Raw genomic sequence first — 121,896 nt, 5'->3', positions numbered from 1 at the left:
AGCTACTGAAGAAAAAAACCTCTTTGCTACTAAATAGGATTTTTCAGAGCTTGGTTTTCAATACTGAAAACTACAAATAGTAAATAAAGATTGTATGTAGTTGTACAAGTGAATCCAGCTTGAGCTGCATAGTTATTTTTAGTCATACATAAGACTATACTAAAAAAAAAAGGAAGAAAAAAGAGGTAAACTGTGAGACAGAAAAAAATTTAAGACAGAAGTTCCAGCATACACATTTTTTTAAAATCCTCACCCAAGGATATATTTACTGATTTTAAAGAGAGAGAGAGACATCAATTGGTTGCCTCCTATAAACACCCTGACAGGAGATGGAACCTGTAACCTACATATGTGTCCTGACAGGGAATTGAACTCACAAATTTTTGGGTGGATGGGATGACATTCCCACTAACTGAGCAACTCAACCAGGGCACATACACATCCTTTTAAAGGATCATTTTTAATATTCTGCTGGCAAAAACTATTTTAAAATGACCACAGTTTTGGAATTTGTCCTTAGGTTAAGTTGAACAAAAATATTTAAAGTGGCTGCTTATAGAAATGGACAGAGCTATTTTTAATGGATTGTTCATATCTGAATACTTTTTTTAAAAAAATTTTTAGAGAGGGGGAGGGAGGGTGAAAGAGAGAGAGCGAGAAACATCAATGTGTGGTTGCCTCTCACATGGCCCCCACTGGGGACCTGGCCCACAACCCAGGCATGTGCCCTAACTGGGAATCGAACCTAAGACCCTTTGGTTCGCAGCCCATGCTCAATCCACTGAGCTATGCCAGCCAGGGCTGAACATTACTTTTATGTTTCAAAAACATTCATGTGATCAAAAATATAGAACAGAGCTATGCTTTAAATATTTGAAGGTAATCTAGACTAGCACACTAATAGCAAACTGAGCAGTCTAAAAGGAATTTGTATGTGCATATATAATTTTTCTATACACTATACATTGCTATATGATTAAAATATTTTTAAAAAATAAAACACTTCAGAGGTTAAAAGTCCATCAATCAGTTTTTAGTTTGCCCCTTTCTGCTTATAAATGACACAAAAATAACACTGGTACTAATTTTTATACAAACTTAACATGGAAATATTTTCAACAGAAGGAGACACCACAATGAAGGCTTCATGAATAATTTATTCCATTTGAAGTTTTGTTTTTTTTTTGTTTTTTTTTTAAAAAGTATAAACCTTTTCATTTCCTCAATCACAATTTGTACAACTCAGTGTTATGGCATTCGGCAGCAATAGTGTTTGTTCCTTATTCTTTTTTTTGTCACGTTAAAAAAAAAAAAGCAATTGGACCATATTAAGTGTCACTGCTAAACAACTTTAAAACGCCCCTTCATAAAGTGACCAAGCTATTCTGAGAGTTGATGCCGACACATGTCCAGTAATGACGTTACAATTTGTAGTTTAAATTCAGTAACTGTAAGGTCCACAAATCCAGTTTATTTTGAAAACTAAAGCTATTTTAAAACTTTATGAATACATCAACCTGAGGAGTATTTTAGGTCCCAAATCCAGTTTTTAAATTAATACTCCACAAAAAAGAAAGCGCGCGCACACACACACACACACACACATATATATATATATAAATTTAAACCACAGTTCTGGGCCCATTAGAACACCAAGAAAAACCAAAAGGTTAAGATTTCCAGCTGATTTGGGGGGTGGGGATGGGGCAATAAATGTATGTCAAAAACATTTTTCCTTAATTTAGACAAACAAAAATCTTAAGAGGAAACCCAGACCAAAACCTCACTCATGCACATTAAATGTATTAATAGACTGATATGCAATGCCATAGTGGGTGAGAGGCAAATTATATGATGCAACAGCATTTAAAAACTTCCTTTTAATGTATTCAATTTGAACATTTTAAATAATGCAACATAGTATTTTGATATTACAGTATTAACATAGTGCTTGATTAAAGATCTGGAAATCTTTGTAGTAACACATTAAGTTAAAAATATTACCTCAGAAGGTAAATATGAAGATGAAAGGAAAATATTTTAATACAGTAATCTGTGCCATACTGACAATTGATTACGAATACAGCTGAGGATAGTTGACTAAGTAGTAAGAGCTTAATTTTAGTGGTTTAAGAAAAGTTTAGAAAGATTAAAAATTACAGCTACTTTAAAATTTAAGTATTACATATAAGTACACTTGGTGGCCTTCTGGCCAAACAATAAGGTGTACAGAAATTTATTCATACAGTGTTAATTCACAGTCCTGATAACTGAATGGCTTGCATAAGAAAGGTATGGCTAGATGTTTCTCACTGGCTGGAAGCAGACATTATATAAGTAATCTTTTTAAATGCCAAAATGCGGAGCTTCCATCCTGCTTTGTAATGGATAACTGCACAAAAAACAGATATTAGCACTGAAACAGAAGTCAAGGTGTTGGTGATCAACTGGTATAAAGCATTACCTACTTAAACAAAAGAAAACAAAACTACCCACACTTGTCTGTGACAGTACATTAGTAAGTCAGATCCATCATCCTGCATAAAAGGCTTTTTTTTTCCTGAACTCAGTCTCCTGACCTTTTTTAATGGCTATTTAATATGTTTCTATTTGAGTGTGAACTTATATATGAAAGGAAGAAAAAAAATTGTATCAGTAAATCCTGTTAGTTAGGAACTACTCCCTGATGCCCAGATAAAAGGAAATTGTATACTGGGTTCCTTCCTTATGGCTCCATATAAAAGAAACTATCAGGGAATAATTTTTAAAAAATTTATTTTTAAACTGAGGTGTGGTTACTAAATGCTAGTAATTTTAAACAACTGAGATCATAGCTTTTATTTTTAAAAGTCACTATTGTGCTAAGTATATAAAAAAAAGGATACACTTTTAATAGAAATTCCAAATAAGCGTCTTTTCCTTCAAATCTCAGACAAGTTTTTTTAAGAGAAAGTATGAAACAAAACATGCCAACATAATCTGTAGTGTGTTAGCATAATTTAAAAATGAACGCAGGGATGTGATCTTTAAATTTTAATTTCAAAATATGCTGACCATTGGGATCACATTATAATTTTGAAGAAATGATTGAAAAATCTTTGTCACCAATTGTTTTCTTTATAGAAAAAGAGACTTGTTAATATTTTAATACACAATTTGAAGCAGTTATATTGTTCATAAGAAAGTGATATTTTAGCTAGGCATATAGTATTTACAAAACATTTCAGTAAAAAATAAAACAAAACATACTGAATTGCTGTTTTGTAAATACAATTGATTTTGTACTTATAGAGAATTAGTGAACTTATGAATTTGGGATTTTGCCAGACTGTTTCCAAGAAAAAAAGGTAGACTCGGCGACTGTGAATTCAAGCCAGCAACACGCGCAGGAGGCTGACTTGGACTCTCTGGTGAGCAGCACTGCAGAAAGGATTTTTCCAGGGGCAACGCCTGCATACAAGCAGTCATCTTGGCATGTGCAAACGAGAAGGGGAAAAGCTGTATGTGAGGAAGGGGTGAATTAAAGTCCCTAAAATTCAAGTCCCTTCTTTAGGGAGGTGAGAGCCTCCTTGGCATATGTCCTGCCTTCATCTGAGCTGTGTTACCGAAAAGTACAGACTCTGGTGTTTGGGACTGTCATCTCCAAACCAAGACAATTAAATAAATAAGAAGGCAAAGGGGGAACAAACGGGTTAAGTTTAGAAATGGTTTCTAACTAGCGAAAGAGTCTGAATACCAGAATTCACTGAGAATCTATTTACACCACAGTCTGATCGCACACACACACCCATACTTATGCAAACTCTCACACACATTCCCAATCTTTAATTTAAAAAAAAGTCAAACAATCAAGAGTGACTGCTCTTAAAATAATTTGTAAAATGCCTAGAGCTGGGCTAAATTTCAACCTTATAGCAGATCCTGAAGATATTTTCATAATTAATAATATTCCCATGCCTAGATGTGCCACTGTTAAAACTGAAGAAAATGTAAGCATGTAACATTAAACACCAAAATTAGTTTACGCATTCAGTAGCAAATGTTTTTCTTGTAAAACTAAGTTTTTTCACTGGAAATGGCCTGAAATATTAGTCATAGCCCTAAACCATAGTACAAAATATAACTGAAGAATTCTCATTTTATTCTAAGTTAAACCACTTAACAATATCACTTGTATATTGCCATCATGTTATTCGGTAAAGGTGTGATATATAAAATGCTGTAAGACCTGGTACCTTTCCCATTTATAAACACAGTGAACTTCATTACTGTACATGTACTCTGCAACTACAGCTTAGCTGTAAATCCTCCACACGCAATGGCATGGACATTATTCCCCGTCTATTCCCATTGAACTGTACATTGAGACAATACAAATTTACTGTCCCACCCCCCTTACAAAAAAATAATACTCTAAAAGCAACCCTACTGCAACTTTTTAATTAAGACGATTACATATATTTTAGACCAATTGCTTTAAAGCAAGAAGGCAGTATAAACCTTCTAGGAAAGTTTTTATAAAAGAGGTTAAGAAATATAAGACAATTTATACATTTAAAAACTTACAATAAATAAGAGATGCAGGCATTTTGAATACTAGATACTATACTCCAATACAAGAACATCTTGATGTTCTGAAGCCGTATGTTGAAATTCATTGTTCCTCGTTTCCTTTCCATGCTTTTAATATTCATTTAACATGACTGGGTACTATGGCTCATTACTTTTCACAAATACTGTGACTGGAAAAAAAAGGTTAATTTTGCTACGAAAATGTTATAATACGTTTTGTATGATCAGTCGTCATTCTAAAGAATTCAGTATAGTCAATGAAAAATAGCAGGGTTATAGCCCCCCCAAGTCTGAACAATATTTGTTGAAGTAATAAGAATTAGACCCCATCACAAATGACTTTCACTGAGAAGATAATTGTAACTTAATCTTGCAGCGAAATGTCTTTTTTCCTTGTTCTTTTCTTGTACAGTTCCACCAAATGAAGATCACAGCATATTCATGATAAAGTTATATAACTGATTCAGCACCACAAAATGAATTGGGAGACACGAGCGTCTGTCCTGGATTGCAGGGTCACAGGTCAGCCAGGAGAGTGCATTGTACTGTTCCAAAACAAACCTGAAAAACAAATAAACTGTTTTTATACTGTAGATTTTGGAAGCAGTTTCCAATTAAGGCATCTGAGATTCAAAGTCACTTTGCAAAAAAAGGTAGAAAGTATGGAATAGTGAATTCTGGGGGAAGATTAAAAATAACTAATTTTCATAACAATTTTTCTCAAAAGTAGATTCCGCATGTTAGAAAAACAAAACACTCATTCTGAATGATATAGTTCATCTAAAGACATAAGGGTGTGCAACTGTTAACAGCCAAAAGTGAGGAAAAATATGTAAAGATCAACATTATATTCATCACTCACAGTTACAATGGAAACCATCAATGGTAAAGACAGCTGTACCTGAGGACATCTGAAGTCTGATTTGAGTCAAGTGGGTGGGAGTGTTTACTGTGAAGCAGCTCGTCAGATTGCACTGAAGGCACGTGGAGGTGCAAAGAGGCCTAAAAAAGTAACAGGATATCAGCCAAATGAAAAACACCAAGGTCTCTTTCTTGATGCTCTCTTCATTTCAAGTTCTCTTACATTTTAGACCTATGTAAGGAATGGGAGCCCCTGCAAAAATGCTTGTTCTTGTTTAATTCAGCACAGAAGTAATTTTTAGGTCTGTAATGTACTGAATCTTCCTTTATTTCCTTCAGCTTTTATTGTTTTTGAGACCACATGATAGTCTTTAAAAAAAGGATTTTTCAATTATTTTCTAAGTGTAACGTAAGCATTTAAGGAAGCACTAAACTGATAAACCTGAGCACAGTCTGTTTCTAGGTTACATAGAGTTTAAGCCTATACAGATATACCTAAATGTTGCACTGAACAAAGTAAACAGGGGTAAGCATACAAAAATATTTTACTTATAAAGTTATAAATCTTTTCCTCCCCTTGGTTAAAATAACTTACTTAAAAACTGTAAGATTGCCCTGGCTGGTGTGGCTCAAAGGATTGAGCACTGGCTTGCAAACCAAAGGGTCACTGGTTCGATTCCCATCTAGGGCACATGCCTGGGTTTTGGGTCAGGTCCCCAGTAGGGGGCACACAAGAGGCACCCACATGTTGATGTTTCCTTCTCTTTCTCCCTTCCTTCCCCTGTCTAAAAATAAATTTTAAAACATCTTTAAAAATTAATAAATAAAATTAAAACTCTAGGAAGAAAGAGTTGGAACAGGCAAGGCAAGGGCAAAGAAATATTTGAAAAATCCAACAAATTTATTTTCATTTTGAAAACCAAACTGATTTTCAGGAAATACTCTTAGAAATCAGGTGGTTCTCTTGGGTTTTACTGATAGTGAACAATCAAAAATACCACACAGCTGCTATGGGTCCCTAGGCCATTTGAAATAAAAGTCCACCTCGCTTTAAAGCGTGCCCTGCAGGAAAATGAATCTCTAATTAATCAGTCAAACTGTGTTCATTTTCTGTACCCCTGACAATTTGTGTATAAAGCTATAAATCTTAAGCAAGGCTATCCATGGTAAAATTGTGAGCACTCTAAGTAATACACTTCACAGATGCCTTCTTCTGCCCCTCTATTTCAGAATAGAGCAACCACTGACACACCCATTTAGGTATAGCAAAGAATAAAATGAATGAATATGGTATTCTTCACATTTCAACTTTAAAAAGTGAATCCTTTTTAAGTCAACATATATAATAGTGTTAAGAAGTTTTAACAAGATGTACTGACTGCAGAAACTCTTGGCAGATCTCGTTTTGTATACTGTAAAAAGTCCTATCATATTCAATATTTACAGGTGCTCTTTCCTCCAAAAATGTAACATATGTATAAATTCTTTGGTTGTATATTCAAAAATATAACCAAAGATATATATGTTCCAAACTGTACATAAAATCCTGATCTGAGTTACAAGCAAAAGTCTCATATGGCAGATCACTACAATTAACATAATTAGCACCAGTGCTCTAAAATCTATGATAAAAAGATGTTCTGATCATCTAGGTAACAGCCTATTATTCTTCCAAGTGAAGGGAAACATACAAGGTGGTTTAACTCCCTGTGGCATAGAAATAAAATGGTATGTATGAAAACAAAAGGTGAGCAAATTGTGGTAAGTTACCGTATTTTTTTACTATAAGACACACCACCCAATTTGGGAGGAAAATGGGGGTGCATCTTATAGTCCAAATGTAGCCTTACCTGGCTAGCTGGGGGGGGGGTGGCAGCAGAGCAGAACCACAGGTTATTAAATATTTTACCACATTTTTTGCTTCAAAATTTTTCCCCTATTTTCCTCCTCTAAAACCTAGGTGCATCTTATGGTCCGGTGCATCTTATAGTCCTAAAAATATGGTATGTCTTACTAGGTTAATTCACAATAGAAGTCCCAATCTTGTTAAGCTGTATCTGAGGATGAATGCCTAGGTTACACTACCCTCTCTGCAAATAGATACAGAATAGAAAAGAATCTAGATAGTCCCTCAGACATTTTGTAAAGTGGTGTTTTCTTACAAACTGTTTTGTGAAACATTAGGGTTGTGAAGTATTAGCAGGTATTACACAATCCTTTTTTGTGTATTAAAGTAAATTTAGGAAATGGTAGGTAAACAATGTTATCTGCTGCTGTTTTCCACAGCATTTAATGTTCATCATGCGCTGTAACAACGAAAGCGGGTGGAAAGCATGTGGAGCTCTCCCAAAGGACCAAAGAAGCATTTGTTTTGTATGAACTCCAAGAACTACTATTCTGCAGAAACCTCCTTGGGTATAGGTTTTTGTAATGACATCTGCATAGACCACTACACATATACTGGAAAGGAAAGAAAAGTCATAAGATAAAACTAATTATTACCCTGACGGACACTCTCTAAATATATTATCTCATTAATAGTCAATTCAGGTCAACACCTATTGTATTCTTTATGAATGTACTACAGAAGTTCACTACTTAATCTCAAATGACACTGACTCAATAGTATGTGTGGCAAGGATATCAGGATTTAATAACAAGCTCAGAAGAGAGCAACAAGCCAATTGGTTCATGTACCCATTAAAACTGAAGCATACTATCCTACAAACTTCCTACAAAATTCTTACTCTACAAACAAAAATCAGTTAGCAAGGAATTAAATTAGCATGATTTATGGAATAAAAATTTCAACTTCTGGTGGTTTTATATAAGAAGATGTGATTCAGTTCTGAATTTGTTATTTTGAAATAATAGCTGCAGCTACTATTTTTTTAAAAGATTTTATTTATTTATTTTTAGAGAGGGAAGGGAGGGAGAAAGAGAGAGAGAAACATCAATGTGCGGTTGCTGGGGGTCATGGCCTGCAACCCAGGCAAGTGCCCTGACCAGGAATCGAACCTGTGACACTTTGGTTCGCAGCCCGAGTTCAATCCACTGAGCTATGCCAGCCAGGTATTATTTTGTTAATACAAACTCTGGATAAAGCTTTCATACCTTATATAGTCATTTTATGACTTATCTCAACCTCGTTATATCACTTACTAATGAGTTTGTTCTGGTAAAATAAGTCACTTTGGGTCTCAGAATCTCATTACTTGAATACCACTCAATAGTTTTAACAGAGTAATTTACATAATGCTAGAAAGCTTTCATAAGAGGTGGTAAATGGATTTAAATATCAAGTATCCTTACAAAGACTATCAATCCCCCAAAAAACATAGGAGTGTAGTATGAAGTAATTCAGAAAGTAATCATTAAAAGATACAGTTTTTAATCTTGAGTCTACTAACAAGTTATGACTTTAGGCAAGTGAGTTTTTCTGAATTCTAATGTACTCACCCAGAAAATGGTTATATTAAAAGTACCATATTTTTCAGACTATAAGACCCCCCCGCCCTGCAATTTGAGAGGAAAATACAATGGTGACCCTGCTCCAGTGCCCATCCCCCACAGTGAGCCAGGCAAGCTACATTCGGATATAAGATGCACCCCTCTTTCCTCCCAAATTGGGGGCGGGGGGGGGGGGGGAGGTGTCTTATAGTCTGAAAACTATAGTAACACAAGGGCCCTGGCTGGTGTGGCTCAGAGGATTCAGCACTGGCCTGCAAACCAAAGGGTTGCTGGTTTGATTCCCAGCCAGGGCACATGTCTGGGTTGTGGGCCAGGTCCCCAGTGAGGGGATGTGCAAGAGGCAACCACCTATTGATGTTCCTCTCCCTTTCTTTCTCCTTCCCTTCCCCTCTCTAAAAATAAATAACTAAAATCTTAAAAAATAATAATAATACAAGGTTTCTTCCAGCTATAAATTTCAGATATACAGTTAAAAATAATATAAGCAAGGGTTCCAGAAGTCCAAGATTTAAAAGTTCCAACTTAATAAAATTTAAAAATTAGAGTCGTTTCTTAATTAGATAATTCTCTTAGTGATACTGTGTAGACAGTCATATGTAGTGATGCATTTAAGACCTTAGACAAAAGCTACAATGTTTCAAAAAGCCACTTCTATATTTTGTAGTATATAAGCCATTAATACCATTATTTAGAAACTGGCATAGAAATGGCAATACCTTAAGAAAAAGGGGACACTGATATTGTGCTTGAGGACATGCTGACCAGAACCAGTCAGGTAATGGACCCGCTTTGGCAGTTGATACAAAGTAACCAAGGGCCAATGGTTGCTGAAGAATATTAGTTACTTCATCATGAGACTCTGTTGAAAGTAGCCGATCAGTACCTTGACCCTTAAAAAGACAAAATTAAAAGTGTGTTAGTTAATATGATATATCTAGACACTCGGTATAAATACAGAATGGTTTATGGAAATCAGTCTCATAATACTGTCACTTCAATCTTTAAAAAGACTGAAGTAGCCCTGGCTGGTATAGTTCAGTGGATGGAGTGCAGGCCTCCAAACCAAAGAGTCACCAGTTTGATTCCCAGTCAGGGCACATGCCTGGGTTGCAGGCCAGGTCCCTAGTTGGGGGCAAATGAGAGGCAACCACATATTGACATTTCTCTCCCTCTCTTTTTCCCTTCCCCCTCTCTAAAAAATAATAAAATCTTTAAAAATAAATAAATAAAATAAAATGACTGAAGGATATTTTTTAAAAATTCTCTGTACTTAGTAAGAATATCGTAATTAGTAATAGCATTAAAAGAATGAGTTTTAACAGGTGCATAAGGAAATGAAATGCCAGCTGTTTAATAAAGTTTATATTATTATGCCAAGCCCATGTTCTGTGTGTAAATCTTTGTAGCTGACTGAAAAATACAAAATGTTCAATGAAATTTCTACATTATTTCCTGAAACTCCCTAAACCACAGGTGGCAAACACAGGCCGGCAGGCCGAATCCGGCCCTCCATCTTGTTTTATCCAGCCTGGCACCTCGTTTCTACCCAGCGGCAGCGCCAGGTTCCTTGCCCTTAGATAAGGAGCAGTTACATTTATACAGTCCTAAAATTACATTCAGCCCTATGAAGGCAACCAAGAGGCTGACGTGGCTTCTGGTGAAAATGAGTTTGACACCCTTGCCCTAAACTAATTCCTGACCACCACACCCCCATCCAAAAGGTGGATTAAAAATAAAATTTAGCTTTGTTCATCTAGCACTACTTATAAAATACAATTAATGTTTTGGAAAGCATCATGACAACATAAAGGGATAATTATTAAGTGATGTTCATATCCTTTGAATTAGTCAATGTATTTTTTAATATTTATTTTAAGGAAACAGATAAAAAGAAAAATGCATGAAAATGTTTATTCCAACATTACCTGTAACAGAAAAAAATAAAATAACTTAAATGTCCAATATTCTGGGAATAATACAACAAATTATGCTAAAAAAATGCAGTGCAAAAAACAATGCAAAGAAACCCCAAAAGCTGACTATACTTACTGAAAGCTACAATACAAATACATGTAGAAGGTAATTTACTAAAAGTAAAAATGGTATTATTAAAGTGGTGAGATTATCGATGCTTTTCTTCATATTTTTTCCCAATAATCTCATTTCTTTTCAGTTAAAAAATGAAGGAAAGCATGTAACGTAAGAATGGACACAGACTCTTCCTTATTTTAAAAAGCCAGGTTCTAAACATATACATACTGAAATGATCAAATAACCACTAAATATAATTTTATTCAAATAAAGATGTTATTCAAATGAAGTCCAATTAGCTTCAAGTTCAAAAAGGAAGAGAAAACAGCCTGCTTCCATAACTGCTAAAAATAAAAAGGGGCTAAGGGACAGGGTGGTCAGTGTTTTTTCTGTTCTTATGAGAAAATTAGCATTTCTATCATGTTCCCTGTCACTGCCCTGACATCAATGGCAGCTCTTAGAGCAATACACTGATTCTCAGATAACCCGAACCTATACCTGAGTAGAAGCTATGGTGAAGTGGCAGGAAAAACACACGATTAATGCAAATGAGTGTAGAAGAAGTCAGAGAAAGCAGAGCCATAGAGACCCTCTTAATGTATAATTCAAAGCACTCATGTCAAAAGGCCGAACTGTATGAATGCACTGTTAATCTAACTATCTGCTGATTTCCAAGGGAAAAACAGCGGTCTATTTCATAGATCAATTCATTACTAGATTAATGAATGACATTTAGATAAACTGAACTTTTATAAGGGGATTACCTTGCCAGCATCACCTCCATGGGGGTAATGAGATCCTGGAGAATGTACAGGAGACCCCGTTGGAGATGCAGGAAGAATATTAATGATATCAGGGTCAAGATCATCTGCTGTGTCTAACAAATCAAAGAGACCCATTCCATCTGCTATAAGAGAAAGAAAAAAATATTAAATATTCCATTTTTCATCTTACAGTTATTTACAGGAGAGAGTTAAAATTAACTTAACCAACATCTACGGAATGCCTACTATGTGCCGAGTTCTATGCCAGGAGCCATATAAATAATTACGCATAAAACATAATTATGCGTGATAAGCACGTGGAATCTGAATAATGCTCCCTACCCCCTACAATGATTATCTACAGCCTAATTCCAGGGATCTGTGAATATGTTACCACAAAAAACTTTGTAGATATGATCAAGCTAAGGATCTTAAAAGGGGGAGATCATTCTGGCTTATCCAGGTGGTCCAATGTAATCACAGGAGCCCTCATAAGAGGGAGGCAGTAGGTTTAGAGTCAGTGAAAAAGATGTGCCAATACTATAATGCTGGTGTTGAAGATGGAAAAACAGGCCACAAGCAAGAGATGGAAGTGATCTCTACAGCTGGCAAAGGCAAGGAAACAGACTGTCCCTTGAAGCCTCCAGAAAGAAGCAACCCTGCACTGTCTGACTTTAGCCCAGTAAGACTTCTGACGTCCAGAACTGCAAGACAATAAGTGTGTGTTATTTTAAGCCACTAAGTATGTTGTAATTCCTTACAGCAGCAATAGGAAACTAGGACAAAGCAAACACAGTATGCACAAAATGAAAATGTATTTAAAATAAGACTATTCCATGATTAATGCACTCAATCCATTAAGACACACCAGCCAGAGCACATTGTCTTTTAAAATAAGTAAATGTTTATGAGGTAATTCACAGTACCAGTTTTGATATCAATAAGATAGAAGAATGATTATATTAGTTTCCTGTTGCTGCTTTAACTAATTGTCATAAACCTATTTACTTTAAACATTACACATTTATTCTTTTACTGTTTTAGGGTCCAGAAGTCCAAAATCAGTTTTGTTGGGCTGAAATCAAAGTGCTAGTCACTAGGCCAAATCAAGAAACCAGCAGGGCTATGTACCTTCTAGAGGATTCCAAGGGTAATCTGTTTCCTTGTCTTTCCAGCACCTAGAATTGTATTCCTTGGCTTATGGCCCCTTCCTCCAGCTTCAAAGGTAGCAGTGTAAGCACTGTTTTCCTACTTTGCTTCTCCTGTTTTCATCATTTGGCTTTCCTTTTATGTGTAGTCAAATTTACCTCTTCCAAAGATTGCATTTAGAGCTGAACTGCATGACGCTGGACAATCTCTCCATCTCAAGATCCTTAATCACATCTACAGGCTTTTCTTGCTTTGTTTTTGCCATTTAAGGAAACATTCACAGGTTTCAGGGATATTCACAAGACATGGACATGTTTTGGGAGGTATTAATGAGCCTATAATCAGCCATAATCATCAAGACTTATTTTATGTATGTAAACCTTTAAATAATTTACTTACCATTGTTGGGATTGAAAGCTAAATCCAAATTTTCAGTGGTATAAGTAGCTGAGGCTACTTGCACAGAAGCAGAAGTAGGGAACACAAGTATATGAGTACATGATGTATCCTGTGGGGTATTTAGCTGAGACGTCTGCATGTTTAGAGTGGTGCTTCTTCCGAATACAGAACCAGTTGACACAGAATCTGAATAGAAAATGAAAGGTATTTTTCTTTTAAAAAATGAAAACTCAATTTTACATTATATTTAGAAACTTAAGTGTTGAAGAATTAAAATAGCTAACCTGGCATAATAACAAAAGAGCCTTGGGGTTCCATTGCTACCAAGCAAGCACTGAGAATGCTGGGAGAGTCTGCAGCAGATATACCACACATTCTACACATGTCTTTGAGTCTTTTGCTTAGAGACTGCAAGTTCCGACGACTCAGCAAACAGCTCCAATCTGTGGGTATCAACAGTAAAAAAAAAAATAATACCCAAAGAAACATCATTATTAACAACCTCCAGAACCAAACTTAAAACAAAATGGTTTTAAAATTAGTGTCATCATTAGGCCAAAAGTGTCTATTGGTGATATTGACATTCTTTACCACCCTAGCTTTAATGTACATCTGTATCAATTAGTATCTGCTGAACAGAAGATGAGTTGAGTAATAAGCAAAAAAGAAGGAAATGAAAAATGAGAAAAAAGAATAGTAATAATGACACTGATATTAAAGTTGTAATATTGTAAAATGTACTTCTGAAATTTGAATTAACTCATTTGGCCTACACATCTATGTTTCCTCTCTAAAAATAAAAATCAATTAACAGAAAAAGTTTTTATAACCTATGTGTTTTTTCAGTGTACCTAGATGGGGTCTGAACAGTGTTATGAATTAACATAAAACAGAAATTTAAGTATTAAATAACAAAAGCACAATTTCACCTTTTAATTCTCCATGACCAATCCTTCCTAGACGGCCAATTACAACTCTCCATGGTAATGAACTCATTTGTACAAGTCCTAAGCACCATTCCCAAAGTTTCTGTAGACCAAATCTTCTAGCAGATCCTTTTTTCCTTCGAGCCCTGTTGTATAAAATAAAGAGACAGTGATCGGTATTTCTAAAATTCAAATGACATTTTCAAAGAGCTCAAATTGGTGAAAAACTGGTCCCTTAATTTTAATGCTTCAAAATTTTTACACAAGTCCTAAGCAAGAATGCATGTAAAATCCTAGGGTCAGGGTAGGGTACAGGGAATGATAGTTTGTGGAGTTTTTTAAAACATGCATTAAAATATACATTTAACTCTGAATGAAAATTGTCCATGAACCAACAAAATTCACCTGAAATACTGCTCTACATCAGAGATTGGCAAAATTTTTCTTTAAAGGGCCAATATTTTAAGTTTTGTAAGCCATCAAGATTGTACTATAACAATTAAACTCTGCTACCTCAGCATGAAAGCGCCCTAGACCATACTTAAATGAGTGTGGCTGGATTTAGCCCTCAGGCTATACAGTTTGCCAACCCTTGCTCTAGATTTTAAGTTGAAGAATATCAAAAATAACACCCCACTTCTCAGACCAAACACACGGTTGTGTTTTCTGCATGCATGTCCTTTATTAGGCAAGTATGTAACGTAAGTAACTGTGGCTGAACAATAGCTACCATTTATTGAATATTTACTTATGTATCAAGAATTAAGTCCAATTAGCCCTGGCTGGCGTAGCTCAGTAGACTGAGCGCGGGCTGTGTACCAAAGTGTCCCAGGTTCGATTCCCAGTCATGGCACATGCCTGGGTTGCAGGCCATGGCCCCCAGCAACCACACATTGATGTTTCTCTCTCTCTCATTCTCCCTCCCTTCCTTCTCTAAAAATAAATAAAATCTTTCAAAACAAAAGATTTAAGCCCAATTTACATGTAATACCTCATTTCATCCTAACAACTCTAAAACAAAAAAAACTATCCTCCCAATTCTGCAGGGAAGTAAGCTATACACCTCAGCTGCTTCAAGATCACATAGTAAGTGGCAGAGCAGGGATTCGAAACCAGGTCTCTATAACTATAGAGTTGGACCTCTTTCTTAACCAATCTACAACTTCTACTTTCCGTAAAATGGCAACACTGTTCTTGTATTGAAAAGGTGGTACTAGTCTTTCTCTACTCTCTTACCCTTCACAGATAAGCATAATTGTTCCAAAGATTACCATATTTTGCAGTGTATAATGAGTACTTCTTTGTCCAAATTTTTCATGGAAAAATAAGGATGTGCATTATACATGGGTAGTATTAATTCCGTGTGTATGTATGTATATGTTTTTAATTCTTTTATTTATGCTTATGCATTAAAAGTGTAACTCTAGACAGCAATAATGATATCTACATGCAAAATAATACCCTGGAATACAGTAATCAGTTTTATATACAAATAAAACATTGCATTAAAATATTAAAAGATTTTTCTCTCTGAAAGGTTGGGCCAAAAATGTGGGTATGCATTATACACAGGAATGTATTATACATGGCAAAATATGGTAATTAGTACAGCTGTCCCATTTTAAAACATCAAAATTGTGTCAAGGAAATGTATAATGTATTGCTTTAAGGTTTATAAAATAATAAATCTTTATAACCAAAAATATAAAATTGATGTTTCTATATTCTGCTTTTCCCTTAAAGATTTCTACACATAACCAATTTTGGAACTTAAAAGAACAGAACCTTTGTATTAAAGTAAAGGGTAGAACCAAATCTTAAAAGTAAAAATTACTGCAAGTACTTGCTTTTCAAGATCTCTTCGGTGGTGTTCACTAGCTTTGAAACATGTTACTAGAAATGTATATTAAGTGATAACAACATGAGGCCCACTGTTGTGACCAATTAAGTTACAGCCTTCATAAATAAAGGACCATGATATCTAATTACTCATGAGAAGACTTCTAAAAAGAAAGTCACCATTTTCAGAAGACACTCTGGCATAAAAATGGTAAAATTTTCAGTCTACAATTTCAGTAAAGGAAGTTAACTCAGTTAATTTAGGGACTATATCTTAGAAGATGAAAAAAGTAAATCTTCTAGGGTGCTTTACTAGATTTTTTTTTAATTACAGAGGGCTTTCTAGTTTCATGTTTCAAAAATTTTTCAGGCTAAAATCTTTCCTTCAAGCCTTACGACAGGAAATTTAGGGACCTTGATCTCTTTGTGCAACAGATTAATCAAAATTAATTAAAAGATATTTTATTGACAATGGTATTACAGTTGCCCCAATTTTTCCTCTTTTGCCCCTCTATGCTCAGCACCCCACTCCCTCAGGCAATCCCTACACCATTGTTCATGTCCCTGTGTCATGCTTGTAAGTTCTTTGGCTGCTCCATTTCCTATATTGTATTTTACATCACCGTGGCTCTTCTGTAACTACCTATTTGTACTTCTTAATCCCCTCACCTCTTCACCCATTCTCCCACACCCTGCTCCCATCTGGCAACCATCAAAACACTCTCCATATCCATGATTCTGTCTCTGTTGTTTGCTTAGTTTGTTTTTTATTTCCAGTTGTTGATAGATATGTGTTGCCATTTTACTGTCTGTAGTCTCGATCCTCTTTTTATTAAGGAAGTCCCTTTAACATTTCATATAATGGCTTGGTGACGATGACCTCCTTTTTTTGCTGTCTGGGAAGCCAACAAATATCTGCCCTTCAATTTTAAATGCCTTTGCTGGGGTAAGGCAATCTTGGCTGTAGGTCCCTGCTTTTCAGGACTTTGAATATTTCTTGACAATCACTTTTAGCCTGCAAAGTTTCTTTTGAGAAATCAGCTGACAGTCTTAATGGGAACCCCCATGCAAGTAACTAACTGCTTCTCTCTTGCTTCTTTTAAGATTCTTTGACCTTTGGCATTTTTATTATTATGTGTCTTGGAGTAGGCCTCTTTGAAACCCTCTTGTTTGGGACTCTCTATGCCTTTTCGACTTGTATACTCTGCATCTGGTAAGATTGCTCACCTCCATTTCATTTAGCTCTTTTTCTGGAGTTTTGATCTGTTCTTTCATTTGGGCCACGTTTTGTCTCCTCATTTTGTAAGCCTTCCTGTGTTTGTTTCTATATATTAGGTAGAGCTGCCATGACTCCCTTTCTTGGTAGCGTGGCCTAATGTAGCAGGTGTCCTGTGGGATCCAGTGGCACAGCCTCCCCTATCACCCAGGCTGGATACTCAAGGTACACCCTTTGTGTGGGCTGAGCACAACCTTCTCTTGTAGCTGAGCCTTGATTGCTGTTGGTAGATCAATGGGAGGGATTTACCAAGCCAGTCAGCTGCAAGGATTGACTATGACCACTGACCACCACCCTCTGCCCTCCAATTAAAGATCAGCTATGCAGGGGCAGGGCAGAGTGGTGTGGTCTATAGCTGCCCACTGGGTGCACAGGCTCTGGTATTTCCTGGGTGGTGCTGGCCAAGGTCAGCCCCCACCTGTGCTCTGCCTAGGGCCACCCTGCATGAGTTATAAAGCATTATGAGATGCCTACTTGTGCTGGGCTTGGGGCCACTTAGCAAGAGATACCCTGGTGGGGGCTTTCTGAGGCAGCTGTTGCTTGTTTGATAGAATTTAGGAAGTTGTGAAGCATGAGCCTAGATCAGCCATTCATATGGAAAAGTCACACAATTATCAATTTGAGTTGGCTCATAAGTTGGGTGGGGAAGTCTCAGGGGATCTCCAGGGCGGGGCAAATAGTGTTAGCCAGGTTGATAGTGTCTCAGATATGGCACCTGCCTGCCAGCTCTATGGCTCTGTGGGGAAAGGCCTCATAAAAGGGACAATAGCCTCTATCTGCCCCTTTTCTAGGAGAAAGCTGTCCTCCAGTTCCCACCTTGATGCCAGACATTTCAGTTCCTCCCTGTATGTCACTGGTGCCTTTCAAACTGCTACCCTGGTGCTGAAGCTCACAGGGAGTGAATCTGAGCCAATCCACATGTGGGCTTTGTAGGAAATTGCTTGGGACACCAGAAGTTTTCTGCATCAACTCTATCTCTGCTAGTTTTTGCAGCCAGAAGTTATGGGGACTTATCTTCCTGGCACTGGAACCCGTGGTTGGGAGGCCTGATGTGGGGTTGGGACTCCTCACTCCCAACATGTCCCTCCTGGATTTTTATCCACCACATGTGGATGTGGGACCAGCCCATTCTCCATCTCCACCCCTCCTGCCAATCTGTATAGACGTGGTTTCTTTACTTTCGTAGTTGTCAGACTTCATTCAACTCAATTTCTGACGGTTCTGAGTGATGGTTCTATACTTTAGTTGTAATTTTGATGTGGTTGTGCGAGGAGCTGTATTTACCTATGCCACCATCTTGACCAAAAATCTCAATCAAAATTAGTTTTAATTCTCGATTATACAATATAAGTATGTACTACAAAAAGTGAGAATACCCACAATCCAAAAACTTAGTATTTTAATGTACAGGACTTTCAAAACAGTTTTCTATTCATTAAAAATAAAATGTGATTGTGGATGAATTTTTAAAAATGGGATGAGATAATGATACATTTAAAGAAATATAAGTACCTATTTGGAACATCGATGTTAATGATACAAGTTTCTAAAAGTTCTCCATATAGATCTGTGCAAGAAGCAAGAATCCATCTTTGATCATGTGATAAGCAGTATCCCACAAAAAGAACATTATATTTCTGTCCAGCTTCTCCAAATGTTTCTCCTAGCTCTGTCTGTTTATCCTTCACTGGAGCCAGAATAAAGGGAGGTGTATAAAGGCGGATACACTCTGGTCTCTGTAAAACAAAAAAGTAAGATATGATGGTATACACAATCATGTTGAAAATGTGATATATTATCTCTATCCAATTAAAAAATAATTGAAAATTGAAAGCTAAATGGAGAACTGCATTCAGTTTTGTATAAAATGTAGAGTTTTTCAATAACTCGGATCATGGAACACATACTTACATCAGGACTTTTAAGAGCAGTTTCCATGGCTAAACCGGGACCAAACCCAGTCAATGTTTTCACATTGGTAGATGTTGGGAGGGGTCTCCGACACTGGGTAAATACTGAAAAAGCCAGGGATTTTAAATGCTGGGTATAGATTTGTCTGTCTTCGTGCTTCACAGGTTGCAACAGGTACTGACAAGGAACAATCTAAGAATTATAGGCAAATATCACAAATGTTAAACTTCTAACAAGATAATTAAAAAGGACTGTGGATTTAAAACTCTAACAACTTTATAGAAAATTTAAACAAAACCAAATTAAAATAATCAGCTAAGAATTCTATAGGATTTTAATAGTAAATTTTGCCAACAGGCTATGTAAAAACCTTTAAAAATTTCTACAGAGCATTGTATTTATATTGCTATTGACTACTCTTGCTATAGTCTATAAAGAAATAATTCAAGATCTCTGCAATAACTTAATATGGTTAAATTCTTTCTACTTTTATTTGCAACCTGTTTTATTTAGAACTCTAGTTTATGTAAGTCCATACTGTACTTTTGTATCTAAGTTTATGAATTTAAAAACTAGTTTATAAAGGTAACACAGGAGAAACATTAATGTACTTATTGCAATCTTTGTTTTCTATTACACTGTGGTTCCTTTGACTTTCCATTATTATGGTGGTATAATTGCAAAGCCTATCTTTTATAAGCTCTCTAAAATTTCTAGTATAATATCACTTAAAATAAAATCAATATAGTGGAACCTAGCTTTCAGAAAATCAATTTAGACACAGACTAGTATCTCTGATATTTCTGTCTAAATCCAACTGTTTTGCATAAATTTTATCTGCAACATTTATCATTCTTACCTGTACAGAAACAATATTCTTCATATGAGGAGGAAGAGTCTGGACCATTTCCAAAAAGCATCGAAGTAGCCCCAGAGTCCATACGTTAGAAGAATTAGTGCTCTCATCTTTATTTTCATATGTAAAAGGATCAATTATATAAACAACAACTGCAGGCGGGTAAGTGATTGCATGTGAGTCACCATCTGTGGGGATACCCACTTTATCCCGATCCATCGTGCTAAAATTCAAGTTAGAAATAAGATAGTTAAGAAAAAAGTTGTATTATACCTTTCTTGGGTAGGATCAAAGAAGGTTCTTAATACCTCACCCCCTCCCTTTCAGAGAGCCTTTCTAAAAATGAAGGGCATCTCTTTCTCTTCAAAGAGGAACATAAACACTTCATGTACAATTTTGTGGTGTACAAAGATTTTTGTGCTGAGGTCTTACATTAAAAAAAAGAAAGAGAATTCTTTAAAACCATAAAGTATGAGAATATAAGAGAGCTTAGTGCTTTGGTGATAAAGATAGGTTAAATGAGCTGCCCAAATCACAAAGCTAGCTAGAAGCAGAGCTAGAGTACAAAGAAATCAAGTTTCCAAGCTTAGTCAATGTTCCACTACATTTTTAGCTATACACATTCATTTCATACTTAGTAACTTCAAAGGTCAATAAGATTCATTCTTTGATGGTGATATGACTTTTTTAAAAGATTTTATCTATTTATTTTAGAGAAAGCGGAAGGGAAGGAGGAAGATAAACATCAATGATGTGCTAGAGATATTTTGATCAATTGCCTCTCACATGCCCCCAACTGGGGACCTCCCTGCAACCCAGTCAAGTGCCCTGCCCTGACTGGGAATTGAACCAGTGACCTTTCAGTTCGCAGGCTGGCACTCAATCCACTGAGGCACACATGCCAGGCATGATGGTAATATGGTTTTTTAAAATTTCAAATATAGTGAGATATTCAAGATGAATAAATTAATATGGGTAATTAATAGTTTATTTTTACTCACACAAGTGTAACTTTGAGCAAAACTGCATCTGGGTAGCTGAAAGATATAACCATGCTCAGGCTAACCTAACCTATAAATCAAAAGGGAAGCTCACTTAATACCTTCTTCATGAAGGAATGAAGAGAGCCGTCATCATCTTTGTTGATATAAATAACTCAAGCATTATGTAAAGCACATAATGTGCTTTATATCTTATTGCTCTCATTTTATAGATAAGGAAACAGGCTCAGAAAGGTGAGATAACTTTCCCAAAGTCACAAAGCCAATAAATATCAGAGCTGAGATTTAAATCTTGGTATGACTCTAAGCCTATGAACAGGCTGGTTGAATAATGACTTTCTAAATCATGGGAGTGATTTGCATAGACAAATCTACTTGACAGTTGTTTGTCACAGAGCAGATTCAAGTATCACAGGATAGTTGGACTGAATGGCTTTGAAGATCTTAATTCCCAGCCTGAGATTCTAGGATTCTGTGATAAAGACTTAATGAAGAGTCTTCATTATAATTTGTATGTAAAATACTGAACATTACAAAAACAAAATTTCAAGCATAGGACCAAAAAGCTCTTTTTGTTCATTCACAATGACTTTCTTATTCAGACAAAAAGCATCATATACTTATATTTCTGCAGAATTAGTACATTTAAAAGTACCTTTCAGATACATCAGGATGTGGCTGGGTGGGAAGAGAAGATGACTCTCCAGAAACCCCAGCTGTTTGTAGAGCTGATGACTGCTGCCCTCCTAGCTGGCCATTCTGAACTGTACTCGTTTGCGTAGACATGGATCCTGCAGCACTACTGTTCATACTGCCAAAGGGTGGAAATGAAGGTAGTTTATTTGATGATACTCCACTACTCAAGTTGGAGGATGATGAAGATGAAGTTGAAGTTGTGGTCAAAGTTGAATTAGCTGTGGCAACTGAAGAAGACATGGTAACACCTGAAGTCACTGTCATAGTACTGCTCACTGAAGACGGCAGGGTGGCAGATGGAGTATTAGCATTTCCAGGATTTGTCATCTGAGGTGGAGTGATCAAAGACTGACTTGTAGGGGCAAGAAAATTTGGCTGGGAAAGTAGAGAGCTGTCCAATGGCTGGGAAGCAAGATAAGGACCTAAAGATAATAAAAACAGGCAGGGTATTTAATTCTTTATTTTACTGAATGATTCTTCATTTACTCAACTATGTGAATAATAATTATCTAGTTGATGCTTTTTGGTAATTACCCTCCCTAAGTTGCTGGTTAAGAGTGTAGCACATACTTTCTATTTTGCTAGAAACTAAAGAAACAAATTTTAAGTGAAACTGAAAGATAAACCAGCATTTTCATGCAATATAAATGGTTTCCAAGAAAGAGTAATAAAATTCTATTTCCTGGGCATAATTAAATGTAAATAACAATATCTAGCAAATTTTTATCAACCCATTCAAAGAGCTGCTAAATCACAAGTTAAATAAATATTGACTACCTTGGGAGCTGATTAAATACAGGGTCCAGCACAAAAAATGTGCCTTTTTAATTACAAAATCATAAGTATGTAATTCTGTAACATAACAATATCACACTCAAGCATTCCATATGACATTTTAAGTGAAATGTTCAAATTAAAACTATAAATTATTACACCCACATTATTACCCTGCCAACCACACTCAAGCAGGCATTACTTCTGCTGGACCTTATATAAAAAATATTATGAGTTTCAAATTAGAGGAATGTCTAACGAGTCAATATTTTGGTTCTGTATCTCTTTGGATTAAGCCTAAAGTCCACTGATATTTAATTCAAGAGAGTTAAAAACAACTCTTAAATAGCTGTAATTGTCTTAGTTCCAACAAAGAACTGTTTCTTCACGTTATAAAGGTAACTACTACAAGTTATTTTATCTCTAAACCCTTAGCAAGTCAAAAATCTTAATAAACTTAAATAATAGCACAAATTCATCAGATCCTACAGAAACAACAGAAAATTATTTATAATCCACAATTTCCTTCTGCCCAATGGGATCCCTATTGCAGAGATCAGCAAACTTTTTTTGTACAGGGTCAGAAAGTCATACTTTAGGCTTTGTGCATCACAGTTTCTGTCACAACTAGTCTGATTTGATCTTGTAGTACAAAAGCAGGCAAAGACAATATAAATGAGCATGGCTGTGTTCCATTAAAATTTTATTTGCAAAAACAGCTGGTGGACTGGACTATACTTTGCTAACTCTAGCCTTATGTAATAAATACAAATCCAATACCTAGGTCATATCTGCAGACTTGTGCATAAAGCTTGAGTTTAGAAAACGCTTCATTGTTACCATCAGCTGCCTGGGAAAACCATTCTGCTACCAACTTTTCTGACAGTTTCTTTGATGCAGTAGATCCAACTCTCATGATCCCATCTGTTAACAGTCGAGAAACAGGTCTATGCTGACCTAATCGACAGGACTACAAATACACACAAAGAAAGCAGAATTAGTGAAATTAGTAATTGAGTGCATATTATAAAATAAAGCACTTAAGATGTTTAAAATAAGCTTATCACACATAATTAACATTTGGAATAAAAATATTAAAGGTGAGATGGTATCACAGGCCTTTTCCCTTTTTACCTTAGAAAGCCATTAAACTTCTTTTAAAATTAAACTATCTCCAATGAAATAAAATACTTAGATAATAATAATGGCACTAGAACCGTGTGACTTGAATAATGAAAATTTGAAGAATACAAAAACAAATGAGCATAAAAATGCAGTCATTTTAAGCTGTTCATCTATCCCAAGTTATGTGTATAAATATGTAAACCCTTAAAATCAAAATAAAAATTGATATATAAATATGCTATGTATTTGCCAATTCTCCCTCCAATTCAGCGGGGTACTGATGTTTGTCGTAAGAAACACACCAGCAAGTAAGTTTGCTATACTAGATTAAGAAAATTTAGACAGGATTTCTTTCCTGTGAGACTTTCAAAGGCTCTAAAAATCTAATATGAAGAGTGAATCTCTGTCAGGTAATGTAATAATATACAATGCTTCCTCAAACCTATATAACTAAGAAACTTTTTTCTGGGAAGATGTTGCAGGACTAGTGTTCCAAACAGCAGTCTTTGGGAAATGCTTATTTCTACAAACACACTACAGATAACCTTGTAATTAACATCTATAAGTAGTTTAACCAGCACAAACTAATAATTCAGATTGTGAAAGAAATTAAATTTTAAAGACTGGATTTCCAAGCACTTATATAGGGAAAGGAAGGTATAATGATTAAGACTTTATGTCCCACAACACTTTAAATTTGTAATCACTGCACTCAGTGATGGATATAACATGAGAATTATAACTTAAAAGATTAGTCAAGAATTTCAGAAAAGAAAAAAAATCTTACACAGAGCTAGCACAGCTTTATTTTATGTATGAGAAAAGTGAGGCCTAGTGTTAGTACCTGAGGTTCTAGAAAAGCACTAGAATTTTTATCAAAGTAATTTCCTTGGTTATTTAACAATGCTACCCTTTATTTTAGGAAAAAAAAATCTCTTACATGAGACATATATGATCTCAACCCCCTCCCCCCCAATATGGCAATTACCACCATGATCCACGGCATACACATCTAACAAAGGGTCTGGGTCACACACTGTAAAGAATGCAACTGGTTAGTATAAAAAGTAAAGATCTGACATCAAAGAACTTGACATCATTACTGTTCTGTCCAATCAACTGAATTGCCCAGTAATTTATATATAAACATAAAAATAAGGCAGTTTTAAAATGTCACCACTTTTTAAACACCTACCTCATATATTGCAGTAAGATCTCTAAAAAAGCTTTTGGCTCCATTTAACAAGGCTTCATTTTCTGGACATAGTACAACATATGCTATATCTCTTTGAGATCCATAGGGTTCCAGCATAAGTCTCTCCCAATAAGGGAGAGCAAATGGAGAAAGCACCAGAAAATCAAAATCATAACTCAACAAAAATGTGGGAATTGGCAGTGGTTCTGGAGATTCATCAGTTCCTAAATAATAAAGATATACTTTAAGAAAACATTTAAATGCAGGACATATCTTTTTATTTAAATGTCAAAAGTAACTGAAGTCATTATTAGTACTAAAAATATTTTATTAAAGACAAACATACTTAAGGCCAGTGACTAAGACTTTTCCAGTTAGGAATTTGCTAAATGTTCTTTAAAAAACATTTGACTTATACCTTAATTTAAATGCAAAAAACTAATTTGAATGAAAAAACTTAGAAGTTTAAAAGAACACATGAGAGGGGAGTTTTATTTTTAATAAATCTGGACTAGGGAAAGCCTTTCTAAGCTTAAATTTTGGTACAAAAAGAACAATAAACAATGCCAAATGATTAACAACAAATTGGAAGAATGATTCACAATTTACATGAAAAGCGATTAATATCTTTACCATATAAAAGAGACCTATAAACTCATAAGAAAATGACCAAAAACCTAATAGAAAAATGGGTAAAGGATATGAACAAAGTTCACAAAAAGAAATATACCTCTTTAAAAGATGCTCAAACTCATGGCAAAGCAATTAAAAATAATAGCAAACAATTATAACATTTATTATATGCTAGGTACTATTCAATGATCTTTGTTTTTATTAACTCATTTAATCCTCGCAAAAACCATATAAGGCAGATACTAATATCAATCTCATTTTAGAGATGAAAAAGCGGAATGGAAAAGTTAAGCAACTTCTCCTGTATCATACATACCAAGAGTGGCAGAAGTGGAACTAGAAACCAGGAAATCTTTCCTAGCAGTCTATACTATTCTGCCTATCAAACTACAATGAAACCACCATTTTCACCCACCTACTCAGCATCCTGCTGGTAAGGGTTTGAGGAAAGACACATTTTACTAATATTAATATATTAATACTATAGAGGGTAATTTGGCAACATTAAAAATATTCATATGTACTTTAAGCCAGGAATGTTTGAATTATATCAAAATAGTTGTAATAATGATGGAGATGATCTATGTGTCTATAAACGGTAGGCTGGTAAAAATAATACCACGTGTAAAGAACAATGGAATACATGCAGCCATTAAAAAAAAAGGCCTCTATATGTACTGGTCGGTAAAAACTGTGTGTGTGTGTGTGTGTGTGTGTGTGTTGTGCGTGCATGTTGTGTGTGCCCCTACTATTATGGTTTAAAAAAAAAATGTAAAAATACTATAATGAACCTACATTTTTCACTCAATGTCGAGTTTTGTATGAGATAAAACTTACTTAGCCATTAACAAAGGAGAAAAAGGAAAATAGGAGCAAATCTATTACTTCTGTACATAATGCATTCTAAAACCATGCACAAGTCAGAAATTTCATTGTTAACTATTATTCCATATATATTTTAAAAACTCCAATTACATCCCATCTTTCAGAGCCAATCTTCAACAGTTAAACATTTTTTAATGTTTTCTTCTATTACAGTTGACCATAAATCTGCTGTGATGGCATATTGAGAGTATTCATTTGCTATTCTTGTCACAACTAACAAATTTGTCTTTTTTTAAAATGAGAACTTAAGAACATTTTTTTAAAGATTTTATTTATTTACTTTTAGAGATAGGAGAAGGGAGGGAGAAAGAGAGGGAGAGAAACATCAATGTGCAAGAGAAACATCAATCGGTTGCTCCTCACATGCTTCCAATGGGGCACCTGGCCCACAACCCAGGCACGTAACCTGACTGGGAATTGAACCAGCAACCTTTTGGTTCACAGGCTGCCATTCAATCCACTGAGCATCGCCAGCCAGGGCTTGAGAACTTGCATTGCTAGTATTATCTGCTCCCTTCTTACTCCATTTTTCATTCAATTTTTCAAAATGATGATTTACAACAAAAGTGATGTTCAGTCTTTTTAAATTTTTGGCAGTACAATTCTTTCTACACAAAAAATCGTACTGGCCAGTCTAATACGTGAAAACAGATCTAATGTTAGCTCTCCTCTGAAGTGGAGTGGAGAACCCAGCAAACCGAATGCTGGCAATGTTGAAAGTAAGAAAGACTAGGATTGACCACACTACCTTCAGTCAAGTTTATGTCACAAACATAATTAAAGAAAACAACTGTGCTTATTCAGGTTGGGCATGGAAACTGAGGACTGATACAAAATTAGTCAATATACATATTACAAATTACTTACCATAAGAGCCTCGTCCTGCCATTTTATGAAACTGTTGCCAAGTGAGAGGGCCTTGAACCCCCCAAGGCCTTACTGTTCTTTTCTTCTGAATAGCATCCTGAAGAGCTGGCTGAAGAGACAGGAGCATTCGAAGTATATCCTGTGAGCACTGCATACTCACATCTACAACCATTAAAGGAACAATAAATAAGAATTGCTCTTGCTAACACAAAGAAATAACATTTTAAGATAATAAGAAATACAGTTAGAGAAGATTAAGCATCTGCTTGACCTATTTTATATATAGAAAACCCTAAAAACGCCACCAAAAATTAGTTGAAATACGTAAAGCTGCAAGGAACAAAAATCAATATATGAAATGTGTTGCATTTCTATATCTAACAACAAAAAATCAGAATGAGAAATTAAGAAAACAATCCTACATACAATTGCAACAAAAAAAAGAAAATACCTAACACAAAAAATGGAAATCTATTTTGTGCTCATGGATTAGAAGAATTAACATTGTTAAAATGTCCATACTACCCAAGACAATATATGATAAAAAGCAATGTCTACCAAAATACCAATGGCATTTTCCACAGAAATAGAAAAAAAAATCATAAAATTTGCATGGAACTACCGAAGACTCCAAATAACCAATGCAGTCCTGGGGGGCAGGGAGGCTGAGCACATCACACTCCTGATTTCAAACTATACTACAAAGTTATAGACACCAAAACATTATGCTACTGACAGGAAAACAGACACACGGATCCATGGAATAGAGTCCAGAGCTCAGAAATAAACTGACACACTTGTACAACTAATTTATGACAAAGGCGGCAAGAACATATAATGGAGAAAAGTGCATTTCTTCAATAAATGGTACTGGGAAAACTGCCACATACAAAAGAATGAAGGTAGTCTACCATCTTAAACCATACACAAAAAATTAACTCAAAATGGATTAAAAACTTCAATGTAAGACCTGTGACCATCAAAATATACGGAAGAAAACATAGGAGGTAAGCTCCTTGACATCAATCTTAGTGATGATTTGTGAATTTGACTCCAACAGCAAGAGAAACAAAAGCAAAAATAAACAAAAGGGACTACAGCAAACTAAAAAGCTTCAGTACACCAAAAACAACCTCATCAACAAAAAATTAACAGGCAGCATACCTAAACGGAAAAGATATTTGCAAATAATACATCTGGTAAGAGGGTAATACCCAAGATATATACAGAACTCATACATCTCAACAACAAAAATACAAACAACCTGATTAAAAAGTGGGCAGAGGCCCTGGCCAGATGGTTCAGTTGGTTTGAGCTTCGTCCTGTTTCCCTCCCCACTCCCAAATCAATAAAAATATACTCAGGTAAGAATTTTTTTTAAAAAAGATTTTATTTATTTTTAGAAAGAGAGGGAGGGAGGAGAGAGAGAGAGATAAACATCAATGTGCAAGAGAAACACTGATCGGCTGCCTTTCAAACACACCCTGGACTGGGGATCTGGCCTGCAACCCAGGCATGTGCCCTGACCGGGAATCGAACCTGTGACCTTTCAGCATGTGGGACAACACCTAAACCACTAAACCACACCAGTCAGGGCTCAAGGTATTCTTGATGCCTCATTTTTTTCTTACATGTATCAGCAAGCCCTATAGGTTTCATTTCCTAAATATACCTAGAATCTACTATTTATATCTCTGTTGCTTCCAATCTAGTCTAAGCTACCACCGTCCTTCTCCTGGACTACTACAATTGCCTCCTAACTGATCTGCTTCTACTTTCACCTTCACCACCCACAACACAATAACAAACAGAAAAAGGATCATGTAACTTCTCTGCTCAAAACTGTCCTATAGCTTCCCATCACTGTTAGAATAAACTATAAGGGCCCAACACATGACTTTGGTGCCTGGCCAACCCTTCAACTTCATCTCCTACCAGTCTCCCCATCACCCAATTCATTCCAGCAACACTGCCTCCTTACTGTTCCTCAAACATACTAAGCACACTACTCCCTCAGGGTCTTTGCACTGCCTGAAACACTCTTCCCTCGGTCTGTCACATAGCTTACATTCCCATTCTTTATGCAGGCCTTTGCTCAAATGCTATACCTCAGTAACATCTTCTCTATCCATACATCTAAAATGTCATGCTTGTTTTTTTGTTGTTGTTTTTGAACAGAAGAAGCAGGGGCGGAGAGAGAGGAGAGAGAAAAGAGAGAAAGAAAAAACACTGATATTTCACCTTCTCATATGCACCCAGTCAGGGGAATCAAACCTGCAACCTGGGTATGTGCCCTGACTGGGAATTAAACCTGCGACTTTTCAGTCTACAGGACAATGTTCCCACCAACTAAGCCACACTGGCCAGTATACTCCTGTCTTTTTCCACTCTTCTACCTGTTTTTCCTTGAAAGCACTTGTCACTATCTGATATTATATAATTACCTATTTTATTTTGTCCTCTCACTAAGGTATACAATCAGAAGAGCAGGAAATACATGGCCTGTCCAGAAAAAGTCCAGCCATTGTTAATATAATGAGAACAGTTTGTGCAATATCAATGTAACCTCGCAGCCAAGGACAGCGGACTAGAATGTGCATGTGTAAACAATGACAACTTCGTTGTACTAGTCAACGGGGGTGATAGACGTCATTGAGTGAACATGTGTATTGTGTGGCTATCGAATTCAAAATGAGCAAGTAAAGCAATGAATCTGCATCAAATTTTGCATTAAGCTTAAACATTCCTCTGCAGAAACTATTTAGGTGATTCAGAAGGCTGCAACCATGGGTAACTGGTGATTGGTAACTTCCTCACAGCAACATGCCCAGTCCTGCATCAACATCACAACAACACGCCCATTCCTGCATCCTGTCTCGTGCAGAGTTTTCTGGTGAAACATCAAATTACCCAAGTGACTCAGCCCCTCTACAGCCTAGATTTGGTGCCCTGCAACTTCTGGCTTTTCCCAAAACTAAAATCACCTTTGAAAGGGAAGAGATTTCAGACCATCAATGAGATTCAGGAAAATACAATAGGGCAGAGTTGATGGCAATTGAGAGAACTGTGTGAAGTCCTAAAGTTCCTACTTTGAAGGAGGCTGAGGTGTCACTGTCCTACGTACAATGTTTCTTCTTCAATAAATGTCTCTATTTTTCATAGTACATGGCTAGATACTTTCTTGACAGACTTCATATGTTTGCTTTGTTCAACACTACTTTATGAAAGAACAATGCCTAGCACATACTAGATGCTCAATAAATATTTAATGAGTAAAGGAATGTTGAATAATGCAGACATCTAGCAACTTTCTGCTAATTAACATGCAAAAAATACTTTTTATATTTCAACATAAGTACATAATAATAGATTTACAATCACTATACTTGTATTGGTGAAATTAAACTGGCAGGAAATTAAAATGTCATTCTTAAAGGAGTTTTAAGCCCAAATTTAAGTGTCTCTATTAGCTATGTGGGAAATTACCTTTAACACTTTTTCCTAAGAAAGAAAAGCAAAGCCATACAGCTAAAGGAAAACAAACAGAAAAATTATTCCATTAGCATACTTACCATTTCTTTTGGACCAGGGGTGTAAGCACGAACTTTTCACAAGCGCTTCATCAACTTTTCCTCCTGACATGTTATCCATGAACTGACGCCCATGCTCTAAAGCAAGGTAGCAGTCATTGCAACAGTCCCGCTCTTCCACACGTACCCAGTTGCTAACTACACCTATTTTGGGAAAAGGATCTTGGTCTGCTGCTCCAAAAGGTGAAAATAAATTAGTGCATTGATCTTGTAGCAATAATATTAACTCATCAGGCAATTTTTCAGATTCCTTTAGTCCTCCATTAACATGTTCAGCAGAAGTAGCCCTGAGAGCTTCAAAACGTTTTTCTGCTTCTTTGCCACATTCTGTGTTGCGTCCTATGATATCTAGTTCATCTTCAAGAAACAATCCTGAATTGTTTCCAAATTTTCTGTTCATGACAGCACTGAAGCCACAGGTACACCTATACTGTGCTTCCTGCGTTGGATCTGGAATGTAAACTCCAACATCGGCACCTTTGATATTCATGTTGCAGACACAGATACAACAACTATCAAAGTTACAGTCTTTAAACAAATTCATCACTGATTCTGAAAGAATGAGGTTTACATAGAGACTGTGTGCTTCAGGGATGGAAGGAACAGTTGCAGGTTCAACAGAATTAAGGGGTCTGCATGTGGATGGGGTGGAAGCTGGTGAATACAAGTCTGAATTTTCATATTTGACTGAACCTTGGGCACTAGCAGGTCCACCAGCTCCACGAGGAGTCCTTGGAGTCCTTGGAGTCCTTGGAGTTGGAAACCTAGGAGTAGACGGAGAAGGAAGAATTCCTGCTCCACCATTGCTGGGAGGTGCGCTGCTAGGAGGCATCCCAAAAGACGTATGAGTCTGAGGTGTATAAGCAGGGCCATATTCTTGATCCATTGTACTTCCATCACTAGTATCACCAGGGTAGAAGAAAATCAAACACATGCATAAAGGAACATATTAGTAACATGAAATACAACTAAAAAAATCTCAAATATTTTTTGGTAACACTAAAAATTATAAAAGCACAGTTAGTGCAAAAATTTCAAGTAAAATTAAAATATATTTCAGGTTAATATATTCACTATAGGAGATTTTTGTGGGCTGAGGACCAACCAACTAGTTCCAAACTTATAAATAATCAAACTTAAGAATCAAACCGGCAACCTTTCGGTTAGTGGGACAACGCCCAACCAACTGAGCCACACGGCCTGGGGTAACCTATACATTTCTTATACTACAAATACATTCCATTCTAAGATGACACAGACTGTAAAAAACTAAAACAAAAACCTGATTTTGGAGATATCTGTGTAAAAAGGGTTAATGACAAGAAGCTACCAATTATAAGATACCTCAATTTCACAGATTTTAAATTAGAAAAGTGTGTGAAATATGACAAACGTACAAATGGGAGTGATTTAAAATTTTAGACCAAAATAAAGAAGCCTTGAAGACAAAGAACCAAAGCATAACAACAGTCTTAAGTATCCAATAGTTTATCCATATCCAGCTAATTTCATAATCTATTAATCAGAAAATAATGTTTAGACTTTTTAAAAACCAGTATCTTTTTACCAGGTAACAGCATACCACATACTTCTATGAAAAAAACTAAAGCGACATAAGCATTCATATGCTATACCAGTAAAATAAATCTAAATCATACCCATCTTTGATGAATGGCATTGCTGGCCCTGAGGGAAGCAATTCCAGTTTTCCAACAGTCCAACTCTGACGATAAATACATTCTTCTGGCAGTTTAATAGGAGGCAGACATTGGCTTGGTAAAGTTTTTAGAGGTGCAAACATGGAACATCCCACTAGAACTTGACAATTTTCAGGCTTATAGACATAAGAAAAATCCTGCAATACAAAGACAGTGACATTCAGAACTTTATCTTCCAAGGGGAAAAAAACCCAAACCAATTCTAGCCATTTTTTCCCTCTCTTTAAACAAATAATAAAATGTAAATGTAATTCTTTTCTTAAATACATTCTTAGTAGTGTCACAATTCAGTCCTCAAATTTGTTAACTACAAAACTAGAATCAAATAATTTATAAAATTAAATTTAGTGAAGTAACATTGGTTAATAACATTATATACATTTCATGTGTATAACATTATAATTCAGCATCTCCATATAATTCAGTAACTCTACTGAATTTGGTTGGTTTGTGTTCACCAACCAAAGTCTCTTTTCCTTCCTTTATCATATATTTGTCCCTCTTTACCCAATTTGCTGTCCCCCAGCACCCCGCCTGCTCCAGTAACCACCACTCTATTGTATCTATGCGTCTGTTTTGTTAGTTCCTTTACCTTGTGTTTTATATTCCACATGAGTAGAAATCATATGGTTTTTGTCCCTTTCCACTTGACTTCACTTAGCACAATACCCTAATGACCCAACCATGTTGTTGCAAAGGCAATACGAAGTGGTTTTTAAATACAGCTAAAAAAAATAATTCTTCATGACATATAGGATGTACACTATTTTTTCAGAGAAATAAAGTACTTACTTTAATTTCAGAAGGTTTCGGGCTACAGAATCCTTCGTCAACCTCGATTTTGAACTGTGCTCCTATACTAGAACTATTTCCTTCTAGAACAGTTCCTCCAGGTGTTGTATCCATACTGCCATATTCTTTATTATTCATATTCATTGGGGAAAATCCCATTATATGTTGTTCCAATGATGGTGGTGTAGGATACATTTTATGAAGATCTGCAGTGCCTATATTTAATAAAACACATTTTAACATAAAACTAAAAAGAAGTTAATCTGTTCAAAACAAAGGTGTGGGAAACTTTGTTCAGATTAAAAGTTTGCAGATTTATCTGGAGCACAAATTTGGGAAGCTTACTTATGCAAGATAACGGGTCCAGATTTCCTGCCTTTGATTCCTTGCAGTTGGATTTATCATCTGATCCATTCGCCAATTTTTTAGATCCAGGCTATTAAAAAAAAAAACCTATATATTTATATTTATCTCAAGTTTTACATCCAAAGTGATCTCAAGATAGTAATCATTCATATGTAACTTGAAAGTAGAGCCCATTCATGAAAAGTAGCATGGTATTTTTTTTAACTATAAGACACACCTTATAAAAAACACATTTTTTTGCTTCAAAAAATTTTTTTCCCTACTTTCCTCTTCTAAAACCTAGGTTCATTTTATGGTGAGGACCCCAGACGCACCTAGGTTTCAGAGAGGAAAATAGGGGGAAAATTTTGAAGCAAAAAATGTGGTAAAAAAGTGTGTCTTATAGTCCAAAAAATTTGGTGTTTTGAATTTGTGCTAGAGCCAAATATATGCTAGATACAATTTAAAGACATAACACATTTTAGGCAATCTATGAACCCAGATTAGTTTGTTTAGAGCAAAAAGTTCCTCTAAAGCAAATAACCCATGCTTTCAAAACACTTAGACACAAGAATAACTTCCACTTAAAAACTATTAAAACAAAAACAAAACCTGAAATAAGAAGGGTTCATAATTAACATCAGAATTATTTTTTAGTAAAAGATACTCATAAAGCATCTGTCCCCTTAAATAACAGACATTAAAGTTTCCTATATAATCAATCATCCTCTTATTTCTTATTTATACCTTTACCTGGTTTAATAATCTCCTTACCCCTGCAAAAGTGCTTCAACAGGTAAAACTAAGCACAAACTTCAGAAAGATTTCATATGACAAAGCAAAGTTTCCCCAACTAAAAATAAATTTTAATACATTGCACAAACCAAGTTTCAGTATCTCCAGTCTGTCACCAATGTTTTTAGAGCTGATAACTTGGTTCCTGTTAGCCTAAAATACATTAACTGATCTCTGGTTACAACCTTTTTACCTCAGAAGAGCCATAGCTGATACATGAATGGTAGCAGAGAGGAAGTATAAAAGTGCCAAAGTATCAGGGATATATTTACCTCATAAATGGTAGCCTAAAATATACTATATTATGGGATATAGAATGAAGTTTATATATAGCTACATCTGCCTTATGTCATTTAATTAAAGACACCAAATGTGCATATATGTGTGTATGTATATGATGAGAGGATTAAAAGTAAATATATAGGACAAGAAAGACCAAATGTACTATAGAAGTTTCCAAGCTACCTTTATGCAGATGAAAAAGGAATTCCCTTTTATGATAATGCAGCACCCAATTCATTAATTTGCCAGACTTGACATTCTAGGGAATCTCATTTTAAGCTTTAATTCCTTTTATCTTCACCTTTCTCTGCAAATGGGTGTTAAAGATTAAATGTTACTTTTTCTTCCTCTTTCATTATTATAGTATTTAGTTGACTTATAATAATTACTGTGATGTCAAACAAATTCTAAAGAAGTGGTATTCCTTCATAAGTTGACAAAGCATATAATTTTAATGTTAGTTATTCTCTAAACAAGTCAATCTAGGGTCATTTCTCAAACTACAGGATCAAAGATTAGAAAAATAATTCTACTTTCTAAGAACTGCAGGAAAAAAAAAAACATAGGACAGAGCTCAAATTAAGTTTAATCATACATGTCCTTCAAACACACAAAGTAAAGAAAAAGAAACAAAGTTTGTAGTGGACAGGCACTATATCAACACTGCTCAAACATGAGGTTAAAAAACGAAACCAATTAATAAATTTTTATTCTACAATATTTCCTATTGTTCAGGGCTAAAATAGTATTCAACTCATAATATCACTTCTGAAAAAATTCATATAAAAATCAAGGAAGACTTATAGCCTTAATCATTAACAGGATACTCACTGTTAGTTCATCTTCATCAGAATTGAAGAGATTATCGAGGTCAGTATATGAGACGGCCAGGTCTGAGTCATAAATTAAGCTGGTTGATGGAGGGCGAGCATGACCAGTAGGACGTGGAGCATCTACACATGTCAAACAGGAAACAAAAAAAAAAATTCTACTACTGACCAAATAAGTTATTATTCTATTAATTTAAGATAGATATACAATTTTAATAGATAATGGTATAATGCAGTAAGAAACTGTGATTTGTTTAAAACTTAGAAATTTTTTTCATAGAAATAAAGTTGTAAATAAATGGTGATACTTTCCACAGGAACCTCATCAAAGACAATGTAATCCATAACACATCTAAGTACTCTATATGTACAATATACCAAATATACATATAAATAATACTATCAGAACAACAGAATACATACTCAGTTTTATTTTCCTGTCTTCCTAAATGTAAAGGAAGCACAGTACAATGATTAAATGCTCCAACTATTGAGTCAGACAGACTATTACTTTGAACTCAACTCTAATACTACAAGTACAACCCTGAGTAAGTTACTTAACCTCTCTGTGCCTCAGTAATGGTAAAAATTAAATGTGATAGAAGGCAGGGTAAAGCACTTTGCCCAGTGCCAGGCACTTAAGTACTCAATAAATATTACTTCCTAGAATTTAATTTTCTTTTTTATTTTTTTTTCTAATTTTAGGGGAAAAAATACATGATTACTTAAGAAAAAATACAAATACAAATTGAAGTTATTAAACTCCTCTTATATTCCCACACAAGAATAAACTAAAAACAATTTGCAGTTTAGTGTACAATCTTCCAAAACATCTTCAGGATGTCAAAAGACTTGAAAAGGCTCTCACTTTCAGAAAGATGAAAAGTCGTTTCCCAATGCCTTGCATGTCAATTATAACGGCTCACTAGAATAGTAGTTCTGAACTTTTAGAGTGCATAAAAATCACTTAGGTTACTATTTAAAAACCAAGATTTCTAAGCTTCACCTCACAAGATGCTCCAGAATGTGGCAGATGGTCCACATTTTGAGAAAGCCACACCACAGGAACAAGAAGCAATTACACATTCCCTATATCCTAGGGTAGGTAAATAGGCCAAAGAACCCAAATTTCATTCATCAATCTACTTAGAACCATCAACTACTAAATTTATTTCATGAAAGACCATCTCTTATTATTATTTTTGGCTGCTCAAAACCGACCATGTTTATTACAAATATTAAAACAATTTTGTCCCTAAATAAAACATACCAAAGGACAACTTCCTTTACCTCCATCAAAAGTTGAACAGATTTTTGTAAAAGGATTAACACACTATGTCTTTCTATTCCATTCCAAGGAGTCAGACGCTTTCAAAGCAAAGTCTTGACCATTGTATTCCCAGTGCTGAGAACAGTGCCAACACATAACATGTGCTCAGTAAGCACTTGTAAAATTAATGACCTCAGCAACAATTCTTCTAAATGTGAAGTGCAGGGGTTGGGGGGGGCGGTTTAGGGGAGAAAAAAAGCACAAGAAAATTACAGTGAAGTCCAATTTACTGAATTTTTAGATCTGAGGAGAAACTTAGGCGATGACCTCATTCAATCTCATTTTACAGATGAGAACTATTTTTATTTGTAAATAAGAAAAGTTTTATCAATTCAAAACAGAATTTCTATCACCTGAACTTGCTTCTCCTTGTATAAGGTAAACAGTGATAGATCATTTTAGATAGCACATATCACAGAAATCCATCCCTTTCTATGAAATGTGAATTATGCAAAGTCCAGTCCACCAATATCAGATTACAGTTGACTCTTGAACAACACTGGTGTAAACTGCACAGGTCAATTTAAACATATTTTTTTCAGCACATATACTGGAAAATTTTTTTGAAATTTCCTTACTACCAAGAATCAATCATATTCATTATACAAGGCTTCCATAAAGTAATCATATTGCTGCTTCTTCATTATCAATGCATACATAGGTACACCTTAAATAGTTACCAATTTCTTTTTCACGTTATCTTTTCATTTTTGATATGTAGGTGTTAGTGATATGCCTAATACCTACAGTGTTTTGTATCGTATAAGATGATATTAATGTAGGTACTGACAGATAATTTCATCTTGTAAAAGACAATGTAAGACATACGGTATCAATGCAGTACAGTACCATATATGCATTTTCTCTTATGATTTTCATAATGACATTTTCTCTTCTCTAGCTTACTGAATTGTAAGAATAAAGTATAAAATACATATAACATATTCAATATATATTAATCTACTGTTTATGTTATCAATTAAGGCTTCCAGTCAACAATGGGCTATTACTAGCTAAGCTTTTGGGAAGTCAAGTGACAGGCAGTTTTCGACCGTGCAGGAGTGTCAGCACCCCAACCCCGACACTCTTCAAGGGTCAACTGTAGTCTGTAGTAACAATCCTGGAATGCCATGTCTTGACTAGAAAATAAAAGTTTTACCTTGCTTGATAGAGGGACTAAATAATGACATAGCATCTTCTTCATGTGATAACACTGTTACACTAGATGACCCATCTTCTACCTGGAAATGATATTACATATTAGGCTGAAATATATAATTTACCAATAACAAAATCTACAAACTATTGAGTAACTATGTTTCAAGCATTCTGCTATGTGTTCTACAGACATTACCACTAATTCTCACAACTAACCTCTATGATAATTAAGTAGTATGTTCACCTTACAGACAAAAAACAGTTCTAAAGGTAACCCAAGTATTATAGCTGATATATAGTGGGAGTTGGGATTTCAACTTAAATCTGTCAAATTCCAAAGTCCACGTTCTTTTTACAGTAGCTACAGCCTTCTCAGCTCTTTCTGTTTTCATACTTAAAAAAGGACAAAATTTCAGGTACCTAGCATATAGTAAAGTTCCTGGAATAAAACTTCCTGAAGTGAAATTCTTTGTATTAAACATATTACTGTATACTTTCCACAATTTTACAGCTTTCAATTTCCATATTTTGTATTTAAAGCAAAAGACAAATACAGCAGTTATCTTGTGCTTAAAAATCTTCAAATATTTGATATTTAATATTTTAATCAAATAACTATTTCTATGTCCCACACTTTATTAATATAACATTTTAGTATCAGGGACACTGTAAGTTCTTGGCTCACGTATTAAAAAATATCATGTATTTTATAAACTCAGTGACATTTATTGTATTTTTGAAAATACCTGGTAATTCACTTACAGTATATTTTAACTCAGTATCAAAATAGTTTGTCTACCTAAATGTCCTGATTTTAACATAAGAAAAGTTAATGTACTCTTTCTCTATCCAAAAACTTTAACAGTAAACAAAAAAGATTTTTTCATTATGGGATATCAGCTATAATCTGAAGTCCATACAAGCTCTTAAATTTTATACAGTGTGCCTGATTTACCTATTTTTAAAAATGTTTTTGTAAGTTAAAATGATAAATCTGTTCTATGTTAAAAGAAAAAAAATCAATTTTGGGGCACATGCGGTGCCCCAAAGCATCAGAGACTTTTTGATGTCCTTTGATTTCTCTTACCTTTTGTTTCTTCCCAGCTTCTCTTTCACTATTTTGTCTATCTTTCTTATCAGGAAAAAGAAATTCCTCATCTCCTTCAACAAATGCATATGGATCAATTTTAGGTTCTTTTTCTGCATCAGATGCTATTGCTGAAAGACACTGATTCTTAATTTGATATCGCTGCACTAATTCATCAGATACTTTTAAAGGTTTCTTACACTGTGCCATTAACCTGCATAAAAAAAAATTAGAAAGTTAATTATATGTATTCTCCATAAAAGAACAAAAAATTTCCAAAATAATTTCACTATCCTAAAGTCTTCTTATAATTATTCAGAGTTGATCTAACCTGCAATCCTTCATTTTATAAATGAAGAAACTGAGGCATAGAAAGGTTATGTGATCTACTGATGTTTCAAATTTAGCAATAAGGAAACAGAGCTAAAACTCAAGCCTCCTATCCTTATTTTCTTTTCACCAAGACATGTTGTCCTTCCCTAGTCCTCAAGCACAATAACTAGACCAAATCCATTCACTTAAAGAAGTCTTAAATTTAACCTGCTCCAGGACAGGAACTCTAAAAATGTGAGTTATGTAGTGAGACAAGACTACTTTTATACAATTTGAACATTTATACATTTACACAATAAAAATGTCTATCCCTTTCCTATTGCCATAGATGTATTTTAAGTTAAAAAAATTTTAAAGGCCTGATTTGTATCTCATGAAAATAACATTATTAGATTGTTAATTATGGCAAGATGTTTTACAAAATGGCAAATGACGTTTCAGTTGCATATACTTGACTTTTTTTTCTAATCACATTGGAAACATCAGTTTCATTTGAGTCTTCGGGTTCCACATGAAAATTGATAAAAGTTTATCTGTATTCTCCTAAAATAACCAATAAAATGACAAAAGATGACAGAACAAGAGAGGAGACAACAGTGAAGCTAGGAAGATGATAACTAGTGGAAAATGACAGCAGAAAGCTAAACTCTAAGGCTTAAGAGAGGGACAACAAGCTGATCTGCACCACAGAACCCTGGAAAGCATCAGGACTTTTGTATCTCTGAAGGCCAGGGTGCTTGGTGAGTGTGAATATAGAATGATACAATTTTGGTTTGTTGAAACTTTTAGACCCCCCAATTCATGCTTTCTATGGCTTGCAAAGCTGATTCCCATGCTGCCGTAACAGTGGCAACCATGCTTAAAAATCCTACAAAGACTATTTTACTCTGAGTGAAAACCAAAGTCCTCATAAAATCCTATACCAAAGCCTTTCTCCTCTTTTCCTAACTTCATCTTCTACGATTCCTCTCCCTCTCTCATTCTGCTTACAAGGGGTTCCTTGATGTTCCTCAAATACACCAAACACACCCCTGGCTATTCCTTTTGCTTTGAACATTCATCTACCAGGCCAACTCCCTCACTTCGTTTAAGTCTTTGTTGAAATATCACCTTATCTATGAGACCTTACTTAAAATCATAATAGGCCCAACTGCCTCAATATTGATTCTCCTTTAACCTCACTGTTCCTTCTATTCCACTTATCTTTCAATACTATATAATTTACTTATGTTTATAGTTGACTGTCAACTCCCACTAGAATATGTCAGGGATTTTGTCTTCATTCACTGAATTATCTCAAATGTGTAGAACAGGGCTTGGCACATAATAGACGCTCAATAAATATTTGCTAAATAAATATATAAAATCTAGAAGCCACACAGGATTGAGATGTTATATTTGTACTAATAACCCTAAAACACAGTATCTTGTACTTTGAAATAAACCATCTTTATTTGTTAGAAAGTGATATTGCTGCCACTGCTTATCTGTCCCGAGTATTAAGATAAATTATAAGAGGTAAAATTTGGGAGCAATGTAGGTATTTTCTAGCTTACAAATTCTTTGAATTACATGAATTATTGTATTTCCCAATGCCCAGCACTAGAAACACTCTGTGGCCTCTAAACTTGAGGTTGAAACAGAAGCCATCAAAAGAATAACTGATTATTTTCTAAGAGTGTTACCAAACATGTCATTGTTATTCCCAATGTGCCCCAGATTCCGGACACCCCCGACCCCAAGCCTACAGAAACTTTCTACCATCGCAACACAGTGCTAACATAACTGTCATAGGAGAGAGGTTTGATAATTGTTAGAACAGTTCTGTTCCACAAATGAGTATTTCTTAAGAGTAGCTTTGTACCTCACCATGTTAGGCCCTAAAAAATTGTTTGTTCAATCGTCTATCAGATACTAACATAAATCTTTTCAAGATAGTATTTCTGTCTACTTTGATATATATGTTATTTAATACTTAAAATAACCTCATATCACAGGAAATGGAAGTTATGCTCTCTGACTTTGATGTGGAAATGATGTAGACAGAAATGGTTTGCTAAAGTCACACAGTGGCAGAGTTAGGACTGGAATGGTTTCAAGTGCAAGAACACCCCTCACAACCAGCAACCTGAAAGACACTACTATTCTTTATAGAGGAGCAACCTGAAAGACACTACTATTCTTTATAGAGGAGAAAACACTTTCTCATAATAAGTTGTCCTCTGGCAGAAGCATCAGAAACTGCCACACTGCTTACATAGGGAGTTGTTAAATTAGTGTGCAGTAACATTAACAGGATCAATCCTACTGCATGGGGCTCTATTAAAAATGAGTAAACCAAATACAGTACCTAAAAGGTAACGTTTTCTTATTTTATTGAATGGTTCTACAGACACTGGGACATGCAAAAAATTTAAATATAGTCAATAATATCAAAAGTATCAAATCACAAGAAATTAAAAAATAAATTATATATATTACACATCCTTCTGTATTTAAAACTGATAAAAATAGATCTAAAAATTGTGATTTTTCAAGAGACGCCAGATTAAAAGATCAAGTTATTGTTTCTGCACTATCCAAGTATATAATATACACATATTTTTGTGAATAGGAACAACACCTTTCCTTTTCTAAAAGAAACTTTCACATAGAATAAAACTACAGAGATAGTTTCAATCATATATAAAGCTGAATACAGACACACTGGAAGAGGATTAGATACAGCCATGAACAGGAAGCTTGGCAAAGTCCAAAGCAAACTGAAATTACTTTTATATTACTAATTTTATCTCCTTCTTCTACTATAACAACAGTGCATTACTGAAACATACTTGTAGAGAATTTAACATGGCATATAGCAGGGGGGATTTTTTTTGTCTTTATTCAATAAAAACTCTTCTGGATAAAGTATGACAATATTTTAGGGTTGACAATTATAGAAGGAAATAAGCTATAGAAGGAAATGTTTAGGAGCAAATAAATTTAAAAAATATCAAAAGTCCTCTATTTTTTTCTTTAGTGGTACCTTTTCTAGTACCATCTCCAATATTCAGAATCAACCCTTAAACCGAGTCAAGCTATCTGTCAAAAATATAGTTTTATTGCATTAAAATAAGATATCAAATTAGGAAGACTTAATTAAAAGACTTAGAATACAATAAGTCAAAACAAGTTTATTTCATCATCAACTTCTATAAAACAATTAGAACTATCTTTTAGCAATGAAATAATGCATTCTGTAACTATATACATACAAATCTGACATATCATCACTACAACACAGGAGCTAGCTCTACTGATGAACATTAAGGTTAAGATATTCTGACGTAGCCTTACTACTGAATAAGACATGGTAAGAACAATGCTCAAGTACATTCTTTCTTTGCTCAGGGTTTAGAAAGGTTTCCCTCTGAATCAGAATAGTAGACTATTTTAAGCAATCACAAATTCTACTAAAACTAGTGCTAAACCTTTGAAAAAAAATTTTTAAAAACTGTAATGTTTCTCTTAGCCAAAACTTTGCTATCTTTAAAACTCATAACTTTGCTGTCTTTAAAACTCATTAGTAAAACTACTAATTTGGAATAGATGCTATCATTAACTAATAGAGAAACTAAAATAATTAGTGGCAAAAAGAAGATAAAGATATTTGCCACAGACATGTAAATACAGGATGTGGAATATGCTATGCTCCACTCCCATCTCTCTCACTCAACTAAATTCTAACAAATTAGAAAAATATTTTGCTTTAAAATAGCTACTAAAAATTTGGGGCATCAACTGCTGCACACGAACATCTAAAAATAAGGGAGGTACTTAAAAATGATGAATTCTCTAAGTCAGTACTAGTTGAGCACCCATCACCATCTAAAACTGATTAGAAAAATTTACAGTATTGCTTTCTTTTGTCTGTCTGCCTATATTATGAAAGCAAAGTGCTACCATTTAACAGCAATCAATGAAAAGCTTCATTTATTTATACCAAATGAAAATTGAGTTTTTACTTAAATGTCTAAAAGTCTCTCCCACCATCTTCTTAAAAGGCACACACCTGTAAAAGCCAACTATAATAAACTATGTTTTTGTCTACTGATTTATTCTTGTACCTCTTTGCATTCTGTATCTACTGTAACTGGGTTTTTAATAGTTTCCTCTCCTAAGCTTCCGATACATGATTACAATTGTGTGATGAATCTCTCTAAGCAGACACCTCAAACTCAATCAAGTTTTACAATGTATTGGGTTGGCCAAAAAGTTTATGTTTTTTCTTCTACAATGGCTCTAGTAGTGCTTAGTTGTCTTTCACTTCATTCTAAACAATTTTGTTAGATTGTATTGCAACAACTGGCATATCACTGTGCATTTAAAAAAATCTTATCAAAATTGATGAATTTTTGTGCAGCCATTTTCATATTCAAAGAAAATATACAACATTTTTGGCGTATTATGCTTTATTATTTCAAGAAAGGTACAAATGCAACTGAAACGCATAAAAAGATTTGTGCAGTGTACGAAGAAGGTGCTGTGAATGACTGAACATATCAAAAGTGGTCTGTAAAGTTTCTTAGTATTACTGACATTTTGGACAAATAATTCTTTGTTGTGGGGCTGTCTTATACATTGGAAGATGTTTAGCAGCAACCTGGCCTCTACCCATGAAAAGCCAATAGTGGGAGATAGCTGACATACTCAACATATCCAAATCAGTAAGTTATTGGTGAAAATGAAAAACATGTCTTTTATTTTACGGGGAAAAAAACTAAAAAGACTTTTTGGCCAACCCAATTCATGCGCATTGTTGAAAGTCACATAGTACACAAAGGCATAGCTGGACTGTTAAAATTTCCCAATTCCTCTACTTGTTTATATTACCTAATTAGAGGTGGGGAAAAACTATGCATATACTACCATATATGTGTGTGTGTACACACACACACACACGAATATACCTTGTTCCTAAATGTTATAATCTAACCAGAGATCTTCCCATAATTTAGTCTATATAGATCTCCTTTACTTATTTTTTCCTGTAGAGATTCTATTTATTTATTTTTAGAGAGAGGAAGGGAGGGAGGAAGAGAGGGATAGAAATATCGATGTGTGATAGATACACCCATAGGTTGCCTCTTGCTCGCCCCCAACTGGGGACCTGGCCCACAACCCAGGCACATGCCCTGACTGGGAATCAAACTGGCAACCTTTCGGTTAGCAGGCCAGCACTCAATCCACTAAGCCACACCAGCCAGCACCCTTTGCTTTTTTAATTGAATATGTCATTATTCCTTACGGCCAGACATTCCTTACTTAAAAATACCTTACTTTCATAAGATCCATCAATAGTTACCTAAAGGTACTTCTATTTCTTTTTCAATTCATTAAAATTAAGTTTAAGATTTAGTCTAAAAGTGGGAAAAAGGAGTACTAGAAGGCTTCAAATTTGTTATTTTCCCTTTCATGAAATAAAAATACTTGTCTTTAACTCTCTTGCTACTCCCTTATTTTTATCATTCAACTAGCTGTAAAATTCTTTAGTCTACTCCACCATATCTGTAAATTCCATACATCCCTACTATCTCTAATTTCCTGTAGTGTGGGTCATGTACTACTTTATTTCTGAGCTATTCAAACAGATGTCAAAAGTGATCTCCTAAGCCCTGGCTAGCGTAGCTCAGTGGATTGAGCTCGGGCTGCGAACCAAAGTGTCGCAGGTTCAATTCCCAGTCAGGGTACATGCCTGGGTTGCAGGCCATAACCCCCAGCAACCGCACATTGATGTTTCTCTCTCTCTCTCTCTCTCTCTCTCTCTCTCTCTCTCTCCCCCTCTCTCTCTATCTCCCTCCTCTCCCTCTCTAAAAATAAATAAATAAATAAATTTTAAAAAATGGGATCTCCTTTCATACATATACACCCTTTCATTTCAGACAATCTTTCAATAATACTACTTGGCTAATATTTCTAAAATCCTTATTTTCTAAAATCTGTTATTTCTTCTATCTCAAAAACCTTGTAACAGTGCCCCCTATCAAATTAAGGATAATATATAAGCTTATAAACAATATTTTCCCATTCCACTTTATATCTCTGCTCAACTTGCCAGGTCCCCTTTTTCATCAAGATACACCAAACTACTCCATAGCACCCTACAGTCTATCCCTACCAAACTACATAATGCTTCTGGATCTCTATAAGTGGAACTAAATTATTCCTCACTCCCACTCTATTCTCTGCATCGTTACCACATTTTACATATACTTCTATCAGATAGTTTAATGCTATTTTCCATTAGGCCACCATTTTACTTAAGGCCAGCAGCAAATTTATTTTATACCCCAACAGTCTTTTGTGGCATCTTGCACATTAGAGAAACTTCAGTTTTATTCAAACTGATAAAGTTTATCTTTGAGGAATATAAATTTAAAAGGAAAGATAAACTTCCTAAGAAAAAAGAATGTAGGAGTTGCAAGAGCCTTTTAACTTCATTAAAATTAAATGCTGTTTAAATACACTTTCAAAATTAAAATATGAAAAAAACAGACATTTACAATGACTCGGTAGTATGAATTCAAAATTTATATAAAGCAAACTAGGCTTCTGAATCAATTACTCTATGACTAGAAAAGTGTTTGATCCTATTACATTTATAGAATGCTTCTACAAAGAATTTAAAATTGTTTAAATGTTATCAAGACAGCATAATCATAATTCACAGATTTTAATGACAATGAATATCATCTAACTTTGTCAAATGGCCTTGTCATATCCATAGGGAGATGATTCATCTTCATGAAATTCATCCTTAAGTAATATATTAACAGGCACCTGAATTACTAAGTTATTCCGATAAGACCCTTTTAACTATGAGGAAAAATAACTTTTGTTTTAGCATAATACAAACACTGAACCCCATATGCCAAGTATTTTACTGTGGTTTGTGGGGAGGAATGAAACAGACTGACCAAAACAGTATCAGGGACTTCCCTAGTAAAACTCATCAGTAAGCATGTTTCTGCCTATCTAATTTAATACCTTATTCTATAGTTCAAACTTCTGTTATAAGTTATCCATGACATTAAAGCACTCAATACTATAACAACTGGGCTGGATAATTCTTTGTTGGGGGGGACTGCTGTACACAGAATATTTAGCAACATCCCTGGCCTCTACCGATGCCTGTAGCACACCTCCAGTTTTGACAACCAAAAATGACTCCAGACATTGCCAATTGTCACCTGGGGGTGTGAGTGGGTAGCAATAAGCAACTGGCCCAAAAACTATTGCCATAGAATAACTCTAGGAAAAGGACAAATTTATAATTAAAACAAAAAACCAATAAACTTCTAACCTACCAAGTATAGAACATTATATTACATAAATGTTTCTAAGTTCATATTGCAACTAAGCTTCTGATGGCTGATTTTTTTGTGATATTTACCATAGTCTAATCTACTACTACAATACAGAAACAAGGATTCTATCTAAACATGAATGGTGACATAAAACACATTTTAGTAGCATAACCAAAGCAATACTCACATGAGACATAGAATTAAAAAAAAAATCCTTTTATTCAATCTTTTCTTTTTATGAGGCAGAAAAAATGGTGACTAGGAACAAGTAAAAGCATGTTATCCCTTTAATTTACATAATCATGACCCAGCACCATTCTACTCTGCATGCTACTTTTCTAGATTATGCTTCTCATTCTTATTCAGTGAAAAAATGTCAAAACAGATTCTAAGGTTAAGCTGTATTAACTTCTCAGAGATCTTCATTTCACTTAGAGATTCTCATGCACACAAGCAGCCAATATACTTATTTAAGGTTACAGCTAGAATTCTTGGATCTTATGAATATAATATGCCCTCACTCTTAAAGTTCTTAAAACTGAAAATATTTATGTCACTACATTTTAACATATACTAAATAATAAAATATAACCTAAAACAAGTTCTAAAATCATAAATTGACAGCCATACTGTCATTTCATTCACCCAAACATGCGCTGAATGTCTACCACGTGCCTAAGATTGTTCTAGGATATGTGTCTATGTGTTTGTTTATGCTGGAGGAACACAGCAGTAAACCAGAGTCCTGGCCCTCATAGAGCTTACATTCTAATAGGGAAAAGACCATTAGAAAATACAATTTCAGATAATGATACATACAGGGAGAAAAATGAAAGCAGTGTATAGGATAGGCAGTGATTTGGGGAGTGAAGAGAGGTCCTAGTTTAGACACAATGGTTAGGGAAATACCTCCTGAGAAGGTAACTTTTGAGCAGGATTACATAAGGAGGTGTAAATTGTTTCCCCCACCTGTAATGCAATTCTAAAGGCCATGGGAAAACAACTTGGCTGTTTAAAGGAATGGCAAGAAAGCTGGTATGGCTATTTCGGGAAGCAAATAGGAAAGTAGTAAATAAAAGTGAAGAACTAGCTAGGCAGGAGACTGTAGAATCTTACATATAAGAGTTTGGATTTTATTTTAAGGTTAAAGGGAGGTGGGCAGAGCAGGGAGGAGTAAGCGGGGGTGGGAAAAACTATAATTGAAAACAAGGAAAGTTAATTTGGCAGAAAGTTCAAAAGATATTTATCTAAGAAATGCTGTAATAAAGTGATGATATAATAAATGATGTAATAAAGTTTCTAAAAAAATTAAAATAAAAAAATAAAGGGAAACTACTGAAGGGTTTTAAGCAGCAAATGAGTAACAATATTTAACTTACAATGATCACTCTGACTGCTGTACAGAAAGTAAATGTAAGCCCTGGCTGGCGTAGCACAGTGGATTGAGCGCAGGCTGCGAACCAAAGCACCGCAGGTTCAATTCCCAGTCAGGACACATGCCTGGGTTGAAGGCCACAGCCCCCAGCAACCGCACATTGATGTTTCTCTCTCTCTCTCTTTCTCCCTCCCTTCCCTCTCTAAAAATAAATAAATAAAATCTAAAAAAAAAAAAAAAAAAGAAAAGAAATGCAGAGAAGTACAAAATAAGTAGACCAACCTTAGTTTCAGACAGAAGCTGAGGCTAGCTTAGACTTTTATATTCATCCAGCACAGATAATTAAGATCTTTGCAGACTTGTTTCCAAGACATCATTTGCTTTCATGAGACCTGTTGACTAACTACTAAAACAAATAAGCTATCTTCCATAATCATAAGAATATCTGGAAGTCCCTTAATTTCAAATCCAGATTAATTTTAATTTAAAAAAGATCATACTAGAAAACATTTAGATTCAGAGTACTAAACGGAAAAAAAAACCCCACAAACAAGCTTCTGGACAAGATGGTGACATAGACAAACATGGATTAATTACAACTAAAATATAGAACCAACACTCCGGAACATCAGAAATTGAGTTGAACAGAAGTCTAATAACTACAGAATTGAAGAAACCACATATGTTCAGACTGGTAGGAGGGGCAAAGACATGGAACGGGCTGGCCCCACACCCACATGGACAAATATTTGGGAAGGATACCTCTGGGGCAAGGAGTCCCAGACCAACACCAGAACCCCAAGCCCAGGATTCCAGTGCCAGGAAGATAAGTCCTCGTAACTTCTGGCTGCAAAAACAAGGGGGGATTGGTGGAAGAAACTTCTGGAGCCCCAGGCAATTCCTCTTAAAGAACCTACACATGGACTCACCTACTCAGACTCAGACCCTCTGAGCTCCAGCACCAGGGAGACAGCTTGAAGGGCACCAGTGGTATACAGGGGAAGACTGAAGTATCTGGTATCAGGGCAAGCAGAGGCCACTGTCCTTTTGTTGAGCCCTCCCCTCAGCTAGAGCCAGCAGCTGGTGCCATATCTGAGACTCCATCAACCTGGCTAACACTATGTGACCCACCTTGGAGATCTACAGAGGCTCTACCCCACCCAACTTACCTGGCCCACCAAAGCTTCTTTTCCATAAGAATGTCTGGTCTTGGCTCCTAAATCCTATCAAACAAGCAACAGCTGGCTTTAGTGAGCCCTAAAGGCAGCCAAATTAGAGTCACAGCTTGACTTCATCTGGGAATCTCCAAGCCGAGCACAAGTAGCAGCCACCTCAGACTGCTTTATAGCTCAGGCAGGATGCCCCAGGCAAAACACAAGTGGGAGCTGACTTTGGCCTGCACCACCTGAGACATCTCAGGACCAACGTGCCTAGCGCACAGCTACAGATCAAGTCAGAGCACCACCACCCTACCCCTGCACAGCTGATCTTCCACGGAGGGTGGAGGTTGGTGGTCAATGGTCAGAGCCAGTCCTTGCAGCTCACTGGTCTAGGTGAATCCCTCTCATTGATCTGCCAACAGCAACTAAGGCTCAACTACAAGAGGAAGGTGTACTCAGCCCACACAAAGGGTGCATCTCGAGTACCCAGCTTGGGTGACAGAGGAGGCTGTGCCACTGGACCCTACAGGACACCTACTACATTAGGCCACGCTACTAAGACACGGAGTCATAGCAGCTCTACCTAATATACAGAAACAAACACAGGGAGGCTGCCAAAACGAGAAGATAAGGAAACATGGCCCAAATGAAAGAACAGATAAAAACTTCAGAAAAAGGGCTAAATGAAATGGAGATAGGCAATCTATCAGATGCAGAGTTGAAAACAATGTTTATAAGGACATTCAAGGAACTTAGTGAGGACCTCAGCAGCAAGAAAAGGATCCAGTCAGAAAGGAAGGACACACTATTTCATGGGTGGCAAACATAAGGCCTTCGGGGCCAAATCCAGCCCTCCACCTTGTTTTGTCCTATCTAGCACCTTGTTTCTACCCAGTAGCAATGCCAAGCTCTCGTTTAACTGTTAAGGAGTACCACATTTTTCAGACTATAAGATGCACTCCCCCCCAAATTTGGGAGGAAAATTGGGGGGGGGGTCTTATAGTCCAAATGTAGCTTACCTGGCTTGTGAAGGGGTGCAGTGGAATGGGGTCACAAACTATTAAATATTTTTACTACATTTTTTGCTTCAAAAATTTTTTTTCCTATTTTCCTCCTCTAAAACCTAGGTGCATCTTATGGTCTGGTGTGTCTTGTAGTCCTAAAAATGTAGTAGTTACATTTCTATAGCCCTAAAATTACATTTGGCCCTTTGAAGGCAATAGTGAGGCTGATGTGGCCCCCGGTGAAAATGAATTTGACACCCCTGCATTAACTGAAATAAAGAACAATTTACAGGGAAACAAGAGTAGGATAGTTGAAGCCAAGAATCAAATCAATGATTTAGAACATAAGGAAGCAAAGGGGTGCCAGAAGAAGACAAAGAGCAAGAAATTGGAACTCTATCTGAAAAAACAGTAAAAGAAAACTTCCCTAATTTGGTGAAGGAAATAAACATACAAGTCCAGGAAGCACAAAGAGTCCCAATTATGATGGTTGCAAAGAGGCCCACTCCAAGACTCATCATTGTTAAAAGGCCAAAGGTAAAGAGAGACTCTGAAAAGCAAGAGTAGTTAGCTACCGGAAGGTTGCCAGATACAGATAGGATGGGGGAGGGAGAGAATGGGTGAAGAGGTGAGGGGACTAAGAAGTACAAACACCTAGTTACAGAATTGTCATGGGGATGTACAGCACAGTATAGGAAAAGGAGTAGCCAAAGAACATATACACAAGACCCATGGACATGAACAATGGTGGGGGAATAGCCTGAGGGAGCAGGAAGTGCTGGGTGGAGGAGGGCAAGGGGGGAAAAATCAGGACAACTGTAGTAGCATAATCAATAAAATATAATTTTAAAATAAAACAAACAAAAAGAACATAAACAAAAACACAAAGTGCTAGACAAAGCACACAGGTTTGCCTACTGAAATAATAATGAAGGACTTTAAAAAGAAAGTAAATCTCATCACAGCCAAGGGGCTCAATTGGTTGAAATGTGGTCCTGATACGCCAGGTTGCAGGTTCCATCTCTGGTCAGGGCACAAGAAGGAACCAATGAATGCATGAATAGGCTGAACAACAAACTGGTGTTTCTTTCTGCTTCCCTTCCTCCCTGCCTCTCTCTAAAAATCAATAAATAAAAATTAACAACAACAAAGAAAGTAAATCTCTAACAGTAGGGACAAATGAGAGAGAGCCTATAAATGAACCAGACATATTACTTAGTCTCAGGGAAGCTCAAAATCAATGAAACAGAGCAGAGAAAGTTCATGGCCTAGAATGTATAAGAGGAAGCTATAGGCAGACTATATAAACAACAGGAGAACCAAACTGCTTACAAAGCCAGAAAAAATCTGGACTTGTATCTCTAGACAGAAAAGAAAAAATAAGAGCTGAAAATGGAGGAACAGGAAAGGTTCCTCTTACAAGAAAAATGAATAAACTACCTGGTGAAGACCCAAGATCTGTCATCCTCTTCAGTCTAGAATTTTAGATACTACAAGGCCGCCCGTCCAAAACATCCCCTACCCCGTTATTATAGAGCGAAGTGTCTGGAACTGATACATAGTATACACTAAAATATTTATTGAATGAGTAAGGAAAGCCTGCCAATTAACAAGGTTCTGCATATATAGACACAAAATTTCCGATCAGTATCTCTATGTCTTCATTCTAAAATGTAGAGAAACAATAATTGAAAGAACTATGGCAGCAATAGTAAAGACAAAGACCAAAATAAGGCAAGTAATTCTGATGGAAAAACTACCAGACATTAAACAAGAGGATGCTATTAACAAAAATGTTTAGGGGGAAAAAGCATGAGAATAAATATTAAGACTTCAAGAAAGGGCTAGAAGAAAACTGAGAAATCCCCTCAAAGTACAGAGAAAAAAGACAGATGAAAATATAGATGATGTTCAACATCTGAATTATAGAGATTACACAGAAAGTGGCAAAAAAAAAATTGAGATATCATCCAAGAAAAAGAGACTTTCCCAGTGGCAAGACAAAAGAAAGAGAGAGAGAGAGAGAGACTGACTTCAAATTGAACCAATCTTTCTGAAATGCCCAGTAATAAGGACTGAATAAGGATCACTATACCTACACATTCTCTTGTTCAATTTCAAAATTCTAAAGCAAAATAAAAGACCTAAAAATGCTTTATTAACAGACTGAAAAGGAAATGTAATCTTTGCACTCGACTTGGCCTTCTAACCAAAATAAAAGGTAGACCGTTTTACTGAAAATAACAATGTTTTGTGGGTTGTTTTTCACCTTTTAGAAAAATATACAGATAAAAATGCAAAAGGCTTATTATGGGACAGACTAAGTATAATTAAAACAGCTACAGGAAGTAAAGGGAAACCTGAAAAAAAAAGCCTACTTTTGCCCAAAATATGTCAGATACAAAGTGGACAAAGAAGGCAAACAACAGAATGGAGGAATACGGCTGTAGCACATATTACTAATACAAGATTACTAGTCAGAATATGCAAAGAAGAAGTCAGGGGGAAATGGACTAAATAATATGAGGCACAAGCAATTCAGAGAAGAGGAGTCCTAAATGTCCAATAAACATGTTGAAGTAATGCTTAAACTCATTAGAAATCTGGACAACACGTATTATAAGACAATAAAATGCCATTCTGAATACATATTAACCTAATTAAAAGTCTCATAATACTAAGTACTAAGAAATATGTAGAATGATAGTCATTCTTATATTCTGCTGGTTGATGACGGTGTAACCTGGTTATAATCTAAAAAGTGGTAACAACTCTCAAATATGGAGATATACCATGGCCCAGCAATTCCAGTTTAAAATGTATTCCCTAGAGAAATTCTTATACAAGCATACAAGAAAATGTATACATGAAGTTCACTGCTACATCCTTTGTAATTGTGAAAAACTGAAAATAACCAACATGTCCAACCTCAAGAGAGTAGATGGTATATTCAAAAAAGAAATTCTACAGAGCAATTAATATCAATTAACTGGAGCTACATCTGTAAAAACATGTATAGAAATGATAAATACCAAATTCAGGAAAGTGGAAGGAAGAATGGAAGAAGAAAAACAGTACATTCTAACTGTACGTCATATTCTTAAGTTGGCTGATTGATCAACTTAAATCTTTAAGTTGGTTGGTTGCTGGATAAATATTAACATTTTCTCTACTTTTTTTGTGACTAAAGTATTTTATAATAAAGAGCTTCCCTGAGGAAAGAACACAGGAAAAAAAATTATGCAAATATAATACTCAAAGGATTTCTTATGGAAAATCCTATCCTGAAACCAATTCTGGAGTCCTAGTATTAAGAACTTCATTTTTCCACCCTTAGTTTATAATAGTGACTATTAAAAAAAATACATACTCTGTAACTGATGTTACACTTTCCTGTCCAAAAGGTCCAACTGGATCATCCTTGAATTTATCACTTGGAAGTTGAGGTGGTAAAAACTCTACATCTTTTTTCTTTGGGACCTTGTAATACTTCCAGGCTACATTAGCTTCATCTTCTTCCAAGTTTACTGCTGTACCAACATATATTGTAGGTTCTACAGCTTCCTGAAATTGAGCTGGGAAAGACTGGGATAAACTGTCTATCCTATCTTCCATTGGTTTAGAAGGAACCAAGGGATCCGGTGTTGGCATTTGATAAAAATGTTGACTTTGAGGGGTTGAAGGTGTTTTAGTCACTCCTTCATCAACCACATCACATGGGTGAGGACTAAGTGGGGGTGGCTGAGGTGAATTTGCCATTTCAGTGCCGTGCATCTGAGGAGTCTTTGCTACATCATTAGTTCGGATGTTTGAAAATCTCACTTGACTGTCTGGAGCAGATATCACAAGTCTTTGGCTGGCTGAATCTGTGTCCATGACAACATCATCACTAATAGATACACGATGGTGAAAAGGAGTCAGGGGGCGTTTCTGTGGTTTTTCACTCTTTTCCTGCTTTTCATTGGTCTTGTGCTTGGGAAGTACCTGTTGTTGCTGACTTAAAGATAATGTCTGTCCTTGCTGTCCAGGGTTTCTTGGTTTAAGATTTTTGTGCCTGAAAAGAAAAGTTTAATAGTTATAGTATCACAATATATCAAATATGTAAGTTAACACTAGACATTTCAGATCTTTGTTTTTCACACACAATCCTACAGAATGATATGAATTTACATGAAAAAATACTTTGTTCAGTGATCTAAAACAAAGAGCATGGAGAAAGACTAATCTGAATATCTTCATATCTGAATAAATACTGAGATTCTAGTTATTTTAAGATACAAAGGTATAAAAAAAGTCCTGAAATTTATTCATTTATCAATACACCTGATATTTCACAGTTAGTACTTATAAATCAATGGTTTAGCTGAGCTCAGTCATTATCTACAATTCTATACACAGCAACTGGCCAGAAAACCTATCCGACTGAACTGAAGTTACAACAGTCTGGATAGTGCTGAAACTGACTAACAGATGGCCCCATACTAAACCTATCTTCCTTCTTCCAAGGCTTACCACTGCACAAAGAATCAGCTGACTGGAAAAGAAAGCGAAAATTCCTAAAGAAAATTTTTTCCCATAATATGAAGCAATTCTAAACTGAAAAACAAAACTATCCATCTAAAATATCTAATAATTTTGTTCAGAGTTTCAAATTTCTTTCAATATAGTAAAAATACTGTGCACTTTGAGATTTCCAAACTCAACGAACATTGATTTATATAAAAATGTTTTTAAGTGAAAAAAAACTAGAAAAAATGTGGAAGAATATAGAGTTGAAGCATTCAGTATTCATTAAATCTTTTTAGCTTTCTTTTAAAATTTATTTTATAATGATTTTGTTATATCAGCTATAACCAGAAAGAATTATTAAAAAGCATTTTTTGAAGAACCTTCTCTATTAAGGGAATGTGCTGCTGAGACACCATTTTGTGCAGAGCCTGGGACATCTTACTGTGCATGGGAGGAGGGCATGAGGAGAGGCCTAAAAAGTTAAAAGTGTAGTTATGTCAAAAGATAATAGGAGAAATCTACCATTACCATGATACCAAAAGCAAAGACATTATGAGAATAGGAAGTCATAGAACAATATCCCTCAAGAACACAGATGTAAATCATTAACCAAATATTAACAATGCAGCACTATGTAAAAGGATAATATATATCATAACCAAATGGGATTTATCCCAGATTATAAGGTTTAACATCCCAAAGATAAAAATGAGCCCTGGCTGGCATGGCTCAGTGGACTGAGTGCCGGCCTGTGAACCAAGGGGTTGCTGGTTCAATTCCCGGTCGAGGCACATGCCTGGGTTGCGGGCCAGGTCCCTGGAGGTGGACACATGACAGGCAACAAATACTGGTGTTTCTCTCCCTCTCTTTCTCCCTCCCTTCCCCTCTCTAGAAATAAATTTTAAAATCTTAAAAAGAAGATAAAAATTGCTGTGTATAATGCACACCTCCCCCCCAAAGGTTTTTGAGGGAAAATAAGGATGAGCATTATACATGGGTATAATGACTACAAGCCATGGGTAGAATAATCCCATGTATAATGCACACAAAAACATGAGTGCACATTATACATTGCAAAATACGGTATTTCTCACAGTAGCAAAATGAAAGAGAAAACCACATAATTACCTCAACAAATACAGGAAAACTTGACATAATTCAACAACTATTCACAAAAAAAGACTTAGCAAGTAAGGAATATAACTTAATCTGATCAAGGACATCTATGAAAAACTGCAACTAATATACTTCATATTGGGAAGACTGAGGGATTTTCTCCTTAAGACTGGGAACAAAACAAGAATATTAATTCAACATTTCTATTCAACGATTTTATTGAAAGTTTTAGCCAATACAGTAAGTCAAGAAAAAGAGATTTCAAAAGAAGAATACTGTCTTTATTCATAATAAACATGATTAGAAGCTTTACAATGAAGGGGTCAGGATGATCACCACTTCTCAATATCAACATTAAAAGTGGGACAACCAGACATGTCTCTTATGATGTGACATGATACAACAACAAAGCACCATCTATTAAGTATTCTCACCAAAAATAACAAACCTAAATCTAAACAAGCATCTAGGTCAGCAATGTCCAAGAGAACTTTTTATGATGGTGAAAATGTTCTGTATAATAGGACTATTGAGGACTTGTAATTGAGGAATTGAATTTTTAATTTTTAAATCCAATTATTTTAAATTTAAATAGCCAGCAGTAGTCCTGGCTGGCATAGCTCAGTGGATTGAGCACAGGCTGCGAACCAAAGCATCGCAGGCTCGATTCCCAGTCAGGGCACATGCCTGGGTTGCTGGCCAGGTCCCCAGTGGGGGCCACAAGAGGCAACCACACACTGATGTTTCTCTCTTTTTCTCCCTCTCTTCACCTCTCTAAAAATAAATAAATAAAATCTTAATAAATAAATAAATAGCCAGCGGTGGTTACTAACAAGCTACTAGTATTGAAGAGCACAGCTCTACAAGTACCTTCCATTTACAGAAGTGCAAGGGATAAAAGAAATTAAATGACACTAAAAGAACAAATTAAAATACACGATATATCAAGAAATCCAGAATGTGGGACAGTCTATAGAATAACTGACCTAGTTTCTCCAACCAAGTGAATGTCATAAAAAGAGGGTAGGAAATTACAAGAGAGACCTAAAAGATGTATACAACTAAACGTATACTCCTCATTTGGATCCTAGTCAAACAAACCAATGAGACACTGCTGAGACAAATTTGTAGAGGGTACCAGAACATACCAAGAAAATAGTGTGCCTTTCATTAGGTGTGATAATGGAATTATAGTTATATTAATTTTAAAATGTTAACATTTTCAGAGCTGTATATTGAAGTAGAAATGAAATGATGACATTTAAGATTTGCTTTTAAAATCTTCAGCAAGAGTGTAGCACAGAGGCCTGGCCAAATAAAGTAGTGTATCCCCATAGTATTATGGAGTACTATGAGCTTAAAGGAAAAAAAAAACAGTACATCTATATATGTGCTAACATGGCAAGATACCCAGGAAAACTGCTTATCAAGAAAAGCAAGTTACAGAAGAGTATACATGGCTGATTTATTCATGTGAAGGAAAGCAGGCAGGCAGATCTACATACATATATAGGAGGAGAAACAATTTTTTGTTATTCATGTGCATTATTTGATTTTTTAAAAATAGCATTCTAAAAACATTTTTAATGAAAGGAATTGGCCACTAAAAAACAAACAGCAGGTCCTACTCAATGTAAAAATAATCTATCTGACCATCCTGTCTTTGAACACTTCCAATGACAAGGACCATGTTACTTTATAAAGAAATGTATCCCACCGTCAAATAGCTTCAATTATTAGAAAATAATTTATTTGTAATAGAAACTTCCTTTTTCTTTATCTTCCAGTCATTAGTCCTATTTCTAACTCTATTTCTAAAGCTGTGAGGTCCAATAACAGTATCCACAAGTCACATGTGGTTAACTAGGCACATAAAATGTGGCTAGTCCAAGCTAAGATGTGCTACTGGTGTAAAATATACACCCATTTTGAAGACATGTTATTTAAAAATAATGCCTAATATCTCATTAATGTTTTGTGTTGATTGTATGTCAAAAATTATTTTAGATAAATCAAGTTCAGTAAAATATACTTAAAATTTTTTAATCTTCAGTAAGAGAATAGGACTAGATGAATCATATATTGCAAGTAAATATGAGTGGTGGATATACAGGAATTCACTGTCCAATTCTCTTACTTTGTGTGCAGGTTTGAAATTTTTCAGAACAGAACAAGGTAGAAATAAAATGCTAAAAAAAATAATAATAATAATAAGGCATGAAAATAACGGGAACAAGATGAAAGTGTCCCAAGGTCCTTGTTAGATTCATAGAGACACTGATTAACTTTAGACTTTAAGGAAAGCAAACAATAAATGTTTAATTCAATTAATAAGAGAATCAAAATAAGAGTAACTTCCAACCAGGGGAAAAAAAGGAAAAAAAACACAGTCAATAATCACAGCAGGAAATGGGAAGAAAAAAACAAAGGAAACAAACAGAAAACAGTAAGAAGGTATCATTTATCAATTATTCAAATATTTTAATGTCTACTATAAAAGTTCACAAAATATGGTGTCCGTGGACTCTTTCAGAGGTTCTATAGGGTTCAAAGCCATTTTCCAAGCACCAAGACATTACCTGCCTTTTTCATTATGTTACTATTACAATGATGGTGAAAAAACAATGCACAGTGAAACAGCTGGCAGCCAAACACGGAGCAAGGCAGTGGTACTAACTAGTAGTAGCAATAGTAGTAGTAGTAGTAGTGGCTGTCATTATTTTTTTCACCACCATACAGTTTTTTTTCAAAGCTTGTTTCACTTAAAAACGTCCTTCATGAAGACAGTAAAAATGATTTTTATTAAATTTCAATCTTTGCATATAGTTTTTTATATTCTATATAAAGAAATAATAAGTACACATAAAAGCACCTGTGCTGTACATCAAAGTACAATGGCTGCTTTGAAGAAAAGCACTTGTATAACTGAATTACAAGCTGAACTAGCCATCTTTTTCATGGAATACCATTTTTATTTTTTAAAAAATCATTGACAGATAAACCATGGTTATTCACATTTGGTTACTTAGCAGACTTGGTTATTTGGCAAACTTGGTATTTGGGTCTCAATGAACAAATGAGTATATCATTTTAAGGATGAACAAATGATAAAATTTGAGCTTTTAAGCAAGATTTAGAAATTGTAAAATTTTATCTATCACAGAAAGCTTGACAGCTTTCTAATAATTTAAAGATTTTCCTGATAAGATTGCCAGTGATAGTAATAAATGCAATCTTCGGTACTACATAACAAATGTGCTAATATTTAGAAGTTCTGCATAACTCAGTGAACTATTTTCCATATGATCAATGCATAATATTACAAAATCATGCATAAGTAAAAGACTCAGTTATTGGTGAAGTATAAGAATTTCATTAACAGGGCTTCAGATTCCACACTGAGCCTTTAAGTAGCTACCACTCCTCAAATTTTGGTGTAGCATCAAAAAATATCCACAATTATCTGAAAAACTATTAAAACACTTTTCCCTTTTCTAACTGCATAGTGACGTGAAGTTGAATTTTGTTCACATACTTCAACCACGACAATATCCAACAAAAGATTGAATGTAGAAGCAGATCAGAATCCAGCTATTTTCTACTAAGCTCAACATTGAAGAGATATGCAAAACTAAATAACAATGCCCTTCTTCTATTTTTATTTTTGGTACTATTTTGGAAAATAGTTGATTTCTATAAAAGTATTTTATTCATGTTAATATGTACTGATTTTATTGTTATTATTTAATAAATTAAGTAGTACTTTAACATTTCTCTAAAATTGATATAAATAGACAAAACCTGCATAAATAAAAGCATTTTGGTGTCCTCAATAATTTTTAAGAGTGTAAATAAGTTCTGAGACCAAGAGCTTAAGAACTGGTAAAGCTATGCAAGGCACTAAAAAGGGACAGGGTCTCCAATAATGTAAGGTAAACTACTTGGTTATATTCCAATAATACAACGATGTGAAAAGAGCCATACATTCACTTAACCCTTCTATAAAGGTAAAAAACTATTAACTCAGGCTATATACTAATAGCAGTGGCTCTATGAAATTTTGGTAACATCAAATTGCAGCCCCTTTCTTCTATATATCATGTTGAGGATAAACAAATAATAAAGCTAGTCTTTTTTAGAGAGAACTAAATTTCATACTACAACTCAACCAAACTAGGACTCTTTCTTAAAAAGTTGTTCTTAAACATAATCCAACATAGTAATCCCTTTAGATTCTTTTTCTTACTGATTAAGTTCTTGTGTTTTATTTAGTGTTAACACCTGAAACTTACTGTCTCGATCTATAAAAGTATAGCCTTCTAAGTACAAATTTTCTTATGACATTCCACCAGGCTAAAGCCTAGTATCAATAAATGTGCAATATTAAATCTCACTAATAACTGAAAAATGCCAATTAAAACAATTTTATGCTTTCCACTTACTGCAAGGACAAAAATAAATAAATTTTGGACAGCTCTCAGAACAGTGAAAGCACAAGAAACCCAGCACTCTCATATGCAAAAAGTGGGAATGAAATTTGTAATATCTTTCTGAAGTCACAAGAAGTGTTTAAGTAGCCCCTTTGGCCCAGGCTCAGTTGGTTAGAGCACTGTCCTGATACACCAAGGTTGTGGGTTCAATCTCCAGTCAGTGAGCACACAAGGAGCAACCAATGAATGCATAAGTGGAACAACAATCAGTGCTCACACGCACGCTTGTGTGCGCTCAAACTTGCTCACTCTCTCTCTCCTTTCCTCTAAAAAAGAAATTAATAGCCCCCTTGCTCAGAACTCACTCTCATATCACCTACCTAATTTTATGTCCTTCCTAGCACTCAACACTCTTAAAATTTTTAAAGTTTTTTTTTGAAGATTTTATTTATTTATTTTTAGAGAGGAGAAGGGAGGGAGAAAGAGAGGGAGAGAAACATCAATGTATGGTTGCCTCTTGTGTGGCCCCCAGTGGGGACCTGGCCTGCAACCCAGGCATATGCCCTGACTAGAAATCAAAACTGCAACCCTTTGGTTCGCAGCCCGCACTCAATCTACTGAGCTACGCCAGACAGCACTAAAATTTTTAAAGTTTAAGAATTCTTTTTAAAAACAAACTATCTGCCCCATTCCCATTACAGTGCAGGAGCCTTGCTCACTATTATGTCCTGACAACATCTACTACAGAGTAACTTTTCAAAAAAATGTAATAAATAGCTGATAGTCATAGAAGCATGATTTTTTTTTAAGAAAACAAAAAGTCTTTGAAAACAACCTATCTATCCATCAAGCCTCAAATGATTCAATACGCTATGGTACTTACAGTCAATGGAATACCAAAAAGTTTTTTCAAACAATAAGGCAGATCTACAAGTAACCAGGAAAAGCTAAGACACATTAAGGGGGGGGTGGGGGGGATCCCAATACATCAGTATTATATTTGTGTTGGGTAAAGAAACACATACACACACAAAACTACAAAATAAAGTATGCAAGGATAATATCCAATTGGCAAAATAGTAGCTTCTAGGGGGAGAGAGTAGGATTTGGAAAGAGAACTTCAACTTTCTTTGTATAATAATTTAAATTCCTTAAAATCACATATACTAATGCAAATTGCTTATATAAAAATGCAATTTTTCCCCTCAAATCAATTTCCAAGAGATGCCAACATATCAGTCAGGGTGCAGTCCTGTCTTTCACACAGAGGAAATTTACTACAGAGATTTTGTTCCAAAACAAAAAACAAACAAACAAGAAAAAATAGAGGAAAGTCAGGCAACCTAGAGACTAGTAAAAACTAGTAAACTAGAGACTAGTAAAAAAAGACTAGAGAGAGCCTCAATCACTTGTAAGACTGAAAAAACATTAAGGTAAAGTAGCCTCAACCATATCACAGAAGCTTAGGATGGTACTAGAACCACATGGAAGAAGGGGTTGTTGTTAATAGGATTCAGAGCTGCTGCTGGAGTTGGCTCAAGATCAGGGTGGGGAGATACCCGGGTTTCTTTCCCTCCTCTCATCAACCAATCTTCTATTAGTGCCCACCATTAGCCAAACCCAGAAAGCAAGTAAGCCTAATGAAATCATCACATTATACACCTTAAATGTATACAATATTGTCAATTATATCTCAATAAAGCTGGAAAAAATGCCTGTAGAAAACAAGGGAGCTAAGGAAATGTAACTATTTCTCTTCAGTATAGATAGAACACAGCAGGGAAAATGTAAGACAGATTTGAGAGCAAAGAGGCTCCTCTATTCTACAGCAAGACAGTATATACACATACGGTGGCTCAAGTCTTTTCAACCTTATTTAAGAACTAAATAAGAGAACAATATTTGAAGGGAGAAAAGAGGAAACCTGAAACCTATAGCACAAAATGAAAGAGTAAAAAAAAAAAAAGTTATGTGATTGGAGTGGTAAGCTTACCAAAGCAAGTCATATGTATAAATTATACAAAATTTTATTATATCAATTCTACATATGTCTGGGAGGAATTTCTGGAACTACAAGAGACAGCAAGTTTTTAAAGATAAAAGGTTCATCTCAGAGACCAAGAATTTAAACTTAAACTTATGTTTACCAACATGCATTTTGAATGTCTTCCTCTAAAACCATTTTAGATAAATTTAGTTAAAATCCACACCTTTAAAAAAAATAAAGCACAAGTCTAGGTTACAAACTAAAAAAAAAAAACAAACAAACACTGCTTGATAAAAATTCCAATACATACAAGGAAAGAAAAGTCTAATTTCATTTAAGCATTCTATTGGTCTTAGATCAGGGACTGGCAAACTTATTCTGTCCCAAGTGTAAAGGACCAGATGGTAAATATTTTAGGCTCTGGGGGCCATGCAGTCTGTGTTGCAATTATTCAACTCTGTGAAAGCAGCCACAGTTATTATGTAAATGAACGAATGTAGCTTGGTTCCAATAAAACCTTATTTATGAACACACTGAGATTTAAATTTTGCATAATTTTCACATGGCACAAAATATTCTCCTTTAAATCTTATTCAACTATTTAAAAACATAAAAATCATTTTCGGCTCACAGGCCATACCAAACAGGCCATGAGCCAAATTTAGTCAATAGATCATCGTTTCCTGACCTTTGATCTCAGACAAATAATGCCGTGAAAACTTGTATTTCAAGACTAGGTTTGTTTGTTTGTGTTCCCCCTAGGTGGATATGGTTTTTAACTCTTTTTAAACTGTTAAACAGGAGCTAATATATCCATATTTTTACTCCAATCGATCAACAACAAAGGCAAGTTTTCAACAAAGTTGCCAGACTTTAAAAAAATTACGCAGTCTCACAACTCTGGCTGGTGTGGCTCAGGGGACTGAGTGCCGGCTTATGGACCAAAAGGTTGCTGGTTAGGTTGCTGGTTCGATTCCCCATCAGGACACATGCCTGTGTTGCAGACCAGGTTCCCAGTTGAGGGTGTGAGAGAAGCAACCGATTGATGTTTCTCTCACATACTGATATCTCTCCCTCATTCTCCCTTTCTTCTTTCTCTAAAAATAAATTTTAAAAATCTTTAAGAAAAATTACAGTCTCTCATCCAAAGAATCTATGCAAGAACACACCAGAATACTTGAGTCTGTCACTATATTCAATCAGAGTTAATGTAAGGAAAGTCATGTCCCTAACCTGCAGGTAAAGCACCAAAAGGGGTGGCCAACTATTTGCTCACAAGCCCTGGTTAGGGATGTTAATAGTATTACTTGTTTACCTGATCACAAAAGCATTTGATCTACCTTTAATCTGTAATAAAATAAACTCTAGGCAATATAACCTTAATGTCTCTAATAACCTAATTTAATCAAAGGCCCCAATATGCACAATAAATACAACTGCCTAAAGAATTCCAAGTTCATAATTCTTCTACTAATCTTTCAATCAATACACTCTATTACAAAGCTTTTATTTTCACAGTACAGTTTTGGTCTCATGCTGAATGAGACCAAATCTTATTTTGCAAATCTTATTTCCACATCTCACCTACATCTTGCCCAAAGGGATGTTATATAGAAACTACTACACAAACCCTATACTATTGTTAGTATTAAAAAGATTGTGGAAATTTTTATGTAATAAATATCATCTTTTTTATGAGAACCCTGGGAAAAATTTCTTGGGCATAATGCCACCCATGAACACCTCTCAAGACATGTATGCCTTTTACTTTATAGATGCTGTATATACTATAATAAAGTATAAAATTCTTTTATTTGGCTGTGAAGCCAAGCATTCATAGTCCAGCCCTGGTAACTGTGTTTGTATGTACTTCCATAATCAGCTCCAAATTACTAAACTCTTTTTCCTCAAATATTCTCTTTTGACTTTGGCCAGGTAGCTCAGTTGGTTAGAGCATTGTCCCAAAACCCCACGGTAGTGGATTTGATCCCTGGTCAGGACATACATAAGAATCAACCAACGAATGCATAAGTTTAAGTTGAACAAAAAAAGTCAACATTTCTCTCTCCCACTCCTCTCTAAAACCAATAAATAAGTTTAAAAAAAAATTTTTAAAAACACCCTAACACACTGTGTTTATGGAAGCTTCCCCAAAGTTGGGGCATAAGTATTCAACAGCATAAGGAACTGCCTCACACACATATATGTATATAGATATCAACTAACCAAAAGAAAAAAATGTACCTCAAACAGCAGCAATTTGTTCTTTGTGTGGCTTCAACAAAATCCCAGGATGCTACTTTATCAGCTGTCTCTTCTTCACACAGACCACTTGATGAAACTGAATACTTCCTCCTAAGATTTGAAATTATAAAATTATTTAGAATTCATAAAACTTTCTGTAACCCTGAATTAGGCATTAAAATTGTATTTTTAAAAATCAGTTTTCTGAATTAAGAAAATTTCATGCAAATGACTGTTTATACTATTTACAAGTAACTATTATAACATGTAATTTTTAAACTTGAAAATGAAAATACATACTTGTTCTGTGCTCTGTTCATATTGCATTCTTGCCAAACTCTATCCACCACATGATTTGCTAATTTTCTGGGTAATTTCCCACCATGATGGCTAGTACTATCTGAGTTGAAACCATCAGATACTGAAGAAAATTTGACCCACTTCTGAGCAGACTGAGGATCAACTGAAAACAAACAAAAAAAGAATAAGCTGTAGAAGAATAAAGTTGATTTAAAGTAATATTATGTAGGTTTTTAGAAGTAACTTAGTGATACAACTTGCCCCAGCTACTTGGTAAGCCTTCTTATATTTTGGGGCAAAAAAGGTTCTTATTTAATTGACACATATGAGCAGAAAGCAAAAAATCTGAACAAGGAATGTGAATTGGACGATAGTGTTATATAATGCTGATTTCCTTACTCAGAGGATTAAATGGTAGTTACATAGGAAGGTGTTCTTAATTTTAGAAAATACACTGAGTACTTAAGACTGATAGAGCAGTTGCTTTCAAACGGCTCAGAAGACAACTAATGATGTTTATAGTTTAGGAAATCTGGATAAGGGAATTCTTTGTACTGTTATCTGCAAATAAATTTTAAATTAAATGTTTACTATATTACAAATAAGACAATCACTAGAGCTAATGAAACAGATTGTAACAATACCTGTCGGGACTTCCTCAGGAGATGTGGGTGGTGTGAGAGTAACCGAAGACATAGCAGGATCTCTTGTGGAAGCAGGCACTTGGTGGACACCCAAGCAAGAAGTTGAACAGTGAGAGGATCCCACAGAGCTGGGAGTAGGAATGTCTGACTGAGAAACTAGAACAAAACATGCTGGGTAGATCATTCGGACACCAGCTTAAAGGAAAAAAGACAGGAAAACCAATTACTATTATGATTGTAGTAGCATTCATTTCACCCAAAAATACCCTAAAGGAACAGTAGGTTTTATAATACAATCACATTTAAGTAACAATATATTTAATATACTATTATAAATATATGTTCTTTTGGCAAAATTTTTCTGGAAGAAACCACAAGAAGCTGTCAGCCGTGGTATCTTCAGTGCGAGAGACTCAAGAAGAAAGCAGCTTACTCTTTTCATTTTTGGATTTTCTAGTCATGAAAATGTACTACTTGCACTACTTTCTTTTAAATCCTTATTTGCAAATTTGACCAACTATAAAGTATATTAACATTAATTTTTTAAAGATTTTATTTATTTCTTTTTAGAGAGAGGGGAAGGGAGGGACAAACAGAGAGATATCAATGTGTGATCAGTTGCCTCTTGCAGGCCCCCAACTAGGGACCTGGCCCACAACCCAGGAATGTGCCCTGACTGGGAATCAAACTGGTGACCTTTCTGTTTGCAGGCCGGCACTCCATCCACTGAGCCACACCAGCCAGGGCAATTTTAAAAGTTTATAACAAAGGTAATCTGAGCACTAGAATTATGGACCATTTTTTGTTTTCTTCTTGATGTGTCTCTATTTAAAAAGCCTAATATATGTTTGTGTTTTGCAACTGTTTTTGTCACAACTGCTCTGATAGTAATGTATTTATTGAAACTGAATGTTGATACTCTTATTAAAAAACCCAAAACCACAAATGAGGCAATCTTCATATATAACATTACCATATGATTCCATTAAACACAGTGTTGCAGATTCTAATCCCAATTACCTTCTCAATTATACATTTCCCACATCTCCCATGTCTAAGGTAGAATATACAGCTTTATCCCATTGTTAGGCTTGGCTTTGTAACTTGCTCTGAAATGTTAATGCATGTGATATATGTCACATCCCAACAGAAGCTTTAATTTAAATGTGCTTGCAGGATCAGTGCAGCCTCTCTTACTTCTGTCCTCTCCCTTGAGATTAGCATATTTCAAATATAGTTTACGTTGCTAACCTAGGTCCCCAAAGGAGAAGACATTTAGAATATAGCCAATATGAATAGAGATGACCTGGGCAGAACAGATGAAAGACCCAAGTTCTTTAGGTACATACTATATTCTGCCTTTTAAGCTATCAGAGGTGAAAGAATAACCAAATGTTAAAATACTGTATAACAGTTTGTCAACTTTTCAGCTGCCAAATATTATTCATTCACAATTATTTTCTTCCATCCTTTCTCATGCTCTCCTTTTGATAAGACTATATTCCCCTACCCCAATGACTTTGCCTTGGCTATGTGACTAGTTTTCTCTAATGGCATGTGAGTAAATGTACCCTTGTAGAAGCTTTAAATACAATTACATTGTTAGACTCGGTTCCTATTATTCCTGTTCTTGTGAACAGCATGTTCCAGATACTGGGTACTCTTTGAACCTAGGTTGCAGTATAAGAAGATACAAGCAGCTGAACCACAACCAAGCTGAAGTCCTTAAGTAATGTCCTTATTTCCTAAAGCAGGAAATAAGGAAGAAATAAATGTTTGGTGTTGAAAGCCACTAAGGTATTACAGTTGTTTATTACTCAACAAAATCTAACTAATACATGCAATCACATATTTTCCCCTTAGCATTAATACTCAGAATCCATACCAACAAGAACTTCTACTGCAGCTAAAGAATCATCTTCCCAATCCATATCTTCCTGTTTTTCTTCAGACATCTCCTTCAAGCAAGATGAGATAGGATAGAACTGTTTCCATTCACCAATTAATTTTTTTGTGGCTGAATCGGACATCTTGAATGCCTGTCCTGTGAGAGTGCCATTTAGCCCAAATGGGCTTAAGATAACTAGAAATCCAAAAGAGAATCAAGTTAAGTAACTAAAGACTGTTACATCAAATAAGATCACATTGAACAGTATGGCAAGTAATTATGCAATTCTAAAAAAGTTAAAGGAAAGCCATAATGATCAATTTATTGTACTTCATTATTGTGAAGATAAGTACAGCATTGAGTTTATTACAGAAACTTAAAATGTGTCTACCCCCAAATCTCAGATAGACAGAATTTCACAATGAATTGCAAATCTGTATATTCTTCAAGTTACCCTGATTTCACTAAGGAAAAGCAATTTGGGGGGAAAAAAATGTGACTATATATATTTAAGTACTTAATATGCAATGCCACATACATTTTTAAAAAGCAAATACTAGGCTCAGGAAGTCCTTAAAAATAAATCAGCAACCTTCTAACGTATTTCCTCTAAATAAATTATACCTATGGCTCTGTGTTAAATTTTAAAAATGACGTATGTGACCTGACATGCAAGATGACCAGGAAAACATAAACACATATGCCTGCTACTTGCTTTTTAAAAAGATACTCTTTAAAATATGCTGCCATTCAAGTTACAAGAATTTTTAAAATAATATCAGTATTAAGAAGTTATTTCATTGACTTAGTACTCTAATGGGGAAGGAAAAAAGTAAACTGTATCAGAATCATCATTAGGATAAATCTCAATCCCAAAATGTCCAAATACCAACTTTGATAATTTTCTTAAAACAACTGTAAAAGATCAAATACCTAAGCCAATAAAATAATCTACCTTGAAATGGGCTATTAGACTGTTGGGCAAGGGTGATATGCTCTTCACTAAGAAGGTACACAGGTTGATGTTGGTTAATTTCCACACTGGTACAAATATTGCTGTCTCCATGCAAGAAAAAGGTGAAAGAGCAGGACAAGTGTTCACTAGTAAAGGAAAAAAAGTTGTATTTTAGTGATAATATGATAGAAATATTAATTTGCTTTTCTTTAATATGAAGTTATACCACAACAATGCACATTCTTTAACCCAGAAATTCTACTTCATCATCTGAAGGAAAAAAATCACAGGTATGATAAAAGATTTAGCTATAAGAAATGTTCTTTGCAGCATTCTTTACAGCTAGAAAAAGCTGCAAACAGAGAAACCAGGTATGTAAGCTAGGTATACACATACATACAATTATAATATAGCCACCAAAATAAGTAAAGGTATGAACAGGGTTTGATGAAAAGGGTAGACTACCAAAATAATCTAGTCTCAATTTTTTAAAAGAAAAGTTTCTTTGGTGAAAAAAATCTAGGTATGCAACAGAATTAAGGGTGACCTAATTTTTACTTTTGTTGACTTTTCCTCTATATAAAAAATTAAATACAAATAAATTTTCTCATTGTATTATTTCTGAATTGGGCTGCATGCAATCAGTTAAGCATTAAATGCACAGTCCTTCCCTCAGCCCCAATGAAGTTATTTTTTTTTAAAGATTTTATTTATTTATTTATTTTTAGAGAGAGAAGAGAGAGAGAGAGAGAGAGAGAGAGAGAGAGAGAGAGAGAGAAACATCAATGTGCGGTTGCTGGGGGTTATGGCCTGCAACCCAGGAATGTACCCTGGCTGGGAATCGAACCTGGGACACTTTAGTTTCCAGCCCGCACTCAAACCACTGAGCTACGCCAGCCAGGGCTCCAATGAAGTTATTTTAAAGCAATGATGGCTCTTACAATTGAAGACATCCTATAATCAAAGCTACATGCAAAACAATCTTATAAAATTTAGATATGGCCTGGTATACAGGTAGGAAAATAATAGTTCCCAAGAAAAAGAAAGAAGATATTTCCTTAGGATAAAATTTAAAAAGATCAAGTGGTCCAGAAGAAAATATTGTACACTAAGATTGTACTTTTCTTATTCCTTCTCCACATATTTATCTTATAATCCAACTTAACCAGTTATTTACACTAAGCTCAATGCCTGTTGTATGTATCTATAAGCCCTCTTGAATTATTTCTGGATAAGGCAAGGGCATAATTAAAAACTAAGGTATAGTAAAAGTAATACTACAGCTCACAGAAGTGGGAAAACAGAAAGTAGGAAAGTGGTGAAGTGTAATGCAGAGCTGAGAATGTCTTCACTAAATATACATAGGGTGGGGCAAAAGTTTACATTTGTTCATATGGAAAATACAATAATTTTTTATTTTATTGATTATGCTATTACAGTTGTCCCATTTCTCCCCTTTACTCTCCTCCACCCTGCATGCCCCCCTTCCCACCCACATTCCCCCACTTTATTTCATGTCCATGGGTCATACATACAAGTTCTTTGGCTTCTACATTTCCCATACTATTCTTATCCTCCCCCTTTCTATTTTCTCCCTACCATCTATGCTACTTATTCTCTGTACCTTTTCCCCCTCTCTCCACCTCCCACTCCCCTGTTGCTAATCCTCCATGTGATCTCCATTTCTGTGATTCTGCTCCTGTTCTAGTTGTTTGCCTCATTTGCTTTTGTTTTAGGTGTGGTAATTAATGATTGTGAGTTTGCTACCATTTTACTGTTCATATGTTTTATCTTCTTTTTTCTTAGATAAATCCCTTTAACATTTCATATAATAAGGGCTTGGTGATGATGAACTCCTTCAATTTTACCTTATCTGAGAAACAGCACTGTATCTGACTTTCCATTCTAAATGAAAGCTTTACTGGATAGAGCAATCTTGGATGGAGGTCCTTGCCTTTCATAATTTGGAACACTTCTTTCCAGCCCCTTCTTGCCTGTAAGGTCTCTTTTGAGAAATCAGCTGACAGTCTGATGGGCACTCCTTTGTAGGTGACTGTCTCCTTATCTCTTGCTGCTTCTAGGATTCTCTCCTTCATTTTCACCTTGGCTAATGTAATTATGATGTGCCTTGGTGTATTCCTCCTTGGGTCCAACTTCTTTGGTACTCTCTGAGCTTCCTGGACTTCCTAGAAGTCTATTTCCTTTGACAGATTGGGGAAGTTCTCCTTCATTTGTTCAAATAACTCTTCCACTTGTTGCTCTTCCTCTTCTTCTGGCACCCCTATGATTTGGATGTTGGAATGTTTAAAGTTTTCCTGGAGGTTCCTAATCCTATGCTCATTTTTTCAAATTCTTATTTTTTCATTCTTTTCTGGTTGGATGTTTCTTTCTTCTAGTCCACACTGTTGATTTGAATCCCAGTTTCCTTCCCACCACTATTGGTTCCCTGTACATTTTCCTTTATTTCACTTAGCGTAGCCTTCATTTTTTCATCTAATTTGCAACCAATTTCAACCAATTCTGTGAGCATCCTGATTACCAGTGTTTTGAACTGTGCATCTGATAGGTTAGCTATCTCTTCATTGCTTAGTTGTATTTTTTCTGGAGCTCTGATCTGTTCTTTCATTTGAGCCTTTTTTTTTTTTTTGTCTTGACACGCCTGTTACGTAGTGAGGGTCAGAGCCTTAGGTATTGACCGGGCAGGGTAACCCACGTTGCTGTGTTGTGACACTCTATGTGGGGGTGGGGTCTGAGAGGGAACAATAGCACTTGCTCTGCTCTCTGCTGGCTTTCAGTCATTTCTCCTGCTTCCCACAAGCAAAGTGGGCCTTTCTGGTGCTGATTCCTGGGTGGGTGGGTTTCTGTATGTTCTAGGACCCTGTGGGTCTCTCCGACAAACTCTCCTGTCAGGCTGGGAGTTTCTTCCACTGCCTCAACCCCCACAGGTGTTTTCAATCAGTGGTTTGAGGCTTTATTTTCCTGCAGTGGGGCCTTGGGTTGTGCAGTCCATCCCGCTCCCCAGTTGTTTCTCCTGGTTTATCTGCATGTGAATGTGGGACCACTCAGTCTGCAATCCGCTGCCTCGCCAGGTCTGCCCGCTGCTGCCTTGCTGGTCAGCTGCAGCATTGGGCACTCCACTCCACAATCCTCCACCTCACTGGGTCCGCCAGCAGCTGCCTTGCCGCGAGTCCTTTCTGCCCAGCTACCTGTCTCTGCCCCTCCTACCGGTCTGAATGAATATGTCTTCTTTAACTCCTTGGTTGTTGGACTTCCATACAGTTTGATTTTCTGTCAGTTCTGGTTGTTTTTGTTTTTAAATTGTAGTTGTCCTTCTTTTGGTTGTGCGAGGAGGCACAGTGTGTCTACCTATGCCTCCATCTTGGCCGGAAGTTGGAAAATAGAATAATTAATAATAATATAAGAATAAACTATTTTACATACTCACAACTATACACCTACCTTTGCCCCCCCTTGAGTTAGAGAGGAAACAAGTAGTGAAGTTGATAGAATAAACTGAAATTTAAGCTTATTCGAGGTTAAAAAAAAAGAGCTGAAAATACTATATCTAAAATCAATATAGCTAAAAAAAATATCTTTTATGGTAAAGAATCAGATGTAGTGTCTATAGTTGATTAATCGAGGCCTAGAGTTAAAGCATTTATGGAATTATGGCAGTAACGACCAGAAGAAATAAATTTAAAAAACAAAAATAAAAAACAAACAAAACCTGGTTACTTGCAGGGAATTAGACTAGAGCAATAAAGAACAATCTTAATTTTTTCTAAATTTATAATAATATTCTGTGCTGCATGAATCATGTAACTTTTAAATTTTTTCAAAATTTATGAATTCTATACATCAATCCCTTTCCCCATTGAAGGGTCCTGGTACTCTTGTCAAAGATCATTTGAACATATACATGAGAATGTTTATTTCTCAACTTTATTCTACTCAATTCGTTTACGTATCTGTCTTCTTGCCAGTACCACACTTTTTTTATTACTGCAGCTTTGTATTATGTTTAACAAAAAAATTTTTTATCCTCATCCAAGGACATTTTTTCATTGCTTTTAGAGAAAGGAGAGAAACATCAATGGGAGAGAGAAACATCGACCAACTGCCTGCCTCATACACCCTGAGCAGGCAACAAACCCACAACCTAGGTATGTACCCTGACAAAGAATTGAACCTGCAACCTTTTGGTGCACTAGTAACTGGACAAGGGTCCAATCGAGCCACCCCAGCCAGGGCTGTATTATGTATTGCTCACTCCTCTTTTTATCCAGGCTCTTTGGTGTGATTTTGTAGTTCTTCCCATTAAAGTGATACATACTCCCCCAACCCTTGGCTCATGCTTGTTTTGTGACTTTCTCTGGCCAAGTAGAGTCTGGAAATGAGCTTATGCAATTTAGCTTGTCCTCTAATGCTTCTTTCATCACCTTATGCATGTCCTGGCTAGCTCAATGGTCTAACGTGGATGAGAATCATGAAGTACACCTCTACCTACCTATAGTTTACAGCGTGTACTAGACTAGCTAATATCTGTTTGACCTGCAGATACATTAATAACAATATATAACTAATGTTTTAAGCCCCCATATTTTGGGGGGGGTTTGTTACAGAGCAATAGCTGATACAGAAATTGGCACCAAAGGTGAGGTGTTACCATGACAAAAACCTAAATATGTGGCATTGGCTTTGCAACCAGATGATGGGTAGTAAGGAATATAAGACACTGAAAAATGGTGAGAAAATTATTATGAAGGGCTAAGAAAATGGTGAACCCATTTTATGTAATGAAGAAATACTTCATAGCATTGTTGCCTAAAATAATCTGGAAGACAGAAGATGTGCCTAATGAACTTACAGAATTTGGGGAATGGATAAAGTCAAAGTGCAATTTGGTTGTCAGCAGTTATCCTTGATAAAGTACTAAAAGAAAGAAGTGAACTCAGAAAAGAACTTGCTGATTTGCAAGCATAATTTAGAAATAATACAGATAGCCTCGGGCTAGAAAATAAACTTTTGCAACCAAGTGATGGTGTGGACTATAACAAAGCCTCAAGGAAAAGATCAAATCGAGAGTGTGACTCTTAATACCCTGTGTTAACACAAACATGATTTTTTAAAAGATTTTATTTATTTTTAGAGAGGGAAGGGAGGCGGGGGGAGAGGGAAAGAGAGGGGGAGAGAGAGAGAGAGAGAGAGAGAGAGAGAGAGAGAGAGAGAGAGAGAGAGGGAGAGAAACATCAATGTGCAGTTGCTGGGGGTCATGGCCTGCAACCCAGGCATGTACCCTGACTGGGAATCAAACCTGCGACACTTTGGTTCGCAGCCCGCGCTCAATCCACTGAGATACACCAGCCAGGGCACAAACGTGATTCTTGATACCAACTGAGACATCAGGATTTTTTTTTTAAGATTTTATTTATTTATTTTTGGAGAGGGAAGGGAGGGGGAAAGAGACAGAGAGAAACATCAATGTGTGGTTGCTGGGGGTCGTAGCCTGCAACCCAAGCATGTGCCCTGACTGGGAATCAAACCTGCGATGCTTTGGTTCACAGCCCGCGCTCAATCCACTGAGCTATGCCAGCCAGGGCCAACATCAGGATTTTAAAAAATTACCCTTATGTTTCCATATATGTATTTTCTCAAGGAAGGTATCTCATGTAAACAAACATGTATACAACTAATTTTGTTACTATTATGTTGGAAGGCAATATGTAGACATATTTGTGCTTTTCTTTCCAGTGTCCTCTTTTCTGACACAATTATATAATTGAGTTATAGAGCATACAGAATACACAATATGCCCTGGATGGGTGACACAGTTGGTTTGAACGTCATCTCATGTACCAAAAGGTTGCAGGTTCAATCCCTGCTTGGAGAGTGTTCAGGAGGCAACCCATTGATGTTTCCTTCTCACACTGATGTTCCCCCCTGAGCCCCACTCCATCTCTGTCTCTAAAATGAATTTAAAAAATCCTTGGGTGAAAAGAAAGGAAGGAAGGAAGGGAGAGGGAGAGAGAGACAGAGAGAGAGAAAGGGAGGAAGGAATACACAATCTAGTTTCTGAACAGTATTTTTATTTTAGTAAACCATTAATGTTTCCTTTCTGAGAGGGAAATGCCCATTATATGTATTGACACAAAACAGGCAGAAATCAATTTTCAATGCATTTTCTCTCTAAGTAATAAAAAAGGGCATGAGAATTTAAAAGCAAGACAAAAATCGTAAGAAAAATTTATATTCAATTGGTTAGAATGACTATACATTTTTTAACATTAGAAGCTTTTTACAGGTTTTTTCAAGAAACTTTAAAAAACAAATATTTCTTAGTAGAGGAGGTAAATTTAAGTTGAAAGGGAGAATTACTAACTAAAATGACTTATATCAAGGAAAACATTAAGGAAGTGACTCAAGCAAGAATAATCTATTACTAGAGAAATTGTAATTTGATTAGTCTTAGAGATCTAGTGAGTATGCTATACGAATGATTATGAATGCTAAGTGCTTACTCAGTAACTGAATAGCAGATTTAAAAATCTGAATTGCAAATACTTCCAACAACATTTGCAAGTATAAGCAACAACCTAAAACAGTCTGATGTTCTTTATCTTTAAAAGACAAAGAGGCTAGGAGACATGAATTTTATAGCCTCATATTTACTGTTCTTTTAATCAGTGAAGTATAGTTCTTAAAAATACAGCTTTCAACTATGTGTTTCATTTCATACATAAAATATTAAATGAGAATAAAAAACATTTAAAATGGATTTTGCCATGACATAAAAAGCAAATAATATGACTAAAAACTTTCCTGAACAGACTATTATAATGTGGGTAATGTTAAAAAGAATCACATTACTTAAATTCTAGTAAGTATTATTTAGGAAAATAAATGTAATCTGACATACACAAAAATCACGGCCACTAAAAATGAAGGACAAATATAGCCTTTCCATATATCCAATGAGCACTTGAGCACCTTAATAACTTTTAAATAAGAAAAGAAAATGTGGCTTTGATGTAAGATGATCATTTGTCTCCAAGGGGTCTTTGCAAAAAACCAATATTCCAATATGCAAAACATACGATCAATCAACCTCTCACCCATTTATCTGCACTGCTCTGTACTCACCAGCAGCTCTCAATTCCAGCTGTCTATGATTAAAGGAAAACGTCACCTCCTATACTGCTAGCATGTTCCCAATCTAAGGGTTGGCATACAGTTGCAAGTATGAAAAATGCAGTTTATTCTTATATTATTATTCTTATTAATTTATTGTTTTCCATATGAAAAACTGTAAACCTACTTTTACCAACCCCTACATAAAAATGGTTTTAAATTACCCAAGTTTGCATGACCTAACAGGAAAAACTAAACGTTCTAAATATGGAATAAAATTTCTGAAATTCTTATATTAAAGGCAATATTCTGGTCAGAAAATTGTCTAGGACAAAAAGAATGGGAGTCAATAAAAACTAAATTCAGAATGGCTTTTCTTTCAAGGAGAGAGATCATTGATATTATCTCTCAATATTTTTGGTACTTAGCACTTAAGAAAGTGAAGTTAAAACAAACACATGTAACTACAATGAGAATCCAAGGTACTGTTAACTACTATAAAACTTCACAGAGGATACCACTGTTCTCCAGGAGTTTACACTATAATAACCAAAACCAAAAGTTGTGAGTGAGACAGAATTTACAGATGAAACTTGAACAAGAAAAATGTTCCTAGTTTAAGTACTGAAATTAAACAAGATTCTTTATTTCTAAGACAGAAAATGAAAATATGCTTACAGATTAAAGCTAGCTGTTCTGTAACGGTTAAGTGTGGACACTGCTTTAGAAGGCACCATAGCTCATCTATTTTTTAGCATTTCTGCTAGGTGGGTACAGAAAAACAATATCCTATTTTGCTGGTAGGGAATTCATGGCACAAAAAAATTAAGATGGCTTAAGAACATAAACCAGTTAAAGTGAATGTTGGCTTAAAGTCCCAGTCATTCTAAAGACCAATTAAAAATGGGCAGAGAACAGACATTCATCCAAAGAAATTATACTAATGGCCATCAAGCACATGGTAAGATGCTCAATATCATTAATCATTAAGGAAATGCAAACCAAAACTACAATAAGATACCACCTCAAAGATGGGAAGAGGAAGTAGGAGGAAAAAAAGGGGGAGAGAAAGGAAAGGGAAAAGGGAAAAAAGGAGAAAGGGAAAGGGAGGAGGGGAGAGGGATAGGAAGGGGAGAGGAGAAGAAGAGAGGAGGGGGAGGGGAGAAGAGAGGAGGGAGGAAGGGACAGGAGGGAAAGGGATGAGAGGGGAGGTAAATTTGGTTGTGCATATTTTGCCACTGTTAAAAAAAAGTCCAGATTATTCCTAGATTATTACAATAATTCAACAGTTTTCAAACCTGTCTTTCATTAGAATCACATGGAGATCCTTTAAAAATTCCAAAGGCCACACTCTCAGGTTAAAATGCAAGCATCAGTAATTTTTAATCTCTCAAGATAATTCTACATCCAGACAAGTTTGGGAATTACTGCATTAATCTATTATTTCTGTAATCCTCATAGTAATTTTTTTAAGTTCTTAAATTTATGGGTACCATTTCAATATCTGGTATTCCTAACATAGTCCCCTGAAGAAAGGATCTATTTTAAAATTCAGAAGATAAAACATGGGTGAATTTTGTATATACTTCTGCTCACTTAGTAAACATATTATTAACCTTATACAGTAAAGAATTCTTAGAAAACAACATTTTATTCTGGTTTAATGATTCAATTGCTCTCCAAGTACTCTTATAATCTTGTATTTCCCCAATATAAGTAATTTTTAAGCATTCTGTTTTATTATTTCCTATCACTTTAAGAAGATGTAGGTAGAGCCCTGGCCAAGTGGCTCAGCTGGTTGGAACACTGGCCCATGCACTGAAGGATTGCCAGTTCAATTCCCGGTCAGGGCACAAGTCTGGATTGAGGGTTCCATCACCAGTTGGGGCACATACAAGAGGCAACCAAGAGATGTTTCTCTCTCTCTCTGACATCTCCCTCTCTCCTTCTCTTCCTCCCTTCCTCTCTTTTTTTTCCCTTTCCCTGCCTCTCCCCAGCACCCCACCCCTGGTCTCGCACGGGCGCGCGTGAGTGTGTGTGTGTGTGTGTGTCTCTCTCTCTCCCCCCCCTTCCTCCCTCCCTCCCTCAAAACCAATGGAAACAGGTCCTCGGGCAAGAATTTTTTTTTTTAATGTGGTTATAGCGGTCTACAGGGTCCACAATCAGTCTCATAATTTTCATACCCTATAATCCAGCTCCAACACTTGCAAGCTTTAACCTTGGACAAGTTACTTAACCTCTCTGTGCTTCAGGTTTAACTGTAAAATTGGAGTAATATAGGGTTGTTGTGAGAATTGAGCTAGTTTATATAAAGCCCTAATTTCAAATTGGCTTAGTCAGTTCTCCTTAGGTAAAGGTTTCTCACTCCCCCCTCCCCTTCAGAAAAAAATTTCTCTATTATCATTCACATCTAAAAACTAATACTTCAAAACACAGATTTGTATGAATCTGTAGTATGAATCACAGTAATGAACGATAGTCAGAAAAGCTTATCTTAACTGGGAGGAAAAGAGAGAGAAAGAAGTCTTCCTTAGCACTTAATTTTTCTCATAAATGTTTCTGGAAAGCATGAGGATGTGAAAAACTAACCATGCCAATCCTAATGATTCAGGCATTGAAGAGAAATTTCATGGGTCATAAATACTATTATATCATCACTTAATATTTCAGAAGTAGAATGAATAATAATCTTGACCAGCATAGACAGAAGCAGAGAGGAAAAAAGACACAGTAACTATGCCGAAATTGGAAGAGTGGGTACCCTGACATAAAAGTGAAGGTTTCCCCACATTCACAATTTAGCACACACTTCCAAGAAGGTTCACAGACCAGAGAGAAGATATCTTTTATCAATAAACACTACCCTAGCTCAGCTGGACTTAAAGCCCTAGAATGGCGCTATTAATGTAATAGCCAGTATACAGATGTGACTATCAAGCACTTGCCATGTAACCAGTGTAAATTCAGATGTGCTCTAAGTACAGAATATACATTTCAAAGACTTAGTTAAAAAAAAAAAAAAAGAAAGCAAAACAACTCTTTAAATCTTTTGCACATTTAATTATATGTAGAAATGGCATTTTAAATATACTAGGTTAAATTATTAAAATGTTGCTTTTTAAAGTAGCTACTAAAAGATTTAAAATTATATGTGACTCACGTTGCATTTCTATTGGACAGTACTACCTTAGAACACAAACAGGGGAAATAAGTCCTTAGAAAACATAATAGTGATACATCTTAACTTTCCTATTAAGTTCAGATTTCCAGAAGTATTCAGAAACCCAACCAAGTAACATCAAAAAGCTTTATTATTAAATAGTTAATACCTGTTCAGGGGGGAGTTAAATCTTATTGTGCTTATATTTAAATAAAATGTTAGAGATAAAGAACAGTGGAGAAGTTACAGGTATGGTAAAAGATAAACATAGCTTTATGGATGAAATCTAAGAATAATCTTTCACGTATTGCCTTAAAAAAAAAAAAACAAAATCAATCTTGACCAACCTCTTTACTGAAGCTCTCAAAGTATTGTTAATTATAAGTGTCAAGACTCTGATGTAGCCCTGGCTGGCAGAGCTCAGTGGATTGAGCACAGGCTGCGAACCAGGCATCGCAGGTTCGATTCCCAGTCAGGGCACATGCCTGAGTTGCAGGCCACGGTCCCCAGCAACCGCACATTGATGTTTCTCTCTCTCTCCCTTTCCTCCCTCTCTACAAATAAATAAATAAAATCTTAAAAAAAAAAAGACTCTGATGTAAGTAACAGCATCCGAAAGAACTTTCTGCAATGACAGAAATATTCTACATCTACACTATCCAATACAGGAGCACTTGAAATATGGCTTGGGCAGGTAAGAAACTGAATTTCATTTTAATTTTACTTTTTCAATTATGTAATTGAAATTTCAATAGCCACAGTGGCTGGTGGCTACTACACTGAACTGTATAGTTTTGAAACTTTTTAAAAGAAAAAAAAAAATTCAATTTCCTTATTCTGCCCTAATATTCTAGTTACAATTAATTCCAAACAAGTACTTAGGGATATACTCCTGTCCTTCCTGTGAAATTCTTCACTTGCTTCACCCCACAAGACCAAATATATCTTTGTGGAGCACGTTCTTTGCTAATACCTAACCCCTTAATTCCAGGACCCAAAATAAGGGCTTAGAACACACAGAACCAGACACTGGATCCTATCACATTTGTTATACATTCAGCAAGAATTTACTTATTCTATCCTGTGTGCACGTGTGTGCATATCCTATATTACCATTTAAAATTGAGGTTAAAGATAAATATCTTACATAAAGTAAACATCTCCAAGTAAACTTATCAACTAAGCAATATATTTTTTCCATAGAAATTAATTAGCCAGTCAAGATGAAGGCACAGGTAAACACAGCTCGCCTCCTTGCACAACCACAGCAAACATTACAACTAGACTACAAAACAAGTATCACCCAGAATGTCAGAAAATCGAGCTGTATGGAAGTACAACATCCAAGGAATTAAAAAAGTCACATTCATCCAGATGCATAGGAGGTGCGGAGACATGTAGAGGCACACAATAGGTGGTTCCACAAACGTGCAGTGAATAAAAATCGGGAGGGATACCTCAGGAGCAAGAGATCCCAGCCTCACACCAAACCACCCAGCCCAGGGTTCCAACGCCAGGACTTTAAGTCCCCATAACTTCTGGCTATAAAAACCAGTGGGGGTTAGGGTGGGAGAAGACACCAGGACCCTCAGGCCTCTCCTCTTAAAGGGCTCACAATGAACTTAGGACTTACGAGACTCACTCCCTCTGGGCTTCAGCACCAGGGTAGCAGCTGGAAGGTCACCAGTGGCATAGGAGAAGAAAATGAAGCATATGGCATCAGGGCAAGTGCCGGGGGACAGCTTTCTCCCGGATAAAACTCCAAAGGCCAGGCAGTGGTATCATCCCCTTTCTGAGCCCTCCCCCTACACAAAAGCCACAGAGCAGTGACACTGTATTGGAGACTCCATCAACCTGGTTCATACAGGTTGCCCTGACACTTACCTAAGGCTCTGCCCCATCCAACTTACCAGTGCTCTTTTCTACAAGAGCCCACACTATTAAGATAGGGAGTCAAAGCAGCTCTACATGATACATAGAAACAAACACAGGGAGGCTGCCAAAATGCAGACAAAAAAAAAAACATGGCCCAAATGAAAGAACGGAACAGAACTCCAAAATAAGAATTAAACAAAATGGAGATAAGAAATCTATCAGATGAAGAGTTCAAAACACTGCATATAAGGATGTTCAAGGAACTCATTGGGTACTTCAACAGTGTAAGAAAGACCCAGGCAGAAACAAAGGTTATGCTAGGTGAAATAATGAAAAATTTACAGGAAAACAACGTTGGATTGGATGAATCCAAGAACCAAATGAATGATTTGGAATACAAAGAAAAAAAATATTCAATCAGAACAGCAAGAAGAAAAAGAGAATCCAAAAAAATGAGGATAGGCTAAGGGGCCTCTGGGACAACTTCAAATGTACCAACACTGGAATCAAAGGGGTACTAAAAGGAGAAAAGAAAGAATAAGAAATTGGAAATCTATTTGAAAAAATAGAGAAAGACAAAGAAAACACTCCTAATTTTCTGAAGGAAATAGACACACAAGTCCAGGAAGCACTGAGAGTCCCAAACAAGTCGGACCCAAAGAGGACCACACCAAGACACATCATAATTAAAATGCCAAAGGTTAAAGATAAAGAGAAAATCTTAAAAGCAGCAAGAGAAAAGCAGAGAGTTGCCTTACAAAGGAGTTCCCATAAGGCTGTCAGCTGATTTCTCAAAAGAAACTTTGCAGGCTAGAAGGGATTAGCAAGAAGCATTCAGAGTGATGAAAAGCAAGGACCTACAACCTACATTACTCTATCCAGCAACACTATCATTTAGAATGAAGGGCAATCACTTCTTAGCCTTCTGGCTAAAATAAAGTGTGGAACTGAAGGGCAGATAAAGTGCTTCCCGGAAAAGGCCAAGCTAAAGGAATTCAACATAACCAAACCATTATCACAAGAAATGTTAAAGGAACTTATTTAAGAAAAACAAGATCAAAACTATGAACATTAAAAAGGCAACAAATTCACAACTATGAACAATTGAATCTAAAAGACAAACTAAGCAAAGGAGCAAAACAGAAACAGAATCATTGATATGGACACCACATGGATGAGTATCAGTTGTGGGAGGAGGGAGAGAATGAGGGAAAAGGTGCAGGGATTAAGAAGTCAAATTGGTAGGCACAGAATAGGCACACAATAGGGATGTTAGGAACAGTATAGGAAATAGAGTAGACAAAGAATGTATAAGCATGACCCATGGACATAAACTAAGTAAGAGGGGGGCAATTCCTGCAGAGAATTGAGGGTACCAGGTAGAAAGGGGCAAAGGGGGAAAATCTGGGACAACTGTAATAACATAATCAATAAAATATATTTTAAAAAATACAAAAAGAAATTAATTATATGGCTACATCTTTAATTGAGGAAATGGGATAAAATTAAAGTATATATTAAAATCAAATGTGTTCCCTATTAACTTATTATATTCCTGTACTATCTCACTGCCACTTAGCAGGTCTTTGTCAATACATACTGTAAAATATTGGACTGTCTTAAAAAAATGTTCTAATACCTTTCTATCTTGTATAACTTCCTAGAAGCATTTATTCAACACTTACTAAACATACAAATTTAACTGTTAATTCAGCTAAATTGCTATAATAGATTTAATTAAATATGACAAATAAACTAAACAAAGTTCTTTTCAAAATAATCTTATTCAAATGTGCTAAAACATCACAAGTTTGTAACATCTTTTTCTAAGGGACTATCTAAAACCTGCAGTAGCCCTGGCTGGTGTGGCTCAGTGGACTGAGTGCCAGGCTGAGAACCAAAGGGTCACCGGTTGATTCCCAGTCAGGGCACATGCCTGGGTTGTGGGCCAGGTCCCCTGTAGGGGATGTGCAGAGGCAACCACACATTGATGTTTCTCTTCTTTCTCCCTTGCCCTCTCTCTAAAAATAAATAAATAAAATCTACAAAAACAACAACAACCTTGCAGGAAGCCACTGGTACTTATTACAGTCTATTTACCTGTGGTTTCACTAGCAAACATAATGACTACAGTATAGGAAAACACCTAAACTGTTCAAGAAAAACAAAAAACAAGAACTGGTCATTCTTTTAACAAAATATCTAAAGATCAGTAACTCTTTTAAATATCTTGTTAAGTTTGTTCCAGTGTTTAATTGCCCTAATATTGAGGGTTTCTTTACAGATAACCAGGCTATACCCCTAGATTTAATTGTTGGCACTCTGTCAGTCTCTGAAAACTATTACAGCTAACCAGACAATTAACTACACAGAAACCCAGATTATTATTAGAAGATGAAAGTCAATATTTAAGGGGAAAAAATAGAAAGAAGAAAATAATATTCCTGATCTTTTCTCCTTTGTTCAAATAATCCAGCTTCACAGTACAAATTTTCCTCAACTGTGTTAATTCTTTTTAAGAATGTTTATACAATTGGTCAGTAAACAAAAATAGTAGATATGATGCTCCTTAATGGTTTAGCTCATAATGGCCTAAAAATGCATTAATTTACAATCCAGTCTTGATCCAAACCTTCTGATTATCATTCCATTGAATTCAATGGAAAAGTAAGTAGTCCCAAATCATAACTAAAAAAACTTGAGAGACTTGGCTGCTTGATTTTTTTCTACTTGCTTTTCTAAAGGGAGGGGAGGTGCCAGGTAAAGTTTCTTGGAAAAACAGATTTCAGGCCCAGCATTTATCTTTTGGATAAAGTCAGTTTTGTACAGTAATGCTTTAGGAATAACTCAAAAGAGCATATACTATTTCTAGTACCACCCTACTAAGAAAACACAATTTCAATTTAACTCCCCCTTTAAATGGGTCAGCCCATGGGAAAACACTTGTGCTCAATTACATGGTTAAATAAGCAGAATCTATTGGATCAACGGAACTCTCCAATATAAAAAGTTGTATTTTCTATTATTAACAGCCTATTAAGAGTTTCTCTCATAAAAAAAGAAAAAATAAAGACACCTTCAGTATCTTACATGGGTGAGTGAATACATTCACTTACCTCTACTTATTTGTGAAGCCTATATAGATAGTGAAGGGTAAGGGGGAGGACAAAGAGAATGGTAGAAGTCACAGCAGGAGACAAGAAATGGCCCCAAAACCTGGGGAGCTAGCAAGCAAAGGCAAAAATGGTAACTGACTTACTAGATAAAACTAAGGGGAGAAAGCCAAGATGTAAAGTGAATCACACCACAGAATCCCAGAAAGGTTCAGAAGTTGAAGACACTACAGTATCTCTGAAAGTGGATATATAGTAACTAAAAACAAAAGGAAAGTTCACATAAGTAAGTTAGACTTCTCAATCCACTTCTCCATCCTGTAGGCATCCTAAAGAGCCTATAGACTTCCCCAGGCTCTTTACATTGTTCCAGATCAGTGGAAAACTTACAGGTGCTCACTCTCTGCAATGGATGAAACAGGGGAACTCAAGCACCCAGAGATGTTGAATGGACCTGAGGTGGATTTATTTAAAAACAAATAAAGTGAAAATTTAAATATTACACAAGTAACCCCCAATGTAAGTATACAGGTACAGTACCCTTTTCCTAATAGGCTCCCTAAACACTGACAACAAAGTCTATCCACTCTAGTCAGGACACTGAAGGACTCCTCTGGGAAAGCCAATTAATTTAAAGTGGTGGGAATGAAGGGACACAGAATGTCGGGTAATAGGCCCCCAATAAAAATGGCCAGGTCTCCAACCAATTACACTACTAAAGCCTGCAACTTCATGGCTACTCAATACATTGTACTTCCAATCAGTATTTTACTGCCCAGTACTCTTAAGAGTAGAAAGGAGGTAATTCAAACATTTGGGATCCAAAAATATTACTTCTCATGTACCCCCTTCTCAGGAAACTACTGGTGGATTGCCACCACCAAAACTCTAAAACAAATACAGGAAATATAAGATCTAGGAAATAAGTAATTGAACACAGACAAGACAAGGTAATTTCTAAGATGACTACTGTGAAACAGATCTACAGAACTAGTCCAAATCAGAACTGAAGAATGAAGGGCTCAAATACGGATATTAACAGGAGAGAGAAAGGGAAAAAAGAAACCAGTAGATTACACAAACTCCTTACAGGTAAGGAGACAATACTTATACTTCTGGGTAGATTGGCTAGGGGTGAATTATCTATCAATAGGTACATATATCAGGAGTCAGCAAACTTCATCTCTAAAGAGCCAGAGAATAAATATTTTAGGCTAAATATTGTAGGCTTTGTGTGTCACCTGTCTTTGTCACAACTATAACTATACAACTTTTCTGCAGTGTGAAGGAAGGCATAAAATAAACTATAAATGAGTGAACATGTCTGTGTTACAATATAATTATTTACAAAAAATGGCAGGCTACATTTGCCCTGTGGAGTGGTAATTTATCAACCCCTAACATTGATAATTAAGTGAAAAAAGAGATAATCATTAAAATTGGGGAAAACAAAAAGTTGCACAAGAAATGGAATGGAATCCTAATACACTGTATGGCTCAGCTATAAATAATATATAACCATAATAATATAAACAGTAAGTATTGTTTTTACCAAATCTTATAGTAACTATATTAGCAAGACAAGGAAAGAAGGAAGGGAAAAGAGTGTATACAAGTATGCCAATGACCAAGTGGTGGGTATAAGGGGTATTAGAAATAAAACTGTCAATAGAAAGTCAATAGATTAATCCTGAATAAATAAAAAAACTGAAAACTCAAGAATAAGTATGCTATTTGCTTGTAAAATTTTTTAAAGATTTTACTTATTTATTTGCCCTGGCTGGCGTAGCTCAGTGGATTGAGCACAGGCTGGGAACCAAAGTGTCCCAGGTTCAATTCCCAGCCAGGGTACATGCCTGGGTTGCAGGCCATAACCCCCAGCAACCGCACATTGATGTTTTTCTCTCTCTCTCTATCTCCCTCCCTTCCCTCTCTAAAAATAAATAAGTAAAATCTTTTTTATTTTTTTAAGTAAAATCTTTTTTATTTTTTTAAGTAAAATCTTTTTTATTTTTTTAAGATTTTATTTATTTATTTTTGGAGAGGGAAGGGAGGGAGATAGAGAGCGAGAGAGAAAAACATCAATAGTGCGGTTGCTGGGGGTTATGGCCTGCAACCCAGGCATGTACCCTGGCTGGGAATCGAACCTGCGACACTTTGGTTCTCAAGCCCTCGCTCAGTCTACTGAGCTACGCCAGCCAGGGCTGCTTTTAAATTTTTTAAACACATAAAGTAAAATAAAGTTAGAAGAATTAAAAGGGATTGCCCCTGAGAAACATCTAATAGTCAGGGCTCAGGACTACAGCTTTTCATTTTAAATCTTGTTAATCTGCTTTATTTTTTAAAATTATATAAATGTATACAGTGAGCATTGCTAATTGCCTACCTGGTATCTATTTCCTCTTCTAATTTCCACTTACCTAATATCCAGTCTCCATTTCTTCTTACTAACCAAAAGTCTTATTTTGTTCAGAGGGGCAATGTCCCACATAAAAAAAAAATGTTGTTTTTTTTAACATAGCCAATGATATGTCAGCTAAATTTTTTAGAAAAAAATCTACTTTCTGATCCCAGGGTCAACTCCCTTCTTGCTCCTTTCTTTCCTTCCTCTTCCAGCCTGAAATCCACCATGAGTGAAGCCTAGAGGTACTACAACATCCACTGGGACCATGAGAATGAAAGTCAAAGGCTAAAGATGACAGATCAGAAAACTCCAGGGAACCCAAGTCTTTGATGACATTATTGAAAAGATACGCCACCAGTATTGAACTATCTACCTCCAGACTCCTTGCTATTGAGAAAAATCAATTCCTACATAAGCCAGGCAGTTTGGTTTTCTGTCATTTGCAACTGAACGCATTCCAAACTTATATAGTAATTTTGTTGACAATAAAGGTTTATTTTGATAGTTAAAAAAGAAAAACATGAAAGAGCCTTGATTTGTCCAGGCTTATCTGCTCATCCATTCTACTAAAAGTAGAAACGGAAGTATGAAAAAACTCTACACGCACATGAAAAAAGATGTGCACATATGACATAAAAGATGGCATCTCAATGATTACAATAACCACCAAATGTTTACTTCCTATCTTCACATCTTTGAGCAAAAACTAATAAATTTCCTTCATTATTCTCTTCCTCCACATCCCATCTTATCACAGTTTCATCTCTCTTGAAGCCTCACTATTTCAACAACTATTTGAAACCAAATCTTCTAACAAATTGCGACTTGTATTATGTAAATTACACAATTATAATAATCTAAAGCTTTTAATTGCAGGGGAAAAGAAGGTACCTTAGTCTTTTGCCTCCATGTAAAACCTATTGTACAAATTAATGTCATAAACTTTCTTAATTCAAAGTTCGAGGAAATTATTAATACTGCCAAGAGTAAACATGTCTTACAGAGAAAAACACAAACTTAAATTACTTTAAAGCAAAATGGGAGGTTTGGAAATGTAAAAGGTTAACTCAACCCAAAACATAACTACGGATCACTGTCTTTAACAAGTATTAATGTTACTTAACAGAATACCATGAATATACATTTCCACTAAAACTAAAAAAAATAACAAATGCATAAGCTTCTGCTTTCATCAGACATTTTTTTCTATCATTCCAGAATAAAACTTAGCCCAGTGTATTGACACACAGCCTATTCACACTGCAAAACAATTCTTAAAATGTGTAAAAGAAAGGGTGAAGTGGTCAAAGAAAATTGAATACTTATAGTACTTTGCCATAATTAACCTTCTAAATATGTCTGTTAATATATTAGCTTGTGTTAGTTCACATTTTATGTAAAGCCATAAAAATTGACAAACGTAAAGAAGTATCAAGGGAGAGTTTAAATAAGATAGCCTACCTTTTATTTATAGGTTTTTCATCTTTCTCATAAGGCTTTACAAACCACTTGCCAATACGTACAAAGTTCCGGTTCATTAAACACCGTTCCAAGAGATTGTGAACTGCTTTGAAAAGCAGAGTACGGCATTCATAAGAAAGTCCATTCTCCCAAACCCCATCTTCCTCTTCTGCAAGAGAAATGAAAAGAAACAAAAAGTAAAGCAGTGGTGCTATATCTACTCAGAGCCAAGTAAAAAGTTTTCCAGTTTAATCTAAATACATAAGCCCTACTTCCCCTCAGTATACTGAGATATAATCACTTCCATATATCTGGAGACATTAAAATACCAGGTTTCAAAATTACCCTGCAAGGAATAAAAGGCCTAAGTGCCATTTAGTCTATTAAATTACCTGAAAATGATCTTCCCACCGTATGAAAAGGTAATGCTATATTGCAAATATAATGATTTGGTTTCTGTATCAATGAAAAGGACATGTGCATAACCTGGGAAATAGTAAACATACTCTGTATCTAAGAGGCCAATTTCTAAGCTGGCTCACTTGTTAGTTACTTTGTCCTAATTCCTCCAGTCAGTCACCCAGTGTGCCAAAAAAACTAGCCTGTTAATAATTACACTCAAAACATTTTACGCCCATCAGCATTCTAATACATGACCCAACTATAAAAATAACTGAAGAATAAAAAGGAAGCTTTTGGCTCAGAGCCTAACAAGCAGTGCATTATCAGCCACCTTAGGTCTCATTTCAACCATATGATTCCTATGATTCAGTACAGGATCCTCTACTTGAGGGATAAATTTAAAGCTTTTAACATTTAAATTTTAAATGGCACTTCTGATATAAAGTTATAGCTATCTTTACTAACTCTATAGCCTCAATTTTGCTGGCTAATTTTGCTCACAAATATGCTTGTGAGCAAAACCACTCCAAATTAACTTACACATACTACTTCAGCATTTTAACTTTTGTCATGTTTTATAAACTTACTTTAAATACAATTTACCACCCTTCTCTTAGGCTATATACCTATTTATCATTATTATTATTATTGATTTTTAGAAAAGTTGCTTATGTGCCCCAACTAAAGATCAAATCCACAACCTTGGCATATGACACTCTAATCAACTGAGCTACCCAGCCAGGGCTGGCCTATATACCTTTATAAACATTTTATAAATATTGGTCACCTTCTTTCAATTCAACACTAATTCAACACTAGAAATGTATACACTATACACACAGGAAAAAAAAAACATGCTTTTGAATAAAAGCAGAGACATGTATTAAAAATGATATATGATTTATATTCAAAACTTGCACAAATGGGCAGAATAAACATTAACTAAAGGGTACGACTGAACTTTAAACTGCAACAGAAATTTGTGCCACTACACAGTTTAATGTTGAATTTATGTTGTTCTTTAAAATGTTTCCTAAATTATAGTCAAGTAACTCTAATCAACTAATTGTCTCATCTTAAAAGCTTTAAGAAAAATGAGATAAGCTTTAGAAAATGACAATACTTGAGTTAGAATAGTTTTTAAATCATTAACATTTGGCATTAATATTAAATAGAAAAAGTTCTTCATATTCTATTATATTACAGACATCTTTATATACTTCTATTTAAAGCCTTAACAAGTTTCACTTTATTAAAGAAAACAGTAAGCTAGGAGAAAAGGGAAGTGGCACATAGTGACATTGCTTTAATTATTTAAAGGTCTGGATCACAAGCATATTTGTGAGTTGCTAAGAGAAAAAATAAAAGGATTTCCAGTAAAGATGGAGGCGTAGGTAGACACGCTTTGCACCTCCTCACACAACTGCAGAAAGAATTACAATTAAATCTCAAAACAAGTAACACCAAGAACTGTAAGAAAATCAAACCGTATGGAAGTCTGACAACCAAGGATTTAAAGCAGCCACAATCATCCAGACTGGTAGGAGGAGCAGAAAATCAGAGACTGGGCAGAGAGGCGAGGAGACTCAGTGTGGCACGGAAAGGTGTAGGCGGTGGAATGGGCACAGGCAGTCCCCACATTCTCGTATGATGGATAAAAATCAGGAGGAATCCCTTGGGAGCAAGTGATCCTAGCCCCAGGCCAGCCTGTGCAGCCCAAGATTCCAGCACCGGGAAGATAAATCCGCATAACTTCTAGCTATAAAAACCAGTGTGGGATGGGGCAGTGAACGAAACTGTGAGATTTTCAGGAAACTTCACTTAAAAGCCCACACAGTCTAAAAATGCACGCAAACCTACCCACTCTGGGATTCAACACCAGGGCAACAGCTAGAAGGGCGCCACTCACATACAGGGAGTGGGTGAAGTGCCTGAAAACAGGGCACGCGCTAGGCAAATCCCCAAAGGTCAGGCAGCTGCGCCATCCCCTCTAGGAGCTCTCCCCACTATGCAGAGCCACAAAGTGTGAAGCAGGTTACCCTACCCTGGCCATTACCTAAAACTCTGCCCCACACAAGTTACAGGTGCCTTTACAGGGAGTCAAAGCAGCTCTAATACACAGAAAAGAAAAGGAAAAAAAAACCAAAAACACACAGGGAGGCTGCCAAATTGAGGAGACAAAGAAATATGGCCCAAATGAAAGAACACAACAGAACTACAGAAAAAGAACTAAATGAAACAGAGGTAAGCAATCTATCAGAAGCAGAGTTCAAAACACTGGTGATCAAGATGCTCAAAGAGCTCACTGGGTACGGCAACAACATAAAGGAAGAAATGAAGGGTTACACTAAGTGAAATAAAGAAAAATCTACAGGGAACCAATAGTGAAATGAAGGAAGGAAGCTGGGATTCAGATCAACGATTTGGAGCATAGGAATAAATATTCAACCAGAACAGAAAGAAGAAACAAGAGTTCAAAAAAAATAAGAACAATACAAGAAGACCCTGAGACATCTCCAAACGTAGCAACACCCAAATCATAGGGATGCCAGAAGGAGAAAAGAAAGATCAAGAAATTGAAAACTTATCTGAAAAAACAGAGAGAGAAGACTTCCATATTTGGCAAAGAAAATAGACACACAAGTCCAGGAAGCACAGAGTCCCGAACAAGTTGAACCCAAAGAGGACCACACCAAGACATACCATAATTAAAATGCTAAAGGTTAAAGATAAAGACAGAATCTTAAAAGCAGCAAGAGAAAAGCAGAGTTACCTACAAAGGATTTCTCATAAGTCCATCAGCTGATTTCTCAAAAGAAGCTTTGCAGGTTAGAAGGCACTGGCAAGAAATATTCAAAGTGATGAAACACAAGGACCTACAATCAAGATTATTCTATCTAGTCAAGTTATCATTTAGAATGGGAGGGCAGATAAAGTGCTTTCCATACAAGATAAAGCTAAAGGAGTTCATCATCACCAAGCTATTACTATATGAAATGGTAAAGGGACTTATTTAAGAGAAAGAAGATCAAAACTATGAACATTAAAAAGGCAACAAATTTACAACTATGAACAAATGAATCTAAAAGACAAACTAAGCAAAGGAGAACAGAAACAGAATTCATTGATATGGAGATCACATGGAGGGTTATCAGCAGGGAGGGGGAAGGGGACGAATGGAGGAAAAGGTGCAGGGATTAAAAAGTATAATTCATAGGTACAAAATAGGATGATGTTAAGAATAGTATAGGAAATGGAGAAGCCAAAGAACCTACATGCATGACCCATGAACATGAACTAAGTAAGGGAGGGGGTGGCTGGAGGAAAGTTGGCTACCAGGCAGAGAGGGGCAAGAGGGGAAAAACTGGGACATCTGTAATAACAACCAATAAAATATACTTTAAAAAATGAATCTTTCTCAATCTGCTTTCAGCTTAATCAGGTTCTATAATTTCAAAATTAAATAGCTACATTAAGAGTTTTACCTTGCCCTGGCTGGCATGGCCCAGATGGCTAAAGCATCATCCCATAACCAAAAGGTTGTGGGTTCGATCCCCAGTCAGGGCACACACCTAGGTTGTGGGTTGATACCCGGTATCTATATGATCACTGGTCTGGGTGTGTATGGGAGGCAACCAATTGATGCTACTCTCTCACATGAATGTTTCTCCCTCTCCTTTCCTCTCTCTCTAAAAGCAATGAAAAAATGTCCTCAGGTTAGGATAAAAGAAAGCGCTTTACATCAAATTACGTGACTTGTGACTAAAAATACACATGTTCTTAATTTCAAGAGGATTATGCTGGACATATCTCCCAACTCTTCACTTCTTTATAATCAATTCAGTATACTTTATTTATGTTGCTTTTTACCTCAAAAATCCTGACCTTTTATGCAGAACAATGGTTGTAACATTTGTCCCACACAAGTAGCCTTTACCAAAATCTTTTTTCTAACTACTTCCAGGTTTTGAAGCCTCAAAGATCCAAGACACAGTTACCATTATGAATCAACATCATACAGTCACTATAAATTTCATCAGAAAATTACTCACTTAAAACCTTAGACTGAATTTGCCTTCTTCCCCAAAAGAGTAAATAAAAAATCTTTGGCATAGTAAAGGCTCAATAACTTATATAAATTTTCACATAAAACTCTGAATTTTTTTAGTTTTATTCATTTAAAAAAATCCATTTCAGTTAAGTCTGTATGTAGTTAAATGATTTAAGAATAGTACACTTTAATCATTTTACATTATATCCTCAAATGCCCACAATTCTCATTAACACTAAATGAGGGTTATACATAAACAAAAACAGACGGCCTGTCAGGGTTTTCTAAGGCCAACAAATCTCTGAAGTACATCTTCACCTATGTGGCAAGTAACTAAGCAACGATTACACTAAAGTAATAAAATTTCATTTTTCATTGCTGAGGAAATAATGAGAATTAAGTCCTAATAACACTCAATAAAAAGTCCGAAAGGGATGGGGGTGTCACTTAGAAACAAGAAGCCTACTAAGCCAAGCTTCTAATATCCTGATGTTATAATACTAATAAAAGTACTTCTGTACATGCTCTTCAGGGATATGAAAAACGAAATGGTACAACCAAAACAGTGACAGGTAACTCTTACACTGATTAAAACTAGTCCTTGAATCTCAATGCCAGCAATGTATTAGGAAAGGGAGGGAAAGAGGAACACATGACAAATCTTTACCTACCTCTTTGAATTTAATCAACCATAGCCTAATGGAAAAAGTCTACTTAATGCTTTTAAATAAATGTCTTCCTCCTCTATTATCTGTATCCCCAGAGAAAACAGTTTCAGTTCTGCGTTTTTAGTACTTTTCCGTTACTATTAGTATTAGAACTCGTAATCTCTACTACTTATTTTTACCAAGTATTTATTTGAACAGTGCAAAAGTCCAAACGCTAAATATGATTACCATAAAATATTGTTTTCTGAGGATACAGATTATAATGATACCAAAGTATGTGGTAGGTCATCAAAATAATGCTCTATAAGTGGGGCAAAAAACAAAATACAAAAAAGCTGATATATCTAGTACTTGTACTCAACATTTTTTCCTAAAAACTGACATCTTTAAATATCCCCATAGTGATAAGCTGGCAGAGAAGGAATTGTTTCCTAAATAATTCTGACAAGTTATTAAAATGCAACATATACTAATAATTAATGAACGGGTCAAAACTATCATGGTAGAAAATACCACATATTTCCTGAAAGAATAAAGAAAAATGTTTAACTGTCTAGTTCAGTGTTTGTCTTGAACAATAACTGCCCATTCATAAGCCATTCATTCAACAAATATTACTGAGAGCCTTAAGCTGGCAACACCATTGAGAAATGGCAAACGTGAAAAACCAACTGATTTAAAAACAGCCTAATGTGTTAATGACCATTTTTGAAGACTTAAAATACACAGTTCCTTGTTAAAAATGGATAGTACATAGAAGAAATAGGGCAAACAAAGGTGTCCCTAGATAATCAGCCAATATAAAAAGTTGAGTCACAAGTAAATTAAGGTACAGAAGACAGAAATTAATGAACTCTCCAGGCTACTTGGAGATCAAGACAATTGTTTAGTTTGTAGATTTCTACACTTGGCTGCTGTTTATCTGTCAGTACTGTTAAAGTTGCCATTTAAGGTTAAATTCCACTATAATTAATATCCTTCAATAAGAAGCACCCAAAATTAACTTCTAAGACTAACCAATGGCCCATTTAGTGTGGGTCCATCAGTACTATGATGAATTTCCAGCATAACAGAAGTACTGGGTTGGCCAAAAAGTCTGTTTAGTTTCTTCCGTAAGACAGCTCTAGTAGTGCTTGCCTTTAACTTTGTTCGGAACAATTTTGTTAGACTGTACTATGACAGCTGTCATATCAGCGTGCATTTAAAAAATTATCAAAACATGTTCAGTGCATTATGCTTTATCATGTCTATGAGGGTAAAAACACAACTGAAACACACAAATAAAAGATGTGTATACAGTGTATGGAGAAGGTGCTGTGACTGACTGAACTTGTCAAAAGTGGTTTGCAAAGTTTCTTGGTATGACTGACATTTTGGCCAAAGATTTCTTTGTTGTGAGGCTGTCCTATGGACTCGAAGACGCTTAGCAGCACCCCTGGCCTCTATCCACAAGAAGCCAATAGTGGGAAATAGCGGACATACTTAAAATATACCAATCAATAAAGTCACTGGTAAAAACGAAAAATGTGTCCTTCATTTTATGGAAAAAACAGACTTTTTTAGCCAACCCAATATTTGGACATGTTGCTAAAACCCCATATGTAGAGCACAGGATCTAGGAAAAATAACAAATATTTTTTGCTTTGAGTTCTGTTTTTCAATTCTCAAGGTATCACTTTTCTCAAAGAGTCTCATCACATTCTAGCTTACTGTGATTTTTTCTTTAAGATGCTAACATTGGGAGAAGGAGCAGTCCTAGTTTTTATTTCTGTTATTTCTTTTAAAGAAAAGATTATTAGTCAATGATGACAATAAAATTCCAAAAATGTTAAGGCACAGAATAAAAATATCCAGAAAACTTTTCTCCTTCAAGGACATACTTATGTTAATGAAACAATCTTGCTTTGAAGAAAACAGTGCATCTGAAAGAACCAATCAGTCCTACCCACTACAGAGATTTTGACAAGAGCAACTAAGCTAAAATTTTCCCACCACCAATTTTTGCTTCTACCATATAGGCACTAAACAGGTCTGCTACAAAGTTTAAATTCAAAGAACAAATAAAATTCATAAGGCTGTAATCAGAGATGGGGTTTGTTCCCTAATTCTTTTTCTATCAAAACATAGGGACATTGGTTCAACTATCCATTCTCTAGACAGAGGGAGCAGAGCAAAAAGTTTTGGGTGTTTTGTTTTGTTTTTTTAATAAAAGCTGTTTAGCATTGGGATTCAAGGGATATGTTGAACAAATATCTTTTTAGAATGTTATAGTTTAAGCCAATACTAGCTACCACAAATCCTGACCAAAAAATCATCAGGTTTTGCAAACAGTATTGCAAAGTGTTCAAGTTTTTAAACAGGTCTTACTAATCACTATAGATTACAACTACAAGTAACTGAGGGTTTAAAGTACGCATCAAATCAGACTTGGTTTGTTGTACCTGCAATCAGCAATAAAACAGGTTTATATTCTATTTCTACACATCAACTAAATTTGAAATGAAGGTAACCCAAACATGTGCTAAATGATGTAAGAGAGACAGGCAAAAATTTAAAATGCACTATCAAGATCATCAAAAACAAGGGAAGTCTGAGAAACTGTCTTAGTCTACAACAGCCTAAGAAGGCATGACAAATGGAATGTGGTAACCTGGATGAGATCACAGGATAGAAAGAGGTTATTAGGTAAAAACAAAAGTGTAAACTTAGTTTATACTAATATATCAATATTGGTTCATTAGTTATGAAAATGTACCATTCTTTTTAAAAATGATTTATTTATTTATTTTCAGAGAGGGGAAGTGAGGAAGAAAGAGAAGGAGAAAAACATCAATGTGTGGGTGCCTCTTGTGCACCCTCAACTGGGGACCTCACCCCTAACCCAGACATGTGCCCTGGACCGAGAATCGAACCAGTGATCCTTTGGTTCGCAGTCTGGCACTCAATCCACTGGGCCATGCCAGCCAGGGCAAAATGTACCATTCTAATATAAGGTGTTAACAGGAGAAACTGGGTAAGGTTATACAGGAGCTGTCTATATTATCTTTGCAACTTTTATATAAATCTAAAACTGTTTTACAACAAAAAGTTTACTTTTAAAAATACACTATGAATGACACGAAGGTGATAAAGGGGTTAAGCAAAGGCAATTCTGTATTCTGTACTTTCACTACTGAACATTTCAGTTAATAAAACTGGGAATTCTTATCTTTGCAAAACGAAATGCCTTCTCTCCTTCTCCAACAAGAATAATATTATCACCATCATTACAAACATTTCAATAACAAGATGTGGTAGTTGCTGAACCAAACAGAAGGACACCACACTGAGGAGCAACCTCAAACTAAATTAACCAGCTTTTTAGTTACCACCTGGGTCCTTCCAGTTCCCCTTTCCTCAGTGCTACACCTCCACTTGAAACTCACGATTGCCTCCTGCAGCTGATGCCACCCCTACTGTCCAGATGCTCTTTTCTCAGGGGAGCTTAAAAGAAGGAAATAGAGTGCCACAGATGGGAAGAAATGAAAATGTGTTAGCTAGAGAGACAGAGGCACAGACTAATTACCCCAAAAGGGAGGCAGACTGTGTCCCTGGGGCAAAGGGCGAAACAAACTCCATCTGAAAAGACCTTACTATTCTTTAAGATAACTCTGATTTAAGTAACAGCATTCTAAAGTAAATGACAGGTTAAAAAAATCTAGAACATTATATAAACACACTGCCTATAAAACTATTTAAAAACATTACAGGACAAGCTGTGGAATACCAAATAAATGATTATATACAACTCCTACTATATTTTGGTCTACTATTTCAACTGCTTTCACTCTGATAAATATTTACAAGTTATTTATCCTTCAATGGCATTCAGCAAAATCTGACAACACCTATTCTTCCAAAATTATTTTAATTCACATTCAAAATCAGTATTTTAAAGTAGAGGTATTACTACTTTTAAAATTACACTAAAAATTAAACTGGAGAAGAAATGTTTTAAACTGTAACCCAGTTTCAGAAGAAAACATTTAAACTCATAACATGAAACAGAAAAATATCAACATAATTTTAACAAACATTAAATCAGCTGACATTTATTTAATGCTTTTAACTTTCAAAACATTAGTCCCAATATGATATAACTAAATACTACATATCTGTTAAAATTATCTTTGATTCCACAAAATGTATTTCATAGAATCTGGGAGGAAAAATGGTCTGTTCAGATGCCCTGCCAACTTTACTAAGAAGACTGAAGCCACTGAGACGGCATTGTAGTTTACCAACAATTTGAGCTTATTTATAGTTCACAGATCGTTTATCAACATTAAAAGTCTTCAAACATTTTAGTAAGGTAGTAGTTTTTATACTACCTAAAGTAAAGAAAATAACTCAAGCATACACAAGTCAATGAAAGAAAAAGGAAGCAAGCAGGCTTGGCTTTTGACATGACAATTAGAAAGCATCATCTTGCTGATGCATAAAGGAATTGTATATTGTGAGATATATGTATAATCATATATGGGTACATATATACATATATACACACACACACCCCCCAACACATAATTTTACACATTTAAGAATACATTACATACTTAAAACTAAGGACCAGACTCTCTAGCAGAGGTCTTATTAGGAAAACCAAAAAACATTTATCACAAAAGAATTGCAACCACTCTCAAAAATAAGGATTAACAACAAGGGATTGTTCACTAGAATGTGAAAAGCAACCATCAAAACAAATGTAACACATGTAACACATGCATTCATGCACAAAAGTTGGTCTTACTAAGTGCTTGAGATAGTCATCTGGATTACATTACATCCAAAAATAAAATAGGTCCTACAGATTAAATAGACAATAATAGAAACTTCGGTGTACTCAATTTCAAATAACAACACTTTTTTTTAGTAATCTAACAATCCTAAATTTACCTGGCAAGAATCACCAAACATCTTGCTGAAATCTTTGGTACCTTGCAGCAAACAACTAATCATTTACATTCCTATCATCAAAGATTCAGTTTACACTGACTCTTACAATCTAAAGTACATAACTAATTCCTCAGAGAGCTACAGTTTATCTTTCTAAAGTATCATTTGGTCCTAAATCAAGAAAATAAGATGAAAGAAATCTTAATGATTTGCTCATAAAATTATTTCTGTGTAACTTTTTAGATTATGACCCTAACATCCTAAAAAGCTAAATAAATTGGCACTCTTCTCATATTAATGATAGTCTTTGATGCCACAGTATTTAAAATAATCACTTTCCAAGAATAACCAAATTAACAAGTCTTCATGTTGATAAAATAACAACCACAAATAACAATAACAAATTAACTACATGTCTTGAAAGAACACATGAGAAAGTTACATTTCTAGATACTCTTACAATTGTCTGCATATTCATACAGAAGAAAGCAGTGGCAGAATTGACTCAAAGTTGAGTTACACATGACTTCAAAAGTATTATGACTTTCTTAGGAACTTCATGCTCCCTGATATCATTTTTCTTAGGTAAATGTAACATGCCTTTCTTAGGCCCTGTCTATGAGAAATTCATAAAGAAGCTGAGTGGTGAAAGGTTATTTAAAATTTAAAAAGCCTGCCACAATATGGATACTTCAAGTCAAAAGAAAAAAATAATAATAATCACAGTAAGTAAAACATGAAGCTGAATTTTTATGTGGCTTCATAACAGTGTACCATGAAAAAATTCTTAATACAAGTGATTCTCAGGGAAAGTATATGACATTGCTGTATTATTAGCAAGAAATGATTAAGTTGCTTTCACCTGTTAAGTCATGGTGAATAAGGTCAGCAAAATTGGGGTCTTCGCCCCACCAAAATATCCACAATTCTCTTCTTCCAGGCCTTTGATCTCGCCGCCAAACACCAAGTACATCTGCCTTAAGGCAGCGACTAAAACTGCTCAAAATGGGGTCTTCTTCTGTCACCGGAAACAGAATAGGGGCAGAAGTTGGCCCTTGCCATACATATCTTTTCCATTTAATTCCCGTCAAGTCAGCCTGAAGAAAAGAAAGCATGAATTTTTTTATTATTGCACAAAGTCAAAGGTATTCACTACAAAGTTGCTTATTTCATTAGGACATTACAATTTTCCAATATATGCTTAAGATATTGAAAGCAGATTAACCAAAAAAAAAGTTTACTAATTCTGGTAACGCAACCACCAATATAAGGGAAAAACAGCTTAAAAATTAACACTGGCACGTCACTGAATAGCAAGTGACTGAATAGCAAGTCAAGAAATGTGCATCAAGAGAAAATAAAAGAAATGTAATAGCATAAAATATAAACATGTATTTAATACTAAACATTGAGTAAACATTTCCTCTCTATACTAAGTTCTGTTCTAACTGGTCACATTTGTTCCTTTAGTGTCAAACTCATAACAGAAAATTAATTTTTAAAGACTCTCATTCCATCTTTACAGAAGTCTGAACTATAACAAAAAGTTCTTGTTAATTCTTCACATATCCCTTTTAGGAAGTCAAATAGCTACTCACAAAGAACTGTCAGATTTGTACTAGTCTATCTTCAAAGAACCTGATCCCAAAAGCACCAAAAATAGACTGAGCCGGAGAAGATAGAAATGTAAAACCTGCCATACGTCTTATTACATCTGGAGAGATGCTGATTAAAAGACATTGTACAGAAAAAAAAAAATCATGGGAGAAGGGCATTAAACATCGTAATTTAGCATTTGGAAAAAAAAATCCGACAGAGGGAATTCAGCAATTCTTTAATGTAACTTAAAAGTGCAAAGTATAGGTGCCAAAAATGAAACTGCTGATACATGACTGGCAGTTTACACTTGCCAACTAGTTGTGCTCCGCCCACTCAATTCACTTACCTATCACATACACTCTCAGTATTTTTCAAAGCACAGTGAAAATGAAAAGAGAAAAACCACCGAAACTTTAAAGCACTAATGAAGCTGAAGTACTGTCCAATTGAGGACTAAGTATTTGCAACAGTTGCTACTTTATAAAGTCTTAAACAGGTGAGATGCTCCCAGACCTGGGCCAACCTACACAATTGTCACCCCTGCATCCAGCTTCCCTAGACTTTTCAATAAAACATGGAACAGGCTGCTCAAAATTCTAAACACGCAAGCAAAACAGACAAATACAGAAATATTTAGTGCAAAACCAGAGCACCTCCTCCATTTGTCCGTTCCATTCTCACACAAACAAATCACACAAACATATTCTAATAAAAGCAAGATGGCTAGAAATTGTCAAACGGCAAACTAACTGTTTTTAAAGTTTAAAGAGAAACGTACGAAATGGCATCTGCTGGTTTTTACTGAGCTCTTAAGTCACCGAAGGCTGAAACTAACCTGTTAGTTTGACTTACATAGAAAAATTGCAAAACGAAAAGAGACTTTTTAAGTGCCTAAGTTCCGGGGTCCCGTTTATTGAGGGAAACAAACTCCCAAAGTGAAGCATAAAGACAGTGGGAGAATGGGCAATAATGTTAAGTGTGAAGACGGATACATGGTCTATTAGGAGAAAAGCAACAGTTAAGCAAGACGCACGGAGGGAAATGTTAGTGTCCTGCCAGATAAGCAGCCCAAGTTGAAGACTGAAAGGGGGGGGGGGGGGGTCAGAAACAAGACAAGAAAAAAAGGCAACTCTCCCAAAACAGAGCACAGGACGGAGGGTGAACGAACGCGGCTCCCGGGTCCGGCGGGGCCTAGCCCGGGGATTCGGGCATCTGGATCAGACCCGGACCCCCTCCCCCACGGCCCAAGGGCGCACCTCGCGGCCCCCTCCCCCACCGCCCCGCTCGCCGCGGTCCCCGCCCGCGGCCCCGGCACTCACCAGGCAGAAGAGGTTACAGTGACAATCTTCCAGGCTGGCCCCGTTCGGCACGAAGGAGGAACTCATCGTCCCTCACAGCAGCCGCCGCCGGCGCCACAACCCACCATCCGCCATTACCGCCGCCTCCGACCAGAGAGAGAAACACAGACACCGGGGAGGGCGGGGGGGTGCTGGTTCGAGGGACAGTGGAAGAGGAGGCCGCCGGGCCGCCCGTCCTCCCCACCCACCCCCCCGCCGCCGCGAGCAGCCCCCGCCGCCCAGCCGGCACCCAGCCGCCCGGAGCCGCGGGCCGGAGGCGGGAGGACCGTGGGCGCTCGCCCCGCTGGCCGGACTGCGGCCGCCGCGGAGCCCGCGGACGTTCGTCCCTCTGGGGGACAGCGAGGATGTGTGTCCCTTCACAAGAAAAAATAATAAATTACACAATAAATAATTAAAATCTAGTCCAAGAGGGGAAGCGCCCAAGCCCTGGAGGGTTCTCCGGGGCGGGGAGGCGCCCGCAGAGGGGCGGGAAGGGCGAGAACCGGAGAGAAGCCCAGGCCCCCGGCCCGGCAGCGCCGATGTCCTTAAGCCCAGTCTCCTCAGTGGCGGAGGTGGTGGCGGTGTCTGCGGGCTCAGACCATTCTCTGACTGTGTCTTCGTGTAGTCCCTGGGCCAAGCTGGCCTAACGTCTGCTCTCCTGCGGCCTCACCGCCGGGACGCCGTAGTCTCCCCCATTTTGTGGGCCCAGCGGGCGGTGTTTTTCCCCCTTTAATCCGAATTCACGGGTTTTCCCTACGCTTTAATGGCGGCCACAGGGACCAGCTCGCCCTCTCTGCTCGCCCATTGGCCGCCTTGAGGTCACGTGGGCCCGGGCTCCGTGGGGAGGGGGAGAGAGAAGGGAGTGAGGGAGGACCGGGAAGCTTTCGGCGGAGGCGGTGAGCCCCGGGGACTGGGCAGCCAGCTGGTGTCTACTAAGATAGCGCCATCTGCTGGGTGCCCCGGCCAGTGTAAGATGACCCTTGGCACTGGCCCTATGTTTCTCCTTGCTGGGGAATTGACAGTTCAAGAGGGTTCACATCAGAAACCTGAGAGTTGCGTGGAAAGCAATTTGAATTCTTTGGAAGAGACAGTGTTGCAAAAATTCCAAAGATCCTCATTTATTTCACGCGGTCGCTGGGATGCAGAGCAAACCCTTGGGGTGGGGAGTCGGATGATCTGAGCTAGGACTCAGCCACTTAAAAGCTGTGTTATTAAGAAAGAAAACATAAAAGAAACAATATAGCCTTGTGTTTAAGAGCCTGGGAGTTAGAGCCACATTCACTGGGTTCGAACTTTGAACGAATCACTTCACCTCTTTGTGTCTCAATGACCTCACCTGGGGAAAAAATAATTTTTAATAAATAAATTTTAATTATTTTTAAAAATAATTTTTAATAAATAAATTTTTCCCCAAAATGGGGAAAAAATAACCTCTACTTCAAAGGATTATTGTGATAATTGAACTACTACAAAAAAAACCTGGTAGCCCAGTGCCTGGCACAGATAAGCATTGTTAATAGTGATCTATTATTGTTGTCATCGTTACCTAATGTGGTTATTAGGAGAAGTGTAAGTGAATCAGTGTACTGAAAGTGCCCGCTAGAGTGTAATCATCGTGGGAACTGGGACTTTCTCTTGTTTACTGCTCTATCTGTCGTGCCAACAAAAGGTTCCTAGCACAGAGTAGGTGCCTGATATTTGTAAATTTGCAAATGAATGAATGGCAAGAAGCAGGAACCAAATAAAATGTTAGTTTCCTTCTCCAGGAACACATAGCTTTTGCCTGGATTATATTTCAATATAGGAGTTCCAAGATTTTTCCTGAGAGTTTTAGAGAGGAAAGTAGAAGAAAGGGGGAGGAGAACTGCGGTGGGGAGAAAGGAGGAAGGAAAGGGCAAAAGTGATTAAAAAGTTAGAAACATCAGTGAGTTAGGACTTGCCATAATTTTAAATCGTAAATGCCTCTGTAAAATAAATGGTGGGCACCTCCATGTCACTTCTTCGGCCACAGAATGAAAAGCATTTCTCATCCATCCATTCATTCATCTCTGTAGTTGAGAGCCCAAATCTTGAACCCAAAAGCTTGTAGAAAAAGTTCTACTACTTACTAGTTGATCTTGAATCAAATTTGGCTGTAGATCAAATTAGTTTCTCTTACTCTCAGTTTTCTCATTGTAAAATGGGGATAGTAAAAGTACTTTTTACCTAAAGTGTCCAGTGAATGAAACAGTGTAGGTATAGGGCTTGCCACAGTCCTTACTAAATGTTAGCTATTAATATACTTTTAAAAATCATTATCAAGCACCTGTGTGCTCAACCAAGTGTGTTGCTAGTCTGTGCTGGGCCTTGATACAAATATGAATAAGATATCTGCCTGTCCCTCCAGATTCCTGAAGAGAGGCAATAAAGGAACCATTTCCCACAGAGTAAGATAAAATGTAGTGGAGTTAATTGCTTGAATAAGGTATGTATCAACCATGGCACAATGAGAGCTCTGGAGGAGGAGCACCAAAGTCGAAGAAGGCGTCTCAAAGCAGGTAGCATTCGAAATCAGATTTAAAAGATAAAATGAATTCTTATAAAGCCCTTTGAAGCAGTTAAATCTTATTAACCCCAATTCAGATCTAAAGGCCACATATCAAAGTCAATTATACAACCAGGACTAATTCAATCTAAGAACTCAAATCAAGTAAGGTCCACATCCTTTCTGAAGGCCAGCACCTGGAGACAGCAATCCCCATATTCAACAAAGTAAGAGCCTCTGCCCATCTCTTTCCCTGAGAAAATTCTCAGACCTTTGTTCTCACTGCTTTTGTCATTCTGAAATGTTCTCTCCCACCTCTTAGTTTATCCAAAACATAGCCATCCTCTTTAGAGGTCTCAATTTCCATTGCTCCCTGCACCCCAAGTTGAGCACCTTCTCAGGACTCCAGGGGCAGGTAGACTCTGCCTGAAACTTACCAGGTGCAAAGTAATATTTGACTGATCTTTCATTTTAATGTCAACCTTCTCCAAAGAAGGGGGAGATAGGAGACAAGAAGGGAGGAAGATCCAGAGGAAAAGCCTAAGAGAGGGTCACCAAAAGGAGCAAGACAGACAGAGACAGAGACAAAGACAGAGACAGAGACAGAGACAGAGAGGGAGGGAGGGAGAGAGAGAGAGAGAGAGAAGAGAGAAAGGGAGGGAGGAAGGAGTGAAAAAGCAGGAGAGATTGAGAGAATGAAGGAGCAAAGTTGGGGAGAAGACACCAGCTGTGAGGGGAATGGAAACATCATGGGGAGAACAGAGTGATGTCAGCGCAGAGAACATGTCAGTAACCACCTACATTGTCTTACAATGACATTTTGTATGATTTAAAGAGTAACATAAACAAATAAAGACAGTATATGCACATTGTCAAAAGTTTGGAAGATACAGAAATGTGTAAAGATAAAAAATTCAAAAATGTACATTACAAAAAAAACCCCATAACACCACCAACTTTTAATATTTTGATGTATTTGCTTCCGGACTTTTCCATATGTATCTGAATGGCTGAAGTGGTACTATATGTACATTTTACTGTACATGTGCATTGACCATCTAGTATGTGTCAGGTCATGTGTACAGACAAGGCACAGGGTACACAGGGAGCTCATAAGCTTGCTGGGTATAGCACTTGGATGGTTGGACCGACGGGGGTCAAATGCCACACCACACCTGCCAACACCCTCACTTCCATTTACTCATTTGTAAAATGTGTATGTAACAACAGCACCTAAATGTTAGAGTTATTGTGACAATTAAAAGAGATAACCCAAGTTAAATGGAGTAGCTAATCAAGAATTAAAGTGAGTCTGAGATGTTGCCTTGGGTCGATAACCACCCATCGTCCCCAACTCTTTGAAATGTGGATCTGCTCGGTGATCTAAACCTGTTCTTTAACTCCTTCAGTTTTTAAGGACTCCGTTCTGACTGGGACAGTGGAGGCACCTACCTTCCAAGAAGGGTGACAGAGCGACGTCACCTGAGACAGAGAAAGTCCAGGAAAGAGCCCGGTCTGCCCTCAGGACTAATGCTCCCCACCTGATTCTGAAGAATCCCAGAATCTAGAGCAGCGCTTTGCAGTAGAAATACGAGACCTAAATAAATCAATAAAAGTTTTTTGGTGGCCACGTTAAAACAGATTAAAAAATAGATGAAATTAATTTTAATTATATATTTATTCCAATATAACAGAAATATTGTCATTTCACATGTAGACAATATAAAAAATTATCGAGATTGTTTGCTTTTTTTAACTCAAACTCTAAAATCCATGTGTATTTTCACTTACAGAACATTTCAAGTAACTAACAGCCACATGTGGCTCGTGGCACCTGTGTTGGATAATACAAGTCCAGAGTCAGACGCTGAAGGATAGGAACCAATTAAGCTGTGAAGTGAGTGGTCTTGAGCCTGGGGACAACATTGATTTTCTTAAGGTCATGTTAATGGTTTGATGCTGTACTTAATTCAATAGAAAAAAATGGTTGAGGAGTTGCAAGTCATTTTATTTAGTGAATGCACAAACACTACTTTGTTGAATATAGAAATAAACAGACAAAGTAAATAAACAAGTTGGGACAGATAAGAAAACATTTTGGCTCTAAGCATCAAATATCCTGAATTGACTTGAAAGATGCCCTGACTTGCCATTTTTCTTAGTAGTGTGGCATCTACTCTCAACCTCACATTTATTTCTCGATAAATATTTTATTATTTAATTTGAAGTCAATTTCCCCATAACTTCCTCATTTTGAAATTTGGTTTGTAAACCTTAAACAAATCAGATGTCCCCCTGCCCTTAATTTTATGCTCCTTGATGACTCTGGATCTGTCTTTCTCAAACATAATGGAGACATTAAGTTAAATAGTTGCTATGATTTAATGCCTACTATGTAACCTTTAGTATATGTGAGGCACTATGCTAAGTATTTTGCGTTATCTTCGTTGCCACAAACTTCAGAAGTAAATGTCGATACTGTATTATCCCAATTTCCAGATTGGGATGCTGAGGTTTAGAGAGCAACTTGCTCACGGCCAAAGAGGTCTGCAAAGCAAATAAGGGACCCTAATCTATCACGGAGGGCTCAAGGGAAACTTCCTGCAGGGAGAGCTGAAGGTGTATCTTGAAGAATGAGTTGGGTTGAGCTTGAGAAGATTCAGATGAGAGGGTAAGGAGAGGGCAGAAGGAAGGGGGAGAACCGAAAAGCTTGGTGATAGTAAGAAAAGATTTGGCTGAAGAAGTAACCCCAAGGACAAATCGTGAAGAGTTTGGATTTCGTCCAGAAGAGAATGAACAACCATCGAAAAACTTTAAACACGAGCGTGCCGAGCTAAGATTTGTTTTTAGAAACAAGATGCCAGGAGACTTGTTGGGGGCATTGTGGTAATCCAGGCAGGAAGTGAAGAGGCCTGAACTAATTACACGAAGCTGATCTAAAAACCTCTTTCTGTTTTGAGTTTATTCCATCAAGCATCAGCAAGGAAGATAGGGATATAGAAGAAATCACTTTTGCAAAATGCTGAGCATTGCTTTCTTACTGAGCAGAGGATTGTTTTTTTTCAGAGTAGCCAAAGGTGACAGAGGAGACAACTGCAGTTCTCTGAACCCACTCCTCCTGCTAAAGAGTTCCTGGTAGGACTTTGGTCTCACGGGATAATTACCCCTGTGCACAAACCAGTTTGCAATTTTATTGTTCTCTTCCTCCAGGAAAATATTCAAAGGAGTTCAAAAGATGTGACCAGCCAAGAAAAATAGGAAGATTATTTTAGAATCTCTTGGTTCTACCATGAGTATATAAAGGATTTCATAGTAATATAGACCAAGGTAACAGAGTTTTATATCATTTGTACCACTGGCTTTGACATTCATTCATTCACTTAATACCTACTGACATTTAACATGAACAAGACTCTGTGCTCGGTGCTACAATGATGAGGTAATACGCGACAGTGAATCAGAAATAGATCTGACCCTCAAGAAGCTATTAGCTCTTCTACGAAGAAGACATGTACGAAATAACTATAAGTTATGTTGAAAATGCCTAAAATGTAGATCAAACGCTGTGGAACTGAAAGAAGATGGGGCTATCCCCATCTTCTTTAGTGGAGAACAGGCTAGTGGAGAAAAACTTTGCATTTAAAGTGTATGATAATTGATGTATATATTTGGACTTGCAGAGATTGGGGGGAGAGCAATTTCAGGTCAGTATTTCCCAAAGTGGAGTTTGAGAACAAGATTCTGAAGAATGTTACTGGGAATTCCACAAGTAAAAAGGGTTCTTGGTTGTACTGGTAATTTGCCTATTTGTTCTTAGATTAATTTCCTTCTCTCCCCCTGCCCTATTCTGCATTGAAAGAGGTTGGTCCTTGCAAATTATATTTCTTAGGCTCTCTTAAGGTTTGGTTTGGCCAAAGGAGGCAAGAGTAGCAGATGAGGGGTCACGGAGGTCTTTCCTTCTCCCTGTGCTTAAGGCAGTATCTCCAGTAGTGGCCACATCTTCCTTGTGGCTCCAACTGTAGCTGGGCAGCCCATCTCTGCTGGGCAGTCCTGGCTCTTGGGCTGGTGTATTTGTTATCTATTGCTGTAGAATAAATTACCTTGAAACTTCACAGCTTTAAACAACACAGGTTTTACTATCTCACACTGTTCCTGAGGTTTAGTAATCTGAAAGTGACTTAGCCAGGTGTTTCTGGCTCAGGGTCTCTCATGAGGTTGCAGTCAAGATGTTGACCGGAGCTGTAGTCATCTCAAGGCCAGAGTACAGCTGAAGAATTCAAGTCCAAGTCCACTCACATAGTTTGCAGAATACAGTTCCTAGCTGGCTATTGGTCTGAGGCTTAAGTATGAGTATTCTGCCAGGCGGCCTTCTCCTTAGAGGTGCATTCAACATTGTGACTTGCTTCTCCAACAGAGAGTTATCCAAGATAGAGAGAGAGATAGAGATAGAGATAGGAGCAGGGAAGCTGCACTCCTTTAAATAACCTAATCTCACAAGTAACATATTGTCACTTCTGCTACATGATGTTGGTCATACAGACCAACTGTGATACAGAATGGGAGGGGCCTACACAAGCGTGTGAATACCAGGAGACAAGGACAATCGAGGCTCTCTTGGAGGCCAGCTACCACAGTCCATCCTCTGGTCCCCAATAATGCATGTCCCTCCCATATGCAAAATACACTCACTTCTTCCCGAAGTCACCAAGTCTCATCTTATTACAGCTTCTGCTTGGAGTCCCACATCTCATCATCTAAATCAGGTCCAGTTGCAGTTGAGGCTCCTTGGGTGTAGTTCCTTAAGTAGCTCTTTGAGTACAGTTTCTCTCAGTGAAACTATAAGTTTCCTGCCCCTCCGTGCACCCAACATACAATGAGGACACAGTAACAGAGTAACTGCTATAGGTGTTCCTGCTCAAAAAGAGGGGAAATGGCAGGCACAAAGGAGTCACAGTAATCCTGAAGTCATCTGAGCAAACACTGAAAGTCCCTTCATTACGTTGCAAGGTCTGGGGATAATTCTCCCTGGTTCTCAGCTCCACGTTCTTGCATCTTGGTTCTGATTTCTGGTTCATCCTCTCTTTTTCATGAAAGACAGCCCATGTTTACAGCCCAGGAGTTTTCTTTCTACTTCTTGCCAGTGGGTGTTTGAGGGTCCAAAGGCCTCTTTTCATTTTGCAATATCTCTATTTCTTTTGGTCCAAGGTGGCGATGTTTCTAAATGCATACTTCTTTTACAAATTTTATGAGTCGTCTGTGAATCTTATTGAGGTCCATTCCATTAGATGAAAGCCACACCTACACGTCTTTCAGACAAGCTCCTCTCTACCTTCGGCTTCTGACGAAATGGGTGAGGGACAATGCCTAGATGCTTTATCATTTTATTGAGAGACTGTGTGAGACAAACCTTTAACTTCCTTGGAGGCCTTTGTCTAAACAAACACCACTGTGACGCACAGCCTTAATTCTTCCTGAGGCAATAACGAGAGTTTGTAGTCACACCTTGGCTTCATCTTTGGACCAGGTTTTACAGGCAGTGCCCTGGATTTGACCTTCGCTCAGAAGCTGTGTCTTAATTTTAGCATTGTATGCCACTTGGAGAGGCTAAGAATTTTCAAACCCAAGAAATTGTCTCTTTTTTGTTTCACTGTTTTGCCTTTAGTTTACCTCTCTCCTCTCACGTTTTACTACAAGCAGGATCACCCAGTTCTTTAGACACATTTTCTACCTTTCAGTTACTGCAGGCAACAGTGTTGCTGAACATTCTGCTACTGTATAATAAGGATCCCCCGTCGTCCAGTTTTCAATAACATTACCTCATTTTCTTGCAAACCTTCACCTGCAGCCACATGAAAGGTCAAGATGCTTCTATTAACAGATTTTTCTGTGTACTTTAGACTTTTACTAACACTCTCCCCAAAGCCCACTAGCCATTTTAGGATTTTTGTTATAGCAGAATCCCACTTCAAGGTACCAACACCTATATTAGTTATCTATTTCTGTGGAGCACATTATTCTGAAACTTAATGGTTTAAAACAACTAATATTTATTATCTCAAACAGTTTCCTAGGATCAGGAATCCAAGACCTCGCTTACCAAGGTGATTCTGGTTCAAGGTTTCTCATGAGGTTGCAGTCAAGGTGTCAGCCAGGGCTGCAGTTATCTCAATGCTTAACTGGGGCTGGAGAATCTGCCAAAAAAAAAAAAATCTGTTACTACATCTGGACAGCGCTGCCTCCTTTAATCATAGAACCCTAGGGGTTGTATCTCTGTCCTATTGCTCAAATCTGGGCTGTCCACCATCCTCCTATTTACTCTTTCAACTCCTCCAAAATTGTGAAACTAGTTTCTCATATTAGAGTCCGTGTATTGATCTCCCTAGCATAGGTGTTGTTTTCTGTTCTGGATCCTGACTCGTGTAAGTCTTGTGTTGAAAAAACAATTGAGTTGAACAGATTTCTTTACTGTAGGACTTTTCAGAGCTTTAGGACACTACTATGCATTGTAAAGCTCCCTGAGGAGTCTACAGCATGCAGCATTGCCAAAACTTTTTTTTTAAATCACAGACCTGTATTTTTTTATTGAACCCTTTACCATTATATAATGACCTTCTTTGTCTCTTATTACAGTATTTTTTTAACCTAAAGTCCATTTTGTCTGATGTAAATGTAGCTACCCCTGCTTTCTTTTCTTTGTTTTCCATTTGCATGGAATATATATTCCCATCTCTTCAATTTGAGCCTGTGTGTGTCCTTGCAGGTGATGTAAATGTCTGGAGGCAGTGTATAGTTGGGTATTATTTTTTTTTAAATCCATTCAGCCACTTTATGCCTCTTGAATGGAGAATGTAATTCATTTACATTTAAAGTAATGTTTTGTTTTTACATGTCCCTAATGGCAAGGATGCACAAACCGTCCATTAGAAACCATGAGTGTGTGGAGGAAAGCAGTGGAATATGAGGTAAAAAGAGGGTAGAGGCTAAATCATGTAGGCCCTCCCCTGTATTATAGGGCAAAGTGTTTGAACTTGATCCTGTAGGCACTGGGGGGTCATTGAAGGTTGCCTCCTGCTGGATGAAAAGTCAGAATTTTTTAGCTAAACTGTTTAATCATAGTAATACTCATTTCAGCTAATAAAAGGACTTATATTCTTCTCACAAGAACAACCTCAACCTTCATATAGTCCTTCTGTATGAGACTATTCCAAAGGTAAGCTACTGCCGTTTCCCTCAGTGATTTGCCAGACAGAAGTAATGTGGTGCATAAGCTTTGGAATTAAAGATTTGTATCCTGAGTTTGCTAGCTGTGTGCCCTTGGGCAAGTTACCTAACTTCTCCAAGCCTCTATTTACTCATCTGTAAAATGGGGGTAATAACACCAAACTGCTATGAGAATTAGATGCTATAATGTAGTTATAGGGCTTCGCACAATGACTGTTGGAGCAAGGGCTCTGTAAGTGATAGCAATGGTTAATAATCCGAGCGAGCAATGTGCCCGTGAGACGTTCACCTTCCATTCTTCAGTTCCCTTCTACGCCTAGTTCTACGGAGCATCCGTGATTGGTGATCTTCAAGTGCTGAAGTGCAGGAACTACAAAATAATAATGATTAAAGACCTCAATTTTTAAAAAGATTTTATTTGTTTTATTTCTTAGACAGAGGGGAAGGGAAGAAGAAAGAGAGAGAGAGAGAAACAACAATGTGTGGTTGCCTCTCGTGCACCCCCTACTGAGGACCTGGCCCAAAACCCAGGCATGTGCCCTGGCTGGGAATCGAACTGGCACACCAGTTCGCAGGCCACTGCTCAATCTACTGACACACCAGCCAGGGCTAAAGACCAATTTATGGGTGTGCTACCCTTTACTTTTATGTTTTCTCCAGATGCAAAGCAGTCCAATTAATACCCAATTCAAATGTGAACTAGAAATCTTTTTTTAATCTGCTTTTCCCCCATAATAATAACTGTCAAAACATATAAGAAAATTCAACACCACAAAATGATAGTTAGATTATCAAACTGAGCTTAGTTTTCCCAACTTTGGAAAATAAAATGTCATGACTCTTGAGACATTTTGAGAAGTACTGAATGAACTTTGGAGGTATTCACCTTTGTAACACTCTTTCCCTATTTTCCACATGGAAGGAGAGGGCTAATACTTTCAAAAGCCTTTTTGTGTATTCAAATGCAGAATAGCCATGATCAAAGAGATGAATTACAAAGAATAATCAGAATGTACAAATTATGAATCAGTAATAAGCGGATTTGACAGTTTTTGATGCAAAACTATTTCATACTTTGTATATTTTTATACCTTAAGAATAATACTTCAAAAACATACAGAATGGCTGGTCCACTTTTAGAAAAGAAAATATGAGTAAACAGATTAAGAATATATGACTTTTTAAACATAATTTACAAAGCAGCTGCAGTTAACACAAAGCATTAGTGTTGGCTCGTTTTCTTTCTTTGTGCAACTCAATATGATGATTCTTAAAAGACCATAGCCTATATGATAGAATGCCATGTAGCTACGAAAAATGACAAGAACCTGGCTTATGTCCATGGAAATGTGCAAAAACGGAAACGGAAGCAGAAAAGAAGAGACACAAAATGGCATGTGTACTCAGATCAAACGACGTGAAAACAGATGTGTGTATGTAACGTAACACAGTGGAAAGAACACCGGGGATCAGAGGAGCTGAGTTCTGGTTGTGGCAGAGCCTTCACTTGGCTGCTTGTCGAACGTCTGCTTGCTCTCAGTTTCCTCAGCTGTGAGATGGAGTTGACTGAGACTGATTCCAAGGACATCCTTCATGCTGAAGTTTACGGATTCCATAGTGCAAAGGTTTGGAGTGACATAAATAGTTTCCTGTTACCACCTTCTTTCTCATATAGTTGTTTAGGTTAATAATAATGTTAAAAAGACACTGCACGTCTTCAGGAAGATCTAGGAAAGTAACTATATCTATAAATAAGGTTTAATGACAGATAAGCATACTATTTTCTTTAAACTTTGCTTAAAAAAGAAAAAGGCAATCAGAAGTCACTGAAGAAAAGAACTTGTAAGTATGACCCATGGACATGAACTAAAGCGGGGGAATGTGGGTGGGAGGGGGTGTGCAGGGTGGAGGGGATTGAGGGGGGGAATGGGACAACTGTAATAGCATAATCAATAAAATATATTTTTTAAAAAGTCACTGAAGATTTTGGGGTAGAAAAGGGACATGATAAAAGGAGCATTTTAAATGAGGCAGTGGCATGCATTATTGCTGAAAACAAGAGAGAATGAACTCAGAATGACCCATTAAAGGGTGACCGACAGTCACCCTTTAAGCAGGCAGCAGTAGGGAGGGCTTGAACTTGGGAGGGGACAGTTACTTCCTCATGTATTTATTTGTTATTTATGGGCCCTCACTGTGTTAAGTGCAGGGAGAAAAAGATACTGTGAATACACACAACCATTCTCTATCCCCTTTCCCAATTTAATTTTCTTCACAGAACTTACCATTGCCTGAAATGTGTTAATCTTTATTTACTTATCATGGTATTCTGCCTCACCCTCCAGAATAGAAGTTCCATGAGGACAGAAAGTACCGCATACACAACCACTCAGTCAGTACTTGCTGAATGAAAGAATAAATGAAAATCATATTGAGTCTTATGGACAGAGTCAAACATCTTTTCTGATACATTTTTATGGCTTTGTAGCTTCAGGCTAATTTAATGCCAAAAGCCTTTATAGACCCTCCTGCTGTGCTCATGAGAAAATTAACTTAAGAAATTATTCCTATGACTGCCATCCTTTCAGCCTACTACTGAGGTATTTCCCCGTACATTTGGCTCCCCTTCTGTTCAGAAATCCTCCTGTCTCTGATGCAAATCAAGCTAGAAGAGAGAGATGATTATCTGTGCTTTACTCTTAGCTCTCCTCTCTGCATTACCTATATCTAGATATTTGTTTGTTAATCTAATACAACGATTCAATACTTATTAGCTCTTTCCTTACAGCCTCAGTTCACAAACTGGGTTTGAAGGTAAATGACACTGAGCACCTTCTCCATCAGGCGTCAGGCCCGTTGGGAGAGGGGGCGGAGGCGAGGGCCAGAGCCCTGGCGGAGAGCTCACAAGGACCACAGTTAGCTTTAGAACTGCTCGACTCGGCCACGGGGCTCTAATACCCCTCTGCCTGAGCAATGCATGAATCTTTCTTCTTCTTCTTTTTGAAAGAGTTTTCTTTATTTACTTTTATAGTGAGGGGAGAGGAGGGAGAAAGTGAAGTAGAGAAACATAGATTGGTCACCTCTTGTACGTGCCCCAATCAGAACCGAACCCGCAACCCAGGCTTGTGCCCTGGCTGGGAATGGAACCAGCAACCTTTTGCTTTGCAGGACAATGCCCAACCAATGAGCCATACCAGTCAGAGCTTGAATCTGTTTTCTTTAAAAATAATAGCATTTCAGAGTCACTTGTACAAAACCTGGTCAGAACCACCGGCAAGAAAAATAATAGCATTTCACATTTGTCAAGCACTTAAAAGTTTACAAAATGCTTTTGACCCCCCATGATCTTACTTAAATCTTACTTAATCTCTTTATTCTCAGATAAATGACTTTTTTTCCCTAGGAGAACTAAGGGGAAAACTAGAGTAACAGATGTGGGAAAAGGAAGTTTATAGACAGTGAATTATAAACTGACTAAATGCTAACACCATAATCATGATGAGACCAAAGCTGTTTTGACTGGCTCGGTTTGTTCACTCTGGATAGAGCTGATTATTACCTTCCGAGGGCCTCCCCCCACACCCCACCCCCGCCTCCTTGTCTTCTGCTCTCTGGATCATCCATAATTAGTTGTGCTGGAAGGTTCAAACTACTCCAAAGGGAATGTAGGTCCCACTTGTCTCTCAGGAGAGTTGGTAGCTGACTCTGTCTTCTCTGCAAGCTGAAAGCCGGCAGTTCCTCATCACAGTCCGCGCGTCCAGATAATCTCTCCGTTGGCTTGGCCTTACTGCCTGTTAGGGCTTTTTTGCTGATTGAGAAATAAGTGACTTTTCCTTTTGTTCTGATACCACTCCTCCAAATTCTTACTCCTATTCACCTGACTTCAGACTATTTCTATGTTTCCTTCTTGTTGTTGGTGTTGTTGTTTTTTTTGATACTTCCTGCAATCGAACTTGTTGATTATCTTTTCAACTTGTGAATGTGGGCAGCCGATAATCTGTTCTGTCCCCATTATCTCGGGTTAACAATTCCACCCACTTCCTCTGATATTAATCACTCAGCTGCCCAAAGTCATCTAATTCCATTTTCTTACCAAGGCCAGTCCAATACCAAGGGCCTCTGGTAATAATAAAATAATAACAATTGCCATTATTGAGTATTTACTACCATGTAAATACTCAAGTTACTAACATGTAGTACTAAATTTACTAATTAAATACTGAATCTGCTAACATGTGGTACCAGGCAATTTTCATAAGTGATTTTATTTCATCGTCCACACAAGCCAGTGAGGTCAAATTTGAGCAGGTGAGTCAACAGAGGCTTTATGTGTATGATTATAAATTAAGCCACATACAAAAGATTATTACCGGGTATGTTGGGGTACGTGACTAGCCCTATACTCTAGGATCCCCAGCTCTCAGGAAACACTTTATAGAGACTGTACTATACGTAGAAAACACCCTGAGTGGGGAGAGAGGTAAATCCTGGCGTGCATTTACTAAATCTAGAGATCGCAAATAAAACTCATAGGAACATTTCTTATGGAAGTCAGTTACATTGATAGCCTCGGATCCACCATTCCTTCTGGCATTTTATACCCTTGTGAAGTCCCTCCCCCTTGAATCATGGCTGGGCCTATGACTTGTTGTAAGGAACAGAATATGACAGAAACAACACTGTGTCTGTTCTAGGCCTAAGCCTTAAGAATGTTTGACAGCTTCTACTTGGATGCTTTTAGGAGGCCCGATCCACCATTTGTAAGTCCAGATGGAGAAGGAAAAGCCCGAGGACTACACAGTGAGAAGGCGGGATCTTGCCTGGCCAGCATCCCAGCTGAGTCTGGCCTTCCAGACAGCCCCGGCGAGGTGTTGTACTCGGGAGTGGAGCATCCTGGAGATTCCAGCCCCAGCTGCCATCTGACTGCATCCCTGTGGAAAACCCAAATGAGACCAGCAAAACTGGCCAGCAGAGCACCAACTAGTCAACCCATACACTCATGAGAAATTTTTTTAAAACCCAAAACATTCTTTTAAGCCACTCAATTTTGGAGTGGTTTAGTAAGTAGTAACAGATAACCAAAACACTACTAATGTTAATAAAGTAAAGAGTTATGGTTGGTTTAGAGTACCACTAGGTAATTTAAGTTCAAGAGGATTAAGAAGATCAGAATCCTGCCTTAAACCATAGCCATATCCCTGCTTCAAGGGCTAGAGGGAGAAATACACACAGGAGACAGTGGCAAAGAAAAACAAATAACACTTGAACTTTGCCTAGGCTTGCACTCTCTGATAAGGGGGTCTGAAGTCACATGCCAGGAGCTGGAGGTTTACAGGGCCTTTTCCAGGGGTAAAATTTAAAATATTTCACGACCATGACTCTGCCCAATCATAATGGACACTGACTGAACCGGATGTGCCTTCACGGTGTAAGTACCACCTGGCTGTTCCCTCTCTCTAAGCCTGAGAACCCACCTGGGTTGGAGTGTCATTCAGTCCCACGGGGACGAAGAGAGAAGAACCCAGAGGGATCCATACCCATGTGCACAATTCCAAGCACACTGTGCGTGCTCCTGACTGCTAGGAAAATGGCCTGGTCAATGTGTGGGAATCTAACCAACCAGGTCAGCCATTTTTCTCATGGATGGTAGGAAAAACACGAAGGGTGAGAAGGAAGAAGCTGACTGTGTCCCCTTCCCTAGACCCTTTACATATATGATCTCATTTAATCCCCACAGAAACTCTGAAACAGAAATTTTTCTTCCGTATTGCCCACAAGAAAATTAAATGTTAGTTAGAGAGGTTGAGAAACTTGTTTGAGGTCACACAGTTAGCAACTACGAGGAGTTACAGGGCTGTGTTGGGAGAGGTCAGCAGGAGAGCTGGGTTTTGAGTGTGGCACACTGTGAAGTCACTCGGACTGTCATCTCAGTTGTTTTTTTGTTCAAGTAAAAACAAAGTCAAATGAAAATGCTGTACCGTTAGAGGCGCCCAAGGAAACAGGGCCCAAAGTCACCCTTTTTTGTGGCTTGATTATGGAACAGGTGGGAGGAAGGCATCTCTCTCCAGTTCAGCAGAGAAGAGGCTGCACGCCAGCTGTGGTTGGTGATATGAGTCAGAAACTAGCCAGCCAGAAATGTATGTGCGACCTCCCTGCCCCCAAACATCCTTGAAATGTACAGACAGGACCTGCAGTTCCAATGATCTTGTGGAGGCTGCTACTGTCCATCCTGTACTGCAGGCCAGAGAGACCTGGAGAGCTGTGCATTACACAAACATTACATCTCTGACAGAAAGCTCTGTTTGTTCCACCCCCACATTCTCCACTCAAGTTCCCAGAAGTTTGCAATTATCCACGAACGAACAATGTTTCCAGACAAGACTTACTCAGCTTTGGTTTTCAGTAGGATGTGATTAATTTTGTTTTGTTTTGTTTTGTTTTGTTTTTCATTTCTTTAAACTTGGGTGACCGTTTTCATTCCACCCCAGGCTGGTGTGTAAAGGCCAGTCATAACTCACGCACCTGTTCCCATTCACTCTCCACCTGCTGCTTCTTTCTCTCCGCATCCTGGATTCGGATATGAATATCCTCATCTGCCACTTTGATATCTGCATCTCCTTCTTTCTTCGTGTCAGGCACACTTCTTTCTCCACTGGCCTCCACTTTCTCCTTCGGGCTGCGTCCATGTTGACCTCTCATTTTAGCTATTTTAGAAAAAAATTCAACCAGTTTTCAGTTGTACTAACTCCTCTGGTTTGGTATCTTGACTTAGCTGAGAATCTTCATACTAAGCACCAGTCCTGCAGAATTCGACCAGCCAACTGCACCTGGGTGGCGTGTATGGTTCAAACCTGGTTCCTTGGGAAAGAAAACTACCTGACAGAAACAACGGCACAGGAGGAAACAGTTGCTTTTAACCTTCACTCACTTGTTGGCACTGCCAGCCAAATTTCTACCTGCCCACCTCTGTACCCCTTTCCTTCTGGCGCCAAGAGATTTAAGAAAGATAAAAAAAAATACGTGGTTACAACAACTTCAGAAAACTGTTTGGCAGTATCTACTAAAGCTGAACATATGCATACACTTTTACTGAACAATTCGACTCTTAGATACATACCCGACAGAAATGCATACATATGTTCACCAAAAGACATGTACCAGAATGTTCATAGCAGGAACATTCATAATAGCTAAAAACTGGAAGCAATCCAAATGTCCAACAGCAGTAGAACAGATAAAGGTTAGTGCATTCATACAATATACTGTGTAACAAGGAAAAACACACTACTGCTATGCACAACAACACAGATAAATCTTACAAACATAGTGTTGATCCCCCCTGAAAGTCCCACACAAAAGAATACATAATATATATTTCACTTATATGAAATTCTAAAATAGGAAAAACTAATCAATGTTGTTAAAAGTCAGAATAGTGGTTACCATATGGGGAGTGGTAACCAGGTGGGGACATGAGAGGACTGGATACCGATAATGTTTTATTAATCTGGATATGGATTAAACTAGTGAATTCACTTTGCAAAAATGCATCCAGCTGTATGCTTGTGATTCATGTATTTTCCTACAGTATACGTGAATAAAGTGGATGATAGAAAGGAAAATCTCCTTGCTCTCTCCTAACGTGGTTATAAAGGACATTCAAGGTTAGTGGCTGGTTAAGTAGCTTTTCTTGTGTTCCTGTCATTTTGGAAAACCTAGCAATTCCTATTAGACTGTAAAACCTATAGATTCCTCTGCTGTAATGGAGACATCTCCTCCCAGCCCCCCATCATGGTACTTGGCAGGCTGTGATCAGTGGTATGGCACACAGCCAACACAGTACGGGTCTCCATCTCTTGGTTTCCAGGTGGGATGGCCCACTGCGGGCCTAGCTCTGAGACAGATTTGGGGGTGTTCTGGGACGAGTTAACCAGAATGGCAGGATGAGACTGCTTGCAGGCTGTGGAGCAGGGGCCACAGCAAATCTGAACACTATTAAGGGTTAAAGCTGGAATAGAGGACCAAGGAGATTGCCTCAGTGAATTATCCAGCCAGGGAGAGCAGGCAGAGCAGCGGAGGCTAGGTGCAGGCCAACGGGACGTAGATGGAGACCACCGGGACAGAGCCAGTGGCTTTGGAGGAAAACGGGGCACGGCAAGGAGCAGCCACAGGCTTCCTGTGAACCCCGTACAGCCCAATGGATTGGGAAAGAACTACAGAAGGGCTGAGCTATTTTAGAAAAAGAATTCTACACTCTTTCCACTACTCTACCCAGCCTCCGTCAGGGGCTCTCTGTTTTGGTGACATCTCCCACTCAACCTACTTTCAGACTCTTCTCTAAAGTCTAGAATTTTGGCTTCTGTGTTTTGGGCAACTCCCATTGTTTTAGGTGAGAAATTCTGCACTTTAGCCAACGACCTCCTGCCCCAACATCTGACTGTCCCATTCCTGCATGGGTCAGCCATACCTTCTCTTTCTGGTACCATCACCCGCTGGGGGGGCGAATCCCAGATAGAAAGGACAAGAGCAGCTGGAACCCAACAAGCCCACATCACCTTATAACTCAAGGTCATTTCTTTGCTACTAGAGCCACTACACCTTCTCTGATACTCTGTCCCTGCTCCAATCTCTTCCCTTTCAGACAGTGTTACTGTACTTGGCGAACCCACGCAAGCTGGCCTGGGAATCTTACAACCAGGTCCACTGGTGTCTGTCCTCCATGTTGGGAAATCCTCCAGACTATATAGTCTTCTGTGTCCCCTTTGCTCCTACTTTTTTCATTGGCTCCCCTTGTCTTCCTGCCCACATTGGTTCTATGCCTTAGCACCACTCAACCTGGCCACCTTTGTCCCATGTCATCCTCTCAGGAGCAAGTAAAGTATTTCTTGCTGTTCATCTGGCTATTTGATATTCTCTTTCCTAAAATGTTGCCAGCAGCAGCAGTGAAGGATAGTGGAAGTCTCCATTTAAGAAACTGATAAAATGGGGTTCAATTTCTGGATCTTTCTATCACCTTAGACAAGGAACTTGACCTTTCTAAACCTCAGTTTCCTCATCTGTAAAACAGTGATTTAGTTTTGGAGAGTTGTTGGAAAGATTAAGTAATATTATATGAGGATAACATCTGGCTTATATGAACTACTTAATACATGCTGGTTGTTATTGTTAGCAGATTTGTTATAAAAGCAGTCATCATCCACCTTCCTAGTTACTGAAAGATGTTAAGGAGTCCAGCTGATCTGAAAAAGAAAATGCAAAGGAAGCATAAACAAGTTCTGCAAACAAGCACATTCTGAGGTGCAGAAGAATTAAGCACCAAAATCACATTATGCACAAAAAACATACATTTTAAAAGTCCTAAGATACTGCCAATCTCAATCAATAAACGGCTTTTGACCATGGAAGGGCCCAAGGGAAGCTGGCTCCAAAGTGGTAAACGTTTGGTCTGCGCGTACAGAATGCTAGAGAGAAAGGGTACTTGTGGGGAATGTGGCAGCAGGCCGAGAGTACAAGAGAACGAGGCCGCAACAAGAATTGCAAGGGTTTGGGCAGCAATGAGACAAAGGCCACTTAATAAACAGAAATCAAGGGTAAGTAAATAAATATCAGAAGGCAGAACAAGATAGAATGACCAAAGTACACGCAAACAGTCTGCAGGGAGGACAGCTGCCAATCGAACAGTTGGCCTCTGAGAGTCACAGGAAATGTGGAAGAGGCAGAGTCGGAGGGAGAACAGCCAGTACCGAGGCCCAACAGCGAAGGGCTCTCCATACAGGAGGAGCATGCTCTCTTGGCCTCAGCAGCCATTATAGTTCCCTCACCCTGGGGAGGAGGCATCCTGGGTGAGCCTGGTCTTCGGTCTTGCTGGGAGTAGCAACTGAACGGTTGGGAGTGGGGGTGGAACTTAACAAGGCTCTCTGGAAAAGTATTTCAGGGCCGACCATGCTGGCTTCCTGGGTGCAGGTTTATCTGCATGCCATTGCTGGGAAGAGAGGACTTGATTGGAGCATGAATCTGCTCAGTAAATCCCCATGGGCCATCCCTTAGGTCCACAGCATTCCCAGTTAATAAAATGGCAGGATATCCATGGTCTCTTTCTGAGAAAAATATTTAGTATCTAACAGCCTTCCTGCTTATACAACCATGGTGGGAAAATGGAAGCCTTCTACCCTGGGAACATGTTTTCCTTTCAAATGTGTGATGCCAAGTACATCTTTAAAGAGCCCAGGAAAGTCAGTCTTAAAGCCTCTGAAGGGAACTTTTGTCTGGCACTGTATCAGCTTTTATGCAGACGAACTAAGTTCCACAGAAAATCTGGAAAGCCATGGGACAGAGTGGGAAATGCATGAGTTTTAGTGCCTGACAAATTAGGTCTGAATTCCAGCTTCGCCACTTATCAGCTATGCAACTTTACACAAATTATTTAACCACTCCAAGTCCCCATTTGTCCAACTGTAAAATGATGGAGATACCTATTGGAAAGAGTTATTGAGAAACAAAAACAAACCCATACACACAGAGAACAAACTGATGGTTGTCCACTGGGAGAGGGGCTAGAAGACTAGGGGAAAAAGGTGCAGGAACCGAGAAGCACAGTCTGGTAGTTCCAGAATGGTCCCGGGATGAAAGGTACGGCATAGGAAACACAGCCAGTAATATCAGAATAACTATGTGCGGTGCCAGGTGGGTGCTGCAAATACCCACCAAAGTGGTCCAGGGGGACAACTTGGTAAAGTATGCAATTGTCTGACCACTATGCTCTACACCTGAAGCTAGTATAAAATAATACTAGCTTAACTGTAACTGGAAAAATTTTTAAACTTAAAAGAAAGAAAAAGAAAAAAAATAGGTACAAACAGCCATTACAAAATAGTCATGGAGATGCAAAGTACAGCTTAGGGAGTACAGTCAATAACACTGTAATCACTAGGTGTGATGTCAGGGGGTACTAGACTTACCAGGGGGATCATTTAGCAAGTAAAATTAATATCTAAGAACTATGTTGTACACCTGAAACTAATATAATATTGAATGTCAACTGTAATTAATACATTTTAATTTTAAACAACTTTTTAAAAAGAGCGGTTATGAAGGTTAACTGAGACAAATGTATACATCTCACTATGCCTGACACAGCGAAGCCAGTGGCCCTCAAAGCATGGCAATTCTCTTCCCTTTCTGCTGATATGTAATGGACAAAGCCCTACCTCATTTCTAATCGCAAGGCTCCCTCCATCTAGCAACCTACTTGAGCTTTTGGACCTACCTGACTACTGTCTTGATCCTAGATGTTGCTAGAAGAACATAAAAGGATTTGTAACTGCAGAGTGTAACTACAGAATAAATGCTCCCCTGAAAATGCCCATGTTCCACTCCCTGTGGCATATGAATATGTTACCTTCCCTGGCAAAAGGGAGGATGTGATTAAGGTTAAGAACCCTTGAAATGAGGAGATTATTCCGGATTATCTAGGAGGCCCCAACACAATCCCATGAGTCCCTAAAAGCAGCGCACGTTTTCCAGCTGAGGTCATTCAGAAGGAGATGTCATGTAACGAGGACTACAT

At 36.9% G+C, this 121,896-nt stretch overlaps 1 protein-coding gene across 1 annotated transcript; it reads right to left on the bottom strand.

The window, feature by feature from the left end:
• Nucleotides 1-1,137: 1,137 nt before the first annotated feature.
• On the bottom strand, nt 1,138-100,810 carry MED13 (mediator complex subunit 13). The gene is made up of 30 exons (XM_045837381.1): nt 100,568-100,810; nt 98,512-98,746; nt 87,594-87,762; nt 68,453-68,598; nt 67,495-67,692; nt 65,610-65,804; nt 64,966-65,128; nt 64,666-64,776; nt 53,750-54,433; nt 39,159-39,372; nt 38,073-38,154; nt 35,585-35,706; nt 33,677-33,767; nt 33,332-33,546; nt 32,480-32,676; nt 30,804-31,720; nt 27,232-27,393; nt 24,847-25,070; nt 23,307-23,496; nt 21,712-22,174; nt 20,059-20,278; nt 19,200-19,391; nt 18,801-19,024; nt 14,177-14,319; nt 13,532-13,690; nt 13,248-13,433; nt 11,700-11,842; nt 9,621-9,794; nt 5,474-5,574; nt 1,138-5,133 (listed from the first exon to the last, which is right to left on the bottom strand). Exons 1-30 carry the CDS (start codon nt 100,631-100,633, stop codon nt 5,001-5,003), a joined length of 6,519 nt encoding a protein of 2,172 aa, XP_045693337.1. The 5' UTR covers nt 100,634-100,810; the 3' UTR covers nt 1,138-5,000.
• Between the last annotated feature and the right edge of the window lie 21,086 nt (nt 100,811-121,896).

This window comes from Phyllostomus hastatus, unplaced genomic scaffold (genome assembly GCF_019186645.2).
Source record: "Phyllostomus hastatus isolate PE091 unplaced genomic scaffold, TTU_PhHast_1.1 phas_contig_210, whole genome shotgun sequence".
In the NCBI taxonomy this organism is placed as follows: Eukaryota; Metazoa; Chordata; class Mammalia; order Chiroptera; family Phyllostomidae; genus Phyllostomus; species Phyllostomus hastatus.
The sequence above is the reverse complement of the archived record's forward strand: the minus strand, read 5'-3'. Positions and strand labels throughout refer to the sequence as shown.

Coding starts and splice junctions, on each gene's coding strand:
- MED13 (XM_045837381.1), bottom strand. CDS start 100,633: ATGAGTTCCTCCTTCGTGCCGAACGGGGCCAGCCTGGAAGATTGTCAC. Junction 67,693..68,452: donor GTCTAATAGCCCATTTCAAG/GTAGATTATTTT, acceptor TTGGATTTCTAG/TTATCTTAAGCCCATTTGGG. Junction 64,777..64,965: donor ATGAACAGAGCACAGAACAA/GTATGTATTTTC, acceptor TTCAAATCTTAG/GAGGAAGTATTCAGTTTCAT.